Source organism: Gossypium raimondii, chromosome 12, assembly GCF_025698545.1.
Source record: "Gossypium raimondii isolate GPD5lz chromosome 12, ASM2569854v1, whole genome shotgun sequence".
Lineage (NCBI taxonomy): Eukaryota > Viridiplantae > Streptophyta > Magnoliopsida > Malvales > Malvaceae > Gossypium > Gossypium raimondii.
This window is the reverse complement of record NC_068576.1, coordinates 36,679,693-36,823,871: the sequence shown is the minus strand read 5'-3', so window position 1 is coordinate 36,823,871 and position 144,179 is coordinate 36,679,693. Positions and strand designations below refer to the sequence as shown.

Here is a 144,179-nt window from a genome sequence, read left to right as displayed (position 1 = left end):
CATACAAGATGAAGGTGGAAGATTTTATGTAAAGGACTTTACCTAGAAAAATATTGATTCTGATCAAAAGGGAGAACAAAGACTTGCCTAATCCTATGAGTTCAGATTCAAAAAAAATGAAAAAATTATGATGAAAAAAAAAAGAAAAAGAAAAAATAAAAAGAAAGAAGAAAAGGAAAAGGAGAGGCCAAGGCAAAAACCTGCAAAGGGCACCTTGAGACCAAAGGGGATTTGAGTTGAAAACCAAAAAAGGGCGGCTCAAATTTTGGATCAAAATGGGGCATGAGATGATCAGAGTTACTCGAAAGTTGATCAAAATGGGGCATGCAGTGGTCTTGCTTTGCCTGAGACGACAGGAAAAGGGTACGCGACATCTTGGGGCATCGACAAAGTAATGTAGATCTCCTAAGCACATGTCAAACTTAGAATGGTCTTTAGGAAGTTTGTACAGAGAAGTTCAAGCTGCGATATCTGGGGCACCTAGTTTTTATACTATTTATATTTGCTTATTCTTGGAATACTTCATTCTTTTTCAAGATAAAAGTCAATTCCTCTTTTATTCTCAATATTCTTGATAATTTATTCATTACAAGCTATGCTTTCAAATCAATTCTATTTTATCCATCACTTTGTTCTTTTTGCAAGCATGTTGCATTAGAATAACGATTAATGGACTAATAAAACTTTCACAAGGGAAGTTTTGCATATTACTCTATAGTTTCTAAATAATACGGGAACCTGAAATAGGACTATTGTTTAGAACGCACCAAGCTTAAAAGTTGAAATGTCTAAGAAGGAAAAAGTCTAAATTAAGACTGTTCTTTCGAATTTTGTTGTCTAAATATTAATTGAATGAGATGACAAGAAGTCTGGCTTGGTGACAAAGCTTCAATCACCAAGGAGTAAGAAGAAGTTCCCTACAGTGGGGGCAATCTAACTAAGTGTTTCTTTGAAAACGCCAACTGAGTAGGAGGGCATTGTAGCACGTCAGTGATAAAGCCTTAATAAAATTTGAGCAATGATAACCTAAGTGATAAAGGAGGATCATTCTCGAAAAATGACATTCTACATTCATTCAAATGTCATTCATACACGTCTAGTTAGGATCATTTGATTCATTCTGATCATGACATCCTAATCAACAGACATAATTAGGTTCATGAATTGAATTATACAGGTCATGTTCCCCAGAGAACAAACCAGTGAAATTCCAGCCTTGTCTCCCTGAACGGCAGTGGAGTAGGTTGAAAATAGCAGATCTTGCCTTCATGTACTGGCAGTGAAGCAGATCGAAGATATTAGTCTTATCGTCCTGACGTTGCAATAGAAAAAATTAAAGCTACAACGGCGAATCTTATTTCCCTGGCGTTTTAGTAGAGCAGATTGAAGTCACAACGGCGAATCTTATCTCCCTAGCATTAAGGCTTGGATTAGCTGAAGTGGAGCGGATTGAAACTGTGGAGTGAATCCTATCTCCTTGGCATTATAGTGGAGCAGATTGAAGCCGTAACGGCGAATCTTACTCCCATGGTGGTGTAGTGGAACAGTTTGAAACTACGACGGTGAATCTTGTTTGCCCAACATTGCAATTTAAAAGGTTGAAGCCGCAATGGTGAATCTTATTTCCCTAGAGTTGTAGCGGAGTAGATTGAAGCCACGACGGCGAATCTTATCTGCCTGGCGTTACGGCCTGGATTAGCTGAAGTGGAGCGGATTGAAGTTGTGGGCAGCTAATCCTATCTCTTTGGCTTTACAGTGGAGCAGATTAAAGCCGCAACGGCGAATCTTACTTCCCTGGCGGTGTAGTAGAACAGATTGAAGCTACGACGGTGAATCTTAATTCCCTAACATTGCAATTTAAAAGATTGAAGCCGCAACGACGAATCTTATTTCCCTGGCGTTGTAGCGGAGTAGATTGAAGCCACGACGGCGAATCTTATCTCCTTGGCGTTAAGGCCTGGATTAGCTGAAGTGGAGCGGATTGAAGTTGTGGGCAGTGAATCCTATCTCTTTGGCATTACAGTGGAGCAGATTAAAGCCGCAACGGCGAATCTTACTTCCCTGACGGTGTAGTGGAACAGATTGAAGCTACGACGGCGAATCTTGATTCCTTAACATTACAATTTAAAAGATTGAAGCTGCAATGACGAATCTTATTTCCCTGGCGTTGTAGCAGAGCATATTGAAGCCACGACGGTGAATCTTATCTCCCTGGCGTTAAGGCCTGGATTAGCTGAAGTGGAGCACATTGAAGCTGTGGGCAGCGAATCCTATCTCTTTGGCATTACAGTAGAACAGATTAAAGTCGCAACGGCGAATCTTACTTCCCCGGCGGTGTAGTGGAGCAGATTGAAGCTACGATGGCGAATCTTGTTTGCCTAACATTGTAATTTAAAAGACTGAAGATGGCGAATCTTATCTCCCTGAAGTGGTAGTGGAGCAGATTAAAGCCAATAATCCTATTTTCCTGAAGTTACAGTGGAGCGGATTAAAATCACAGATCTTATCTCTCTGAAGTTACAAAGAGCATATCGCATCTAGTCTTATCTCCTTGAAGTTGCAGTGGAGCAGACCTAAGAAAGCGAGTCTTATCTCCCTGAAGTTGCAGTGGAGCAGACTCAAGAAAGCAAGTCTTATCCCCCTAAAATTGCAGTGGGGCAGACTAAATAAACAAATCCTGTCTCCCTAAAGTTGTAGTGGAGTGGATTAGAGTGATGGATCTTATCTCTCTGAAATTACAGTAGAGCAGATTGCATCAAATTCATCTTTAAGTTGCAGCAGATCAAGTTGAAGCTATAAGTCTTATCTCCCTGAAGTTGCAGTGGAGCAGATTAAAGATAGCAAATTTTGTTTTCTTGAGAAACTACAACGTACGAATCCTATATCCATGGCATTGCAGTGGAGTAGATTGAAGTATTAGTTCATATATCTCTGAAGATGCAGTAGGAAGGAATGAGGCTACTTAAAGAAGAAGAGTACCAAGTTCCAGCACGACCGGGTAAAATTAGGCATTTTTGAAGTCTTTGCTCTGTTCCCGTTACACGATAACGAGTAAAGAGGGGCAGCTGTAATACCTAAATTTTACCCGACCCTTAATAAACAATCCAGTTTTTTTTTACAAAGCTAAATCCAAAAACAAAACAATTGGCCCAGAATACATGGCCCAAATTGAAATAAAACAGATGCCCAAATCCAGTGGCCCAAACCAGTGGCAGAAACCCTAGGGTTTCTGAGGAAAGTGTCAGCGCCGCAGCCACAAGCCTCGCATTTAGCCGCATCCCCGCTTCACCTGCATGTCAAGAAAAGAAACCAAACAGTATATAGAAAGAAGAATAAAATATTTGCAAAATCAAATCAATATGAATAGATTTATTTCTTTCTTTATATTTTTTCATTATGGCTATAAAAAAGCCATTGATACACTGTAAAAAGGATAAAAAAAACAATCAATAAGAAAAATAATTATTTTCACAGCAAAAAAAAAAATCAATAAGAAAAATAATTATTTTCACAGCAAAAAGACAGTTCAACATCAAGAGAGCAGAAATCGATCTAAGGTTGACATTTTTTTTTCTTTTTCTTTAAATCTACAGTTTTTTTATCATATATTTCGATCTATATACGAAGAAAATAAATAGAAAAAAGAAAGGGACAACCTCCGTTGGAACTCAGATCGCCGCAGACGACCAGAAACCGAAAGGTTTCTTAAAGATTTAGGGCTTTTGCATTGGTATTCTAAAAGTCTCGGGGTTGGATTTGGGTTTAGCAGTTTCGAAAGGCGCAGATCCGAAAATTTTTCTTCTCCGGGCACCGCAGATGGCGGTGCCGTCGCCAGAGACCAGTGGCTGGCGCGGTGGCCGATGACCGGTCGATGATCAGCCGATGACGGATGAGCTGGGGTGAGAGAGCTTCTTTGAAAGGTTTTTTTTGTTGTTTTTTTTAAAAGGGAATGAAATGTTCTTTTTTGAACCAATATTGGCTTAAATAGCCAATTGAAAACAGTGCCGTTTAGGCATGGGTCGACCCGACTCCGACTCCGACCTGACCCGGCCTAGGATCTGCGTGTTTTTGAGCGGAGGGGCAAATTACTCTTTTAGTCCCACCGCCTTTTAAAGTTTTTACAATTAGGTTTCTTTTATTTTTTTAATTTATTCATTTAATTTTTCTTCGATTTCAATTTAATCCTATTTGAACGACGCCGTTTTGGAGGGGAAGGGATAATTTCCTTTCCAGCCCTCCTAATTATTAGCGTGTTCAACAGGTCCTCCATCTTCAATTATTTACTAATTTACCCTGATTTTTGTCTACAGCTCAATTTAGTTTTTTTATTTTCTTTATTCTTTAATTAATTAATAATGTAATTATTTTTATATATATGTAATTATTTTTTCAAAATCTATATATGTATATATTTATTATTTTTATACGTGCACATGCGTATATAATTTTTTCTAACAAATATTTTTATATTTATATATATATACACGTATATATTTATTTTAAAAAAATGCTCAAATATATTCCTTTTACCCATATTTTATAATATATATGTTTATATATTTCTTTCTATAAAATTATATATAATTTGTTATATAAATTCTATAGCCCAAATATTTATATGTAAATCCATGTGTATTTTTTTAATTTCAAAGTATATATTTTGTACCTTTTTTGTTTATTTCCTTAATTTGTTTATTGATTTATGTTTTTATTATATTTTGTTCATTTATTTGGTACTTTGCATGTCATGGATTATTGTTTTTATATATATTCATTTCGTTTATTTATTTGTTTATATTATTTCTATGTCATTGTTGTATTTGTTATTGTGACATTTATACATACAATATAACATTACGTCATCTTTTACTCGAATTTAAAAATAGAACTTTTCAAAATAGAGATAATACTCATATTTAGGATTTTCAAGAAAGTGGAGCCCTAGCGTATTGGGTTCCGATTTTCTTCGCTAAATCTAACAATCGAGAATTGCTCTTTGATCAAAAATAAAATGAAAAAGCTTGTTGTTGGGAATTTAATATGTTGTGTCCTAACGCATTGGATGTGACGTATTGATTTCTCGAGACAAAATTTTTTTAAATATATATATTAATAAAGAAAATATTCAATGTTTGGGATGTTGAGAAATTGTGCCCTAACGTATTGAGCTGCGGTTTCGTCATAAATCTTAAACAATTGAATATTCTTTTAAATTTTATCACACAAATCTTTTGAACAAACTCATCTTGAAGAAATAAAATATCGTGCCCTAACGTATTGGGTGTGATGTTTTCTGTTTCAAAATGAGGGAGTCTTAATAAATAATTTAATTTAATTAAGGATCGTATTTTTAACTCTCGACATTAAGACATTAATTAATCAATTTGGTACCAATTTTTGGGCGTTATGAGAGTGCTAATCCTTCCTCGAACGTAACTGACTCCCAAACCCGTTTTTCTAAAAACTTGTAGACCAAAGTCGTTTCAGGTGATTCAATCACACCTCAATAAAAGGTTGGTGACGACTCCAAATTTTCATCGACAATTAATTTTTGTTTTTTTCCAAAAAATAAAAATGGTTTCGACAATTACCTTCAGATATGAAAATATATAGCTTTAGTCAAAAAATAATAGAAATACTAAATTAGAAAAAATATATATCAAACCCGGGTATCAAATAATATATTAAGCCTATATAAAAATAACATAATATATTTATTATAAAATTAAAAAACAAATATACCTTAAATATTTAAACTCAAATCCGACTAATAATTTAAATGAAACAATCTTCAAGTTTGTGCAGGTACCTTAAAACAGATTCGAGAAACTGGCGGCTAGCAATAGTGGGACTTGAAGAAGTTACACGTTGCAAAAATCTAGAGGAGGAACGTGGCGATCGTGTGACCGTTTATTGGCTTGAGATTTGGGGTGGTTTAAAAGCCCAGGCCCAGGAGACAGAGACAGAGGAAGGGTACGACTTCCAATACTGTCGTTTTAAGGTTGTTGTCTTCATCGTCTCGACTAAAACTATGTTTCCTTGTCACTTTTCAGCTGCTTTGGTCGCATTTGCAAATCCACACGTCCCACAATTATAGGAGTAAATTGCACCAAACGTCCCTACATTATGTTTGACATTTTAAATTAGTCCTTAAACTTTAAAACATTCTAATCACATCTTTAAACTTTGGAAATCATAGTAATCAAGTCCTTTCATTACTAAAACTGTTAATTTCACCATTAAGTGATAGATCAAATCATATGTGAAATAATTTAAAATAATAAAAAATTAACCAAACTTATTTCACATAAGATCTAATGTGTCACTTAATGGTGAAATTAACGGTTTTAGTAATGAAAGGACTTGATTGATATAATTTCCAAAGTTTGAAGATGTGATTAGAATGTGAATCATGGTTTGAGACAGTTTACTCTTTATTAAATATATTATTGTATGAAATTCAATGAAAGATTTGAAAATATTTATGTTAATTTTTCACTCTTTATTCAATAATTTGTTGATATAAGTTTGATGTTTTTAAAATGTTTAATAATACTTGAGTTTAACCTTTTTTAATATAATATTTGTATTTTTTGTCCAACGTGATACATATATGACATATTTGGCAAAAGTTATACATGTTGATACATGAAGGCAACGGTGTTAATTTTTAATGTTTAATTCAACTTTTAAGATGAATTTTATGAAAATTAATAATTAAGTAATAATACTAGCAATTAATTTACATTAAATCAATCATAAAATTTGGAGAGAAAAAAATCATAGCCCTTAAATTGTATTTAAAATATTCACAATTAACACTAAATTTATCTATTAAAAAATCATAAAAAATTCAAAACTAATAATATTAGCAAGTAACTTTCATTAAATTAAACATAAAATTCGAAATGACACACAAAAAAAGTTAACATCGGGTAAAAGTACTATAGAGGCCTCTACACTAGGAGTCAGATTGCATTTTGCTTCCTCTACTCAAAAAATAGGCAAATTAGTCCATATTCATTAGTTCGAAGAGCACATTAATCATTTCTTTTAAAATTTTCATCCATTTGTACTGTTAAAAACTGGCATGGCTAATAATCAAGCAATGATATGTGGCATACCACGTGTACATCATGCTAACATACAATGACAAATTTTTAACAACAACAATGGATAATTTTTTTAATAGAATGACCATTTGATATTTGATTAACGTACAATGACTAATTTACTCATTTTTAAGTAGAAAGGGTAAAATGCTATATAACTTCTGATATAAGGGTCTCCATGATAGTTTTACCATTAACACTGTTACCTTGAATACCAAAATATATATTTTATCAAATAAAAATACCACATTAAATAAAAAATGTAAATGCCATATTAAAGAAATTGTCAAATTTGGACAATAAATATTATATTAATCCTTCCATATATATCTATGGCAATTCAACCTTATCTTATGTATGCATGAAAGTCGGGTTATTTCCAGGCTCTTCTCTGACGTGCACGGCTGCGAAATTTCCAGCACCAAAAACCAGTCAATATCATCTTTATTTTTTTCAAGTTTTCGGTATCGGATAATTACATTGAATCGCAACTATAAAAGTCGACTCAAGCTAGACCCTGAATCAAAGATTCAAAGGCAATATTTTTCGAATCACAGGTAAGACATTTTTGATGTTTTTTTTTTCTCTTATCCACCATATTTGAATTTAAGACCTTATTTAAGATACATCAAGTTGTTTATCAAGGTCAAGGGTGTCGTTTAGACCTGTCCATGGGTCGGGCTGGGCCTGGAAAAAAATTTTGGCCCGCCTCTTAGGCCCGGCCCAAAATATGGGCCTAAAATTGTGCCCAGGCCTGGCCCGGGAAAAAATAATAAGCCCGGGCCCGGCCCGGTTTTTAATAACCACAAAAAAATATTTTAAAAATAAAAAAATAAAAAAATATTTTTAAAGTATTTTAAAATTAAAAATAAAAATAAAAAATATATATTTATTATATTCGGGTGATAATGTGATGTAGCTCCGACCAGCTTCCAACCTTTATGAGCCTTCGAGTACTATAAAACAAAGGAAATAAGACAGAGTAAGCCTTTAATGATTAGTAAGTTCGTATAACGGGAAATTAACTCACCATTTATTTACTTATATAATAAACATGCATAATACATCCAAAGCAATTTGGCAATTCGCCTAACGCATATAACCTCAACAAACATGTTAGTCATGTATTTCATGTGAATAACAAAAACAAGGATGAGCTCATCAGGTATCGAGTTTCCAAGTATTTCATGCTTATATAGATAATTGTTTCATTTTTATTTCACATGTTCTCATGTCAAAATTTCACCCGTTGAATCATTTGAAACCTCGATGGATACTTGGGTAGTACACATGAAGTGTACAATACTATAAATCCGTCAATTCATATTCGGGAGTGCTTTTATGAGCACTTAACAGAAAGCTCTCTCTCAAGCACTATAACGGAAAGCTCACAAAGAGCCTATAACAAGTAGCTTTGAAGAGCAATTAACGGGTAGCACCCAATAGCCATATAACGGGAAGTTCAAGCGAGCTATAACGAGAAGCTCACAAAGAGCCTTTAATTGGGAAACTCACGAAGAGCCATATAATGGGATGCTTATAAGAGCTGCGGTGTGCCCACAACACATGTAGGGTCACAATCGATCGGGATGCTCCGAAGATCATTTAACAGGAAGCTCGCAAGAACACTATAACGGGAAGCTTGAGAGGGCTTCTAACAGGGCGCTCTTTTGAGCTACGGTACTTATTATCTAAACGGAACACTACCATTTCAGGAAACAGAACCCTATATCTATCGAATCTTATTATCTAAACGAGATTTATTTATTTATCAGGGATTTTCAGTTAGGAGATCAATTACATACACATATATGACATTTACACAATTTTCATATTCAACACTCAATACAAGCATATAAATATACACAAATAAGTTACACGAACTTACCTTGATAATTGTTCGTGACTCATAAATGACTAATCCGATACTTTTTTTTCCACGATCTAACTCTATTTTTGATCTATCCGGATATAAAATAAAGATTGAAAAAAACCAGCTTAAACCCTCTTTAATGGTTGTTTTAGAACTGAAAAATGATGATGAAAATGTCTAGAATTTCAATTTCCCTTTTACTTCACTTAAATTTGGCAAATTTTACAATTTTGCCCTTATTTCACATCAATTCCTTGATTTTTCTATGTTTATGCCGCCTCAGCCATCCCATGTGGGTCCAATTGCCCTTTTAGTCCTCTTTTATTTCCTATTTAGGCTATTTAATCACATGTGGGTCTCAAACCACTGTTTCTGACATCATTAAAAATCAGGCGGTTACAACTCTCCCCCCTTAAAAAATTTTCGTCCTAAAAAATCTTACCAGTAAAGAGGTTTGGATATTACTTCCCCATTGTTTCTTCCGTTCCCAGGTAGCTTTTTCTATTTCGTGTCGCTGCCAGAGGACTTTTACTGATGCTGCCTTTTTATTTCTTCTCTTTCGCCTATTGTGCTAGAATTCTAATCGGTTCCTCATTGTGAGTCATGTCAAGCTGGATCTCAACCTCTGTCGAGGAGATAACATGTGAAGGATCTGATCGATATCTTCGTAACATTGACACGTGAAAGACGTTGTGAATCCGGACAAGTTCTTGTGGTAATGCCAATCTATACGCAATGGGTCCAATTTTCTCAGTGATTTCATATGGCCCGATAAATCGTGGACTCAATTTGCCTTTACGACCGAATCGAAGAACTTTCTTCTAAGGTGAAACTTTCAGAAATACTTTTTCACCAACTTGGAACTCTATTTCTTTACTTTTTAAATCTGCATAGGATTTCTGACGGTCAGAAGCTACTTTTCCTAGTTACCTTCAAATTCAACTAAAGGTATATACTTTTCCCAGTTACGGTGTCATTTTAAGGCTAGACTGATAACTATTATTGTATGCAAATTCAACTAAAGGTAGATACTTTTCCCAGTTACCTTCAAATTCTAGTACACAGCACCGAAGCATATCTTCTAAAAGCTGAATCACATGCTCAGACTGACCATCAGTTTGAGGATGAAATGCGGTACTAAAATCTAACTGTGTACCCAAAGCTTTTTGCAACTTATTCTAGAATCGAGATGTAAACCAAGGATCCCTGTCTAAAATAATGGAGACCGATACTCCATGTAGCCTAACAATATACAATTCTGCTAATCTATCCAGGAAGAAATCCATACGTACCGGAATAAAATCTCCAGACTTTGTCAAACAATCAATAATTTCCCAAATGGCATCTTTCTTTTTTGGAGATTGGGGCAATCCCAACACAAAGTCCATGGTAACTTTTTCCCATTTCTATTCTGGTATTGTCACTGCTGAAGCAAACCTGAAGGTACTTGATGTTCTACTTTAACTTGCTGACATATCAAACATTTATATACGAATTTAGAAATATCACGCTTCATTCCCAGCCACCAGTACATCTTTTTCAAATCTTTATACATTTTATTACTCCCTGAATGCACAGACATAATACCATTATGAGCTTCGTACAAAATATTCTGTACAAGCTCTGAATTCTTTGATACACAGACTCGATCTCGGAATAACAGACAATCATCAGGTCCAATCTGAAATTCTGAATCAAAAACCAATTCACACTGTACCTGTTAGCTTGTAACTCATTGTCATTTTTCTGAGCTTCGCAGATCTGTTGTAGAAACATCGATTTAACTTTTAACTCAGTTATGATTGAGCCATCATGAAACAATGAAAATCGGGTATTCATTGCCCGCAAAACAAATAGAGACTTCCTACTCGGAGCATCTGTAACCACATTTGCCTTTCCAGGATGATAATCGATAACCAAATCATAGCCTTTCAACAATTCGAGCCACCTGCGCTAACTCAAATTCAAATTTTTCTGCGACATCAAATATTTTAAACTTTTATGATCGAAGAATATATGACACTTTTCACCGAACAAATAGTGTCATCAAATTTTTAACGCAAACATAATAGCTGCGAACTCAAGATCATGTATCAAGTAGTTCTTTTCGTGTGGCTTAAGCTGTCTAGAAGCATATACTTTTCTTTCTTGCATTAAAACATAGCCTAAGCCATTCAATGATGCATCACTGTAAATTATAAACTCATTATCGATTCAGGCTGAATCAGAACTGGTGCTTCGGTCAATAGGGCTTTCAACCGGCCAAAACTTTACCGACATTTATCAGTCCATTCAAATTTTACATTTTTTACAACAACTGTGTCATCGAAAAAGCTATCATCGAGAATCCTTGTACAAATCTCCGATAATAACTGGCTAATCCCAAAAAAAAATTTATTTCAGACACATTTTTCGGTGGCTTCCAATTAACAATTGCTGAAATTTTATTCAGATCTAGCTTGATGCCTTTAGCCGACACTATATGTCCAAGAAAACCAACTTTCCAAAGCCAGAATTCACATTTATTAAATTTAGCATACAACTATTTTTCATGTAGGGTTTGCACTACAATTCTCAAATGATAAGCATGTTCATTTTCATCTCGGGAATATACCAAAATATCATCAATGAATACCACCACAAATCTATCCAGATACGGTCTAAAAATTCTATTCATCAAATCCATGAACACTACAGGTGCATTTTTCAAGTCAAACGGCATTACAAGAAATTCATAATGCCCGTACCTGGTTTTGAAGGTTGTTTTCGATACATCCGACTCTTTCACTCATAACTGATAGTAACCAAAACGAATATCAATATTCGAAAACATTGTAGCACCTTTCAGCTGATCGTACAAGTCATCAATACAAGACAATGGATATTTATTCTTGATTGTAACCTTGTTCAACTGTCAGTAATCTATACACAATCTCAACGATTCATCTTTATTCTTTACAAATAGAACCGGTGCACCCCAATGTGAAGAACTAGGTCGTGCAAAACCCCTATCAGTTAATTCTTGCAACTGTGCTTTCAACTCTTTCAATTCCATTGGAGTCATTTTATAAGGTGCTATTGATATTAGTGTTGTTCTAGGAACAAGATCTCTAGAAAATTCCACTTTTCTATCTAGTGGTAATCTGGGTAATTCTTCCAAAAACATATTAGGATATTCATATACCACTGGCACTGATTTAATCTTTGATTCAGATACTTTAGTGTCTAACACATAAGCAAGGTAAGCATTACACTCTTTCTTGACATATTTCAGTGCTGACATGACTGATATCACATTAGTCAAACCATCCAATTTATCAGATTCAATACAGAGTAATTCATCGTCCTGACATTTTAATACAATATACTTTTGTTTACAATTTACCACGACATAATGCTGAGTCAACCAATCCATACCCAGAATCACATCAAATTCATCAAGTGGCAATAACATTAAATCAGCCGAAAAATAGTAACCCCATATCATTAACGAATAATTCTTACAGATTTTATCCACCATTATATACTAGCACAGGGGGTTCGAGACTTTAACCACGAATTCAATGGACTTAACAGATACATTTGTATTATTCACTAAATTCGTGCAGATATATGAATGAGTTAAACCAAGATCAATTAAAGCAATTATATCAGTATCAAGAAGAGAAAAAGTACCAGTAATCACATCAGGTGCAAAGGCACCTCACGTGCACGAATAGCATATCTTCTTGCCGGTGCTTATGCTTCAGATTTGACAGTTGAATCTTTTACTGTACCTCAGATACTACTCGCAATACTAGGATTACGGGACGGTCTCCATTTTGTAGTAGGATTACTCAGCTTCAACGTTTGAATAGTATCATTTTTAGGCTTTTCCGTAGTGGTCATAAGATCCACATCTAAAGAAGGCTTTGCTCTTCATACGACACTCGCCAAAATGAAATTTATTACAGTGTTTACACCTGGGTTTGGGATTTCCAACTCTGCCTGCACTTGCTACAGATGTAGCTTGAGATCTCGGATTAGAATGTTGAATACTTCTGTCTCTCCTAGAATATCCCGCAGAAGTAACATAATAGTCATGATCTGTCTTTGACTTCTTTGAAGCTGACTGATATGACTTTCAGGTAAATCTTTTACTTAAAGTTCGGGCTTCAATCTCAGCTTGTCTTTTCTCTTTACTCAGCTCTTCAGCTTTATGAGCTCACCGACCAGTACAACAATTTTTTCTAATTCCAGAATCTCGACTAACAACTTGATATCCTCATTTAAACCCTCTTCAAACCGCTTACACATGGTAATTTCAGTCGAAATACATTCTCTGGCATATTTGCTTAACCGAACAAATTCTCTTTCATACTCAGATACAGTCATATGGCCCTGTTTAAGCTCTAGAAATTCCTTTTGTTTCTGATCAAGAAACTTTTGGCTGATATACTTTTTTTTGAACTCAGTCACTTTAGAATCGAATCGGGACTAAATCGAAAACTTAGAGAATTTTTTACAAAATTTCAAAATTTTCCAAGGTGCAGGGGACACACGCCCGTGTGGTCAGGCCGTGTGAGCCAAGTGTCACACTTGTGTCTTAGGCCGTGTGGTATTTGAAGTAGGGCACACAGCCGTGTCTCCAGCCCGTGTAACTCTCTAACTTGCAATATATTTAAGTGCAGGGGTCACACGGCCAAGCCAAACGTCCGTGTGCCAAGCAATGTGATAAATTCTGAGCATTCTATTTTAAAATGTTAAGATACAGGGGACACACGGCCAGAACACACGCCCATGTGCTAGGCCCTGTGTTACACACGGCTGAGACTCACGCCCGTGTGTCTACCTGTGTGGACAAAATAAGGCCATTTCAAAGCCTTATTCTTCACCCAATTTCACCTTCCACCTATATAAACATTTAAACACATTCAAGAGCCAATTCAAGACATTTAAACCTAGCCAAATTCAAGTCTTATGCATGACATATTAATACCTATGATCAAATGTCCAACTCACCAAGATAGCCTAATACTTATAAACATGTTTTACCAAATACACTATCATAAACTAATATACAATATACTTATATGATTTTCCTCATACACCCCTTTAAACATACTCATCAAGCATATTAAGACTATTTACATATCAGAACATATCATTTAAAAGTCATTTCAATAGCTAATTTCAACCAACATTAAATTGCCATCAATGGTAACATTTAACCTATACATGTCATTATTAACAAAATTAGTTTACTATTTATATATATACCGAAAAGTCTGGGGGATAGTGTGATGTAGCTTCGACCAGCTTCCAACCTTTACGAGCCTCCGAGTACTATAAAATAGAGGAAATAAGACAGAGTAAGCACTTAATGCTTAGTAAGTTCGTATAACGAGAAATTAACTTACCATTTATTTACTTAAATAATAAACATGCATAATACATCCAAAGTAATTTGGCAATTAGCCTAACGCATATAACCTCAGCAAACATGTTAGTCATGTATTTCATGTGAATAACAAAAACAATGATGAGCTCATCAGGTATCGAGTTTCCAAGTATTTCATGCATATACAGATAATTGTTTTATTTTGATTTCACATGTTCTCATGTCAGAATTTCACTCGTTGAATCATCTGAAATCTCGATGGGTACTTGGGTAGTACACCTGAAGTGTACAATACTATAAATCTATTAATTCATATCCGGGAGTGCTTTTATGAGCACTTAAATAGAAAGCTCTCTCTCAAACACTATAATAGGAAGCTCATTGAGCCTTGTAATAGGAAACTTATCCAGAAAATATAACGAAAAGCTTACAAAGACCTTATAACAAGTAGCTCCGAAGAGCAATTAACGGGTAGCACCCGATAGCCATTTAACGGGAAGTTCAAGCGAGCACTAATGAGAAGCTCACAAAGAGCCTTTAATTGGAAAGCTCAGGAAGAGCCATATAACGGGATGCTCATAACAGCTGCGGTGTGCCCACAACACATGTAGGGTCACAACTGCTCGGGATGCTCCGAAGAGTATTTAACGGGAAGCTCGCAAGAACACTATAACGGGAAGCTTGAGAGGGCTTGTAACGGGACGCTCTTTCGAGCTACTATACGTCCGCAACATATGCAGGAACATTACCATTTTGGGAAACAGAACTCTGTATCCATCAAATCTCATTATCTAAACGGGTCTTATTTATTTATCAGGGATCTTCAGTTAGAAGATCAATTACATACACATATATGACATTTACACAATTTACATATTTAACACTCATTACAAGCATATAAATATACACAATTAAGTTACACGAACTTATCTCGACAATTGTTTGTGACTCGTAAACTACTAATTCGATACTTTTTCTTTTCCACGGTCTAACTCCGTTTTTGATCTATCCTGATATGAAGCAAATATTGAAAAAAAACAGCTTAAACCCTCTTCAATGGCTATTTTAGAACTGAAAAATGATGATGAAAATGTCTAGAATTTTAATTTCCCTTTTATTTCACTTAAATTTTGCAAAATTTACAAATTTGCTCTTATTTCACCTCAATTCCTTGATTTTTCTATGCTTATGCAGCCTTAGCCATCCCATGTGGGTCCAATTTCCCTTTTAGTCCTTCTTTATTTACTATTTAGGCTATTTAATCACTATTTCTTCAATTAGCAAGTTTTACACCTTTTTTTGAATTTAGTCATTTTTAATTAATTTACTACCAAAACGTTAAAATTTTCTACCGAAACTTTAATACTACTTTAATGACACCCAGTAAATATTTATAAAAATATTTACGGCTCAGTTTATAGGACCGAGATCTCGATACCTCTTTTCTAAATTACTTGACCTATTAAAGCCTTATAAAACATAAATTACTAATTCAAAAATCCTTTAAAAGCCATATTTGGCTCGTAAATATTAAATAATAAAAATTTACGAGCTTATTTTCTGGATTTTGTGGTCTCAAACCACTGTTTCTGACATCACTGAAAATTAGACTGTTACAGTTTCGTTTGTTTTTAGCAAACTGTGCTCGTATGAAAATTTTAACAACTTGTTTTGTAAAATTATTTTAAAATCACTTCAGTGATCAATATAACCTCCAGGATTTGGTCTAAACTTCTAGGCTGGGTTTTAGGGTGTTACAATTTAAAATGGTCTAATTACTCATTTGGTCTTTTGGCTATTTAAAAATCTATATCAATAAACTTTTACAATTTAGTCTTTGTTCCTTAATTAACTATCAATTCGAAAAAATTATTGGACCAAATTTTAATATGATTCTATATTAACCTCGTAAATATTAATATTTAATATTTACGGATTCAATATACGAAAGTGGGGTTTCGAAATTTCCGTTTCTGACACCACTGAAAAATCAGACGGTTACGCATTTAGAATCAAAATGGACATAATTCTACCATCTAATTTATAATGTGTGCTTCTCATTGATTCGGCTCGACAAGTTCCACAAGGTGACAATATACAAGGGGAAGAAAAAAACTAGAGTAAGCATTAAGAATGCTTAATAAGTTTAAATGGAAATATTATGCTTACCTTGATCACCTATAATTATAACAACTACCAATCACTTTGGCACATAATATCTTAACTAGTCACTTGCCAACATTAACATTCAAATAAGTTAGAGATACCCGTATATCATGAGTAACATCACTTAATACCAAACCAATTTCATGTCACATAACAAGTTAAAAGCAAATATCATTTCATAGTCAATACATTTTCAAGCTTTTCCATTCAATTAAGATAAATATCTCCTGATGGAATTGTAGTAAAATGGACTCGGATACACGGGTGAACTAAGTTGCTCGCACAAGCTAAAATTACATCAGGTTACCTGTTCGGGGCTAAACCTATGCTACATATAATCCGAGAATCTGCAACGAATGCTAGATCACGTTAAATAACCCGAGAACCTACAACAAGGCTAGATCTCATTAAATAACCTAAGAATCTGCAACAAATGCTAGATCTTGTTATAATATGTAAAATCTCTAATCAAGCACGTGTATAACCTTATTGGCATATCAATTGTATACTAAGCTTTTACTAAGTTTGCATGGGCATTGATTACATATATTTCAATATCATACCTGTAATAGATCATTTTCACACATTTGCACCCTGTAGTTATTCACATGTTTCAATTCAAACCTTTCTAGTCATATGTGCCAAACTACTAATATATCACTATATACTCAAACGTACATATACATATATACATCAAATTAAATACAAGTATATAAATCGCACAAACTGAGTTAGTACTTCTAAGTGAACTTACCTCTTCAAAATGTGAAATAAGTGGATACTTCAGGGACTAATCTGTAATTTTAGCTTTTCCCGTATTTGCTCTACTTTGATCCAAATATTGATTTATACAATTATTTTCATATTATACCTACCAAACATTTTCATATTATACCATGATATGCATGATCCTATACAAACCTATTTTTATTTTTTTCCTTAAATTTTACATTTTATTCAATTTAGTCTCTAAATTTAGGAAAGGCATAACTTTCGATTCCTAACTTTGGATTAAAATTTGATTTCATATATTCTCATTAGAGACCTTATACTTTCTATTTCAAACATAATTTCATGATAAATTTTACATTTATTCAATTTTTCCTTAATGTAACAACGTTAACAAACAAGCTAAATTAACTTTACAATCTAGTCTTTTTCATATTCTAAGTTTAAAATCTATCAATTTCAAGCCTAAGTCTTTAAGAAATCAACAACAGAAACTTCCTAAAACTTTAATAGTTTCACAAATTGGTACATAAGCTAGCTAAATCAAGCTCTCATGACCCCAAATCCGTAAGCATTACAAGCAAAGAACTTGAATTTGCTTACCATATGATGGCCGAATGTTATAGAAATTTCCTTAGGTTTCTTCTTCTTTAGGAAAAGAATGGTGGAATGAGGAAGATGATAACATCTTCCTTCCACTAACTATATATATATATGCTAATTAGGGACTAATTAATCTAATTTAATTTGGTTTATTCATGGTTTACTTATATTAATTTAATTATTAGGTTAACTTAATAAAATAGCATCATCATCCACTAAATCCAAGTTTAAAATGGTTTAATTACCATTTTTAATCTTTGGCTAATTACTATTTAGGTCCCCATGCCTTTTGTTAATTAAAACTCTATAGTGATTAGACTTTATAATTTAGTCCCCGAGTCTTAATTAACTATTAATTCAATAAAATTACTTGACCAATCTTTAATATATTTTTATATGAATTTCGTAAATATTCATATTAATATTTACAGACTTGGTTTATAGAAATGAGGTTCCGAAATCATATTTTTTGGTACCATTAAAAATTGAGTCGTTACATGGAGAGTCAGTAGCTAAAAGGTTTGGAATTTGTTTGACGACAGTAAAATGACCAGGAGAAATTAGGTTTTAGACTTTTTAGGTGTTATTTAGGTTTGGGTTGGGCCTTGGTTTTATTTTGAATATGTTTGGGCTTTAGATTTAAAATATTTAGGTTGGGTTGGTTTTCATATATTAAAATTATATATATAATCTTTATAATATATAGGGAAAATATAATATTAGTACCTGAACTTGTTCACTTCTTCCAGATTGGTACCTATGATTTTTTTTTCCTAGATTGATACCCGAACTTTTTTTCTGTCCACGAGTTTGGTACCTGAGTCTAATGGCATTAATTTTTTACTGACGTGGTAACGCTGGCCATTCGCGTGCTGCCATGTGTCACCCTCTTTGGCTGCAAATTAGACCCTTTTATTAATTTTCCTTTTATTTTCTCTTTTAATTATTTGTCCTTTAAAAAATAATAAAATATTTTTCTCTTTCATCCAAAACAAATCATGATTCTATTCTTTTTTCATTTTTTTTGTTTATTTCTTTTCTTTTTTATCTTCTTTTCTTCTTCTTCTCCCTATTCATCTTTTTTTAACCCTAGCCACTGCCACAATGAGTCGCCGCCATCCATAGCCTTCTCCGATATTCAAAACCCTTCTCTTTTCCTTGTCTTATTAAATCTTGTCTTGTATTTCCAAGAAAATCAAAGATTGATCCTTCAGCTTTTGAAATTATACTCTCTGCCTGTTGATGAAAGGCTAAGGAGGCTTCTGGTGAGGCTTAGAGCGAGTTGAGGAGCCAAAGGAAACAGTAGCAATGCTGCTGCCATGGCAACAACAGAGAATCGATTTTCTTGAAGCCTAGTAGAAGTTCTTTAGGTCATGGAGTAAAGGGTCAACAAATTCAATGGAAGAATTGCCCCTGTTGTTCATTGGATCCATAGGATTTCTAGGGTTTTATAAATTTTAATAAAAATTCATTACATTTACTTTTTTTTTTTGGGCGGGGTTTGTTTGTTATGGAGAAAACAGGGGCTTTGACTATTAAGATTCTATAGCTTTTTTTCTTTTGTATTTTCATTATTTACTTTTCTTTTGTATTTTCATTATTTTCCAATGCACAACAATCAATGGTTTCTTCATTGTTACCCTTCATGGATTATATATTTATATGCAAAAGATCTCTTCATATATTTTATGTATTCTTTTGCTTGTAATTTTTTATTTTTTTAAGATTTTGGGTTTTTGTTTGTTATTTATTGTTTGAATGTGTTGGATTCTTTATTATTTGTTTTTTTCTTTGATTGTGCTGAGTTATTTGTTTTTTAATGGAGCTACCAGATCTCCCTCTTTTTCTCATATTTTCTCAAGAAACAAACAAAAAAATTTCAACTACCCAAAAACTAAAAAAAGATAAAAAAAAATTGAATGCGAAAATCCAAAAAAGAAAATGAACTCAAGACTCAAAATATAAAACAAAGAGAAGAAAAAAACGTGTTTAGCAAATGTGTTTAGCAGATAAAAGAAGAGAAAATGTGTTTAACAAACATGAGAGGAATTGAAATCAGTCATTGAAAGCAAACATGTTTAATAGAGAAAAGAAAAGAAAAGGAAATTGGGAAGAAGAAAGATCACCAGGGAAAACAAAGAAAAAAAAAGGCAATAGTTTTAAAAATATTTTTATTGATTTTTAATATTTTTTAGATCATGACATCATTTATGCCACGTGTCACAGTCTTATTCCGCCACCTGTCCTGAAGTTAACTCCGCTAGGCTTAGGTACCAAACCCCGTGGGCGGAAAAAAAGTTCGGGTACCAATCTGGGACAAAAAAAATCATAGGTACCAATCTGAGAAAAGTGAACAAGTTCAAGTACTAATATTATATTTTTCCCTAATATGTATTTTGCATGTAACCAGGCTAGACCCGAGCTTCAAAAATTCTACCTAAGGCCTTGCCTGTTTAAAAAATGGGCCTATATTTTTCTTCAAGCCCATTTTTTGGGGTTTTGTCTACTTATCCAAACCCTCACATATTTTAGGCTAGTAACCCGACCTCTGGATAGCTCTACTAAGAAGTTAATCAACTAACTTATAAAAAATAAAAAAAAGCATTCAACTAACTTTTAAAATCAACTACAAGCAATAAAACATATTTCTTTTTTTGATTTATATTTTCTTCTTAATTACTCCTTCCAAAAATATTTCCTTTTTTTTTCCATTTCATCTTTTATATTTTTACAGATATAAAAATAATTTCCTACAAAGTGTGAGTGAGAGAGAGAAACGTTACCGTTGAGAGAGACGATGACAGTGGTCTATGAACAACGTGAGGAGAAGAGGACAACAATCGACGGACAGAGACAAGGAGGAGAGGGCAATAACTGGCGGGCATGGAACAAATGTGGTAAAACACAACTGGCCGGGCAGGGGGGACGATCTATACTATTCTTTAAATCTTGACCCGTGGCACGTCTTTTTAATTTAAAATAATAATAATAAATATGGATACAATGAGATTTCAACACGTGCTATTTGTAGTAGTAAAACTTTAAATTAACCACTTAACTAAAACTTTATTTTAATTTTATTATGTATATGTTACTACCTCTATCAATTGTATATATTTGTATCTATATTATTCTTTAAACCCTTGGCTGAGTTTGTGTCACGAGTCAACCACACATCTACTAGTTAGGAAAATTACTAAAATGTCATTTCATATTTAAAATAAGTTATATTATTCAAAAGTACTTTAGTCTTTTAATTTAAAAATAATAATAAATATGAATATAATTGGATTTGGACCCACGCCATTTGTATTAATGAAACATTAAATTTATCACTCAACTAAAGTTTTATTTTTATTTTATTATACACACATTATTACTTCCATCAATTGTATATTATACCTACTATTCTTTAAACTCCCGATTGAGTTGGTGTCCCAAGTCAATCTGGCACCAACTCGATTAGGGAAATTACAAAAATATTATTTTGTATTTAAAATAAGTTATATTATTCTATGGTACTTTATTTTTTAACTTAAAATTATATAAATATGATAAAATTTGAACCCATACCAATTGTATTAATAATACCTTAAATTTTCCACATAACCAAAGTTTTATTTTAATCTATTTACACATTTTAATTTTATTATGCACATGTTATACATACTATTATTTAAGTCCCTAATTAAGTTGGTGTTATAGTCAATCGTGCACCAACTTAGTTAGGAAAATTATGAAAATGGCGTTAATTAAAATAAGTTATATTATTCGAGGTACTTTAGTCATTTATTTTAAAAAATAAAAATATGTATACAATGAGATTTGAACCCATGTCAATTGCATTTAAATTTACCACTCAACTAAAGATTGATGGTAACATCAAGATAAACAATTGTAATGCATTTAATACACTTAATCGGACGTACTTAAATTTCAAGGTACTTACGTGTTTAAATTTCGTTTTACTCACAATTTAATATGTTTTTTCATTTTAATATCGTATATATTTAATTTGTTATCATTAATTAGTTTCAGATCATACGCTTCATTATTTGTTATATATTGTTTTAAACATACATCGTGTTCTAAATATATAGTTTCCACACATATTCACGTGTGATAAAAATTTTAGTTATAATTATTTGAATTTTTATTGTTTACTAAAGTTTATTTTTAGTAAATACAATTTTATTAATAATATTATCTATTTATCTTTATAATTTATAATTTATTTTAATATTTAAATTGGGTTGAGTAGTTGGGTTTGTTTTTATTTGTTTTGGGCTTTAAAAATTTATTAAAAATTCAAAAGAATTTAAGAATAATAATAATAATCAGTTCATTCTCTAGATTGATACTCGTCAGTCCAATCAAGCTCAAACAACATTGTTAATGATACTTGAAACACGATAAATTTAGTACAAAGAACAAAAATAAAAATGTCATTTACTACTTTTATCAAACGTAATTCATTAAATATAATTTTCATTGATTTATTTTATAAGAGAAAAGATATTATTTATTAGAATGTATTTTTTTTGTTTTAATTGATAATTTCGTAATAAATTATATGCTAATGAGCCGATTGAGTTTTAATTCGATTGGCATCAGTATTGTTGCTAGTGCAGGAAGATGTGGGTTTGAATGCATTGAAATGCATTTATCCTTCTATTTAAGGAATGGCGAGAAATCATAGGTAATTCTAAGCATTATATAAAAAATAATATAGTGAAAATATTAGTTCCACTAAAATAAATCAAAGGGTAAACTACCAAAATACTCATTTTTGTTTAACTTAGGTTACATTTTAGTTACTTATGTTTGAAATGTTACGTTTTAGTCACTTACATTAACGTGTTGTAGCATTTTAGTCACTGAGCCGTTAATTTCTGTTCATTGTGCAACAGTAAGCTGATGTGGTATGTTAAATAATCATTTCAAACAAAATTTTAGGTTAAATTAAATAATTGGTTCCCATATTTTTTTTCGTTTTGAACAATTTAATTTTTTTTCTTTTATGTTATTTTAACTTTCCTTTTTTTTCTTTTCTTTTTCATTCTCTTCTACTTCTCCCTCTGTTTTCCTCCCTTATTCATCTCTTTTAACGTAGTTTTTCAATGTTATGTTTATGAAAAAAGAAAAGTTGAAACCAAAATAAAACTTGCTTCACATTTTATCACCCCACAATTACAAACCCTCATCGTCCATCATCGCTTTAACGAACCAATATGGATCTCTCAATGACTAGCCCACAAGCTCACTGTAACAGCCTGTTTTTAGTGAAATCAGAACAGTGGCTTTGGGACCACAAATCCGAGTTCATAACAAAAATATTTTAAAGGTTTTATGGTCTACTATATGTTAGGAATATCGTATAAAAATTTCGTTAGGAAATTTTACCGATTACATGTTTAATTGATAAAATGACCAAATTGCATAAAATGCAAAAGTTGAATTCTAGTAGCTAAAAGGATCAAATAGCTATGGAATTCAAAATTTTGAGGTCCTTATATGGCAAGTAGACCATTAATAGGGTTAGTAGATAAGTATGATGTTTCATCCATGGAAATTTAAGAAAAGAAAATGACTAAATTGGAAAGTAAATAAATAAAAGATGATCAATAAAATAAATATCTAATATCATCATTTTATATTATCTTTCCCAATTAAAAGACATGGAAACCCTAGTTGTTGGGTGTTGAGTTCAAGCAAGTTGTTTTAGCTCAATTAGGTATGGATTCTTGTCTTGTTTTTAGTAATTTTTATATTTTGAGATCATAATAGCTTAATCTAGCTATCTCGGGATTAATTTATAAAGTTATCAAAGTATTAAAGTTTTTCCATGGATGAATATGCATGACTTATGAAATTTATGGTAGAAAATGAAAGGTTGTTTATAGATAAACAACTTTTTAAAGTAAATTTTGATGAAATTGTGATTTAGGAACTAAATTGCAAAGATGTAAAATTTAAGAAAAATTCTAAATTTTATGAATTACATGGGCTGCAAATGTTACATGTAAAAATCGGTTAGGCTTGGAATAAGGGTTAAATTGCATGAATTTCATTTTTCCGAGCCTAAGGATGAAATTGTAATTAAATAAAAGTATAGGGGTAAATTATTAATTTTGCCTAAGATGTGAATTGGATTGAATTGAATATGAATTGTATTAAATTGAGTTAAATTTACTCGTATAAATCCGGATAGACAAAATACGAAATTAGATCGAGGAAAAGAGAAAGTGTTGGACTAATAGACAACAAATCAACGAACACTTGTCAAGGTAAGTTTGTGTAATTAAATTGTGTACATTTAAATGTTTGAATTGAATGTTATATATATATATATGAATTGTGTAATTTCTATGTACATGAAATTGATTACATATCCGACAAAGCCCGATAAATGTTAAGTCCTGTTTGAATAAATGAAATTCGATGGATACAGGATTTCTGAATTGATTGTGGTCCTGCATGTGTTGCGGACACACCACAGCTCGAAAGAGCGTCCCATTATTAGCCCTCTCGAGCTTCCCGTTATGTGGTTCTTGCAAGCTTCCCATTAATAGCTCTTCGGAGCATCCCAATTTGGTTGTGATCCTACATGTGTTGTGGACACACGGTAGCTCTTATGAGCATCTCGATATATGGCTCTTTGTGAGCTTCCCGTTTAAAGGCTCTTTCATGAGCTTCCTGATATGGCTCGCTTGAACTTCCTGATATATGGCTATTCGGAGCTTCTCGTTAATGGCTCTTCGAAGCTACCCGTTATTGGCTTGTATGAGCTTCCTGATTATGGCTCTTAGAAGCTTCCAGTTATATAGATCGGATAAGCTTCCCATTATATGGATCACATGAGCTTCCCATTAAATGGCTCGAGAGAGAGCTTCCCGTTTATATGCTCGTATGAGCACTCCCGAATATGAATTGACGGATTACAGTTTGTACACTTCAAGTGTACTACCAATGTATCCATCGATATCTCTAATAAATTCAACGGGCGAAGTTCCGACATGGGATAATCTGAATTTGAAATAAATTATTATGGAAATGTATATGTTATATGAATATATGATGTGGAAAACATATGTACATGAAAATTTGTTACATGATGAGCTCATCTTTGTTTCTTGATATTCACATGAATTACATGACTAACATGTTTCTTAAGATTATATGTGTTTAGGCAAATTTCCAAATTTCTTTAGATGAATTTTGCATGCTTACTTTAAATGTAAAAGAATGGTAAGTTAATTTCCCGTTATACGAACTTACTAAGCATAATATGCTTACCCTATATTATTTTTCCTGTTTTATAGTAATTTGGAAACTTGAAGTGGTTGGAAGTTGGTCGGAGCATCATCACACTATCCTTTGGCTCATTTCGGTATATGTAAAGAACTAAATTTTGGTATAATGGCATGTATAGGTGCAATTGGGTTATGGATGACAAATATGTGTTTTGGTTATAAATAGCCATTGGAATGGCTTGACTTGGACATATTTTTGTTATATATATATGTAACACCCCCCACCTGTATCCGTTGTCGGAATAAGGCACGAGGCATTACCGGAGTTTACTGAACATTTTCAATAATTCTGAGTCATTTATTATTCATATTCTGAAAATAATCATAACGTCCCTCTATTGGACCCTTAAAGCTCAAAACATTTATTAGGAACCTACTGGGATTAAATCGGAATCACAGGGAATTTTTTGCAGAATTCTAAATATATATATAGATTTTAATTTTTTTTTATTTCCGAATTAGGTGCAGGATTCATACGGGCGTATCACATAACAAATATTTTTATAAGAAATTACATAATTGAAACCTTTCCACTCTTTCATAAGATCAATTATATTTTCATCTAAGCACTTACCATTCCAATGCACCTTATAATTAAACATATACCATTCAACAGTAATTTGGCACTTGCCTAAACTTCAAGCAACAACATTGGTTAGCGTACTTTAATGTTGACAAACTTATTTTCTCGCCATGTCTCACTTAAATTTATTACTTGTCCTAATACACATAATTTTCCTTGTATCAACGTATCAAAAATAGTCTCATATTTACATGTCATGATACATATCATTTTCTTGTTGTTTCTTCTTAAATATAAATCATTCAATTCATTATGACAATATTTCATGTACCATAATTTTCTATAAGTTCAATGTATATTTATTCCAAGAGAGTTCATAATCTTGAATATGCATAATTATCGGGAAGTTTCACATACATGTATTTTCCATGTCATATTTCAAGATATCAAATAATTATCATTTCTATGTATTTCAAGTTTGATTTCATGATTTTAAGTAGTTATCATTTTCTATTTTTATCTCGTTAAATTTCTCAGAATTTCGATGGATTTTCAGAGGTACACTTTAGTGTACAAATTCGGGTCCGTCAATTCATATTCATGTGCGCACATTTTTCAATTCAGAGAGCACACTCCTGCAAACCTCATTTCTTACAGCAAGATTACCAGTCCAGGCTAAATCCCCTACAATGACAATTACTCTAATGAGCTTGGATCTGAATTACTAGTCCAGGCTCAATTCAGACCCTAATTCGGATTACTCGTCCGGACTAAATCTATTTTCCACATATTCTTCGGGAGGGCTATATCAAGATCACCGGTCCGGGATAGATCTTTTACACTATATTCTTCGGGAGGGCTTTATCAGGATAGGATCACCCGTCCGGGCTAGATCCTTTTTACCGTCAATTCCTTTTCAGAGATCCATCGAATTTTCCTTCCATTCAACTGGGATTTCTTCCCCTTTTTTATCAAATATATCAATATTTCATCAATTTTCATACAATGAACATTCAAATCATATTCACATCAATAACAACATTTCAAGCATTTAAGAATATAATTCAAGTTACACGAACTTACCTCGTTACTTGTTCATGTTTACAATTTCACTAATACGATGTCTTTTCTTTTCCACGTTCAAGTCTCATATTTGAGTCATTCAGATCTTTATAAATAAATTTGATCATCATTTTCATTCATTTCATATTCGATACATTCAATTAATGTTGTAGGTAAGATTACTATTTTACCCTAAGCTTTTAATTAATGACGATTTTTAATCCTTAGGCTCAAAAAATAAATTCTTGTAATTTAAATAAATAAACAATCCAATTCATGCAATTTGGTCATTTTGACAATTTTACAAAATTACCCATAAAGTTTTAGTTTTATTCAATTTAGTCCCCGAGCCTAAAACATGCAAATTATCCATGCTAGCTGAATATTCATATATATATTTTCCTCCTCCTCCTCTCCATTCCACATCCTTATTTTATATAACATGCTTATAAGTAAAATTATCTATGATTTCACTATTTACTTGTAAATGTATTCAAAGTTATCTATTTGAGTCATAATCACTAAATTATTTTTATCTTGAGCTACAGAACTCCAAATAAGGATCCGCAAATTTTTCCTGAAACTAGACTCACATATCTTATTACCATAAAATTTTCAAAATTTTTGGTGTAGCCAATAAGTACAGTTTATTCTTTAAAGTCACCTATGTTCTGCTGTCTGACAGTTCCACCCTTCTTCACTAAAACTTAATTATCTCCTCGTACGAGATTCGAATGATGTAACCGTTTGTTTCTATTGAAAATAGACTCATTCAGGATTTTAAATATATAAATTTAAGCCCCTAATTATTTTTATTAAATTTTTTATGATTTTCCAAAATCAAAACAGGGGAACCCGAAATCATTCTGACATTTTCTCACAAAATTTATTATATCTCATGATTTACAATTTCATTACTTACATGATTTACAATTTCATTACTTACACCGTTTCTTCTATGAGAAACTAGACTCAATAAGATTTAATTCTATATTTTTCATCCTCTAATTAAATTTATACAATTTTGGAAAATTTTCAAAGTCGATTCTTTGCTATCTCAAAATTGTTTTAATGTAAAATGTTGATAACTAAATTTATAACACTTTCCTTTCCTTTCTCTTCAATATTTTCTATCGCTTTCTTTATTTCCTTTACTAACATAACAAGAATATAGAACCTTATATAAGGAAACTCTACATTAACATTAATTTCCTACTTTTTCAATAATATCAAACTCAAAAATATATTGAAATCTTAATGTTCTTACCTTGTGCTATTGACTTCAATCTTTAACTTGATTTTCTCTCTCCTCCAGCTTCTATTTCTTGAATCTAACTTGATATTCTAGCTCCCCATTGTCTCCTTAATATTTTTCTCTCTTGGAAGCTATGGAAATTCTTTTGATTTTTAGGTGAAAATGGTGGATTTTTGGTAAAAAGGACCAAATTGTAAAGAAAAGAAAATTTTCTTTCTTTCTTCTTCTTCTCACGTTGGTTCATGGGAAAGATGATGAATTCTCTTCATCTTTCCTCCCTTTTATATTAATCATTTAATAATAAAATAATACTAAAAATCTTGATAAAATATTAATTAAATAACATTTTTCTAATTAATTAATTAAAAATATCACCAACATCATCATTACCTTCTAAAATTCTCTCTTTCTAATTGACCATTTTTCCCTTTATAATCTTTTGAAATTATGTCCTTGAGTCATCACTTAATTTGGTAAAATTACAATTTAGTCCCTTAAAATTCTTCACCTTTTCAATTTGGTCCTAATTCATCCATTTTCCTTAGTTTCTAGATTATTCCACCCTTAAAATATTTAGACTATTGATCCTTCAATTTTTTCATATTTACACTTTAACCCCTCAAATTTTGGGTATTTACTCTTTGGCAACAAAGTTTTTCTCACTTTTGCGATTTAATCCTTTCTTGAATTAATATGTCATAATATATTGCCCAATGTTGACATAACTCAAAATTACCCTTTTATCACTTTATTTCCTTATTTTACTATATCGGGATATTATCTTACTATAGTAATTTTCGGGGTATTACAATATATGTGTGGCTTCTTCATGTTTGTTGTGTTTAATGTGATTGAGTGATGGATAAGTTATAAGCATATTGATGTATGAGATGAGGTAATACAGTTGGTATAAGTAAGTAAATAGATGTTTTGATTAATATGGTAAATTTGAATGTTAAGAAACGAGGTATATGACATGATTATGACTTGGTTTTGGTTTAGTTTAAATGTCTTGAATTGGTTATTGAATGTGTTAAAATGTTAATGTAGGTGGAAGACCAAATGGGTGAGAAATATGGCTTAGAAATGGTCTTATTTCGTCCACACAGGCAAAGACGGGCGTATGTCTCAGCCGTGTATAACACACGGCCTAGCAAATGGGCGTGTGTCTTGATCGTGTGTCCCCTGCTTCTTAAAATTTTCAAAACAGAATGCTCAGAATTTCTCACACGGTGTGGCACACGAGCATGTGGCTTGGCCGTGTGACCCCTGCACTTAAACACGACCTAGCACACTGGCATGTGACTTGGCCGTGTGACCCAAGTCAGAGAGTTACACGGGTATGAACACAGGTTGGGACACGATCGTGTGCCCTATTTTGAATGCCCACATGGCCTGAGACAAGGGCGTGTCTCTTGTCCGTGTGGCACGCGGCCTGGCCACACGGGCGTGTGTCCCCTGCACCTTGGAAAAATTTTGATATTTTATGAAAAATTTTCTGAGTTTCCAGTTTAGTCCTGTTCTTGTTTCTAATGTATGTTTTGGGCCTTGAGGGCTCATATAGGGGAATTTAAGAATAATATCTTACATGAATGTTAAATAATATGAAATGTCAGAATTTGATCTATTAATTTCGGTAATCTTTTGTAACCCTGTTTCGGTGACGGATATGGGTTAGGGGTGTTACACTCACCTCACTCGAAGACCTCACCAGTCGTGACTTATGGCAGTCCACCCTCAACAAAGTTTCCTGAGCCCGTTCCTATAACCTCCTAACCAACCCCCACGACCACCTTATCTATCTTACCTACAACATTCTCACACTCTCAAAACTACGTTGTTTTACGGATTCTTCAAATGAGCTCTACACTCTCAATGACTAAAACAGTCACCATACGAAACTTACCTCCAACTTTAATCAAACCAGTTTGGTTCCATGCTCCTTTTCTCTCTTCGATTCATCCATGCTCGGCTTTCAATCAAGTTTGCTTGGGAATATTCAAGAAGGTTTAGATCAATTTTATCATTTGCTTAACTTTATTCTTCAAAAAATAAAAGAAAATGAAATGAATAATCTACATGATTCTGTAAAAGTTTGGGAACAAAAACAATTTATTTTAAATATAAAGAATTTAATTCATGTTTAGATTTGATTAAGGATGTGATTTTTATATTGATTAATTAGATCCAATTTTAGTTTCAAAATTAGGTTATATTGAAATTGAGATTTGATTAAGAATGATTGATATTCGATTTTCAATGAAATTCAATTTAGGAGCCATATGAAAGAAACAAGGACTTGGTTTATTTGGTGGGGAAAGATTATGTTCCTGTGGTGAAGAATACAAGAAGAGAGAAAAATAACGGGAAAGAAGAAAAGGAAAATTAAAAATTAAAAAAAATTAAAAAAATAAAAATATAGGGACTAAATTTAACAAATGAAAAACATAGAAAAACTACCGTAAAAGAAATGGAGAAGGGAGGAACACAAAGGGAGAATGAGAAGAGGATGGGAAAAAAAAGTTCAAAAAACATAAAAGAAAAAATTTAAATTACTCAAAATGAAAAAAGATATAGGTACTAATTGTATAATTTAACCTAAAATTTTCGTTTGAAATTATTATTTAACGTGCCACATCAACTTACCGTTACATCGTTAATGGCAATTAATGCTCAGTAACTAAAATATTACAACACAATAACATGACTAAAATATAATCTAAGATAAACAAAAGCGACTATTTTAATAATCTATCCTAAATCAAAACGTGCGATTAAAAAGTGGCATGAGGGAGGGGGTGGTAGAGGTGCTCATGGGCCGGGCCGGGTTCGGGCCTGGCCCATAAAAAATTTTGGCCCGGGCCCGGCCCTGCCCGAAATATGGGCCTAAGATTTTGTCCAGACCCGACCCGGGAAAAAAATCATAAGCCCGAGCCCGGCCCGGCCCATTTTTATTTTAAAAATTTTAAAAAATTTAAAAAAAAAGTATTTTAAAAATATTTTAAAATTAAAAAAAAGTATTTTAAAAATATTTTAAAATTAAAAATTAAAAAAGTATGTAAAAATATTTTAAAATTTAAAAATAAATATATTTATTATATCGGGCGGGCGGGCCCAGCCAAAAAGTGGTGCCGAGGCCTGGCCCGTTTTCTAAACGGGCCTCATTTTTTTGCCCAAGCCCATATTTCGGGCCTATATTTTTACCCAAACCCTCCCATATTTCGAGCGGGCCGTCGGGCCAGGCCGAGCCGCCCGGCCCATGAGCACCTCTAGGGGTTGGGCACTTAACTTCTTTTTTTTTTCATAAATTTGTCTCACACTGAAGTGGGAAAAGAAATTGAAAAGACAATATGATAATTTTAAGCCGCTAAATTTGTTGTGTGTCCAAAGCAAGGGACAATAAAAACCAGCTACAATCTTATATCTTGCAAATTCTTATTACAATAAATGATTGTGACACTTTGTCAGACCTGGAAATATATACTGTTACATATATACAAACACATGAAGATGTGAGGGAAAGCATCTATTTTAAGGTAAGTTATATATATACAAATATTGAAATGATTTGAACCAAATCCGAATCTGAAACTAGCTATTTTAAGGTACGATATATGGCTATACAGGTTAAAAGGGGCCAAAATAAATTACCCGAGTTTGAAGTGACCGAATGATGAAATGATCTGTACCGGCAACTAAAACCCGAAACGACCTATTTCAATGAATTGCATAAGTTGAAAGGACCAAATGAATAACTAGACCAAACAATAGCCAGCCAAAATAACCCAAGTGAGCCAGACCCGAAACTATATAGATATATGATTGCACAGGATCAAGGGACCGAAATGGCCAAAACCCGAAAATCAAATATGTAGGATAATTCAGAATGGGCTGAAGAACCTCAAAATCTGACACAAAAGGATTTAAATTACACACACAACTTGGTTCCTGTTTTTGAAAATTTGTAATTTCTAATCTTCTTTTAACGATGGAAAATGTTATCAATACACTGGTAACTTTCAACATTTGGAAGTTAACAAAAAGAGAGCTAATATTATAAGGATCAAAAATGAAAAACCCTATTTAAGATTTTCTTATAAAATGATATAAAACTCAGTTGTAATCCTAAGGAGCTCCTATTTCAGTTACATCGTGTAGAACCCTAAATTTTAACTCTTTTTCTCTCTTCTTTTTTACCTTCCGAGTCCTGCATTCTTTTTCAGTTTCCACCAATACCCTGTCGCATCTTCAAAAACAGAGCACCTCCGAAAATGATTTCCATCATTTGTTAGTGTACATACAAAGCACAAGCCAAGAAGCATGCGTGACCGACCGTCTTGCAAGAAAAAACCAAATCAGAAAATGCACTTCTTGCTTTTATGAGATGAGAACCAAAAAAACCGCCAGGTAAAGGGAGGCTTTTAGCGTTATAAGATTCTCCCACCGTCGTTTCTTCCTTCAAAAGGGAAGGGGGGTCGGGGGAATCCTCATCTTTCGACTGTTAACTCTATGGGCCACTCATCTGTTAAGATTAATAGATGAGTGCATTGTAACACAATCCAATTGAAACAAAAGAAAGATAAATTAGAATGGTTAAGGAAAAAACTTCAAAGGGATTATGATCCAATTTTGAACACAATTCAGTTGCCACATATCTATCCACTAGTGTCGAGGTTTATGACTAAGAGACGACCCACTGCAAAAACCAGAACACCAGCATGGAAGAGGGTGGCAGCAAGTAGGCTATATCGGCAGCTACCATAGAAATTACTACACCATCTATGCTGTTGCTAGACCAGCAAAAGCAGTCGCGGAACATGATAGACGCATAGTAGTTTTCAGGGTGGCAGGTTTTACTAAAGTTTTCAAAAGAAACTACCTAAGACAAGCAAGAAGTTAAATTACCTTTGCAGGTGGGGTGAAGGAGGTTGGTCATGTGAAGACCGTTGAGAAGTACCATGGAACCTTTGCTCATCGAATACCCCACCTGAGCTGCTTCCATCACTTGGCTGCGATACTTCATTCATGCCTGAGTAACCCACTGGTCCAAGAGAGCCAAACTCAAGCTGTTCAACAGGGGAATCATACGGGTATAGCATGACAACAGATGGCATGGTAGGCCCATTTGATGATACTCCATTGGGGTTCATAGATGGCAGTGGGTACATGCCATAAGGCATGCTGCCTGAACTACTTTGTGATGAGTTTGAGCGGACTGGTCCATTACGAGATTGGTATGACGTAAATGAATCATGCCTATGTGAGCCCCAAGGCCTATCAGTTCTGCTCTCACCAGCAACGCCAGACAATTGGTCAAAGGTGAACCTTGATTTTTCATTTTGATTGCGATTATGGCTCCGTCCAGCAGTTCTGGACTTTGAATTGCCATTCCAGTTTCCTTCTCTATCACCATGGTGGTCATTTCTATCATAATTATATTTTCCCCTCCTCGAATTCACAGAATGGCGTTCTCTCATTGAAACTTTCTGAAAATGGGAAAAAATCATATAAAAAGGTTATTGAAGGTTATATAGTTCCTCAAGGTTAAAATATAAGATCGCTTCAAAAAAATTAACGCAATGGACAATTGTAGTTGCATCACAAGACATATAACATTGAAAATCAAGCAGTGCATGCCCTATTAATGGAGAAAGAGGGGAAAAACAGGACCATGTACCCAACATTACCCTCCACAAAGTACGCAAAGTAAAAGAGCAAAACCTTAAGGTAATAAAGGCTCATTAAAGATTGACAATATGCGACTTACAGGGTTTGGCAGGTATGTCCCAGTACCACTGCGATATCTTGGCATTTCATCAACATACCGTTGATAAACACTGGAAGGTCTATTTGGAACAGATTGGAGAGGAGAAACAGGAACAACACGAGGCCCATAATTCATGAACTGAGAAAAGAGATTCACATTTGATGGAGGTCTACCAGGACCATCCCATGGGAAATGACCTTGTAAATAGACAGGTGGCACCACAACAGGCGAAGGATAAATCAGAGGAGGATATCGTGGATTTTGACAAAACCGTCCGTACTGCAGATTTTGCCAATGGCTAGCAATGTCACCGTTAAGAATGTCAGGTTTATGCTCAGATGGATCAAGAGATGCAACCTTTCTTGTAGAACTAGAAGTACTTGATACCTCAGACTGATCGGGTCCCTCAGACTCAAAATTTTGACCTGAATCATTGTTCTCCAAATTTTCATCCCAATTAAAATGGCACGTTGATGCATCTGGAGTTCCTGCTTCTGACGGAATGTTGTAAACAGGGCATAACAAAAATGGAACCGGTGGTCCTGTTATTGTGAAGGCCAGGGGAGGAACTCCAGAATTATCCATAGCTCTTTGCCCAGAACCTGGACCTAAGAGAAATGGAGCAATAGGCATCAGCGGATCTGAACCACTTGTCTGAGATGCCTCGAATCCAGGCATTTGATGGCTTGGAACAGACAAAGAACCAAGCAGTTGAGGTCCAGCAGTTCTTTCTGCCATTTCAGAGCCCACATTTGATGGTGGATTCCATTCTCTGCCTTCATCATCTGCCTGAGAGGAATGTTCAGATACACTCTTACCTTTCCCACTAGCAGCAGAAGGAAGTACAGAAGCAGCTGTTTTCCTACCCTGTTTCTCCCTAGTGGGTTTAGAGACCTTTGCTGATGAACCTTCCCAAGAACTTTCGAATGAGGCTTTACTTCTGAGTGAACTAGTGTGCAAAGCATGCAAGGATCTTGAATTTGCAGTTCTTTCATCAACGTATACATCATTACCTCTGTTATCTTGATACTGGGACACATCGACATAATCTTCCCTAGTTGATCCTCGAGTTTCTTTAGATGACTTTTGTTGGACGTTAGTAGAACTACCAGTGCTGCCTGCTCTAGAATGAGGAACAAAATTATAGCCAGCAGAAGTTGACAGTTGCTTATCATTCAAATGAAGCATTTCAAAACCTCCATTATCAAGGTCATAACCACCACTAGAGCCCCTGTCCTGTTCATGCCACGACTCATGTTCCACTTCTGGTTGATTCATTTCTGAAGAACCAAAATTTTCACTAGAAGGCTCAATTTGATCCTCTGGGTTTGAGGCTAATCCAACTCCAGAAAAATAATGAGCCAAAGGGGAAGAGACCAATCCTTGGGGAAACATTTGAAAATTTGTAGGAAGAATTCCGCTCAAATTTCTCTGATTATATCCCATTGATAGAGATTGAATATGAAAAGGCAAGTGACCTACAGCTAAATTTAATGGAACTGGAATCTGACCATTAAAGCCATGAGCTGTAGATGCCATCAAATTCACTAGATCTTGCTCTTCCTGTGGCATAACTTGTGTACCCGGAATTGATGAAAAATCCTGACCCATAGTACCCAAGCCTAAATCATCTTGGTAACTATTTAGAGGACCGTTTGGGTTAGCAACAGCATTGACACTCTGGCGTGCTGAGGCGTGCCTAACAGATGAAGGATCATCATGTGAAGATTTAATGTTATGACTGGCCGTCATATCAGATTCAATACTCTTCCTCCCATTATTATCTGACCTCACGGAAGCAATCTGGGTTTTCCCACCCTCTGGCACTCTGTTCCGCCTTCCCTGAGAAGTAACTTCCCCATATGTTTCGGTAAGCTCAGGACTAGAACGCGTCCTTGCAAAAAGATATCTTCCTTGAACATCAGTCACCAAGTTTTCTTTAGCATTAGAACTCTGACCTGTATCATTACACACATTCTTATTGGAATTAGAATCCCGCCTAACCTTATCAGAGGTCTTTGAGTTGCTTGTGCTACCATAACTCTTTTGGCTCTGAGTACGAGAAACAGTGGATACATCACTAGTCTTACTTGTGCTTTCTGAAGGATGAATTAAATGCTGAGAGGAAACACCAACTCCTTCAGCTTGAGTGTCACAACCAGAGGAAATATCATTTCCTCTGCTGTTTGAAGTGTTCCTGACATTATTAGATCCATGAGCATTGTCCGAATTTGACAACCTCAAGCGATACAGATCGTTCCCAGGTGCATCAGGGCGTTGGCCACTGCCATGCCTTTCCCATGTATTCATGAAGAATTGATTTACTTCATGATGGAGGTCTTCTTTGGGACAATCAAGTAACCTGGCCAACTTATTAGCTCCAAATGCAAAGGCACTGCGTATCCTAAAGAAGTTACCTGGAAATAACACATTATTTTTATGCACAAATAAACCTGTTATTAGCAGTGCATAAAGGCCACCAGAAAATTGACAACTATTCCAAAAGCAACACGACTCCTAAAAAGATCTGTATGGCCGAACATGTAGAAATTTTAATACCATCCATCTTCGATTCATGACAAGCTTAATCACATAAGTTTCCAGTAAGTGCCAAAACTGTGAAGAAGTAAACAAAATAAAGATTCTAAACGTTTACAATCACCTTTCTGCATGCCAATAACAGTCTCTTCAACTTACTTTCTACAGATTTAAGTTCAATATTTCAAAAGTTCTTAGCATGTGACTCTCTTAATCAGATAAGTTCCCAAAAAGTGACAAAATAAAGATTCTAGACATTTAATATCAGCTTTCTGCCTGCCAATAATAGTCCCTTCAACTTACTTTCTACTGATTTAAGCTCAATATTTCAATAGTTCTTAGCATGTCTCTTAATCAGATAAGTTCCCAATAAGTGACAAAACCGTGCAGAAATAGACAGAACTAAGATTCTAACTGTTTACCATCATCTTTCTTCTGTCGAATAAAAGGAACATGATGACAAAAAGGATGTTTTAATAGATCAAATAGTTTTGAAATTATTAGAAACTTATGACCAACAAAAGCATGCAATCAAAACCAGATGCATAAAATTGCTAGACAGAGGAGAAAAAAGTCACATAGATGCAGACAAACATCCAAAAGTACAACAGATAACCCTTCAATAGTTATAGATGTAAACTACCTTTACTAACACTACGCCCAAGGTTGTTATTTATACGCAAAGGATCAATCACATTGAAATGTTTAGAAACGAAGGGTTGGCCCTGATTTTCTTGGCAAACAGCATATCTGGAACTACAAGTGTCCAGGAAATATTTGCTAAGCAACAACTCTCCACCATCTTTTCGAGGAGGCTCAGCTGCAAAAGGTATTTCAAACACTTCAGTTAAGATTAGAAAACTGGCAAACATTCTGAAAGTAAAAGATTCTTGTTCACAGCTTAGCATTAGATGTTCCGGATATTGTAATACCTGTTATGTCTGGTAGAGAACTAATTGGAACAGGACCCCAGAGGCTAACACAAAAGTTTTCCCAATCAAACTTGCTAAAAAACTCAAGAAAACGATACAGAACCTATGTATGAAAAGGGGAAAAATCAGACAGATGTACAGGCAAAAGAAAAAGCCATTAAAATAGAAAGGAAAAACAAGCCACCTCAAGTGGTCCAGAAAAGGACTTATTGAAAACATGGAATATGTAAAGAACCAAGGTTTCCAGGGCATAAGTTGAGATAAGTCCATGATGAGCACCCAATATGCGGCTCTCATAATAACACCAGGCCTTTATCAATATGATGCTCCGTTTGAACAAATGGTTCTTATCTATCAAACGATCAACCTAAGCATGGGGATGTTAAGTTGAGTTTAAACTTGAACAAATATCCAAGAAACCATTCAAAAAATAAATCTGCAGAATTGTATTGCAGTGCCAGGATTTGCATTACTAACCTCTTCAAGGAAACAAAGGGTACATAAGCCACCAAGCTGATTAAATGAAATGTCTACCACAATATTTTCTACAAGACACTTAATTATCTTCACCTGAAAATTTATGAGAAAGAAAAGAACATATAAAAAAAAATCAGTGTATCAAGATAACATCAAGCAAATGTGCCACAAATGTGCACATTTTAATCAAAGAAATCAGGAGGAATTATGAAAAAATAAGGCATCTCATTCTGTCTAACCTCGGCCTGAATGTACTGAACTTCTTTTACTCGGAATTCAGCATTCTCGTTTTTTTCTTCATTTTCCAGCATATCCCGAACCTGATGAGCCCAAGTATCCTTCAAACTTTGATTCTTACTGAAGGCCGTCAAGTCAATATCCCCATCAGGCAAATATGTCTTGAGGGGCACAGACCCAAAAGTAAACACCTGTCAAAAAAAGGCAAGCAACTCCGTATTAAAACTGATCTATGAACTCGGTACGATAGACTAGAAAAATAAACTGCTTTTGATACAAGTTACATTCATGCCTCCACTCATCGAGCCAAACGTTAAATGTAAATAATGTAACTTTTTAGTCCTTTAAGTGATCAGCATTTATCCATGCCTTAACATTTTAAACCAAATATAGACTAAAAAAATAAACAGTATACACTATAAGTTACATTCATCATGCCTCCACTCATCGACCTGAATATGAAACCTAAAGATTGTAACTTATTAACCCTTCATGTGATCACCATTTAGGCATACACCTTAACATTTTAAACCAAATATAGACTAGAAAAAAAAACAGCATATATTATAAGTTACATACATGCCTTGACCCATCGACCCAAACATTAAATGTAAATAATGTAACTTTTAGTCCTTCATGTGATCACCATTTATCCATGCCTTAACATTTTAAACCAAATATAGACTAGAAACATACACGGCATACACTATAAGTTACATTCACGCCTCCACTCATAGACCCAATCATTAAATGTAAATAATGTAAATTTTTAGTCCTACATGTGATCACCATTTATTCATGCCTTAACATTTTAAACCAAATACATGGAAATAAAACTATACTATTAGTCATACACAACATAAAATGATATAATTCAATATAATGCCACTGATTAAGATAAAAACTACAATGGGAGTAGTCATTTGATCGGACCTGACAAGGGAAGCATTTAGAAATGAGGCGCTGTACATAATCAGCAACCGCGATACGGCGGCCTTCTGAGGGCGCATTTGGTTGAATGCAGGCAATGAGTTCAGCCGTTCTTTCCTCGGCCTTCATCCATCGTTCCGAATCGAGTACCCGAATCACCGAGGCAGCTTCGTTGGGTAACAACCCGTTCGGCAATAGCCCACTCGGTGGCTGCTGCACCACCCACCCTTCATGCTCTCCCATACAATCCTAAACCACTTTTTTCCTCCCTTAAAACAACCTTCTAAACCCACTCCCAATTGCCACAATACAACAAACAAACAAAAAAACAATGAAAATAACTTCAAAAATCAAAACCCCCCCACTCAATATGCAGTTTCCAGGTGAATCTATGATTTTTTTTTTAAACCCAAAAAAAAAACAAAAAAGAAAAAACTTTGAAATCAGTAACAGTTTTTTTCCTCTTTTAATTAATATCAAGCAACAAAAACCTAGATTATATTTAAAGTTTCTGAACTAAACAAAATGGCAAATGCAGTAAATACCGCCAAAACGAAGGAGATATTCCAATAAATTTCAAAGCTAAAATGACAAACCAAAAAAAAAAAGATGCTTCAAGTTTTTTTTTCCCTTCTTTTTTTTTCTTTCCTTGTCGATTAACAAAATCTACAAAAACCCTAGAAATTAAAAAAAAAGGAAAGAAAGTGGGAGAAAACGAAACCCTAAAAGGCAACGAAATGGGGAAAAACAATAAGGCCGGTGATATAATCAAAAACCCTAATTAGAAACAGCAACAAATCCTGAAAATTGAAGCAAGTATCTGCAAAATCAAAATGAAAACCCAGAAAAAAAAAAGCGAACAACAGAGACGAAATAGCAATTGCAAAATTAAAAAAGAAAACAAAAACCCGAAAAGAAGGGTATATAAAGGATCCCAAAAAAAACCCAAAAAAACCAGCAAACAAAATTACTACTTGTTGTTTAGGTTTTTGTGGTTTAAGTATATATCATAGAAAAAAAAAACAAAGAAACCAAAGGATTGAAGGGAAAAGGGGTGTGTTTGGTTACAAGAATAAGAGGCGTTACGAAGGTAATATAGTATATTTGTTTTGACGTCAGTGAAGTTCGTGCATTTGAGGGGCTTTTTTTTTTAATAATAATAATTTTAAATGACAAAAAGAATTGGGGAAGATGATGATAAAATTGATAATAGAATCTCTGCCAGAAAGAGAGAGAAAGAGATGAAGAACATAGAAAAATTGAAGAAATTATTTTTAAAAGAATAAAATATATAAAATTAAAACTTTTTTAAAATTAAAAGGATTTTGCTTTAGCATCGTATTAATCGTTAATTTCACCGTACATTTTTTTCGAAATATGGATAAGATTTTAATTTTATCTTTAATTTTTAAAATATTTTATCCAAATTTTGAAGTGTTTATATGAAAGTTAGGAGAAATTATTTTATGTGTCATTTCTATTATATGTCTCCTTTCAGTTATTTAGTGATAGTTCATCAATTTTTTTATGTTACTAATATATAATTTTGGTAATTTTTTACCCTAAATTCGAAAGCTCAAATTTTAAATTTAAAACCCTAAACGTTGAACCCTAATATCGAACTATGAATCTTAAACTCCAAATTAGAACTTCAAACCCAAATCATGAATCCCGAACCCTAAACCTCAAGGGTTTATGGTTTAGGATTTCGATTCAGGGTTCGAGTTTCGAGTTTGGGGTTCATGGTTTGGAGTTCAATGTTCAAGATTTTGGGTTTAGGATTCGGGGTTCGAAAAAAAAATTACCAAAATTATGCGTTAATGACATGGAAAAAATTATTGAAATGTCATTCAATAATTGGAAAGGAACCGTAGATGATGTGATGGGAAGAGTCTATAAAATAATTTCTCGAAAGTTAGCTTTGAATATAAATTTTAATTAATTTCTAAATTAGAAAATATATTAATATAAATTTTAAAGTGCTTGTATTAAAATTATACATATAGTATTTTTAATTTTTTCTAATGTAATGCCTAGAATTACGTATAATCCTCTAACTTTTAAATAGGAAGATAAACGTGTTTCAACATACTCAAATCCACATTCCCTTCCACCGGCAACAATAACAATTACAACTGAGCTAAAACTGATATGTTTAATTTTTTTATTGACTATTTTAAATATGTTTCATATCTAATAGAAAATTTTATTGATAGAACGCAAATAGTTTAAACACTTAATTAGAATAATTTGAAATTTGAGGATTTGTAAAGGAATTAACTTTTATAATTTACATTTTAATATTATTAAAATATAATAGTTTTTCCTTTAAGGGTAAACTATTAAAATAGTCACTTTTGTTTCTCTTAAGTTATATTTTAGTCACTTATATTTGGAATGTTACAGTTTAGCCACTTACGTTAACGTGTTGTAACATTTTAGTCACTGAGTCGTTAATTGTCATTAATGGTGTAACTGTAAGTTGACGTGGCATGTTAAACCATCATTTCAAACAAAAATTTCAGGTTAAACTATACAATCGGTCCCCCATATTTTTTTTGTTTTGAGCATTTTTTTCCTTTTATGTTCTTTTAACTTTCCCTTTTTTTTTTCCATTCTATTCTGCTTCTCCCTCTATTTTCCTCCCGTCTCCATCTTTTTAACGTAAAAGAAAAAAAAATAAATTGCTCAAAACAAAAAAATATAGGGACCAATTGTATAATTTAACCTAAAATTTTCATTTGAAATGATGATTTAATGTGTCACCTCAACTTACCATTACACCGTTAACGACAATTAACGCTCAATGATTAAAATGTTACAACACAATAACGTAAGTGACTAAAACGTAACATTTCAAATATAAATGACTAAAATGTAACTTAAGGAAAATAAAAGTGACTATTTTGGTAGTTTACCCTTCCTTTAATTGTTTAAAATATCTATGGTTATAAATAAAAGTATTTTTTAATGTAACTATTATATTAATTAGTTTTAAAGAGCATTGACATTAGAAATGTTTTTGTAATAAACTAGAAAAGGAATTAAATGTTCGCAAATGAAGGAGGAAAATTTAATATTGGAAATAAAAAAAAATGTTTGGTATGTATGGAAATTTAAGTAATAAATATAAATATTTTATTTTATATTTATAAATATTAAATTTTTATGAATTATTAGTTTGATATAGTGATAATTTCTATTTAAATATTAAAGTATTGAAAGTTGGTATTGATTAGAGGTGCTCATGGGCCGAGCCGAGTCCAACCAAAAATTTAGGACTATTTGTTAGGTTCGACCTGAAAATTGATTAAAAAATTTTGCCCAAGCCCAGCCCGAATAAAAATGCTAAAACCCGAATTCGACTTGGCCCGGCCTGGCCATATCTATTTTTTATATAATTTTTAAATATATATAACACATCAAAAATACTAAAAACATTAAAATAAATGTTTCCTAACAAATTGAAAATAAATTTTTAAAAAATATGTATACTTAAATAACACTAATTGTCCTTTCCCCGTACAGATTTGAGTACGAAAGGCCCACCCCAAAAAGCGAATAGTCCTTATCGCCACGCGGCTTAATCTCGATCACTCCCTCAAGAATAGGAGGCAATAATAGAGCGAATCCATCAGAGAGTACTCCACCACGAGCTGCCAAAGCACGCTCAGTCAAGAACGTAAAAGAGGTAGGATGGGCGGTTGGTCAGATCTAGTATGGATCGTACATGGACGGTAATTGGAGTCGGCGGCTCCCCTAGGTTCCCCCATCTAGGATCCTTGGGGAAGAGGATCAAGTTGGCCCTTAAGAACAGCTTAATGCACTATCTCCCTTCAACCCTTTGAGCGAAATGCGGCAAAAGGAAGGAAAATCCACGGACCAACCCCCTCGTCTCCACCCCGTAGGAACTACGAGATCACCCCAAGGACGTCTTCGGTATCCAGGGGTCGCGGACCGACCATAGAACCCTGTTCAATAAGTGGAATGCATTAGTCATGTCCGCTCTCGGGTTGGCGATGAAGGGTGGGAGAAGGGCAATCACTCATTCTTAAAACCAGATTCTTAAGACCAAAGAGTCGAAGGGGAAAGCTCTCCGCTGTTCTGGTTTTCTCAGAGAGATCCTCCGGAACCACAAGAATCCTTAGTTAGAATGGGATTCCAACTCAGCACCTTTTGAGATTTTTGAGAAGAGTTGCTCTTTGGAGAGCACAGTACGATGAAAGTTGTAAGCTGTGTTCGGGGGGAGTTATTGTCTATTGTTGGCCTCTATGGTAGAATTAGTCGGGGGCCTGAGAGGCGGTGGTTTACCCTATGGCGGATGTCAGCGGTTCGAGTCCGCTTATCTCCAACTCGTAAACTTAGCCGAAACAAAGCTATATGATAGTACCCAATTTTTTCGATTCGGCAGTTAGTTCGATCTATGATTTATCATTCATGGACGTTGATAAGATCCTTCCATTTCATTTAATAGCACCTTAGGATACAACTTAACAAGAAAATGCCTCTAAAATAATAACAAAATTAACACCAAACAAGTGTTATATAATATCCAAACAATAACAACAAAATAGTAGTAACATAATAGTGAAATAATAGTAAACTAGGGAGAAAACAACAATAAAATAGCATTAAAACAACAACAACAACAAAAAAAGACATTTTTTTGTCCTTTTGTGAATCCGGGTTGGGCTGGCCCAAGTAAAAAATGCCTTACCCGAGGTCTGTCCAATTTTTTAAACGAGCCTTATTTTTTTTCCAAACTTATTTTTGGAGCCTATATTTTTGTCCAAACCCTCCCACTTTTCAGGCAAGCCTTTGGGTTGGGCCAGATCTAGTAGAGATGTCAAGAGTCATTTAAAGTGGTTTCAGAAATTTTAGAAAATAATGGAATGTTCTCCTATTATTTTGGGAAAATATTTAATGATCGATTTTTTTCTTGTGATCTGACCGATGGTACGGTTATATATGGTGGCTTAATGTGATATGATCAATGGAACGGTTATATACGGCTTACTGTGATTTGATCAATGGAACGGTTATATAAAAAAAAATAGGCAACTGAGTCACGGTGGATCTTTTGGATGTGTGTTTTGATATTATTGGAGAGCATGTTGTCATATTATAGAGCTTTAATAAATAATATTTAAATCGGATTGGACCAATCGATTGGACTAGGAACCAATTAGGGTACTGGTCTGAAGATAGTCATTAAATCAATTGACCTTAAAATTAGTACCAAGAAATTGAATCAAACAAAAAACCAATTGAACTAGGTGATTAAACCGTTTTTTTTAATTTTTTATTAATTTATTTAATAGAACCGGATAGATCAACCAGGCTATCGATTGGATTGGTGAATTGGTGGCTTGACTAGTTCGACCACCAATTTGGTTTTGAAAACCTTGGGTTTAATATGAATTTGATGTGACCTGGAGTATTATTTATGTGCCGAGCACGTAGGAAAATAGGTGTTACAAAAAGAATCATACTTTGAATATAATGATCATGCAATATTTGATAAAGTGATCCCTTTAAATAAAGTAACATCTCGACTGTAATATATGATAAAATATAATGCAATTCAAATATAAAGTTTTAAAAGATAAAAAATAGCTATGTTAAAAAAAGATAAAATTAACTTAATAGATTGAGTTAGTTTAGTTAGCAGCGCTGTTATTACAATAAAAATAAAAACAACATATGTTGGAACGTATTTAAGCATGTTTTTCCTTTGATTTAAGGGTTTTACGATATTATGCATAGAAACAAGCATTTCATTTTTAAAATAAACATATTTTGTATTTGATACATAGCATTGTTTCTGCTTATTCCGTCAAAAAATAATTTTATATTGATTTTATATCTAGTAAATCAAATATGAGTGGTAAAATATAGAGTTGCCCATAGGTTAGATTGGGTCGGTCCTTTGGGATTTGATTTGACTTGACCTAAAATCTCGTTTCATTGTTTAAAATATTACATCAAAATTATCGTGCATGATCTATATGAATGAAATATAAAATATGACGACTAGATTATTAAAATATTAACCGATATAAGTGGATCCATCTCATTTTTCAATATTATTAAAATATAATAGTGAAATAGGAATGAAAAATACCTAAAAATAAATTTTCATTAAATATCTTTAAAATATCTATTGTTTTAATTAGAAGCATTTTTAATTAGTTTTAAAGAGATTTGACACTAGATTTTTTTAATAAACTAGAAAATAAAATGTTGACAAATGAAGTTGGAAATTTCAATACTAAAGGTGTTTAATAATAAAATGTTTGTTATGGATTGAAGTTTAAGTAATAATTTAAATTATTTTATTTTATAATTGTAAATGATGGATTATAATGAATTATTAATTTAATCTTATTAACTTAACATTTTGTATATTGTGATGTTTCTACATAAAAAATTAGAATGTTGAAAATTTGGAGGGTGAAGTTAGAAAATTGTTTTAAAAGACAAAAATAAATATAATTTTATTATTATATTCATTTTTGACTTTATAAAAATTGAAGGGACTACATAAATAATTTTCCATTTTTTTGAACCAACCCCTTCTCTTCACATTTGGTCTGAAGTGGTTCCAGAAATTTTGGAGAACGACTCTCCAAATAAGTGTTTTGCTAGAGGAACAGGTAGTTTAGTCACAGTGAATCTCATGGACGTGTGCTTCGATGTGATTGGAGAGTTTGTTATCTTACTATGGAGCTTTGAGATGAGTCCAATATGATTCGGAGTGTGAATTACGCATTGAGGGTGTTGTAGTATAACCAAGATGAGTCCAATGTGATTGGGTGCATTAATTACATGTTGAGCATGCAAAAAATAAGCATGGCATCAAGATGAGTCCAATATAATTCAGAGTACTAATTACAAGAATACAAAAAATAAATATTTTAATAAAACAGTAATTAACGAAGTGAAGGGGAGCTTCTCTTTGTTCTCTTCCCTAATTGAATTGAGATAATCACCTGTAGCAAGCATTAGTCAAAATTTAATGTAGTTGAACTATAAAATTTCAAAAAGATAAAATTAATTAAACATATTTTACATGTGGTATATTGTAGAGTTGGGTTAGATTTTGTCCAAATTTTAGGCCCCACCTTGATTCGGCTCAAAAAATGGGCCTAAAATTTTGCCCAAATTCAGTCCTACTAAAAATGCTACAATCGGGCCCAACCCGGTCGAATTAATTTTTTATATAAAAAATTTAAAAATACAATACATCAAAAATATTAGAAACATTAAAATAAATGTTTCTCAATAAATTGGAATTAAATTAAAAAATTATTTATACTTAAATAATAAAATAGTAGTAACATAATAGTGAAATGATAGAAAACAACAATAAAATAGTAGTAAAAGAACAAACAAACAACAGATTTTTTGTCTTTTTGCTAATTTGGGCAGGGTTCGAGCAAAAAAAAATCTTACACAAGGCCAAACGGGCATTTTTTTTGCCCAAGCCCATTTTTAAGTCTATATTTTTACTCAAACCCTCCTACATTTCAGACGGGCCTTCGGACCGGATGACTTAGCCCATGGACAGGTCTGGTTCCCTCTTATTCAATTAAACATTATTTTTATAATAATTTTATATTAAGTAAATTGAATATGAGTGGTGGTAAACCATAACGTTGTTCATGTTGAAGCTGTAATCTGATTTTAGAAAAATTGTATCTAGTAATCTATAAAGTTGGTAAGAAATGTTAAGAAATTGATTATATTATTAAATAAGTTGTATCGACAATTATTTATAGTAAATTCCGGAATGTTAAGAAATGTTGTTTATAAGAGATTCCATAATAAGTTTTTTTGTATCGTATGATGGGATATGTTCCAGTTTAAGAAAATAAAACAAGCAAAGAGCATTAAAGACGACTCTCAAACTCTTTGATTTGAGACATTCAAAGCTTCGAAATGTAATTGAAATGATATTTGTTATCCTAAAAAAAGATTTATTATATTAACAACATCTCAATATAACATAAAAAAAGGGTTGGATCGTTTTAGCATGTTGCATACTCCATAACTTTATTTATAAGTGAAAATGGGACGATTCATATTTGATATATATTGAAATTTAAGTAATAAATATGATTATATTATTCTACCGTTGTAAATATTGAATTTCAATGAATTATTATTAATATAATCTTATTAATTTGACATTTGATATAGTGATATTTTTACTTAAAAAAATATTGGAATTTGTTAGGGATCCATCCGTATAAATAACGAATAAGAAAAGCAGAGAAGATCGAAAACATAAATTTTACGTGAAAAATTTCTTTGAAAAAAAATAAAAACCACGGGCAAAAAAGACTGCACTTAATGAGAAAACAAACAAATAGTACAAGATGAAAAAAATAACCTAAATGAGTAAAATCCAAAATCCGAATGCAAAGCTCTCTCAAAAACTTTCTCAAAAACTCTCCCCAAAACTCTTCATAAAATCTCACGTAAGAGATATTCTGTCAACTCTTTAAATAGGGTTACAAAAACCCTTTAAATAGGCTAATGTAAATATTCCTAGACTAATAATAGTTTAATTGGGAAAAGATAATATAGTTTAACTGGGAGAAGAAACCCGATATTTGTGGGAACACGTCACCTCGTTGCGATGTCGTCTCTACCTCGTCGTTTTAACATTGTTGTGTCATGACGTTGGGCCAGTTTTGGGCATTCTTCGATTGCTCGTCGTTCATCTTTCTAAGTGTTTACAAAGAGTTCGATAAATGTGAAGAACACTCCACAGAAGTTCACAAACATGTCCAGAGTTGTTTGAATTGGTTTTAGAAATTTAAAAAATGATGGAATGTTCTCCGATTAATTTGGAAAATCATTCAATGTTGGAAATGTTTTTTTTTTTTTTTGGATCTAATCAATGGAGCGGAGCCTCTCCAAATAAGAGTTTTGCTAAATAAACATGCAATTGAGTCATAGTGGGTCTTGTGAATGTGTACTTTAACGTGATTAGAGAGTTTGTTGTCTTACTATGGAGCATTAAGATGAGTCTAATATGATTTAGAGTATTAATTACGTGCTGAGCAAGCAAAAAATAAGTGTTGCAATAAGACATAACATGGGAATATAATCAAGATGAGTCCATCAATTACGTGCCGAGAAAAAAAAAGTATTGCAATAAGGTGTAGCCCAAGTATAATCAAGAGTCTAGTGTGATTCGAAGCATTATTACGTGTTGAGCATGAAAAAAATAAGAGTTATAATAAGACGAGTTTCTCTTTATTCTTTTCTCTAATTAAAGTGCGATATTCACATATATCGAGCTTTACTTAGATAGTAAAAGATAAAATTAACTATTTTAAAATAAATGATAAAATTAACTAAACAAATTGAATCTTAATTCAATTGACATCCTTATTATTGTAATAACAAGGAAAATATGAATTTAAGTGTGTTTAAATGTGTTTTCCTCCAATTTAAGGGTTTTAGGTAGTTATGGATAAAAAAGACATATCATTGTTTTGTTCTGTTTATTCCATATTAAAAATATTTTATAATAATTTTGTATTAAATAAAATCGAATATGAGTGGTAAAACATAGAGTTATCCATGAGTTGGGCCGGGTCAGAACTTGTCTTTACTCAACCCAAAATTTCAATTTATTGTTCAAAATATTATTAAAAATAAAAAAATATATGTATTATATTATATTTTTAAATGAATTTAAATTTAAAAATATTTTTTTATTAATTATATCAAATTCAAGGTGATATCCATACTCGACCCAAATTGAATTGGATGTACCGAACTGGGGGAGCTGCCCAAAAATCTTAAAAATCTACTAACCCTATTAAGTTATTTTGGTTTGAATATGCTATAAATTTATGTAATCTTAAATTTGAAATTTAATCATTATATTTTATTTTTAGAAATTTAGTAAATTTATTTTTTAGATTTTAAAATTTAGATTTATTATAAGGTTATTTTTAGATACATGACTATCAAATAAGTTTTGATTTTAAAATGTCGCACCAACATATTTAATAAAAAAAATAACCATGTTAATAATTGGACTTGAATTTTAAAATCTGAAAAGTAAAGTGACTAAATTCCTAAAAATAAAAGTCCCAGGATTGAATTCCAAATTTGTGAAGAGTATGGGAGTTGATTATAGATGATTATGGGTGAGTGTATCTAAATGGTCCCTATATTATAGAGACTTCATCAAATTAGTCTCTCTACTTTTAAATGGATCAATTTAATCACTATACTATTAAAAAAATTTCAATAACGCCAAATTGGAATAGAGGGACTAATTTGATCCGGTCCCTATAATACAAGGACCTTCTAGGTACTTTAACCAATGAAAAACATTACAAAAATTATAATACAGTTTTGTATATAAAGCTTCCTGTTGTGGACAAAACATTTACATCTTATTAACACATAAAACAGTATTAGTATAAATCACAATGAGAGACAGCAAATGACTAATTATAAGTTCAGTGATGTACATGTTTCATTTTTTCCCTATTTCTTCCCTTCAATGTCATGAAAAGTTAGGGAGGGAGATTAAAGATGATATATTATATATATATATGTATATGTGTATGTTATTAACATCATTTGCATATCAAAGAAGGAACTCAGGCACCAGTCATTATCTCCTTATTTGAGAACATCATTTGTCTATGATGCTTCCATGTGCGAGGGGATGGTGAAACGAGCAATGGCCATAATAAGCTTGTATCCGATACTGTCCTCGTCGTGAGGCTTGGGACGGTCTTTTTGTGTTGCCTTAAGACCCCATTGATTGCTTTCAAGTAGTTGCTTGAGTCATGGTCTCGTAAAATAGTACCTTCCGAGCCATATGCCGTAAGATCGCTGAGGGTATCCAATGGATGAGGACAATTGAGGAAAGCCTTAAGTGCTTTCGTGGAGTATCCGTTATGCGTCTTGTCTAATTCGTAAAGAGCGGTTCCGAGAGGGAGTAGGGGGTGTGGCGGAGACGACTTCTCGCTCGGTTGGACAATGAATAGTTTCCCAAGCGGAGTGTACAAAAGTTTCTACATCAAAACAACAATGAAATGATGAATTGGGCTTTTTTCCAATTTCGAAACGTTTAAGTTTGTTGGTACTTACATTTTTGAGCAAACAACGGTGAGATCGGAGGGAACCGGGCAAACGCTTGAGGACAATAGCAACATGGTTCGGATATTTGCAGGAAAAGGCTCTAGGGACGATGTCTCGGTGCATCATCACGCAATGAACATGGTTATCATCTAACCCGAATTCTTCTAGTATCTTTTGACCTCCGCAAAACACAAACGGCGACCCGAAAGTGATGACCGGTCGAAGAGCAGAAGGCTTTACGACTTTCTTAGCTAACAACATTAAGCTAACTAAAAGAGAAAGACTTCCCCCAAGGGAATGACCGGTGAATTGAAGCTTCGCACGGTCCCCGTGCCGATTTAGATGATCCATAATTTCAGGCAAGAATTGTTCATATATGCCTTTTGCAGCTTCATAAATTCCTCTATGAACAAGCACATCAGTATCCTCAAATGTAGTAGGCTCGAACAAAAGGTTCGCCTGCCACGATGCTAGAGAGTCGGACCCCTGCAAATACGAGCAAATATAACCTATCAAACATCAAAGTTCGATAATCGGGTCTTCACAACAACATGGCTGGCTTGAACTGTGCTGACCTATCAATATTAACTGCCTACCTGAATTACAAAACAGCGAGTATACGTGCTCAACTCATCGCAAACAAACCATTCGCAAGGTGATGACTGCAGAGACTGAAGGTCCTTTGCCGTCTCTTGTTTTTCCTTCTCCCCAGATCTAACCACCGCAGTCATCGCCGATGCTGCCATGTATGCAGCCACCTCCGAGTTATATACTCGAGGCAAATTCTCCCCTTCCATTTCATGCTCATCTCCGGACCTACGCAAATCCCTTTCATCTTCCACTGGTGACTTAAATCCAGGGGACAAAAGACCCTTTGCTCGTGACTGAACGTAGCACGCAGCTGAAGCAGCAATCTCATAAACAGCAGATAGGCTGATCAGACGCTTAGTCTCAGTACCCTCAACTTTCTCCAACTCAGTACTTTCTGGGGTAGCAACAGGTACACGAATAGAATCCTGATCCATTTTGGCCTTGATCGTAGCCACTTCCGCTTTCTTTTCGATAGACGATGTCACGAACTTTAGACCGTAATATTTTCTTAACTCCATTCCCTGCACACACACACACACACACATATATATATGAATGCGAGAATGAAGCACACGTGCGCGCACACACGTACACATATTTACATACATATATATATATATATATATATGAATACCAGAATAAACTTGTAGTTTCAAATTTTAATACATAATTGCCAGAACTGAAGATGCATACCTCAATCTTTGGTATGACATAAGCTATGTTGCATAAGAAGGCAAGCTCAGAAAACAGCTTGGTATCAGACAATGGAACTCGAACTAATAATTTCGAGAACGATTCACGGTCGTACATCACTTCGTCTCCTTCTTCATCGGAGTTGTAGTTCACTTCGCAGCCACCTTCATGTTCATCTTCATTGCCATCATTTTCGTTCTCATCATATATTTCACCTCCTTCAACACCATCTTCTATTTGTCTATGTTTCCAACGACTATGAACTTCCAGCAACCTATTCACCCAATTTGCCCTCTTTATTTCCTCCTCTTCATCATCGTTGTCGTCGAACAAAAACGACCTAACCGAGTTTGGAATTATGGAACTTGATATTTGAAACGGCAGCAACGATGGAAGGATCCCGACCGAACTGCTCTTTGTCATGGTCGGCTTCGTCGATGCAGCGGCACGTATCCGATTAATAGAGCAACAAAGGTGATTGTCAGAATAAGACCTTCGAATGCCAGCTCTATTCATGCCGGAATCCAATCTTCGAAGCCCGTTAATCTCTTCCTCTTTCGCCTTCGAGGTGACTCGAGAGGTAGGGACAGCCATGGATGCGCATGCCATAGCTTTTCAATCAGAAAAATAACACAACTTTTCCTACAGAAGAGTGAGCAACGGGAGATTGGTAAGGAACATTATAAGGGACAGTGTATGCGATAACAACAAGGGTTTAAAGATGCATCAGTTTTGTTCTGTCATAACCAAATTAGCAAACGAAACTGGTGTTAGACTTTACCAAAAAAATTGTGATGATGTTTAGCTATAATATGCCCAGTTTATATACGAGATTGTGTTCTGTTATCTATATAGATCATGGACCAAAGACGATGCTTTTTTTTGGTTTTGACCCAACAATTGAATATGTTTCAACCCGTGTTTTAGAATCAAGTTGGATTGATCGGTTGAACCAATAATTTATCAATATATCAATTTGAAATAAGGTAAAAGATCAGTTGAATTGAGATAACAAGCTGATTGAACCGGATTTTATATTTTTTTTAATAACTTATTTTATTTAAACCGGACAAATTATCGGATCGAAAACCGATAATTTGATTGGTTCAACTTTGTGCGGGATTCCAAAAACATCGGTGGGACAAAACATTAGTGTCGATGAAATCTATGATGTATTGCTTGTTTGATTCTATAAGATTTCAACTACTCTGCTCTATTTTTCCGATAGAGTTCAACAACTTTCATTAGGACAAGAAACATCATTTACAATCTACACTTTATTTAACTTTTGGTTTAAATATGCCACCAATCCCTGTACTATTCAAACTTTTAAAAATTAGTCCTTTGTTTTCCATGCTTTAATCCCTCTACTAGTCTAATTGTAAAAATAAAATCCAATTCATAGCATTGATTTTTGTTAAATTTAAAAAATAACAGAAGTCAGTTAATAGTATTGTCAATTAAATTTTAATTTTTAAATAATAAAAGTAGAGGATTAAATTTTTGAAACTAAAAGCTGAGAGGCTAAATTTTAAAAACCCGAAGTGTACTAGGACTAGGGACAAAATTAAACCTTTTTTTAAAATGATCTCATGCAATGTTTATTTTGAAGAGTCCAATTTCAAATAGCTGTCACCAATTTCGTGGCTTGTTGCCTTAAAGTAGTCATGTTTAAGAAGAAAGTAGGGCTAAGGTGAAGTATCTATTTTGTAACTGTAAATTTGTAAATTAAGAAAAAATAAATAAGAAACAAGCGTGATTGGAACAATAAATCTTTAATTAATTTTCACCAAATTAACATAAAATCCAAAAAAAAAAAAATCACAGCCATTAAATTAATGTTTAATAAATTAAACCCAGAGTTAAACATATTCATAATTTATGTATAATATAAAACTACCTCCTTCGAGAGCCATTAGAATAAATAGGTTAAAATCGTCCTTTTCAAGTTTTTTTTTTTAATTTTATGGGTTATTTTGATCTTTTCATTAATTATATAAGGTTAATTTTATATTTTAATTAAACAAAGATGAATACATATAACTAATTTTGTTGAAAGCATGTCGATTGAGTTTTAGCTCGATTGACATGGACATTACTGTTAATGTAAGAGGACATGAATTTGAGTACGTTGAAATAAATTATCCTCGTATTTATGAGTTTGGAAGGGAGTGGTAGGTATTATGTAAAAAAAAATTGTTTAAAACATATATTTACTTTAAAGTATTAATTAAGTCTAATAAAAGTTTTTTTCACCACTTTCTTCTTTTCATTTACTTAAAAAATTTCCAATATTTTTCTTTTCTTATTCAAAACCTTGAATATTTTTTATTCAAAACCATACTCTGTTTTTATATTTATTTTTAACGATGAATACAATTTATTTAATTTATATGTCATTACTTTTATATTTCTATATATTATTTCTTTTATAATTACATCTATATATCATATATATATTTATATTATATTGCAAATTCCTAGAACCCTAGCTTATGTGAAAAATCAGCACCTTTGAAAGCCATTAGTATAAATAGGCCGTTAAAATCATCCTTTTAAGTTATTTTTATTTCTACAAAAAGTTATTTTGGTCTTTTGATTAATTATATAATGCTAATTAGTATTTTAATTAAATAAGGATGAAATATTTATTCTTAACTAAATTTGTTTAAAGTATATATTTACTTTGAGATATTAATTAAGTCTAATAAAAGTTTTTTCTTTTCTTTTCATTTACTTCAAAAATTTTCCAATATTTTTCTTTTTTTTCTATTCAAACCCTTACACTCTTTTGTATTTTTTAACAATGAATATGATTTATCTAATTTATATATCTTTATTTATATATACCTATATATCGTGTATATATATTATATATTACAAAATCTCAAGCCCTAGTTGATGTGAACAACCTAACTTTTTACCACATGAATTACTCTTATTTTAAATTAATTAATATTTTTAAAGATTTGTGATTAGTTTAAAACAAGAATGATTATTAGTAAAAATAATAGTTTTACCCATTATCCTTTTTTCTTAAATAAAATTTACTATGTCATTTATCCTCAATAGATTTTTTTATTTTACAAATAAACTAATAAAATAAATACACTCTTATAGCTCATATCTTTTCAACCGATAAATTACCAAACGTATAGAATTCTTTCACAATGACACCAATGAGTTTTTTATTTGATGGAAAGAAAAAAGAAAACTATGCCTTCATCATATGAAATGTGGAATAGTAAGTAATAATAGCATGACACTTTGAACTCGATAAGAAAATTTTTTCTTCAAAATATTAGATTATGTATCGTAAGAGTAGTATGAGAGAAATAGCATTTTAATTTTATCTTAGCTGTCGTGGACCCATCTTAGCATTACAAACTTTTTTCTTTTCACATTAAAGACTATATTAATAATATTTATGTTATAAAATAAAAGAGTGTGAAAAGAAGACTTATTTTCTTTCTTTTTTTATAAATAATTGTCAATTTCTTTACTATTTAAATAAACTTTTAAAATTTCTTCAATTGAAGAAGTTTATGAGAGAGTTCTTATAGTTTAAAGTTATTTATATATTATTGATATATAATATATATTATATGAAAGAGTCAATTTCTTCACTATTTTTATAAGCTTTTAGAGTTTCTCATTTAATTTTATTTGAAAAAATTCATAAGAGAAGACTTAAGGTTTAAAATTATTTTATATATTATTGATATATAATTATATATATTATATGAAAAATAGAAATAATAATCAGAACTTTTCCTCCCCAAACTTTCCTAACCTTTGCACCTTTGAAAATAAGTAGCTGACCATGGTTTATTCAGTAGTTCATCATGTTATGAGTAAACTGAAAATCTAATATTTTACCCCATTATTTTTTAAAATAAAATTATTAGTCCTAAATAGAATTTTTAATTTACAAATAAAATAATAAAATAAAAAGACACACACTTAGATACATTTTAAAAATAAATTAATAAAATAAAAAGATACATACTTTTATGTACACTTTAAGAAATTAAAAGTTAATTTTAATTTCATATTAACTTAAAAACACTTCCATAGCTCACCAATGTCAATTTATTCACTATTTTCGTAAGCTTTTAGAGTTTCTTAATTTAAAAAATTCACAAGATAAGGCATATAGTTTAAGCTAAATTAGCCTTATATGCTATTTTTTAATTTAAGAAAATAAGTTAATTTTAGGAGAGTGTTCACTTAGACACATTTTTCTTCAATGATCAGAAATTAAACAAAGTAACAGTAAATATTTTTAAGGGCAATAGTTATTTTTTTATTCTTATCAATATCATTTATGTTGTTTATGCTTTTGAGCATTAATATCATGAAATTAGAATATTTGAAAAGAATAAAATACTGAAATTGGATTTAGAATGTTATTAAATTGATGTAACATTATGAAGGGTTGGTTATTGATATTAAGCATATAAATTTAGTAAATTTTATTTAAAGAACTTGAATTATAAACTTTTTACTCTCTATGAATTTTAAATAAATTTTAATTAAATTATTAATGTGGTATAGAGTATTATTTGTTATGGTCACTAATATTTGAAGTAATTAAACTTGAATTGCATGTTTAAACTTAAAAGACATACAATTGTATTTCATTGAGCAATGATCCTAAAATTTTAAATAATCCATTAAATCATCTTTTAAGCTAGTTTTAAGTTTATTTCATTGAACTTTGTTAATAATTTTTTATAATATAATTTTAAAATATATATATATATATAATATATTATCTTAAATGTTTATAGAAAATTGTACTAGGATTTGTATAGATAGGATATGAATCTTGGCTTAAAAGTATAAAAGCTCTTAATTTTTTCAAAAAAGTAATTAAGTCCTTTTTTTCATTCTATTGGGTACTTAAACATTTAAAATGCATCAAAAAGGTCCTCAATTTTTTTCAAAATAGCAATTAAACCCTTGCTTCGTTTTTTTTTTTTTACACTCAATCGGATACTTGAACAACCCCTAATTTTTTTCAATTAAAGCCAACATGTGTCACAACCACAAAGTGACATGTGGCAAAAATGATTAAAATAATTTAATAAAAATTTAAAATACTTAAATTTTATTGAAAATTAGAAAAAGAATTATAAAATTGTCAAAAAATTATTAAAAATTGTACGGGGTATCTCTTGATTACTAATTATTCATGTTATAAACAATCATAAGTCATAAGTTATTTTTAATGAATTAATTACTTTTCTTCTTAGATTGATTATACAAAAATTTATCAGGTATTTAATTTGCTTTTTATGTGTGACGTTCTTAATATTTTGGGTTTTACAATTTGAATGCACGAATCATTTTACCGCATTTTCTACTCCTATTTTATTTTGGACTTACTGTTTTCTTTTCTTTTCTTTTTATTGTCAGCATATGCAACATCATCAACTTTTATTTTGATAAGAATTTATTATTATAATTTTAAACACTTTTAATTAAATAAAATTTTAAAACGATAATATAAAATTTCAAAACATTTATAAAACTAAAATTTAATACTAGAATAGTTAAATAAAACAACTATATATCTTTAAAAAACATTAACCACACACTTATATTATAATAATTTATTTTATAATAATGACTTAATCTTATATTAAATTTTATTAATAAAAATAAATTAGTTTAAATTAATCTACACAATAATATTATAGTATTTTTTAGTAATGTATTTTTAAGATGATAGATAAAACCCAATTTCGTATTTTTTATTTGATAAAAATATTTAAAGTTAAATTATTTTATAAAATATTTCTTTTATTTCTTATTAAGTATCATTTCACTTTTACCTTTTAACTAAAGATAAAATCAATTTCGGTGAAGATTAATAAATTTATCAAAAAATTTATATGTTTAAAAAGTAAAATTAAACGAAAATAACAATCAATTAATTATAAAAATATCACTGTTTTAAAATAATAAAAATCAAACTACACAACACTTGGTGGTTTTCCTAATTAACACTAAATTGGGAGGATCCACTTACACAGTATAAAACTGTTTTAATTTTAAGTATAATAACTTATTTAGCTCTCCAATTTTAAAAGAAATTTTAATTTTCACCTTTTTACCTCTTAAATTTGTGTTCTTTATCTAATCATCTTAAAATGGATGAAAAATTTAATGTTTTTAACTTTGTTGACGTGTCATACATGTGGATGACAAATAAACATTTAATTACTTTTTAAATTTAAAATATATAAGAATTATTTTTAAGAATTAAGAATTATTTAAATTATTTAAATCATTTTTAAATATTTTAAAATTTTAAAATTAATTCAATGTTGACATGTCATTCATGCTAACTTTTCTATCTATTTGTGGTGATTTGACAAAATATAAATTCAAATACTAAAAGAATAAAAAAATAAATGGAAGGCTAAAATAACTTTTTGGGTACTTTTTATTATTATAAAATTAGAGGATAAAAAGTCATTATGCCTTAGTTTTACACCATTTTGTATTTCTTTGTACAATTAATATTTTAATGATCTAACTATTGAATTTATTGATATAATTGTACTTGTCATGCATGTAAAAATTTGAATCGATTCGATATGAATATTTATTGAACAGTTAAATTTTTTAAATAAAATAAATAATTAGAATTTTTTAATTTACATTGAATTTAACATACATGATCTATATGAATGAAATATAAAATATAACTGTTGGATAAAATATTAATTGTACAAAGAAATACTAAAAGTAACCGTTGTGAGTGGACTTCTCTCCACTAAATTTATTTTATTAATAAAATAATAAAATTTTAAACCTAATAATATTTTCAATTAATTTTATTAAATCAACTTTAAAACTCGAATTAATTAATATCATTATTTTTAATATCAATATATACAACTTTTGTTAAATATAGATAATATATAAATAAAAATATGTTATATGAAATAATATATTAAGCATAAGAAGATTAAATTTCGTCACGTACCTGGAAAGAAACAAGACCCTATTGTTGTTGATCTCGATGGCGATATTTTTCGGGCTTCATTACCTCAAAACAAGCAATATCCTCCATTCTTGAAAATCCCCGTCGTCTGTCATGCATTGCCAAGTCCACCAACTAAGAGTAGGATATTTTGGAATCCTTTTTAATGTTTTAACGGATTAGAGTATATAAAAAATAAAGGAATAAAACAACATTTATTCTTTGGTTTTGGTTACTTTTTCAAAATTGTCCTTAATTTTAAAAATTATCATAAATTAATGTGGACTTAAAAATTTTAGTCTCTAAACTTGAATCCCGTTAAGGTAAAATGATGTAGCACTTTAATATTACACCACATCATCACTTCAAAATGTTTAAATTTTATATATAGTCTAAAATTTAAAACAAGTTATTGAAGAATTATAAAGATTTTTTTAACTTTTAAACAAAATTTTGAAAAAGACATCATTTGAGAGTGCCCATCACCATGCCTTTAGAAAATCTTAATGTAGAGACTAAATTGAAAAAACAAAACTGTCATAATCCAAAATTAATGTGGAAGAAAAAGTTAATTAAGGATCAAAATGAAAGAAATTACCAAATTTAAGACGTTATTTTATCCTAAATATTGAAATGTTTCAAGAATCCAAAGCATAAAAAACTCCAGTGTTTGTTGCAATGTTACAATATTTACGTAATATTATTTATCCAAATTTCTAGTTTGGAAATCCCCGTTAAACTCTCAAACCTTGCCCTTTGGAACCATCGAGCTTGGGGCCGACCGTCTTTGAAATAGATATAGTTCATATTTTCCAAGCTATAAATTAAACCGGAAATACCTATGCTTTTCTTATCTAGAATTATCTTCATAAATATTAGTAGTTTTCATTCAATCAAAATCATGAACTAAGCAGAGACTGATGGAACTAAAAATTTAATAGAAGGGTTAATTTTAGTAAATATCCTCAAATTATTAGCTTTTAAATTTTAAAATATTGTAATTAAATCATCAAAGTATTAGTATTATATTAATTAAGTTATTTTGAAGCCTAACTTTTAATATAGACATTAAATGCTAGTTTGTATATGATGTAGAGTATATTTAGGTATAATATTAAATTTAGCTCTTAATGTTTATAGCTTTTGTCAATTAATTATCCTTTTTTAGTTAAATTTAGTCATTAATTTTTAAAATGAGTAAAATAATATATCTTTAACTAAAATATTAACTAAAACACCAATTTTCAATGATGTTAACGTGACAACCAGAGTGACCGTCCATATACTTCATAATTGACATGACACTATTTATCTTATATGCAATGTTATAAATAATGTAAAAGTTATAAAATAAAAAAGTTCATAAACTTTTTTAAAAATAACATGAAGTACATGTGGATTGTTATGCGGACTGTCATGTTTAAAAATTAATTCTTTAATCAATATTTCCATTAGAAAACAACAACTCAATTCTTTTGAAAAGTTGAATATCAAATTCAACTTTTTCTAAAGAGAAAGAGCCAAATTTAGTTAAAAAGACTAAATTTGACAATATGTTGTATATTTAAAATACGTTGATAAAATTATAAATATGTAAACAATTTGGATCAGACATGTCACTAAAATTTAATAACGCTATTTCATTTTATTTAATTTACTAAATTCAAATTGTCCATGCAATAAAAACACGTATGTTTATATTTTGATCTATGTGTTTTAAAAAAATTTAGGTCTAACACCTAAATTGATGGCTAGACTAATGGAAGAGAATTGATATGATATTTGATATTTTTAAGATTCAATTTATCGTATTAAAGTTTGAAAGTTAATTTAAAATTTGGATCATACTTTGAGGACTTTTGTTGAAATTAACCCAAAGTAAAAGAAGGAAATCTGTAACAACTCCCACCCACCATCAATAAAAGGCTTTTTCATGGTTGGACACTTGGGCTTTAATAAGCCCCCAAAGTAGCAAAGTGGCTTGCTTTTGCATGCGCGCCACGTGGTAATATACGAATTTAATGGACTAACCTACCTTTAATTTCTAACCAATTGATTAATCTTCTATATAACGTCACTTATAATAATTAATACTCCAACTCATCATTTTAATGCATTTGTTCACAAATATGATTATTGTATATAATCATTTCGAAAATATGTTTTTGCAACAAGTGGCAGAGCTCGGAAAGTTTTTATTTAGGTATTTTATAATTTATAAAATTTTAAATTAATAGTGATGAAATTATATTTTAACTTTTAAAAATAATAAAAATAATCTAATTATTTAAAATTATAAAAATATAGACTATTGAAATAATGAATTACATTTTATTATAAATATATAATTTAATTTCCACTCCTCAAAAAAATTTTCTAGTTCCGCCACATTTGTAACATGTAAATTTCTGAATTAATTACATTGAAGAATAGAACTACTGATGGGAGAAAATTTAAATGTTGAAAAATTGAGAATTTGTTTTTATTGATAAACTTTGTAGTGTTAAATTTATATTAAAATTTATTTGATAAATTAGGAAATATAAGTATGAAATATAATTATGTTGTTTGATAAAATAAATATTAATTTTAAATATAATTTATTTTTAATTTTAATCTTATTAATATAATATTTTTACTATTTTAGATAGTTTTTATGAAAGGTAAATATGATGATTTAAATATCTATCTTTTAAAAAGATAATTTAGTTTAATTTTTAGTAAAATAAAATCAATTTATTATCTTCACTACTTACCTACTTATCATATCCAATCATTTAAAAAAATTATATTAAATAAAAATAAAATAATTATCAAACATATTTACAATGTTGAAAATAAAATTTCAAATATTAACCATAAATTATTTGATAAATTTCAATAATTAGATGTAAGTGTGAGTTATATATCTAAAACAATTAAGTTTATAAATATACTTTTTAGCCATATATATTACCTATTTACATGTATGATCAGAGTCCTCTCAGTCTTTTATATATTCAACAAAAACAATAATTTATTTCAATATTTCGCGATCATCTTTAAAAGCATTAATAATTTTCGAGTTTTTTTATTAATTATTAAAAATTCATCATCATTTTCATGAATGCACGTGGATGAGCTGCTTATCTAATATTCAAATTAAACGCCAAAAAAAAAAAAAAGAAGAAGGTTAGCTATTGTATAACATTTTTTTTTCACGAGAAAACGATAAATTCATTTCAAAGTTATGATCTTCGTCAAGAATTTAACAATGTCTTTCATAAAAACAGAGTAGAAATTAGTAAAAGTAGGAAGTAATGAAATGTACCTTAGTTTAGGAGGAGATCGGCGACAATGCTAAGGAGAGATCGTACAATGCTGGATCGCAATATCGGAACCGATAGATATGAGAAACGTAAAAGAGAAAAGAAAACTTGAAAGCTGAGTCAAAATTGATGAATTCGGAGAAGAAAATACAAGCTGAAAAAAGGGAGCATCTTTTTGAATTTCGAAATTGAAACAGACCTTTTTTTTTTTTGAGAGTGAGATCTGTTTATAATTAAAGAAAAAAGGATGAAAAAATCAAATGAGGAAGAAGACTCTCACTGTCTGAGAGAATCTATTCACGTGGACAATATGAGAGGTTCGTTCCAAAACATGGATTTCAATGACTAAAACGCCCTTCTTGTTTTCCGAAGGCATTTGCGATATTATGATGGTAAGCAGAGGGGTAGAAACGTAAATTCAGTAGATCCGCGCCGGCCAAATGTGTGGTTGCATGAAGCGCCCCACTGCCAGTTGCTGCCACATTTCCACACCGTTAATTGGCTGTCTTTCTGCTCGATCCTTTATTTCCCGCCAATTTACAACCGCCTGTTACGGCGGAGGCACGAAAATCAATTGATTTGAATAAAACCAGCCTTTTTGTGGTAACCTTAGAAATCGCCACGTATAACTATAGACAAAGATTATCCCCCAATGTGCCCTTTAACCAAAAATGTTGGATCACCACGCGTCATCTGAAGAAGGGCTATCAGCATCTGTATCTCTCGTGTTGTTCAAGGTTCATTGATTTTCAATTTATTCTCTGTTTTCTTTTTTCTCGAGGATTTTTTTCAGGTTTTCCTCATGGTTAAGCAATAATGTTTTAACTAGAGAATCAATTTAGGTATTAATTGGACAATAACATTAAATCGATTAAAAAATTAATTGAACCAATAACTGAATTAATGAATTTAGGTTTTTTTCTAATTGAATTAGTCAAAATGATAAATTGGTGGTCGATAAGTTTAATCGTTAGTCCGATTCTAAAAACATTGAAATTAAGGAAAATATTTTTAGAATTAGGTTGGTGGTTGAATTAGTTAGATAATTACTTTTCGATCGATCGGTTTGTTCAATTCAACGTAAGTAAATTATTAAAAATTATAAAATTCAATTCAATTCAATTGTTAGTTCAATCTATCTATAACAGGTCACGAATCAATTGATGTTTGTAATCAACATTGATTTAGAATTTTAAGAGAGGTAACAATTTGGTTTGGATTGATTTTGAAAAATTATGAATGTAATGTAGTATTTTGGCTTTTAAAAGCTCATCGGCTTAATTTTTATGTAATTAATTTTTAGTTTTATAGTATTTATAAATTATATTTATTAATTTAAATATAAAAATTTTATTTCTTAAATATATATAAATTATAAAAATAAAATTTATTTGGATTTGTATAACTATAATTTCCTAATTTGCAAATGGAAATTTGAATCAGATCTAAAAAATTGAAGTATAAATTGAATCACATTTAAAAACTTGAGCCAAATGCAACCTTTTCTAATTTTTCACTCTACCTTAAATCTTGTTATACCTACATCTAGTGAACTCGTCTTACATCCTGTCAATTTTGTTGATCAAAGCCACAAACTAAAATTATATTACGAGTTAAGAACACTGGTGAGCCCATGACTTTACGAGCCCAAGACCTCGCAGACTCACATCATGGGGGACATGTCCTTGACGCGGGCAAAATACCTTCTACTTATATGTCATATATATATATTTATTGGTATGATATTACAACTTATATCTATGAGGACAGAATATCAATTGGTCAACTGAGTTACAGGAAGTACGAAACTAATACAAAAATAACGTATGATGTCTTGAGAATGACCAGAGCCGTCCCTTTTAAAACCCACAAACATCAAACAATACAACTCTTCTTTCTCTCCTCTTACACTATCAATTATCTTTCTTCCTCCTATCAAACTCTTATCCTACCAAGAGATCTTAACCCTGATCATCTTCAATCACCTACGACTTTCTGTTTATTGAGTAAACTGTTGCAAACTCTTATAAGCAAATCAATTTGTTTTGTAACTTCAATTTACTGTAACAGGCATTATGTGTACATACCTTAATCTCCGGTGTCACAAGAACGTCAACCGAGAAAACAACGTGGAAGCTGACAATGGGAAATCAAACACAGACCCCATCTAATAGAGACTAAATTCATAAGTTGAGTAAAGGACAGGGACTAATCACAAAATTCAACCCTTTTGTTCTCCACCTTCCACTGACTGGAATGCAAAACCATTACCTATGAAGGGTAAACTTGTCATATCGAACCAAATCTGTTCAAAACGGCAAGTCGTTTTCCCTGTCAGTAAAAGCACTAACCTCTTTTTGTTCTTCTTTGGCCGAAGTATTGACTTTCTCAGTGACTTGAAAACTGAGAGCAAAGAGAGAAATGGCGAGGAGGCGGGAGCGCCGGGGGGAACCGAGTCAGGACCGGCGCAAAGAGCGAATTGGACCAGAAACTCGAGAAGAAAAACTCAACGACTCAGATGCTTCGGAGCGTAAGCTTATCGGTATATTCATACTCTTCTTCATCATAATTCCGGCAGTATCTGTTCTCGTATACGTATACAAATACGGGTCAGGAACGAAACGTTTGGAACCGGTCATAACGGAGCGAGGACCCATCAAAACTGATATTAATTTCCAGGAGATCCTCACTGTAAGAACCATATTGAAATTTATATAATTTGAACTTATATTCATCAAAATTTGAAATTTTAAGTAATTTCAGGAGAATACGAACGTAGCTGGAAATGAATCGCAAAGAAATTATGATTATCCGGTATTGGCTTACATTACTCCATGGTAAGATCATCTCAATGTTGCTTTTAGTTTCCTAATTTTTTAACGAAAAAAAATATTTATTTGAAATTAAAAGTTTTGTAGGAATTCGAAGGGATATGAAATGGCAAAGAGGTTTAATTCTAAGTTTACTCACTTATCACCTGTTTGGTATGATTTGAAAAGGTAAATCCAATTTTGAATTAACACTCTGAAGTTAGCACTTGTTTAAAATTTTTAAAATTGAAAAGAAAAAATCGTTGCCAGCCATGGAAACAGCTTGATTCTGGAAGGGAGACATAATGCTGATAAAGGATGGATATCAGAGCTTAGAATGAGGGGAAATGCTTTGGTAATATAAGTTTAATTTTTTATTTTTATTTTTTAGGGATAATTTGTATGCCTGTTAGCAAAGTAATTTTCATTATCATGAAATATGTTTTTGATATATATAGATATTACCTAGAATAGTTTTGGAAGCATTTCCTACAGAGCTGCTTAAAAAGAAGAAACAAATGGATAAAGCTATTGATCTCATGGTAACTGAGTGCAAGTAAGCTCCGATTTCTTATTCCATGGTCTTTTGTTGGTATACAATGTTACATAAGGCATTATGCAAATGTTTCTAATGTTGTTTGTTGTGTGGATTATTTCCTTAATGAATAGAGAAATGGAGTATGATGGTCTTGTGCTAGAGTCTTGGTCGAGATGGGCTGCATACGGTGTCTTGCATAATCCAGACTTGAGGAATATGGTAATGATCACCTTGGTTGATGTTTCATATTTGTTAAAACTGTGCATTTCTGGTTCCCAAAGACATGGGGTTTAGACATGTATTGAAGTGGCATTTTGTGGACTATGCTGCATGAGCATGCCAAATCTATTACTATTTCCTGGACTCTTTGATTTTGCTATGCCAATTTTCTACCCGATACCTTGATTCCTTTTGTCGTTTTTCTTTTCGGGATCAAAGTCTTCTGATTTCTTATGTACTTCATTTATGTTTTTGGTTCAAAATCCTTTTAGCTCTTTATTAAGTTTGAGGCTCCAAAGCATTATGCTCAAGTTTGAGATTTTCTTATGCATTCTTTTGAGTTCAAAAGAATTGTGCTCCCCTTTTAGCTCTACATTAAGTTCATGGGAATGAAGCCTTGCTCAGTTTTCTTTTGATGCTAGGCATTAGTGACATCTAAAATAGAAGTCCGATTACTAAAAGGAAACGAGTATGTGGAAAGCCTTGGATTTTCCTTTTTCTTACTTGACATCAAACCTTGAGGTTCATAGAATCATCAAGCATTCTTTTGTTCTGATCCGTGGCAATTCCTTGTCTGTAGCAATAGAAAATGAAATGGTTTATCATTTTCTATTTAAAGATTTGAAATATTTTTTGCTGTTTAAACACTTAGGCCCTCAAGTTTATAAAACAACTCGGACATACACTGCATTCTGTGACATCAACAAGGAATCCCAAGCAACAATTGCAGTTGGTATATGTTGTAGGTCCACCACATTCAGATGCGCTCCAGCAGCATGATTTTGGACCAGCTGATCTTCAGAGCTTGAGTGGTTCTGTAGATGGTTTTTCACTTATGACCTATGACTTCTCGGCTCCTAATAATCCTGGTCCAAATGCACCTCTCAACTGGATACGCTTTACCTTACGGCTGCTTCTTGGTTCCACGGGTAACAATGCTCAGAGATTGGCTCCAAAGATATTTCTTGGCATCAATTTTTATGGCAATGATTTTATCCTTTCAGAAGGTATTTCATTTTCTTCTCCCATATTTCTTAAGCTGATTTTGAACCCCCCTTCCGTTGTTTAGACCGTCTAGACTATAATCATATGCCTAAGACCTAGTGATCTTAACAAATATGTGACCTTGATAATTGACTCATTAGCTAATCCTTCCATGATATCTTATAGGGTAAATTACATCCAAGGTCATTAAACTATAGTAAGTTTACGTTTTAGTCACTTAATTTCAAAAAGTTACAAAATGGTCAATGAATTATTCAAAAGTTTTCATTTAAGTCATTAGGCTGTTAAAATCATTGTTGTATGGCTTTCTCTGTTTGTACAACTTGCACCTATCGAAAGCTTTCCTTCCTCTTCTTTTCTACAATTTGATTTTTTTATGAAATAGTTTTGCATGTCATTAATCTGTGTACCAAAATCCAAATAGCTTTTTTTTCCAACCTTTGATATTGACTGTCAGATTGACTTGGATCTAAGATATGTTCTTCTACTCGTCGATGGGTACTGATTCACCATACCGATCATCGAATTGTCTCTTGAAGCTCGTTAGCCGGACTTAAAAAGAAAAACTTAACAGCCCAGTGACTTAAATAAAAACTTTCGAAGAGTTCAATAACCAATTTTTAACTTTTTGAAGTTGAGTGACCAAAATGTAAAGTTATGTAGTTTAGAAACTTGGGTGTAGTTTACCCTATCCTATAATATTAGCGATGTATTTTCAATGGCTTGTTGAAAGAGGACCAAGTTCTGCATGCGACTTTATAGGCTTCTATTAAACATTGAGCAGGTTCTGGTGGTGCTGGAGCTATCCTTGGTAGAGATTACCTCTCATTGTTGGAAAAACATAGGCCTCAACTACAATGGGAAAAGAACAGTGGAGAGCATTTTTTCGTTTATTTCGATGATAACAATGTCAGACATGCGGTGTTCTACCCTTCGTTGATGTCGATTTACATGCGGCTAGAGGAAGCTCGATTCTGGGGAACCGGCATTTCGATATGGGAAATCGGACAAGGTTTGGATTACTTCTTTGATCTTCTATGATCATTCCACTTTTGTTGCAACACATGATTCTGGTTTCATGCCATATGTGCTGAAATTAGAATTTTCAAGAAATTTTTTTTTTCTCTTCACTCTATTTCTTTGGTATTTGTCTATTTTGCACAGTTGCACCCACCATTTTATGTTTTCTCCAAGAGGTTTGAGTGTAATTTGATTTAGCTTTAAATTTGCCCCAGTCCCTGTACTATTCCTGAATTTTGAAATTTATGCCGTCTGCTTTTGATTCCCGCATTTTAGTTCTATTTGTTTGATTTAGAAATTAAAGTCCAATTGACAATTAATTAACAGTGTTATCAATTAGACTTTAATTTTTAAATTAGATATGGAGAGTGACTTAAGTTCATGATGAAATTAAAAGCAGAGACATTAATTTTTCGAAAAGTACAGGAAGTGAGGTCATAATTAGACCTTGACCTTATGGCATTCAACGGCAAATGCCATTTCAAAAGAAAATATGGTCGTTCTTGTATATCCATCCAGCTTTGATCTTAGTCTGAGCCAAAAACCATAAATAAAAGGGATAAAGTAACATTTAATCCCTGAACTTTAACTTTTTTCATTTTGATCTCTGAATTTTTTTTGGGTCCACATTAGTCATGGAATTTAACAGCCTTTTTTGATTTGGTCCCGGAGCATGGATTCCAGTAAGTTATGGTGATGTGTTATTTTGATAGTGTCATTTCATCACTGGATTCAAAAAAGATAATATTTTAATAAAATTTTGTATTTTTAAAATTTTATATAAAATTTAAAAAATTTTCAAGACATGATATAATTTTAAAGTGCTATGTCATCATATTTTAATGGAATTTAAGTTTAGGGGTCAAATTAGAAAAGTTGTTAAATTTCGAGACTAATATGGATAAAAAAATTCAGGAATTAAATTGGAATATGTTGCCAAGTTTATCCCTAAAGAAAAAGGCCTTTCGTTAGCTTTCGTTCTCTCCTTATCTGGGCCAGAAGGTGTGATTTTTGGTTTAAAGATCCAGATATAAAACAATGTTTTAAAGCTTCAACATCGAAATTGACTGATTATTGGACTTATTTTCAACTTTGGGTCCACTTGTAATTGTTTGAACCGTAACTGGACAAATCAGACACCGATATATAATCAATCTATGACCAGCACATACATGAGTTTTTTTGGGTTAATTGCATCATGTTCCTAAACTACTGTTTTAATTCTAAATTCGTCCATAAATTTTAAAATGTCTTAATTGTATTTTCAAAGTTTTAGTATTATATTAATAAGATGTTTTTGTTAGCTTAGCAGAGAATTTAAGCATTAATTAGCGGTTTGGATATGATTTAGAGCAAATTTAAAACAGAAGAATTATTCTTTTATTATGTTGAATTTAAGCCATCTGTGTAGTTACGCGAGTGTTTATGATATACTTTGGTAAAAGAACTATGGAAGTCTCTGTATTAGAAGTTGGATTGTATTTTGTCTCTTTTACTTAAAAATAGACAAATCGGACTCAGATATTAGGTTAAAGAGCAAACTAGTAATTTTTGTTAAAAATTTCATCCATTTCTACTATTAAAACTAATGTGATTGGTAGAATAATTAGTTAGCATATGTACTTTATTTTGATGTACAAAGATCAATTTGCTCTTTTATATAATTTACAGGGATTAATTTATTCATTTTTTGAATAAAGGGAGTAAAGTGCAATTTACCAATATGCTCCGTGTCATATTGAAGTTGCCATTTAGCGACCAAACTAATGACTAAGTGGACAACAGGTTTTGAGGGGTATTAATATTGAGAACCCTAATTAGATGGTTTTTGAAATTTAAGTACCAATATAAAATTTGAGTCATGGTTTGAGCACATCTGAAGAAATTAACCTTTTTTGTTTCTTTCGTTGTTTAAAATGCGGAAATTTCATTTTTGTCCCCCTAACAAATCTCACATTGACATTGAAACCCTCACTAATGTACTAGTACAATTGTTGCAACAGTACGAACATCTGTTGTAAAAAAATAAATCCAATGTATTGCAGATGTACTATTGAGTTTCTCTACAAGAGAATTGTCAACCACACAAATGGGATCAAAGACCAAAAATGTCCAAGCTAAAGGACATGATCAAAAAAGCTCCTTTGATTTCACTTCCAATGTGTCATGCAATAAATGGCATCGATCTCATATTTCAGTCCACTCCAGTACCTTCCAGCACCCAAAGCTCACCAAAAAAAAAAAAAAAAGCTCAACAAACCCTCCATTTTTGTCCATGGTTCAAGCTTTTCCACCATATCTTTGACAACTATAAAATTATGCCATGAAGGTCCTCCACCCATCACCCTTTACGCTACTCTCAGTTCTTTACAAACCCAAAAATTTCCCATCATCATCAGCATCATTTGCTTCACCGCCCAAAGCTCCACCAGCTTTCATCAAGACCCCACCGGCGGCTCTACATGGGGGTATAGTTGTATTATCTTCAGTCTTCCCCACTACTTTAGCTAAAGCTTTATCATACGACGAAGCACTACAGCAGACGACAACTAGCTTTTCCTCCGATGGGGTTCTTGATAGTGTCGTCAATTTCATATCCGATAACCCCACGGTGGTAGCCGGTGGTGCCGTTGCTTTGGCGGTTCCATTGATCTTGTCTCAGGTGTTGAAGGGTTCTAAACCATGGGGAATTGAAACCGCGAGGAGTGCGTATGGTAAGCTGGGTGAGGATCCTAATGCTCAGTTGCTGGATATCAGAGGACCCAAGGAGTTTAAAGATGTTGGCAGCCCTGATATAAAGGGTTTTGGGAAGAAACCTGTATCAATTGCCTTTAATGGTGAAGACAAGCTTGGGTTCTTGAAAAAACTGGATTTGAAATTCAAGGAACCGGAAAATACCACTTTGTTTATCATAGACAAGTAAGATTTTTAACCCCATGCCTTTGTATATATATATACATATACACACATATATGACTTCCTAGCATTTTTGGCATGAATTATATTGCTAGAATTATAATTAGTTAAGAATCCACTGGTTATGCCATTGAGAGCTTATAGTGATTTGATTGGTGTTTTGTAATAATTAATTTGGTAAAAATATGTTACAGTCCAATTGCATTTTTTTTACTTAAAAATGACAAATTAGTATGTTAGTTCGAATAACAAATTTTCTTTTAAAAGAATTTATAAAATTGACATGACTAAAAAATAATTGGACAGTTACACTTGACTTGTCATAGGTAGTTCATACAGTTGGACATGGACATGTTTATATCAGTAAAAATAAATGGGATTTTTAACAAAAGGATCAGTTTGTTCTTTGATCTTATCTTGCAAATACTAATTTATTTATTTTTTTAGTAAAGAGGGCAAAATACAATCCGGTACAGTATAAAAGGCCTCCATATTATCGATTAATTTCTGCATATAATGATTCAGATGCATTGTTTTTTTTTAATTGTCAATCAATATGATCGTATTTCGTTGTTTCTAAATCCAAGTATATGCTTATGACATTGCTGTGATTATAATTTGTTATGAACCCATTGTTTATCTCCATTGCCATTGCTCCAATTCACCTTGTTTATCGACAAGTAAGATTTTTTAACCCTATGCCTATGTAATTTGTATATATATATATATACATATAACTTCCTAGCGGTAGAAGTATCATTGAGACTTTTGTATTGGAAGTCGTATTGTATTTTGTCTCCTCTACTCAATAAATGGGTAAATTAGTCCTTGTATGTTAGATCAAAGAGCAAATTAGTCATTCTGTTAAAAATTGGTACCTGTAAGTCAGCACGAGGTATACATGGCATGTCGCGTGTCACTATATGGTAATTCTATTATCCACACTAGTTTTTAATAGTACAAATGGAAGAAATTTTTAATAGAAAGAACCAATTTACTCATTTTTTGAGTAAAGGGACAAAATTCAATCTAACTCTAAATATATAGGCCTTCATGGTACTTTTACCAGCATTTATGCCGTTGAGGTCTTGGGATCTTAAGTGGCCAGTTTTAGTGATTAATTCTGCTTTCAGTGATTTGATTGGTGTTTTGTAATGATTAATTTCTGCTTATAGTGATTCAGATGCATTGTTTCTGTAATTGTCAATCAATATGATCGTATTTCGTTGTTGCTAAATCCAATTATATGCTTATGACATTGCTATAATTATAATTAGTTAAGAATTCATTGTTTATCTCCATTGCTATTGCTTCAATTTCACCAAGGTGATGCCAATGAAGCCTTGGCTTGTTGATTAAGGCAGAGGCTCTGGGTATCCAATTTCGAGTCCTGTGTGGGTCTCAGTTTCACCATGTACGTATGTTATTCGCAGGTTTTGTCCGGTTCTTTGTCCGCTATGTTTTGTATTGGTTGGGTTATACATTGTAGTTGGTTAGACATATATTCGTCCACCATCCATTCTGATTGATAATATCTCTATATCTGATATGAAATGGATTATACTATAAATGAACATGGTCTCTTGCCCTCTCTTAAATCCTAGTGTTGTTAAATTTGTGTTGAAAGCCCAGATTCAATGGGAACTCTGAGCTGGTTGCGGAATTGGTCACCGTGAATGGATTCAAAGCTGCATATGCAATCAAAGACGGCGCGGAAGGGCCACAAGGATGGATGGTATTTGCCGGTTCAAATCATTTTTTGTTCTTTTGAAATTGCATCCTATCACATTGATTGCAATTTTGCAGAATAGCGGTCTTCCATGGATACCACCGAAGAAAGGTCTCGACCTTAGCAACTTGACGGAAACATTAAGTGGTGCTTTCGGGGTATGCATATTCATTTCTTTTGTTTCGGAAACAACAACACGACGCATGAAATGTATGCATCTTTGTGGTTTTATAGTAACATTTTTTGCGATAATACACAGGATGAATCGGATGGCTTGTCTGTTACACTAGGGATCGCTGCAGCTACCGGATTAGGCTTATTAGCATTTTCAGAGGTATGGTTTTTGAACAATGTCCGTCATCAGTATGTTCGGAGCTACTTTAGAGGATAATGTCCTTGTATTTATGTCCAAAACTATGTTGCACACGAGTATTTAAAGAAAAAGGAAAAGTCCGCGCAAATACGGTTTTTAACTCCCTAGTTTTCTCCCATCATCTTCAGATAGAAACAATACTTCAAGTTTTAGGCTCTGCTGCTATCATTCAGCTTCTAAGCAAGAAGCTCCTGTTTGCAGAGGTAAGTCGCCATGGTCTCCCGTTCACTTGTTCGTTCTTTTTCATAAATTTGATTGAAAATCAAGTATTTTGTGGCTTTCTTTGAATGGACTACCAAAAGTTCTGGTCTTTATACCAAAGGCCTAAACATAATGATTCAACTAACCTGCTGCTATTTCTAACAGGACCGAAAGAAAACACTTCAACAAGTCGATGAATTCTTAAGCACAAAAGTGGCTCCTAATGAGCTTGTCGACGATATAAAGGTATCTGACCTCGATATATGCTTTATTTATCTGATAAGCAAGTTCGATTTCTCGACAAGTGAAATCTATTCTGGCTGTAGAAATAAATTACATCGCTTAAACCTAAAACTACTTGTCTCTGAAATGCTATGTTGCTTGAACATGGATATAGTAGAAGGTCGACATGGTCATATAAAAAACACATGTCAAACTCGGGTATTTTAAAAAAAGCCTTGAAGAGTTGAAGCAACATAGCCAATTTCTCTTATATTTGGATTTGCCTTTGAATGCAGCAAATAGGGGTGGCCTTAATACCAACAACTACAACTAGCAAGGCTCTTCCGGCACCTACAGAGGCAAACCCAGAGCCTAAAAGCGAAGTATCGGCAGAACCGCCTCCCCAAATTAATGCAGTACCCGAATCAGAATCCAGAGCAAAAGGAAGCTCAGGGACTCCGAGACCGCTTTCACCGTATCCTTCGGTAATGCCAGTTTTCAATTTACGCTTGATATTGTTGTACATTAATGCTTTGTAATAGAAATGGTTGCTATCTTTCTTCGCCGTGGGAAAACATCAAACGGCTTAGGTTTTATCGGTTTTTCGATTTCTTTATGTTTGCAGTATCCCGATTTTAAGCCTCCGACGTCCCCTACTCCATCGCAGCCGTAGAGGTTCACGGTTTCAATGAACTCCGTGTGCACGACTAAAGGAAAAACAGCAACTGGAATTGGTCAGTCCTTAAAGTTTTAAAGCTCTTCCTCAAAAACAAAACACCCATTGGTCTTTGCCTCGTTCATCTTGTTGCTGTCTCTCTCTTTTTTTTTATAGCAATTTCATAGCTTTTCTTTTAATATTTTGAGTTAACCTTTGGACAAATAGTATTTCCTTTTGCATGTATGTGGATGTTCTGAAATCAGGGGTGTTGAAATGGATTCGGTTAAAATGCATTAATCATTAATTAAACTGAAATTTACTCTTAATCAAAGCTAACTTATATCTAGTTTACATTTTGGTTATCTAAGTTTTAAAAAGTTACAAAAATAGCCATTTGATTATTTGAAAGCTTTCATTTAAGTTATTTTTGTCGTATGATATTTTTTGTTCACACCGTTTACACCAATTAAAAGTTCGCTCTCTCTCTTTCTTTTTATTTATTTATTTTTTGTCTTTTACAGTTAAGTTTCGATCATGAAACAATTTTGAACATTACAATTTGTGAACTAAAATTCAAATAACTTTCTTCACTTTGATCGTTAGATTGATTTGAATCTAAATTATATTTTTTACTCATCGATGATTATTGATTAACTATAAAAATATATATAATACTTCAAAAAACTAAAATATAAAAAATGGTAATAATTATCAAATATGGAATTATAACATGTTAAAAGTCTAAAATAAATAAGAGTTAAAACGATTATTAGTTCTAACCAATAACCAAAAATAATATTAAAATATTAACTAATTTGATTAATTTTATTAATTGAAATAAATTAACCAATAATTTAAATTTTGATTTTTAATGATTGATTAAATAATCAAACTAAATCGAATTTTGGTAAGTTAATTCAATTAAAATTGAATAACGAATGCCCTAACTAAAACCATATAATAACAATCAATAATTTAAATATCTATACTATATATTAAGGGATTGACTAAATTGGTGTCAATCATCAACTGGTCCCAACTCAATTAGTAAATTATCAAAAGACATATTTTTTAGATTAAAAATTATAATTTTAAGGATATTTATATCTTTTATATTTAAATAAATTTAGTAGAATAGATGCACAATCAAAATAATAGAATTTGAAAAGTGATTGGAAAAAGTTTAAACCACGAAATAGACAAAAACATTAGTAGATAATTGAAAAAGTGGTAGTGAATTTTTTCTCTAAATATTTATCAAGTGAATTCGTTGTAATCATCACTATTAAAAGAGCTTTACTTAAATATCACATTAATCTAAATAAAATTAAATTTAAATCACGAAATAGACGAATACACTCGTGATTATATCATATAAATTTTTTCCTAGAAAAGCCAAAAGGGTAGTTTTAAGTTAATTAATGCCAGCCTTGCTTTGTTGCATGAGTTAATGGTACTATTTATTATAGGGTTGAAAGAAATATATATCTCACAAATCGAATCAATGATATTTATACAATTTTGTGTTTGCAAGTTGAAAGTCGATGTTATCTAAACTGAAATTTTTATTATTAAAATTATGATATAAGAATAAATATTTTATATTTAAATAACAAAATAACACAGATTTTTAAAAAATGAGTTAATTGATCATTTTTATTTACTTTAAATTTTATTTTTCAAAATTTTATCAAATAATATCAAAATTTATTGTTGAAACTCAAAACTAATATAAAAAAAATCTAAAACAAAATTAAATTATGAAATTAAATCTAACCGAAAGTTTACTTTGACATTTATTTATAGGAAAGGCCCAAAGCCCAATTGTTTACTTATGCATGTATTTATTTTAGGGATAATATAATTTTTATCTGGGCAAAATACCAATAAAAGCCATTTTTAAAAAATTACTGAAATGGGCCCGATAAAAAATTAATTACCGGAATGGCCCAAATTCCCGAAATCGCGTCCACATCAGCGCGTTGTCAGGTGACGAGGCAGGAAAACGCTTCCTCAAGGGAGCGTTTTGTCCACGTGGACAGAAAAACGCGCCCTCAAGGACGCATTTTGCCCATGTCTCTTGTTAGGGTTTTGGGTTTTTGGTTTAGGGTTAGGGTTTTGGGGTTTTTATGTTTAAGGTTTTAAAGAAAAAATTAAATAAATAAGGGATTAGGGTTTATTAATTAAATTAATTATAAAATTTTCAAAATTGAATTAGGTTTCGTGTTTATGGTTTTTAAAGAAAAAAATCAATTAAATTAGGGTTTAGGATTACTTGAGTAAATTAATTAAAAATTTTAAAAAATTAGTTAGGGTTTAGTGTTAATTTAAAAAAGCTCTCACGTGGACGTTCTTTTGCTACAGTAGCTCCTGAAAAAATAATTTCGAGAAGACGTTTCTGAGTAAATAGTGTCAAAAACGCTTTAAGCAGGATGCTTTATCAGCAAAAGTACTGAAAGAAGCTTCCACGTGGACGCGCTTTTGTTACAGTAGCTCCTGAAAAATAATTTCGAGTAAACGTTTCTGAGCAAATAGTGTCAAAAACGCTTTAAGCAGGATGCTTTGTCTGCAAAAGTACTGAAAGAAACTTCCACGTAGACGCGCTTTTGCTACAGTAGCTCCTGAAAAAATAATTTCGAATAGACGTTTCTGAGAAAATAGTGTCGAAAACGCTTTAAGCAAGATGCTTTGTCAGCAAGAGTACTGAAAGAAGCTCCCACGTGGACGCGCTTTTGCTACAGTAGCTCCTGTTTGGCCTGAGGCTATAAATGAGGCAAAATTTTTTCTCAGATTGCATAAGTTACAGCAAAAATAATTTAGAGAGACTAAGAAGGATAGAAATTGAAGATGAGAGAGCGTATTAGTACTATTATTTACTATGATGGTGAGGTTCGTCACACCGAGAACGGTGTTGTTTTTTTATTGGAGAATACAGTGCGACTGGTTTTTAACCAGAACATAGATTTGACAGAACTTAGTAAAAGAATTAGGCGTAAAATATTCGGAACGACGCCAATGAAAGTTCTGTCTATTACGTATCAGTTTTGTTCTTCTGTTAATCCGATGACATATGACTCGTTCGACGTAAAAGGTGCACGTAGCTTGGAGGAAATGGTGCAGACTCATCTCGCTAGTGGACCACCCTATATTGAGTTATATGTACAATTTACATCGCCAAATGATGCACTTGCGACTGCTGTTCGAGAGGTATACACGACCTCTGCCTGACACTCGGTTAGTGGGATACAAAATACGGAACAATCCATGTTTGGTAGCGGTATGAAATAAACATCCCCTGCACGACGCTGTCAGTGGATGATACATTCAATTGGGGACGTTATGAAACGCCCAGAAGAAGGGATGATGTACTCCTTACGACGTCTACCGGTGAGGGGACCTCGTACGTTGCAGATGATGGTGGGTTAGAAGATGACTCCAATGTGGATCCACCTCGAGAGCCCGAGGTCGATGCTGTAGAAGTTGCATTATTTTTTGAACCGGAGCCTATTCCAACCGAACCTGAAGATGTTGAAAGGGTTCAGATGAAGAAGAAGATCCACGATTCAGGGCATACTCACCTCCAGCCCATATGCATAATGTCGATCTGTCTGCAGATGATGCGTTGGAGTTTTCAAATCTACCACACAGGTTGCGTGATCGTACAAGTTCGCTACTGGATTCGGGTGAATTTGAAGTTGATAATGAGTTTTCTAACAAGGATAGTTTTATTGGTGCATTGAAACAACATAGCATCAATAACGGCGTTAACTACCACGTGGTTAAATCCAAAAGTGATAAGTTTAAGGCGGAGTGTGCAGTGCAAGACGGTACATGTTCATGAAAAATCTACGCCTCGTTGAGGAAAAGGACAGGGTTGTGAGAGATAAAAAAATACAAAAGTCTACATACATGTGCTGCAGGTACAGTATTTAGGGTTTTTGAATAATACTGTTATTATGTAATGTTGCATTATTTAATGTAATCCGTTAATAGGTATTTTACAAGATCATCCCAAGATGGATTCAGCTATGTTAGGTAGCTTGATACTACCCACGGTGAAGGCATATCCTAGGACTTCAGTGCCGGCTTAATTGCCAATATTCGTAGCCAAATGGGGTACACGCCCTCTTACCGCAAGGCTTGGATAGCTAAGCAGAAGGCGTTGGAGAAGATGCATAGTGGGTGAGACGCTTCATATAATGAAATATGGCAGTGGTGTCAAGTGCTAGAGAGATACGTCCCAGGTTGTATAACAAACCTTGAAACGGAACATGCGTACTACAACAGTCGATTGTTACGTGGATGCTAAGTGTTCAAACGTCTGTTTTAGACCTTTAAGCAATGTCGAGATGCATTTCCATACTGCAAACCATTAGTACAAATTGACGGTACCTTTATGTTTGGTAGATATACTCATCGGCTATTGCTAGCAGTGGCACAAGATGACAGTGGGAGAATTCTTCCAATTGCATTTGCAATAACACCGAGGGAGTCAGCTGATGACTGAAATTTCTTTCTATCTAGGTTAAGGAGGCATGTGTTCCCCCAACCTGATATCTGTGTTATTTCGGATCGAGGCACCATCATACTAGCTGCAATTGATCGACAGGGAAGCTTATGGCAGCGCACACACTATCGATATTGCCTAAGGCACGTTACTTCCAACTACTACAGGCAATATCCATCTAAGAGTGAACGACGGCAAGTGACAAACATGAGTATTTAGTCTTTATTAATATAATTTTGTTTGTCATTTTGAATTTATTCTAAATGAAAGAGTGGTATGTAATATTCGCTATGAACTTATATTGGCAGAGTATGAAATAAATAAAGACCGCTTTCATGAGATGTTGACAGTTTTGCGTTCAATTAATGGCGAAGGCGCGGACTACCTTTGTAACATACCTTTCGAACAGTGGGCACAAGCATATGATGACAGCCTACGATATGGTCATATGACTTCAAACTTGGCTGAATGCATAAATTTTGTTCTAAAAGGAACGTGCCATCTACCGATAACATCAGTTGTGCGAGAGATATATTTTCATTTAGCGGCGCTATTTCCAAAGGAGCAGTGAGTTTTACAGGCCAGATACAGGGAGGCCATGTATGGTGTAGTAAGGTAGTGCAAGAAATTAACAAGGGCAAGGCGCAGTCGAACACCATGCACACAGTGTGTCACAATCGAGACAACTTATGGTTTCGCGTGACAGAGTTTGACAGACCGCACAAAGGTGTTATTGGCGGGCAATATCGTGTACACTTGCAAAATAGGACTTGCGACTGTGGGATGTTTTACGCACCTCGTTATCCAGACACTCATGTAATTACAGCTTGTCAGAATCTCCGTCTGGATCCGATGAGCTATGTTGACGAAGTGTACAAATTAGAAAACATGTACAACGTCTAGAGACACGTATTTCCACTGGTCCCAGATGAACGTAAGTGGCCGTCTGTATCGCTTGCTCCTTTTAAGTTGTTATTGGATAGAGAATTGCGTCGCAAACCAAATGGTCGACCTTGCTTGACTAGAATACGTAACAATATGGATATCCGAGAAACACCCAGTTAACAGAAGTTGTGCGGAAGGTGTAGGAACCCAGGCCATACAAGCCGATCATGCCCAAATCGCAATAGTTGAACGTTGTTGTAAAAAACTTTGTATTATTTATATTTTTTTAAATCAAATAATAGGGCAATTTACCAATATAAGCCTTTTTTTTGAAAAATTACCGAAATGGGCCCATTATTTAATTATTTACCGAAATGATCCATTTTTCGGCAAATCGCGTCCACATCAGCGCAATGTCAGGGGACGCGCCAACAAATCGTGGCCACGTCAGCACGCTATGCTGATGTGGCAACAAAGCGCTGCCTCTAGGACGTGATTTCCTGCCACGTTAGCAAAGCGCGTTGACGTGGCCGCGATTTGTCCCGCGCATGAACAGTGCTGCAAAGGTAAAAAATTTGACCGTTGCCCCCCCAACGGTAAAAAAAAAACTATAAATACCCCCACCCTTTTTTTTTCACAAACTAATCCTCTCTCAAATTTCCTCTCAATTTCCTCTAAATTTGCTCTCAAATTCCTTCAAAATTTCTCTCAAATCCATATTTAATTTCAATTTGCTCTCAAGTTCTTCTTAAATTTCTCTTAAATCTCTATTTTTAAATAATTTTAAAAAAATTATTTTTTCTTAAAATTTTTTATACCGTAAAATTTTGTACGATTTCAGCAATGGCCGGAGAATTGACTCGTCTTAATAATCATCACATATCGGTGGAACAAATGAAAATTGCAAGCGTTAAATATAATTTTTAAATATTATTTAATAATTTTTTATTTATGCATTTTTAGATAATTATTAATTTATTTTTTGTTATAAAAGTCTGTAAATTGGGTATTGGAATGCAATATTTGAAATATGCATACTCCTCCATCACCGTTGGTAGAGAACTACCTGCCGGAAGCAGGTTTTTAGCACGTGGCGACGGTAGGCGGGGGATGCAAGGTGGACCCGAAACTAATTAGTGCGTTGATCGAGAGGTGGAGACCCGAGAGGCACACATTCTATCTTCCATGTGGAGAGTGCATTATCACTCTAGAAGATGTCAGTCTGCAATTGGGATTGCCGATGGACGGGTACCCAGTCACCGGGTCTGCCCAATCTAGCGATTGAGGGGCGGTGTGCTACGAGCTTTTGAGCACTATTCCGGAGAACATGGAGGGAGGTAAGATAGAGATGGGTTAGTTACGTGACACATTCCCTGATCCGGATGAAGATTCAACTGAAATTGAAAGAATTCGATATGCTCGGGCATACATTCTTCAATTAATTGGAGGTTATCTGATGCCCGACACGTCACGGAGCCGCGTACATCTAAGATGGCTACTGAAACTCATTGATTTTAGAGTAGCCGATGAATTGAGTTGGGGGTCTGCCGTCTTGGCAACGTTATATCGGGAGATGTGCGGGGCGACACGACCGAGGAGAGCAAAAATCAGAGGTTGCCTGTCACTACTGCAGTCATGGGCACGGTTTCGCTTTCTATTTCTACTTCCTCGAGTGGACCACCCATATACATTCCTACTCATAACGAGGTAAATTTTATATTAGATTTTACAATTATTATGTAGATTTTTAAAAATAAAAGTATGCTAAAAATTTATTTAATTAGGTGGAACAATCCGGCAAGTCATGCTCGATTACCTACCTCTCTTGAAGATATACGGCTTCTATTGGACCAACGGTCGGAAGCACAAGTAAGTATTAAATAAAATAAATATTTCCATACATTCGCTAGTCGATTGATATTTAGTATTTAGTATTTAGTATTATGTATATAACTAATATATACGCAACCGATGATACCTACGCAACCGCCTTTTTAGATGATGCCAGGTGTGTTTCCTAGCCCTTATATGTATCCTAACCCTTATATGTTTCCTTTTTCGAGTCCTATGGCAGGTTAGAGCCAAATGCCCGGTTTAGCTCTATTTCCTATTATGCCGAGTGGACCGCCGATGTATAGGCCAGTGACTCACAAGGGATCGCAAGAGGGGCCGTCAGGGAGCTCTCTTTTTTACCAATCCCCACCAACATATGGGTTTCAAACACTGTCACCGTTCGTGATGCAAACACATCCACATACACTATTCTTTGAAGGTGGATCATCGTCCCAAGTCCGACAACCATCCGCCGTATCGGAAGAACCAGAATCCCCGCCGGAGGAATAACAATCGCCGCCGGAAGCTAGAGAAAGAAGGAATCCAGCGTGTAACCATCGACAACCGCCATGTGACACTGAATCCCCCGGGCATAGACATTGATTGCCGTATTTAAATTTATTTGTACAAATATTTTGAATATTTTGATATTATTTTATGTAATAAAATAGAAATTTTTTTGAGTTATTTTGATATTATTTGATGTAAGAAATAGAAATTTATTTGATGTAATAAAATAGAAGTTTATTTGATGTAATAAAATAGAAGTTTATTTGATGTAATAAAATAAAAGTTTATCTGAGTTATATGTCTCTCGTACATCCAATGTTATCGGTAGATGGCGCGTTCCTTTAAGAACAGAATTTATGCATTCAGCCAGGTTCGACGTCATATGGCCATATCGTAGGCCGCCGTCGTATGCTTGTGCCCACTGTTCGAAACGTATGTTACAAAGGTAGTCCGCCCCTTCTCCGTTAATTGAACGTAAAATTGCCAACATCTCGTGAAAACGATCTTTATTTATTTCATACCCTGCCAATATAAGATCATAGCGAATAATTTGTACCACTTCTACCAATAAAAATAATTCAAATTGACAAACGAAATAACACAAATATAGACTAAATACCCATGTTGGTCACTTGTCGTTGTTCGCTCTTAGATGGATATTGCTTGTAGTAGTTCGAATCAACATGTCTTAGGCAATATCTATGGTGTGTGCGCTACCATAAGCTTCCCTGACGATCAAATGCAGCTAGTATACCGGCGCCCCGATCTGAAATAACACAGATATCAGGTTGGGGGCACACATGCCTCCTTAACCTAGAGAGAAAGAAATCTCAGTCATCAGACGACTCCCCCAGTGTTATTGCACATGCAATTGGAAGAATTCTCCCACCGCCATCCTATGCCACTGCAAGCAATAGTCGATGAGTATACCTACCGAACACAAAGGTACCGTCAATTTGTGCCAACGGCTTGCAGTATGGAAATGCGTCTCGGCATTGCTTAAAGGTCCAAAACAGGCGTTTGAACACTTGACATCCACGTAGCAATCGACCGTTGTAGTACGCATGTTCCGTTTCAATGTCTGTGATGGCACCTGAGACGTATCTCTCTAGCACCTGACACTACTGCCATATTTCATTATATGAGGCATCTCACCCACTATGCATCTTCTCTAACGCCTTTTGCTCAGCTATCCAAGCCTTGCAGTAAGAGGGCGTGTACCCCATTTGGCTACGAATATTGGCAATTAACACTGGCACTGAAGTTCTGGGATCTGCTTTAACCGTGGGCAGTATCAAGCTAGCTAACATAGCTGAATCCATCTTGGGATGATCATGTGAAACACCTATAAACCGAGTACATTAAATAATGCAACATTGCATAATAAAAGTATTATTTAGAAACCGTCAATACTGTACCTGCAGCACATGTATGTGGACCTTTGTACTTTTTAATCTCCCACAACCCTGTCCTTTTCCTTAACGAGGCGTAGATTTTCCATGAACATGTGCCGTCTTGGACCGCACACTTCGCCTCAAACTTATCAGATTTGGATTTAACGATGTGGTAGTTAACACCGTTTTTGATGCTATGTTGTTTCAAAGCACCAATAAAACTATCCTTGTTGGTAAACTGATTACCAACTTCAAATTCACCCGAATCTAGCCCTGAACTTGTACGATCATGCTACCGGTGTGGTGATCTGGAAACTCTAACGCATCATCTGGAGACAGATCGAGATTATGCATGTGGGCTGGAGGTGAGTATGCTCTGAATCGTGGATTTTCTTCTTCATCTGAACTCCTTTCAGCATCTTCAAGTTCTGTTGGAATAGGCTCCGGTTCAGAAAATAGCCAACTTCTGCACCATCGGGCCCGAGCTCTCGAGGTGGATCCATATTGGAATCATCTTTTAACCCACAGTTATCGGTAGCGTACGAGGTCCCCTCACCGGTTGACATTATAGGGAGTACATCATCCCTTCTTCTGGGGATTTCATAACATCCCCAATTGGATGTAGATTGCCAACCACTAGAACTTGATGCCGTTCCCCAGTACGTATTTTCAGCATCAAACATCGAGCCACCGACGTACATGTCTTATCCACCGATAAAGTGTCTTGCGGGGGATGTGGATTCAACACCGCTACCAAACATGGGCTGTTCGTGTTTTGTAACCCGCAAACCGAATGTTGGCCAGGGGTCCTATATACATCGCGAACACCGATCGCAAGTACATCACTTGGTGATGTAAATTGTACATATAACTCAATATAAGGTGCTCCACTAGCAAGATAAGTTTGCACCATTGCCTCCAAGCTACGAACACCTTTTATGTCGAACGAGTCATATGTCATCGAATCAACAGAAGAACAGAATCAGTACGTAATAGACAAAACTTTCATTGGCGTCGTTTCGAAAATTTTACGCCTAATTCTTTTACGAAGTTCTGTCAAATCTATGTTCTGGTTAAAAACCAGTTGCACTGTATTCTCCGACAAAAAGACAACACCATTCTCGGTGTGGCAAACCTCACCATCGTAGTGAATAACAGCACTAATACGTTCACTGATATTTGAAACTCTAACCTTCTTAGCCTCTCTAAATTGTTTTTGCTGTGACTTATGCATTCTGAGAACATTTTCTACCTAATTTATAGCCTCAGCCCAAACATGCTACTGTAGCAAAAGCGCATCCACGAGGGCACGGTTTTACAAATTCTTCTCAAATAGCATACTTCTAGAAGCGATTTTATACTATTTACTCAGAAACGTCAAAAAAATTATTTCTTCCATGACCTACTGTAGCAAAAGCGCATCCACGAGGACTCGATTTCACAAATTCTTCTCAAATAACATCCAGCTATAAACGATTTTATACTATTTGATCCGAAACGTCAACTCAAAATTATTTCTTCTAGGACCTAAAACCCTAAAAAGCTTGAACCCTAAACCTTAAAAGGCAAAAAAACCTAACGTGGGAAAAATAGAAAAATCGTGTCCCCCGAAAAGCGTTACGTGGCATGAAATCGTGGCCACGTCAGTGCGCTGACGTGGACGCTATTTGCCGAAAAATGGACCTTTTCGGTAAATAATTAAATAATAGACCCATTTCGGTAATTTTTCAAAAAAGGGGTTTTTTTGTGGAAATTGCCTCAAATAATATAGAAATATTCAGAATATTGACTTATTTAAAAAAATCTTTTTATTAAAAATATTAAAGTAAATTACAATTACTTTATTCAAAACAACATTTTATTTTATTAAATGAAATAATATAGAAATATTCAAAATATTATGTTATTTAAAATAATTTCTATTATATTAAAAATGTAAAAGTAAATTTATATTTTATTACATGATATAATATGTCAAAATTTCTATTTTATTACATCAAATAATATCAAAATATTCAAAATGTTTGTACAAATATATTAAAATAAAAATCAATCTCCGTGTCACTTGAATTCAATTGCCACATGGCGACAATTACGTGATTCTGTACCGGATTCTTCCTTTGTCCAGCTTTCAGCGGGGATTCTGGTTCATCCGGTAGGGGATCTAGTTGTCGGTGTTGAGACGATGAGCCACATTGATAGAATAGTGACTGTGGAGGTGTTTGCATACGGTGATGTGGATTGGTAAAAAGAAGAGCTCCCCGACGGCCCCTCCTACGATCCCTCGTGTGATGGTGGCCTATACATCGGCGGTCTACTCGGCGTAATTGAAAATAGAGATGAACCGAGCCATGGACTCCAACCTGCCATAGGACTAGAAAAAGGAAATATATAAGGGTTAGGATACATAAAAGGGTTAGGATACGTAACTGTCATCATCTGAAAAGGCTGTGCTGTAGGTGTCATCGGTTGAAGTGTTGGGCCCGGTGACTGTATGGGTGCTGTTGCTAGGCCTGTGATGGGCCGGGTGATTGTGATGGGCCTGCATCATCGTCCATTCTTCTTGGATTTAAAGGGCCACGTCGTTCCCTTTGGACACGCAATTACCGCTGCCTCTCCCCTGCCGCCAGTAAATACGGCTTGCCATGGATCCTAAACCATGGCATGTATTCCGGCACGCACGCTAACTCTGGAACAATGATCAGTTCCCGAGTAGGTATATAATCATACCGATCTTCCAACATTTGGATGTAGTGTGGCCAGAATCTCGGCCAATCTGTATGCGATTGCCATAGGTCAATTTTGTGATGATCATCCAACACCTCAGGTGCCATGGGAATCGATTGTCAGAATCTAAATTACCGTAATACTCTGTTGACTGGTGCATCTCCACGGTCGCAAAGTTGACCAATGGGACTTTCACATGCCAAACGTTTGGATTTTGGAAGTACTCATCCAGAATTACTGCCCGAATTGCCGGATCCTCGTATGGTGTCCATTGAAACTACATGAACATGATGAAAATATTAGTTATATACATAATACATAATACTAAATACTATATACTAAATACCAATCGACTATCTCATGATGGAAATATCTATTTTATTTAATACTTACTTGTGCTTCCGACCGTTGGTCTAATAGAATCCGTATATCTTCAAGAGAGGTAGGTAATCGAGCATAACTTGTCGAATGGTTCCACCTAATTAAATAAATTTTTAGCATACGATTATATTTTAAATCTACGTAATAATTGTAAAATCTAATATAAAATTTACCTCGTTATGAGTGGGAATGTATATGGGTGGTCCACTTGAGGACATAAAAATAGAAAGCGAAACCGTGCCCATGATTGCAGTAGTGATAGACAACCTCTGATTTTTGCTTTATTTGGTCGCGTCGCCCCGCACATCTCCCGGTACAATGTTGCCAACAGGACAGACCCCCAATTAAATTCACCTGCTGCTCTAAAATCAACGAGTTTCAGCAGCCATCTTAGATGTACAAGGTTCCGTGACAAGTTCAACATCAGATAACCTCCAATTATCTGAAGAATGTATGCCCGAGCATATTAGATTCTTTCTAGTTCGGTAGAATCATCATCCGGCTCTGGGAATGTATCTCGTAACCAGCCCATCTCGATTCGACCTCTGTTAATATTGTTTGGAATAGCTCCCAAAAGCTCGTAGCATACCGCTCCCCAATCACCAGATTGAATGCACCCGTGATCGTGCAGATCTCACCACCGCAATCCCAATTGCAAATTTACGTCTTCCAAAGTGATAGTGCATTCTCCACATGGAAGATGGAATGTGTACGTCTCAGGTCTCCATCTCTTAATTAATGCACTGATGAGTTTTGGGTCCAACTTGCATCCCCGGCCTACCGTCGCCACGTGCCAAAAACCTGCTTCACGCAGGTAATTCTCTACCAACGGTGATGGAGGACCATGCATATTACGGATATAGCATTGCAATATCCAATCTACAGACTTTTATAAGAAATAATAAAATAAAAATGATTTAAAATTGCATAAATAAAAAAAATCTTAAATAATATTTAAAAATTAAATTTAACACTTACCATTTTCATTTGTTCGACGGATATTGCTTGTTATCGAGACGAATTAATTCTCCGGCCATTGCTAACACGATAAAATTTTTATGATTTAAAAAAAATTCAAAAAAATAAAATTAAAGCTTTTTTTAAATAATTAAAAAATTAAAGCTTTTTTAAATATATTGATGACATTATTTAGAAAAAATTAATTGTGCCATTAAAATTTGGGAGAGCTATTTATTTTCTAACATGTTACATTCAAGTTGTTTCACAGGGTAATACACATATTTACAAATTGATCCAAGTATTTTAAATATGCTCCAAGTCAAATTTGATTCAAAATTTAATGTCCAAGCTAATGATGATATTGGCAAAAGGATTTGATTGATACGATATTAAAACTTTGAAGACTCAATTAGAACATTTTGAAGTTTCGAATAAATTTAAAATCTCATTCTTAAATTAATAATACGTATAAATATAAATTAAAGTGTTAAAGTATGCTATAAGTCCCTATACTCTAAAAAATTATTAGTTATATTTTATGAATTAGCTAAATTAATAAGATTTTAAAATTTTAAGTGTGTTTTAATAAATTTCTAACATATTTTAATTATATATAGTACGCTCAGATATTAAAAAGACCTTAAATTACTACACTTTGTTTAAACAAGCTCTTATATTGTTTTTGTAGTTAAATAAGTCTCTAACCTATGATTTTTACATATAAAATCTCTTGATTTTAATATTAAAGGAAAAATAGTTTAAAATTTTAAACTAATTTGTATTTAATGATGATGCAAATTTGATAGGAATAATTTATTAAATAACAATAAAAATATTAATTTTTTTGAAAGTTTTTATATACTTCAGATACTTAATCATAGAGGCGAATTTATAAATGGTAGGGCCCGATCCCTTAAAATAGAAAATTGTTATTTAGTCCCTTTAGAAAAATTTAAAATTTAAAATTAGTAAAGGTTTGGCCCCTAAAATTATAGAAATTTGATTTAATCCTTTAAAATTATAAATATATAGACTATTAAAATTAAAATTTTATTTCGCCCCCTAACGTGAGTTTTATATTTATGGAATCAATTCCATATTTAAATTCAACAAATTAAATAAATTTACATAGAATCCTAAACCCTAAAAAATATTTTATGAGTAAATTACACTAATAGTCATCTTATTATTAGTATTTTTTTGGTCCTATAAAATTATAAAATGGTCACTCAACAATTTAAATTTGTCTTTTAGTCACTAGTTTGCTAACGGTGATGATAAAATTGGTATGATAATAACTTTAACCCTCAACATTTATAAATTATGTCAATTTAGTCTTGATTCTAAAAATATGATCCTCAACATTTACACATTATATAATTTGATCTTTTTTTTTGCAGGTTTGCTTTGTCTTTGTGACATTGAGATTTAATATTAAAAGAATGAGAAACAATGTTAAAAAACTAAAGTTCATCTTTTTTTTTCTTTTTTTGTTTTTATTTCGAAAGACATAAAAAAAAGGTTTGAACTTTACCTGTTCATTACGACTGGGAGGTTCTCCTCCGATCTGGGAGGTCTTTGAACCCTTTAGGGTTTGTCGATGGCCATGTCAGAGAAGAGAAATCGAAAGGTTTTTCGGTTACCAGTCGGATTTTGACTGGGTTTTTGGAGGATCTATCACCGAATCCACGATCTACGCAAAAAAGGGGCTTAGAGAAAACTTTTTGGGATTTTCAGCCACTGGAGACAGCGGTTGCCGTCGTCGATGATTGGTGGCCATGGTGGAGGCTCACTAGATCTCATGGCTGGCCTAAAGGACGTTTTGAGAGAAAAAAATGAGAGAAAGAAAAAATTTAAAAACAGAGAAGGAAACTGATTTTTTTTTAGTTTTTTAACTTATATAGGGGTATTATACGACGTCGTTTTTGGGTGTAGCTTAAAATGCCCAAAACAGCGTCGTTTTGAAGAGTGAACCGACGATCCGACCCAGATTCCCTTAGATCCATGCGTTTTAGAAGTGGGGGGTGTAATTACTGCCCTGGTCTTTTTGCTTTTTGTCCTTTTTCAGTTTCATCTTATTCCTCTTATTTTTTATTTTTCCTCATAATTTTAATTTCCTTGCATGTTGGTCCTTTGACTTACTGTTGAACCAAGGAAACGATGTGGGGTTGGGATAATTTCACTTTGAGGCCCTGTACTTTTCCATTTTATTTTAATTCGATCCTTTATATTTTGTTTTTTTATGATTTATGCTTTAAATTTTGTTACATATTCAATTTAGTCCTCAGACCATCGACCCTTTGGGGAATGACGCGTACTGAGTTTGGGTTATTTTCCCTTTTGGTCCCTGCAGTTTATTTTTTTATTTAACCCTTTTATTTACTATTTTTATTTATTTATACTTGAAGTTTTGTCACAGTTTCAATTTAGTCCCATGTTCATTTAATTGAGTCCCTGTACTTGCTGTTTTTTTAATTTTTTTTCCATCGAATTTCCCAATTATTTTATTTCAGTCCTATATCTTTTAACTATTGATACTATTAATACTATTAAGTGATTATTGTTGTTAATTATTATTTTTGTTAAAATTTGCTCAAAAATTAATATTTTATGAACGTAATTATATTATTAACATAAATTATTATATTATTTCACCATTATTATTGTTATTATATGGCATTATTAATTGAATATTTTTTATTATTTCTTATTATTGTATTTATCATTTTATTGTCATTTCATTTTATTATTTATGTTATTATTTTGTTAATGTTATAATTTTGCCATCATCGTGTATTGTAAATACTGCTACATACGTTCATTTGTTTTTTTGCGCAAACGCATAAGAATGAGTTGAACCAATGCGACATTTTTTATTTTGAGGATTCGAGAAATTGTGCCCCTAACTTACGGGGTACGATTTTTTCTTGAATCGAAATAATCGAACGTCCCTTCTCTCTTTAAAAAAATAATTAAAAATATAAGATTTGGGCAATAATTAAACGGTGAGCGTTCTTATTTTCGAGAATTCAAGATTTTGTGCCCCAACTTACGGGACATGATTTTTCGTCTTGATCGACCCGAAATGAGAAAATCTCCTCGTTAAAAATTCAATTTAGATAGGGACTTTTTTAATACCATCAAATAACATCGCACGAAAGAAGTCACATTTTAAATTCTCTTTGGATTCTCAATTTTTGACGTCAAGACATTAAGTAATCAACTAGGTATCAAATTTGAGTGTTATGAGGGTGCTAATCCTTCCTCATACGTAAGCGATTCCCGAACCCATTTCTTGGATTTTGTAGACTGAAAATCATCATTTTAGTAAATCTAACATTTTATTAAAATGACCAAGTTTTGAGGTGAACTAATCACACATAATTAAAAAGGATTGGTGGCGGCTCTCTTTTCATTTTTTAAAATAAAAACTCGATTTCCAAAAAGGTTTCGATAGCTTGGCTACTCCACTGGGGATAAATAAGAGAGTTGAGTCGTGAGTTGATTACTTTTTGGTCTTTTTTTTTGAAAATTGATAATTCGATTTAAATTAATAATCCCTTCATTGCATTTCGTCCTTCATGTTTTATTTTGGTGGTAAATAATGTCTTTGTTATCTCGAGATACATAGCGATTTAATACGTCTGTTTTATTGGTTTGAGTTTTTCTTTGTATGTTTTCACCTATTGCATGGCATAATTGTTCCATTTTACCCTTCTTAAGTGAGAGTGAGAAGCTATTCCTTCGTGAGGTTTTCACCTCCATATAAGATAGTGGATCGCTTTCAGGATACATCCGTACCTATGCTTTTGTGAGGTTTTCACCTCCGTACAGACATAGGGAAATGTATTCCCCTGAACTGAACTCGGTCTGTATGAGCCTATAATGGGTGAGGATTGAGGAATCTGCCGGTTCAGGTACCTTTACTTTAAAACCAATCCACATGTATTAAACCCTAAGAACTGGCCCTAGGAAGAACTATGTCAAACCTTTAGACCCGAATAGATTAGAAAAAAGGAATATTTTGATTCTTATTCTTTGCCTTGTATTCAAGCTTTATACAAAATGTACTGACTTGTTTCGTTTTGTTTTTGTTGTGGTTGTATTTCATTTTCATCATAGAGGAAATGTGTTGATTCGTGTTCAATTGCTAAATAGAGAGCTTGTCATGGAAAAAGGGGTTTCTTGATAAAGTGAAAGTATCTATTTTGTGTAAAGAAACTCGTTTTCTAGTAAAGTTGTTCTAATGGAATCGAACTAGAATCAATGCCTTTTTACATGTTTTTTTTCCATTCATTAGTATTACATTTCATGCATTAAATTTCATGAAAAATATCCTAATCAATAAAAAATTATGACAGTTACCCTGGAAACTACCAAGAATTTGCCAAACGAATATCGCTACGATACCAGCGGTAAAACTAAAGCCATGGATCAAAGGTTAGAAAAACTAGAACAAATTCAGAAGGACATGCTAGCCCAGTTGCAAGTGCATTTGCTGGATCAATTAGCTAAGGTGCAACAAGACATAAAAGACCAAATACAAGAGTCCCAAAGAGACATAATAAGCCAGTTGACCCAGTTACTGGCTGGAGGAATTGAAAAAGGGAAGAGTACTGCGATAAACTCTAGGGACGATAACAAAGACCTTACATACCCCCCGGGTTTTACCCCAGTGAACATCCAAGCTCAACCAGAGACATATCCATGAAGAGTACCTGTCACCATAAGACCACAACAATACCAGGCTGGCACCGCAGGATAGGTAAATTACCCAATAGGTTCAGGTTCTAACCTCGGAGATAATCCAATCAACCCCATTGTTCCAAATTTGGACGACATGGTGGAAATAGAGTTGGTTAGAGGAAAAATTTAGAGCTATGGAAAGCGCTGACTACCCTTGTAGAGTCGATGCAAAAGAGTTGAGTTTGGTCCTGAATCTAGTGCTCCCACCAAAATTTAGAACTCCATAATTCAAGAACTACAATAGGACTAGTTGCCCTGATGCTCATACCACAATGTTCTACCGAAGAATAATGAGGTACGTCAATAACGACCAATTGTTAATCCATTATTTCAAAGATAACTTGATTGGGTAGGCTGCTAAATGGTACAATCAACTGAACCATGCCAAGAAACAAAACATGTGACTTATATGACACCCAATAGAATTACATTGCAAAACATGGAGAAGAAGCAAAATGAAAGCTTTAGGCAATATGTTCAAAGGTGGAGGGATGTGGTAAAACAAGTTCAGCAATCTCTTTTGGAAAAGGAAACGGTAATACTTTTTGTCAACACTTTGAAATCCCCGTTCATCAACCATATGTTGGGTATTGCTACCAAGAGCTTCTTAGATATAGTTATGTCCAGAGAAATGGTTGAGAATGTAATAATGAATGGAAAAATAGACGTGGAGAAAACTGCTAATATGTCTGCCCTGAGAAAGAAAGAGAATAAAATAAATACCGCGCGTGTGTACAATAAGGGTTATTCAAAATCAGTCACAATGGCGCAACTTAGGGCCATGATGAACTGCTATTAAGGCCTTTCGAGGCAAGAACCCAATTCAAGGCCAAACATAAAAAAACCCAATTCACGCCTGTCCCAATGATATATGGAGAATTGTATCAGAATCTGTTTAACGCGTATGTAGTTTCGTCGTTTTACTTAAGGCCCATGCAACTTTTATTCCCAAAGTGGTAGGGTGCGAATGCTCAGTGCGAATGCCATGCAAGGATAACGGAACACTCGATCGAGAATTGTACCGCATTCAAGTAATTGATCGAGAGGATTATCAAGATGGGGATTGTAAAGTTCGATGATCCCTTAGGGCCTAATGTGGCTAGAAATCAGTTTCCTAGTCATCCTGACCAATGAGTAAATGCAATAATCGAGAGTGGGGGTAAGAGGACCAAAATTAATGTTGTGGAGGTGAAATCCCCTCTAAAATGGGTTTGGCAAAAAATGATAGATGCGGGCTTGATCATTCAAGATTCGGATGAGGTACCTAAAGGAGTGAAGAGCTACTGTGAGTTTCATGCTACGAAAGGTCATGAAATCTAAGAGTGCATCGAATTCAGAGCTCTAGTGCAAAGTTTGATAAACAACAAAGAGTTGGAATTCTTTGAAGATATCGATGGCTTGGAGGGGAAAAATGTTTGTGCCTCTAAAGAGGGAACTGAAGAAGAGAACCTATTGGAAATTCGTCATTATATCCCTAGAAGTATTTTGAACAATTGGACTACGAAAGAGATCCCTGTAGTTTTTAAGACTATTTCAGAGTAATTTTCAAAACATACCTATTGCTCTAAGCTTGAGAGTAATAGGGATCCTTTTGTGAAACGGTGTAGGTCCATTATCTTTATTTCAATAAAAATAATACATTTTTATGTCCCATTTGGCAAACACTTTACTATTTCCTTCATTCATATTCATATTATACAGATAATCATCCTTAAATTTTTTAGTTATTTTGGATGCTTTTATTCCTATAATAGGACCCCTGATATCAATGATACGAGTGATGCTACTATTGACTCGGAGTTTCGTTTTGAGCAGGATATATGTCTAGAGGAACCTCAGGACTTTGAAGATGATTGAAATTGTAACTTGTCTGTTGATTTGTTAAAGATAGTAGAGCAAGAAGAGAAACATATTATACCTCACAAAGAGTCAGTGGAAATTGTGAGCTTAGGAGATGAACAAGACAAGGAAAAGGTGAAAATCGAAACTTGTATCACTGTAAAAAAAAGGCGAGACCTCGATGAGTTACTCCAAGAATTTAAAGATATCTTTACATGGTTGTATCAAGACATGTCTGGTTTAAGTACTGATATCGTGATACACCGAGTTTCCATAAAGGAAGAATGCAAGCCAGTTCAGCAGAAACTTTGAAGGATGAGGCCAAACATACTGTTGAAAATAAAAGAAAAGGTTAAGAAACAATTTAACGCTGGTTTCCTACATGTGGTCAAATATTTGGAGTGGGTAGCCAATATAGTCCCCGTCCCTAATAAAGATGAAAAAGTACAAATGTGTGTAAACTATATAGATTTAAACAAGGCCAGCCCGAAGGACAATTTTTCGTTGCCCCACATCGATACTTTAGTGGACAACACGACAGGTCGTTCATTGTTTTCCTTCATGGATGGTTTCTCCGGATACAACCAGATAAAGATGCATTCTGAAGATATGGAGAAGACCACATTCGTAGCAATGTGGGGAATATTTTATTATAAAGTGATGCTATTTGGACTAAAAAATACGGGAGCAACATATCAAAGAGCCATGGTATCTTTGTTTCATGATTTGATGCACAAAGAAATTGAGATTTATGTCGATGATATGATCGTAAAATCCCAAACAGAAAAAGAGCATGTGAAAGTTTTGAGGAAATTGTTTTTAAGGTTGAAAAAAATTCCAGCTAAAACTAAATCTAGGAAAACGCACTTTCGGGGCCACGTCGGGTAAATTATTGGGATTTGTAGTCAGCGAGAAAGGGATTGAGATTGGTCCAGACAAAGTCAAGGCCATACAAGTGTTAGCACCGCTGCATACCCAAAAAGAAGCTTGGGTTTTGTTAGGGAGATTAATTACATTGCGAGGTTCATTTTACAACTAACCGAGAAATGTGACCCCATATTCTGTCTCCATAAGAAACATAATCTAGGTGTATGGGATAAGGAATGCCAAAATACCTTCGACAAGGTTAAACATTATTTGTCCAATGCCTCAGTGCTGATGCCACATAACCTAAATAAACCATTGATATTATACTTGGCAGTATTTGGAAATTCTATGGGATGTGTACTAGGCCAACATGACGAGTCAGGGAGAAAAGAAAGAGTAATATATTATCTCAGTAAGAAGTTCATCGAATGCAAGACAAATGGAAGAATGGCTCGATGTCAAATTTTACTCTCCAAGTTTGATATAATCTATGTAAACTAGACTGTAGTAAAGGGGTTGTAATAGCAGATTTCCTAGCTAGCAGAGCTCTAGAAGATTACGAGCTTTTGAACTTTGATTTCCTGAATGAAGATCAGATGTATGTTGCGACCACTATAGAAGGTGTTCCAAGAGAATATCCCTAGAAATTAAATTTTGATGGCACCTTAAACACCGTGGGTAATAGAATTGGGGTAGTTTTGGTATCCCGAGACGGAGATCGTTATCCTTTCACCGATAAACTTGATTTTGATTGCACAAATAACATGGCGAAATATAAAGCTTGTATCATGGGTATTCGTACGGCGATAGAATACAAGATCAAAGTGCTAGAGGTATATGGGGATTTTGCGCTAGTAATCTATCAACTCAAAGGTGAATGAGAGATGAGAGATCCCAAACTAATTGATTATCAAAAGCTAGTTCTCGAGTTAATTAAGGAGTTTGATGACATCACCTTTTTCTACCTCCCACGAGATAAAAATCAGATGGCTGACACCTTGGCTACCTTAGCCTCCATGGTCAAAGTGAACAAATAAGATGATGTAAAACCTATCGAGATGAGTATTTATGAGGCCTTGACCCATTGTTACAACATCGAGGAAGAATAAAGAGATGATCACCCTTCGTACTATGACATATTACAAGATGTTAAGAACTGTGAATAGCCTGAGTAGGCAACCGAGAATAATAAAAGGACGCTAAAAAAGTTGGCCAATAAGTATGTCCTAGATGGAGAGATACTATACAAAAGAAAAAAAAATGATCAGGTGTTACTAAGTTGTGTGGACGCTGTTAAAGCCAAGAAAATTTTAGAAGAAGTCCATGAAGGCGTTTGAGAACACACGCCAATAGTTTTACAATGGCCAGGCAAATCATGAGATTCGAATATTATTGGTACACTATGGAAAGGGTTTGTACCAATTATGCCAAATGGTGTCATAAATGCCAAATTTATGGGGACAAAATTCATGTACCTCTTTCACCTTTCCATGTGATGACTTCTCCGTGGCCTTTCTCTATGTGGGGCATGGATGTCATTGGGCCAATATCGCCAAAGGCTTTCAGTGGGCATCGATTCATCTTCGTGGTCATTGATTACTTCACCAAGTGGGTAGAAGCCGCTTCTTATGCTAACTTCACAAAATCGGCAGTTAGAAAATTCTTAAAGAAAAATATTATATGTCGGTACGATATACCAAAAATGATCATATCTGGAAATGTATTGAACCTGAACAATAACACAATAACAGAGGTCTGCAATCAATTCAAATCAAACATCACAACTCGTCACCATTTTGCCCAAAAATGAATGGTGTAGTGGACGTAGCTAATAAGAACATTAAGAAGATCGTGGAGAAAATAACAAAGACTTATAAATATTGGCATGAAAAATTACCATTTGCCCTCTATGCTTATCGAACGTCTACCAGAACCTCCACCGTGGCAACACCTGTCTCATTGGTTTATGGAATGGAGACGATTTTACCCATCAAAGTTGAGATTCCCTCTCTCTAGGTATTATCAGAATTAAAGTAGAATGGATCAAATATCGATATGATCAGTTGAACTTGATCGAAGAGAATAGGCTGAAAGCTATCCGTTATGGTCAGATGTACCAAAAACGAATAATACGAGCTTATGACAAAAATGTTTGCCCCAAAGAATTCCATGAGGGGGACCTGGTATTGAAAAATATCCTTCCTATACAAAAGGACTTCAGAGGAAAATGGATGCCGAATTGGGATGAACCTTATGTGATGAACAAATCCTTTTCTGGAGGAGCATTGATTCGAACCGAGATGGATGACAAAAATCTGCCCAATCTTGTCCCTTTAGAAAAGAAAAGGGAGAGGTTAAGGCGAAAAGCCGAAAGGGTGTCTTGAAACCAAAGGATTTTTGAGTTGAAAACCTGAAAAGGGCAGCTCAAATTCTAATCAAAGATTGGGTATGTGGTAGTCGTGTCCCTTTAGAGGTAACAAGTGTGACAATCCGTTTTCAGTGAAATCGGAACAGTGGTTTTAGAACCACAAATCTGAGTTTGGAAGAAAATTTATTTTAATATTATTTTATGGTCTATAGTATGATAGAAATATCGTACGAAAATTTCGATAAGAGATTTCACTATTTACATGCCTAGCTCAATAAAATGACTAAATTGCATAAAATGCAAAAGTTGAATTCTAGTAGCTAAATGTATCAAATGGTTATGGAATTTAAAATTAGATGTCCTTATATGAAAAATAGACCATTTATAGGAGTTAGTAGATAAGGATGATTATTCATCATTGAAAATTTAAGAAAAGTAAAGGGTTAAATTGGAAAGATGATAAAACAAAGGATGATAAATGAATAAAATAAAACAAAATATCATCATTTTATCATCTTTCCTAAAATTAAAGACATGGAAACCCTAGCTACTGTGTTGAGTTCAAGCAAGCTACTTTGGCTTAATTAAGTGAGTATTCTTGTCCCATTTTTAATGATTTCTATATTTTCGATATCATAATAGCTTAATCTAGCTATGTCGGAGATTAGTTTGCAAAACTATTACAGTGTTAGTGTTTTTCTATGGATGAATATAGTTGCATTATAAATTTTTATGGTAGGAAATGAAGATTGTTAATAGATGAACAACTTTTGTAAAGAGAATTTTGATGAAATTATGATTTAGGGACTAAATTGAAAAGATGAAAAATTCATGGAAAAATTCTAAATTTTATGAAATACATGGGCTGCTATTATGATACATATAATTTGGCTAGGATTGGAATAAGGATTAAATTGTAAGAATTTCATTTTCCGAGCCTAAGGATGAAATCATAATTAATTAAAAGTATAAGGGTAAAATAGTAATTTTTCCAAAAATATGTATTGGACTGAAATGAATGTGAATTGTGTATTAAATTGAGCTAAATTTACTCGTATAAATCCGGATAGACCTGGTACGAAGTTGGATAGAGGAAAAGAAAAAGTGTCGGATTAGTAGCTTTTGTGTATACGAACACTTAACGAGGTAAGTTCGTGTAACTAAATTGTATATTTAAATGTTTTAAATTGAATATTGTTGTGTGTGATTTGTATAAATTACCATGTTTAAGTATGAATCACATATCCGACAATGTCTGACAAGTAATAAGTCCCGTTTGAACTTAAGAAAAATTCGATGGATACAAATGACATTGTCATTAAGGGTTCCCGATTAGTTGTGGTCCTGCATGTTTTGCGGACACACCAGAGCTCACAAAAGCATCTCGTTATTAGCTCTCATGAGCGTTGTAACACCCCTAACCCGTATCCATTGTCAAATTAGGGTTAAGATTCATTACTAATCAAAACACAAATCAAAACAGACATTAATTAAAGTTCAATTTTTTTTACAGTTATATATAATAAACTAGGTCTAATATTAAACATGCAAAATTTTAAGCTTCTCTTTTGACCATTTTGAACAAAACAAAGACATTGCAATAAAAATAAACCATAAGAAAATAAACCATTTTCGTATGGCTATTAATCTCAAATACAATATATGTAGAAGTACAACCTTCAAAACATTATCTAGCCTGTACATGTCATAAGTTAAAATTTAAACATGTTAATACCGAGACAGTAGATAAAGTGATGATATTGCTAACGATCCCCGAGCTTGAAGCTTGATCTTTAAGTCTATAAAACGGAAAGACATAAAAAAACCAAGTAAGCTTTTATAGCTTAGTAAGTCTATAACATAACTAAACATATATATATATATATATATATATATATAATATAACTTTTAATTTAATTCACTGAGATTGCAATTAACACATATAACTAATATTCATACATTTGTTGTACTCGACCATTTCATTTATAGTCAAATATGTGTACTGTCAATGCGTTCAACTGAATATATGTTATATTTATACCAAACAACATTACAACCGAATGTATATAATCGAGCATGTATATATATGTTAAATACATATCATATCCGATTGTGTATGTATATTAATGATAAACTTATAACCAAATACAAATCTAATACATATGACCGAATGCATTCATCTCCATCAAATACTTATAAACAAAGGTATATACATCTCATTCACATCTATAGATACTTATCAAATACATATACCGAATATTTATATGTATACATTTATCATCTGCATAAACCGAAAGCATATATGTACATTTTACAAATGCATTGATCGAATATATACATATTCATTAAACACACTTAACCGAATGTATATATGCTCATCAATTAAATATAATCAAAATCATATAACTGTACACAACCACATTCTTTAAACAGATTCACCGGCACTTAATCTGCTAGGCTTAAAGCCTAATTCAATACACCGGCACTTAGCATGCTAGACATATAGTCTGAAATGTTTCACTGGCATTAAGCCTGCTAGACATAAAGTCTGAATTGTTTCACTGGCAATAAGCCTGCTAGGTGCTAAGCCTGAAAATCTCAATTTCACATATACAAAATAATTCCTCAAATAATTCTTAATAGCAAACACATGTTCTTTGTAGTCCATGTTCAATCATAAAAGAGTTTACAAATCATATTTTCAATTCAAGTTAAGTACTTATAATTTATAAACATATATAACTATATATTTATAATCGAACCCCACTTATAAAAATATAAGAATTTAAATCTTTAATTCAATCCAATAACCTATATACAAATATACATATAGATATATTCGAACTCCCATGTACGTATTTAACATTTATACCTTTAACTAAAATAAAAACTCATTCATGTATATACATTTACATTCGAACCTATATGTGTATATATATAAATATACACATTCTTGCCTTTATCTAAGTTCATAACTTATTCATGTATATATTCATATATAATTACTTAACTAAATTCAATACAAGGAATTTACATGTATATATAAACGCTTATTCAAAATAACATATACATGTATATTCATACATATTCAAAACTACACATGTATACTTAACATTCATACCTTAAAATATAATCAAGACCTATTCAAGTATATACATATACATTCCAACTCACATATACATACTTATTTGAAATTACCTATACAAATACAATATACATACCTTTAATCAAACCCAAAAGTTTATACGTGTATATTTATATATATATTCTAGCCTTATGTATACATATATATTATACATACCTTTGATTAAACTAAGAATTTATACATATATATACATATATGTATTCAATCTTGTATATTCATATATAACCCTCATACCATCAAATAAATTCAAGAACATAAACATATAGATACATATTTAAATATTCAAACAAAGGTATATATATAAGCATGTACCTATATATTCAACATTGTATATACATATATACCATTTATACTTCAAATTTATTCAATCAAATTATTTTTAATTATAGCTCAACAAAATACAATAGATATACATATATATATATACTGATTTAAAAACATTAAATAGCTAATAAACTTACCTCGAATAGTGTAAAATCGAAACCGGATGATTAGTCGACGACTTTAGCTTTTCACCGATCCAACTCCGATTTCTTTGGTTCTTGATCTAAATATATTCAAAATGAGCTAGTTTAAATATTATTACATTCAATTTAGTTCAAAAACACATAAATAAGAAAATTACCATTTTACCCCTGACATTACACTTTTTGTAATTTAGTCCCTATTGCATAAAACACAAAATACACAAAATTTGTCCACACTATACAAGGGCCGAATGTACCTAGTGCTCATACAAGTCCACAAATTTCATTTATTTCACATTTTAGTCCCTAAAAAATTTAATTTCACAATTTAGCCCTAATTACTCAATTTCACCAAAAATTCAAAGACAAAACATGTTAAATTTTCACATATTTTCATATTTCATCATCAACTATCACAAAGCTCAAGCATTCATCAATGGCATATCTCAAAATCAACACCAAATTCAAAAATTAAAGCATAGGTCTTGTAGTACACAAAGCAACGATCTCAAAAACGTAGAAATTATCAAAAACTAAACAAAAACGAACCTTAATTTAAGCTTCCTAATAGCCGAACCCTAGCTTGGATGTTTCTTTGTTTTTATTTTCTCACTATCGGCTTTGAGGAAGATGATAACATAAGGATTTTTGTTTAATTTAATTATCATATATTATAATATATGTTTATTTACTTTATTAACCTTACTTATCTAATATTAATATTAAAACACTAAGTTTAGTCTTGTCTTCAACCGTCCACCATCTATATAGTGGTTAAATTTCACTTTTAAATCTCCCATTTAAAAAGACATCAAAAAATAGATGCTTTTAAATTAAATCTCTATGTTCTCATTTTACGCGATGAAGCCTTTTTTTATCAAATTGAGCACTCAAACGATCAAATCTTTATACGAAATTTTCACACATAGTAATTCACATACTGCAAATACCAAAGATAATTTTAAAAAAAAATTTGACTCAGATTTGTGGTCTCGAAACCATTTTATCCGATTAGGGTCAAAATCGGGCTGTTACAAGCATCCCAATATTGGCTCTCACGAACTTCCCGTTAATTATCTCTCATGAGCATCTCAAAATATGGCTCTATTTTAAGCTTCCCGTTACATGGCTCACATGAGCTTCCCATTACATGGCTCACATGAGCTTCCCGTTATATGGCTCAAAAGAGCTTCCCGTTTACATGCTCGTATGAGCATTCCTGAATATAATTTGACGAATAATATATGAATTGACGGATTACATATTTGTACACATTGTACATATTTTGAATTGTTCAACGGGCAATGTTCTGATATGAGATCATATGAGTTTAAAACGATATACCTGAAGCATGATTTAGTTGTTACTTGAATGTGGAACTTGCTTGATGACCTTGTTTATCCATGTTAATGGATTATCATATGTGTTTACATGACTAACATGATAAGGATATGTGTTTAGGCTTTTGACTAAATTGATTTGGACATGTCATGTATACTTACCATAAATGTTATTAAATGGTAAGTTAATCTCCATGTTTTATGAACTTACTAAGCATTAATTGCTTACTTTGTTTTATTTTTCCTGTTTTATAGTAACTCGGAAGCTTGTTAAGGTTGGAAGCTGGTCGAAGCTGCATCACACTATCCCTTGGCCTTTTCAGCACATATAATAAATTAAATTTGGTTATAACGGCATGTATAGGTTATTTTGGTCAATGATGGCATGTAAATGTTTTTGTTGTAGCCATTGGAATGGCTTGTGATGGACATGTTTTGATGAGTATAAAAGAGGCTATATCATGTTTGATGTGAGTGTTTGATATGGTTGAATGAAGGAAAATCATATAAGCATGATGGTGTTTGGATTGAGATGATCAATATGGTAAGTATGAAAATTTGGATAAATGTGGTGATATGTCATGTATAAAACATGGTTTTAGCTTGATTTGAATGCATTGTTATGTCTTGTTATTGTGCAAAAGTGTTGGTGTAGGTTGAAGACAAATTGGGTGAGAAATGTGGCTAGAATAATGACCTATTTCGTCCACATGGGCGTGTGTCTTAGTCGTGTGTCCCCTGTATCTTTTAAATTGCAAAACAGAATGCTCAAAATATTCACACGGGTGAGTGACTTGGCCGTGTGACCCCTGCACCTTATTAATGCAAGTCAGTATGCTCACACGGCCTAGCACACGGGAGTGTGGCTTGGCCGTGCGACCCAAGTCAGAGAGCTTCCAAGTTTGGACACGGGCTGGGACACGACCGTATGTCCCTATTTCGAATGCCCACACGGCCTGGCCACACGGGCGTGTGTCCCCTGCTTTTCGAGAAATTTTTATATTTTTCAAAAAATTTCCTAAGTACCCGGTTTAGTCCCGACTTATTTCTAACATGTGTATTAGGCCTTGATGGCTTATATAAGGGACATCATGTTTGATTTCTGATATAAATGCTATATGATTTGAATTATCTGTTTATTTGATTTGTAAATTCTGGTAATGCTCCGTAACCCTTTTTTGACGACAGATACGGGTTAGGGGTGTTACAACAAGGAGGAGAAGCTTTACATCTTGAGGCATCAAAAAAATATTTTAGACCTTCTAAACATATATCAAGCTTGGAATTGGCCTCAGCAAGTTTGCTCGAAGAAGCTCATACTGCGATATCTAGGGAACTTAGTTTCATTTTTACCCACTTTGTGTTTTTACAATGTTTGCCACTTTGATTAATCTTTTCAAGCATTTTTGCATTGAAATAACAGTTAGTGGACTAACAATGTCAAAGTATAAAATGATTTTTGCATATTGCTTTGAAAATTTCTAAATTGTAAGGGACCTGAAACAGTACCACTAGTTGGGAATAATCAAATTTGGAAAGTTGAAAATATCCTAAAACAAATAGTTCAGATTGCGACTACTTTTCCGGGTTTCCTGTCAAAGATACTTGACCTGAATGGAAGGCGTGGTGACGCATCAGTGATAGAACCTAGAAGAACTATAAGCAATATCGACCTAAGCATTAAAAGACAAAATCATTCTAAAAAATGACATGTTGCATTCATCATTCATATGTATCTAGATATGAGCATTTGATTCATTCTAGTCATAACATCCTAGTTGTTTGGAAAAATATAGGCCTATGAAATGGATTCTACAGGTCTTGTTCCCAGGGGTGGTGTAATAGATCAGTAAAACCTCGAATCCTATATACCTGAAGTTGCAGTGGAATAGATTGAAATTACAATAGCATATCTTATCTCCCTGATGTTGCAGTTGAGCAAGACGAAGCTACAAATCCTATATCCCTAGAATTGTAGTGGAATGAATTGGAAGTATAGTAGCAAATCCTATCTCCCCGAACTTGCAGTGGAGCAAGGTAAAGCTACAAATCCTATACCCCAAAAATTTATAGTGGGTTGGAATGAAGTTATAACAAAAAATCTTATCTCCCTGAAGTTGAAGTGGAGCAAGATGAAGCTACAATTCCTATACCCCTAAAATTGCAGTAGAATGGATTGAAACTACAACAACAAATCTTATCTTTTTGAAGATGCACTGGAGCAAAATAAAGTTACAACATTGACTCCTGTTTTTCCTCAAGTTGCAGTGAAACGGATAAAACAGTGATTCTAGTCCCCCTGAAGTTACAGCGGGTTGGAACGAAACTATAATAGCAAATCTTATCTCCTTGAAGTTGCAATGGAGCAAGATGGAATTGTGACACCAAATTATGTCTAACTAAAGTTGTAGCGAAGTGAATATAATGGAGTAGAGTAACCAAGGAATTGAAAAAGTGGGTTACCTAAAAAAGAGAAGCTCCAGAGAAATCGAGATGCAGCGACCGGATAAAATTGGTCCTCCATTAAGGTTTTTACTCCCTTCTCGTTAAACAAAAATGAGCAAAGAGAGGCAACTGTAGAAGCCCATTTTTATCCAGCCCAACCAAAAATAACAAATAAAAAAAAACAAGTCAATTAATTAAGAGTTCAGTCCGTTACAAGCCCAAATAGAAAACCCGAAGACCTAATTTACCTAAGCCTTAAAGCCCAAAACATTAAAAAAAGTTCAGAACCTTAGCTCCCCCTGAAGTCTCCAAACGCCGCTCCCCTCGCCACATCAGCAGGCATGCCATCTAAAGCCTGACACTGTCACCTCGTCCTTGCCGCCACCACCTACAGAAAATAGAGAAATAGAAGCAAAGAGATAGAAAAGAAGAAAACAAAAATAATATGTTGTAATTCGGCTATAAAAAGCCAAAGAACAACTTGTAATTTTTTCTTTTACGAGGAAATTCAACAGAGAATACAAAGAAAAAAAAAAACAAATTACAAATGTGGTTTTTTTTTTAAAAAAATCTTCTCTTTTGATTGTTATTCCATTTATTTTCGTAAAGAGTATAAAAAAATAGAAACAAGGTTAAAAAAACTAAAGTTCATCTTTCATTTTTTTTTTCTGTTTTTATTTCGAAAGGCATAAAAAAAAAGAAAGAAAAAGGTTTAAACTTTACCTGTTCATCACCACTGAGAGGTTCTCCTCCGATCTGGGAGGCCTCTAAACCCCTCAGGGTTCGTTGATAGCCAGATCGAAGAAGAGAAACTAAAAGGTTTTTCGGTTACCAATTGGATTTTGATTGCGTTTTCAGAGGATCTATCATTGGATCTGCCATTTACGCAAAAAAGGGGCTCGGGGAAAACTTTTTGGGATTTCTGGCCATCGGAGGTGACGATCGCCGTCGCCGATGACCGATGACCACGGCGGAGGCTCACCAGACCTCATGGCTGGCCTAAAGGACGTTTTGAGAAAAAAAGGAGTGAGAAAAAAAATTAAATAGAAAAGGAAAATGATGTTTTTTTTAGTTTTTTAACTTATATAGGGGTACTATACGACGTTGTTTTTGGGTGTAGCTTAAAATGTCTAAAACGGTGTCGTTTTGAAGCGTGAACCGACGACCCAACCCAAATTCACTTGGATCCGCGAGTTTTGGAAGTGAGGGGGTGTAATTACTGCCCTGGCCTTTCCTCTTTTTGGCCCTTTTCAATTTCATCTTATTTCTCTTATTTTTTACTATATATTTTTCCCCATAATTTTAATTTCCTTGCATGTTGGTCCTTTGACCCACTGTTGAACCAAGGAAACGACGTGGGGTTGGGATAATTTCACTTTGAGGCCTTGTACTTTTCCATTTTATTTTAATTCGATCTTTTATTTTTTTATGATTTATGCTTTAAATTTTGTTACATATTCAATTTAGTCCTTAGACCATCAACCCTTTGGGGAATGACGTGTACTGGGTTTAGATTATTTCCCTTTTTGGTCCCTATAGTTTATTATTTTTTATTTAACCCTTTTATTTACTATTTTTATTTATTTATACTTGAAGTTTTGTCACAATTTCAATTTAGTCCCTTGTTCATTTATTTGAGTCCTCATACTTGCTATATTTTTAATTTTTTACCCTCGAATTTCCGATTATTTTATTTCGATCCTTTACTTGTTAACTATTGATACTATTAATACTATTAAGTGATTATCATTGTTAATTATTATTTTTGTTAAAATTCACTCAAAATTAATATTTTATGAACGTAATTATATTCTTAACATACATTTTATATTATTTTACCATTATAATTGTTATTATATGGCATTATTAATTGAATTTTTTTATTATTTCTTATTATTGTATTTATCATATTATTGTCATTTCATTTTATTATTTATGCTATTATTTTGTTAATGTCATAATTTTGCCATCATCGTGTATTGTAAATATTGCTACATACGTTCATCTGTTTTTCTACGCAAACGCATAAGAAATGATTTGAACCAAGGCGATATTTTTTGTTTTGAGGATTCGAGAAATTGTGCCCCTAACTTACGGGGTACGATTTTTTCCTTGAACCGAAATAATCGAACATTCCTTCTCTCTTTAAATAAAAAATAAAGATATAAGGTTTGGGCAATAATTAAATGGTGAGCATTCTTATTTTCGAGAATTCGAGATTTTGTGCCCCAACTTACGGGACATGATTTTTCATCTTGATCGACCCGAAATGAGAAAATCTCCTTGTTAAAAATTCAATTTAGATAGGGACTTTTCAATACCATCAAATAACATTGCGCGAAAGGAATCGCATTTTAAATTCTCTTCGGATTCTCAATTTTTGACGTCAAGACATTAAGTAAACAATTAGGTACCAATTTTTGGCGTTGTGAGAGTTCTAATCCTTCCTCATACATAACCGACTCCTGAACCCATTTCTTGGATTTTGTAGATTGAAAATCATCATTTTAGTAAATGTAATATTTTATTCAAATTACCAAGTTTTGAGGTGATCCAATCACACCTAAAGAAAAAGGATTGGTGGCGACTTCATTTTTGTTTTTTAAAATAAAAACTCGATTTCTAAAAAGGTCTCAACACAAATTATTGGTATGTAAAAGTTACTTTGTATTTGATATTTGTAGGTCCCAATGGAGAAAGATTTTTTGGAAATATAGAATATTATATATATCTTTTATCGCATTATTTTGGACCATCCGGAGCTGATTTTATTTTTACATTAAGTGCTTGCAATCACTTCTAATATATCGTACTTGAGTTGTGACAAAGCTAATTGTCAACGTGCCATAATGTTCTATTGGTGCTGAAACTGAAACTTTTTTGTGTTGATGGAGCTTGTCCTTCAACGCATTCAATGAGTGTTTGTTATTTTTTTCCTTCGAATTGTATGGCCTCGTTCATTGAATGAATTAATGAATTTCTCTTCAAAAAAAAATAGATTACTCAAACCCTCATAGGCATTAATGTCAAAAATCATAATTTCAAGTGGAAAAAATCAGTCATTTTGGTTTTTTATCTATCCTGTATTATTTTTTTAATGTTCGTATTTGTTTTACAGTTCATATTTGGGGTTTATAAATTGCCCTTTTTAACAATATTATCTCTAAAGTTTGAATTTACATTCTCTTTTAAGAGTACACACTTGTTGGGTAACCCAAGATATTAACCCACACTTTCTCCCAAATTTTTAAAAGGGATAAATATCAAATTTATACATGAATTTTGGTATATTGTGCAATTTGATACATGAACTTTGATTTGATATAATACATGAAACTGGAATTGTGGTGCATAAGTATACATGAAACTTCGATTATGATTCAATTGTACACATTTAAATAAATGAATACATATTATTATTTTCTTATTGAATTGATATAATTGTTTGTGTATGCAATATATCAACGTATAATTGTGCTAATTCGATAACATTGTTAATGATATGTGAAAATTGAATCAAAATAAAATTTCAGATATAAAATTATACAAAATCAAAAGTCATGTATGACATTACACATTGATTCAAAGTTTAGATATAATTTTATTTTTATCCCTTTTATCTCGACTCAAAATCACAAAGTTGTCGTCTTACAAGAATGAAAACCCAAGATAATTAAGTGACTTAACCATAGTTAGAAAATTTAAAAAGAAACGTAGGTATAAAATTATATAAATATATTAGGGTTAATTGCACCATTGTCTTTAAACAATCGTTCGATTTTAATTCGGTTTTAAATTTTAAAACATTCTAATCGAGTCTTAAAGTATCAATATTGTAACAATCAAGTCTTTCCATCACCCTAACCATCAATTTAGACATTAAACGTTAGATCGGACATAAAATATATATTGCTATTTTCCAAGCTATCCATACAAAACATATATTTACAATTTAATTGACATGTTTCAAATATGTTCCATATTATATTTGATCGACGTGAAAGATATAAGCCTCATATAATTATCATATCATAATTAAAATTATCATTATATCTAGGCTTAAATGCCAGAAAGCTCTCGAAAAATAATTAAAAAGTCAATTAAGTCTCTAAACGAAAATTGCAATCAATTGAGCCCCTAATCAAAAGTCAGTAATCAATTGAGCCCTTGAGGTATAATTTTTCATTGAAGCCCTGAACAAATAGATAAGCGATATTGTGGTAGCTAACATGGCAACTGACATTGAAAATTGATGACATTGAGGGCTTAATTGACGTGCTGTCAAGTTTCCATGTAAGTTTCCATGCATCATTTTACAACTTGTCAAGGGCTTCGATGAAAATCTATATTTTAGGAGCTCAATTGATTGCTAACTTTAAATTAGTGGCACAATTTATTGCAATTTTTTATTAGGTGCTCAATTAACCTTTTTAATTATTTTAAGAGAGCTTTTTTTTACCATTTCAGTATGGTGGTCAGTTCTATGTCGATATCGCTCATATTGATTGGAATGCTATGTTTCGGTAGTAAATCAAGACGATAACCCTTAAATTCCCTCCTTTTACCCACTTACGTAAAATAATCACTTTCACCCACTTACATAAAATAATGAAAGTTGAGGGAAGTGAAGAAAGAAGTTTAACATGAAACTAGTAATAAATTAGTAAGGTTTAAGGTGAGATTTTATTATAGTAGTGTAATCACTGAATTTTGTTCGGTTCGGGTTTCACATTTTAATTACGAGTTTGGGCTGATCTCGTATGGGCCCAATGATCTCTTAAATAATAATAGAATAATAATCAGAAAAAATAAAAAATTTAAAATTTACATTTTGACATCTTAACTTTCCTAAAATTATATTTTGACCCTAAATTTTCCTAAAATTACATTTTGACCCCAAAAGTTGTGTATCCTTTGCAATCTAGTCCTTCTGGCACAAAATCCCCAGCCGCCAGGCACGATTTGCACACTTGCCCCCCGCGATTTTCGACGGCCTGCTTAAGGTGGTAGCCCTCCTCCAACTGCTACCTGCAAAAAGAAGAAAAAATCAACAATAAAAGGGACTTTCATTCCCAAAAAATCAGAATCAAGCCAAGAGAAGAAGCAAGCAAAAACCAAGAAAAAATAAAAAAAGCCAAAATGACTTGGTCGTGCCCCACCGCCTTCCCTCTTCCACCATCGCCAAAAGCAAAGCAACAAAGGAAAAATAAAAAATTTAAAAAATAAAAAATTTTAAAAAAAACTCACCTTCGAGAGAAAAAGACACCGGCGAAGGGGAGAATCAGGCCTTGGCCACTGAGGGTTGGCCCAAACAGAGCAACGATGACGAGCGAAAGCAGCCGAAATGGCCCCGGTAAGGGCGAGCTATGGTTTTTAGGAAGAAAAAGGAAAGAAAAACAAATATAAAAAATCTAAAGGATCTGTCGGATCCGAACCGAACCGAACCGAACCGAACCGAACCGAACTGACCCGGCAACTGACCCAACCTGAAACGAATAGCAACCCAGCCAACACCAACAGGTCGGCCCAAAACACCAGGCCCACATCCAGCAGCATCAACATGCCAGCGACCCAGTAGGCCAGCAGACCCGACTTGAAGCGGATCCAATCCGTCAAGCACGCCACAGCCAGCCCGTCCTAGCGGCCCAGTAGTACTGCAACAGGCCACAACCTGCGCGGGCCAACAGTGAAAAGAAGAAAAAAATAAAAATAAAAAATATATAGAAATATAATAGTCGGGTTCACCCGACCCGGATCAGACCTTTGTCCAACTGACCAATGACCCAACCTGACCCGAACAGTAACCCAGCCAGTACCAACAGGTCGGCCCAAAACAGCGGGCCCACATCCAACAGCATCAACATGCCAGCAACCCAGTTGCCCAGCAGACCCGACTCGAATCGGATTTGATTCGTCAAGCAGGCCACAGCTAGGCCCGTCCTAGCGGCCCGGTAGTACTGCAACAAGCCACAACCTGCGCACCCCAACAGCGAAAAGAAGAAAAAAATAAAAAAAAATTTAGAAATATAACAGCCTAGGTCCAGCAGGCCTAGCCTACTCCAGCAACCCACTCCGTCCTGCAAGCCACACCAAAGAAGAAGTCCACAAAGCGAGCAGCCACACCCAACCCACCAAATACCAAATTTCAAAGACAAGAGAGGAAGAAGAAAAAAAAAAGAAGGCCCATTCTTCGATCCCATAATTTTGGGCTTTTTGGTAATTTTTAACCCCCTTTAAGAAAGAAAAAAAAAGAAGGCACATCTCTTTTAATATTATTGGCATTTTTTAAACAATTTTCTTTTTTTATATTTAGAAATATTTCATTTATAATTTATAATTTAAATAATTTTTAATATTAGGCAAAGAAACCGATTTAGCATTCAGTGATTTTTGTTAAATATGAAACGCGCTTCTAAAAATTGAAAATTTCAGAATTTTCTAAAAAAATAAAATAAAATCTTTATTCTTTTACTTGTAAATCATCGAAATTTAATTTTAAAATATAAATTAAAACAATAATATTTTGTTTTTGAATTTTGTTTTTGAAAAGTCAAGCATCTGCATCATGTTGTAAATATTTTTCTAACTTGTTCTATACTTTTTTTGCACTAAATTTTACTATTTTAGCTTTTAGTAAAAAAAAAACAAAAAGGTTTGTGAGTTTCTCCCCACACACCGTGCACTTGCATTTTTTGCATAACATGAGCTCTCTACTCGAGCTCCGTCAGTTTAAATGGAAGCAAAACGCTACGCCTTCGTGAGTTAACTCGTCCCTCCGCACAAGCTAGTAAAATGCTTCCAGGTTACATAGGACTTATGCTTTCGTGAGTTAACTTGTCCCTCCGCATAGGCATAAGTAAATGTAATCCCTCGAATTGAGCTCGGGAGCCTGTCATGGGCGATGACCGAGGCGCTCTGTACTAGCCTTAGTAAGCAACAGTATTGACAATTCGAGTACCTTTCTAGAACCGAAACCACATATAGTGAACCGTACGAGCCACCTAATTAGAGCTATGTCGAACCTCCATCCGTTGAATAGTCACCAAATAAGTATATGGGATAAATGCCTCTTACTTTTTATCATATTTGCAATTGTTTTTGCAAGAGAATTTGAACTGTTTAATGAAGTTGAATCAGATAGATTATCTGGTAAATATGTAGAGTAGGTTTACTTCGAAAAACATGATTGGGTAAAAATGTGGGTCAGATTCTCCAAAAATGCATGATTAAATAACTTAATTTATTAGATTTATCATGATTTTTCCTTTGTTTATATTTGTTGTGATTACTAACTAAGGTTATTTGTCTTCATTTTATTTCTCATCATGCATCATAGGCATCCTATTAGGAAGGTGTTGATTAGAGATTGGTTGCCAAAAAAAGGTTTTTGATGGAGGAGTCAATTACGCAAGTAACTGAGAAAAATGTTGTAGTTCGAGACTGGTCTTTGAGGACCCAGAAAGCAAAAGGGGATAGTTTAAAGGAATGATATATTTCCGATCTTCCCAGCTATGTGACTTCGAATGCTCGTCAGAATAACCTCGAAGAGTTGACTAGGATCTGGAAACAATGGGACTCAGGCACTAGGTGCATCTTCATTGAGAAGTACGGGGATATAGCTCACTTGATAGCAGTCAATGTGGATGAACAGTTGATTCAGGCCATGCTTTGATTTTGGGACCCAGCCTACCAGTGTTTCACTTTCAATTAGGAGGACATGACTTCGACCATAGAGAAGTACTCTGCTCTACTTCGTTTTGACAACGTACAACTCAACAAGATATACGTAAAGGAGCCTAAACCAATGACCTTCAAGAAAAAGCTAATAAAGTTGATAGGGATAACTGATACATGGGCTGAAAAATAGATAAAGAAGAACAATGAAGTCAGTTGTGTTTTGTGGTTTTCTCTTCGAGAGTTTGAAGAGAGTAGATCTGTTTACCTTGGCCATTTACGAACTGGTCATCTTCTCAAAAGTTCTCGGGCACATAAAAGTTGCGATAGTAGATTTCTTCGAAAAGCTGAGACAAGGAATCAACCTAGTCCCAACTATCTTGGCCGAGACTTTTAGATCTCAGAGTTGTTGTAGGAGGAAAGAGGAAGGGCATTTTATCAGATGCGCTCAATGACTTAATGCTTGAATTTTTAGCCACTTTTGGAAAATTGAGCGCACACCTTTTCATATGTTTTCAAAGACGTTTGCTCCGTTGGAAGCATACCTTGAAAAATATTGGCCAAAGGATGTCACTGAATAACACAGGGTCCTGGTTTTACAGAACCTCCATGCCTAATATATAACTTGGAGAGCACATTGGATCCGTCTTTCTGTTCTGTTATACAAGTGTGGAAACCAAGATTAGGTGCCTTGCTTGTTCAAAGACAGTTTGCTTGTTCAAAGACAGTTTGCTTCACGACAGTTCATACCAGCTACCGGTGGATTGGCACAATAGAGTTTGCCTTTACAAGTGAGGGTTACATGAAAAAGGTCTAAGATACTGCCAATTCTTGGAGGGAAATATACCTAATGGAGTTAGCTCTCTATGCTGATACTATCACTCTAGATTATGACATATAGAGACAACGAGGAGTGGAGAGTCAACTAACATCGCCGACTGATTATGCTTTCCAGAATCCTTTCTCAAAAGAGATGCTGTCCGAGCTAGAAATGGCAAGACATAAATTTGAAAGTGAAAAAGCCAAGCTGTTACGAGATATTAGGTCTCTTCAAGAGAAAAACTACCAGGTGAAGATCGATGTTCAAATTAAAAAATTCAAAACCGAAAAAGTCCAAAAAAAGTTGAGATCATGAGAATGGACTTAAAGGATCTTCATTTGGAAAATAAGAAATTAAGAGGCACCATAAGGAATAGTGGACTTGGCAAATTATCGGTAGAATAGAAGGAAGAAATAAGAAACATCAAAGGCAGTATGGAGTTCTGGAGAGGGAAAACGAAGAAGGAAGACGAAATAGCTGTACGTGCTATGATAGAGTTAAGGAAGAAGAATGTTGAATTCGAAACCGTGCTTGCAGAATTAATAACTAGTCAGTCTGAGCATCAAGATCTAAAAGAAAATATACAAGATTTAGAGAATACGCTGCAAGCTCATCAGCAACATTTGGATAACCTCCTAAGAGTTCTAGAAGAGAAGAACGGTCAGCATGATAGGAACATTTGCACCTACGAAACAACTCTCCAAGAAAAAGATATGCATATCAGCAGTTTGGTCAATGAAATCCGCAAGGTGGCTGTGCAAATAGTGCAATTATCGGATGAAGTAGAAGCTCTCAGTTGCCAATTCCCTCCAAGTCAAAAATAGAGCATGCCGAAATTCCTAGAACATGTAAGGAAACAAGGTGATGTGGCTAGGAAATTTCTGTAACAGTTAAGTCAAAGATGGCAAAATATTTTGTAATGGACTTTTTTTGATAAATGAAACGCCTAAGTATAAGCATATCTTGAAATCAACACCTATTTTGCATATTTACGCATGACTAACATTCATTGGTCATTCATTCATCCATTCATTCATTGGTCATTCATTCATTCATTGCATGTACATACCACTATTGCGACACTACAATTCTAGAATCACGTCATTCTTATAGGACGCCTCTAAGAGCTAGAGCTATGGATGCTAAACTCAATGAAAGATTCAAAAGAAAGGAAAGAACCCAAACAGAGTTGCAAGAGTAGCTAGCTAAATCACAGCAATAGGCGAGAGATCTGAAGGTAAGATCTCGAGAAGAATCACTTGAGCAAAGGGATCAAATAACCAAAATAATAGAAATGATAACAGCTTTGGTCAAAGGAAAGGGACCCATGCAAAGCCCTGGATTCACTCTATCCCCTAGGATTCACTCCACCTCAAGCCCATACAATACAAAGAGGATATCCCTAAGGGGACCCTACAGTCCTAGAGCAATGTCCTGCACCACCTGCTCATCGAGGGTAAAGAATATTCGTATCGAATCCTAGGGTTAATCCTCCAGTTCCAATTGTTCCAGATTTGGATGATCCGGTAAAAATAGCAAGGTTGAAAATTGATGATCATGACACTCAAGATAAGTATAGGATCCTGGAAGAAAGGCTCAAGGTAATAGAAGAAACCGAAGTCTTCTCTGCGTTGAGTGCCAAAGAGCTCAGTTTGGTGCCCGATCTAGTTCTACCCCCGAAATTCAAGGTGCTAGATTTTGAAAAATATGATGGGACAAGATGTCCAAAATCGCATCTTATCATGTTTTACCGAAAGATGACTTGTTACGTGAACGAGGATAAATTGTTAATACACTGCTTCCAAGATAGCTTGGTCGAATCGGCTCTTCGATGGTATAATAACCTCAGTAGAGAAAGGATCCGATCATGGAAAGACTTAGCATCAGCATTTTGTAGGCAATACAAGCATGTATCAGATATGGTACCTGATCGACTAACTTAACAGATAATGGAAAAAAAGCTGGCAGAGACTTTTAAACAATATGCGCAAAGATGAAGGGATATCTCGGCTCAAGTAGAACCCCCATTAACTAGAACGAAGATAACAATCCTCTTCATCAATACTCTGAAAGAGTCGTTTTATGATAAGTTGGTAGGATGTGCCACGAAAGATTTTGCAGACAGTTTAATATCCGGTGAGCTTATAAAAAATACCATTAATAGTGGGAGGATAGAAGGCCTCGAGAGTTCAAAAAGGGCAGTACCCGTAAGGAAAAATGAGGCAAAAACCCATATGGTTGGAACCGAGAGCCACTATACCTTCAATCCGTACCAAGCCCAATCACGACCTCGTTATCGCCCGCCTTCAAATTTCTACTTTCCTCTCCAAGGTCCTTACTGTCAAGCACATCCTCCTTACCCCGTTTACGCCATGAATAACCAAAAACCGTTCACCATGTTCTCACCAAACACTATGCCTATAGGGAGCCAAGCAAAAAATAAACAAATACCAGCAAAATCCAGTCCTAAAAACCTCAGTTCACCTCAATCCCCGTGTCATATGGAGAATTATACCCGAAACTATTGGAGAATTAATTAATATCCCACATTATATGGCACCTCTGAAACCCCCATACCCAAAATGGTATGATCCTAACGCTAGTTGCATGTATCACACTGGAAATCAGGGGCATTCTATAGAAAATTGCCTTGCCTTTAAAAGGAGGGTTCAAGGTCTCATCGATGGTGGCATTCTGCGATTTGATGACATTAGTAATGTGGCTGGAAATCCTCTTCCTAACCATACTAATGGGAATTGAATGTGGTGACAAATGAAGATGCATGAAGAGTCAAAAGCTATGTTGCCGAAGTCAAGACGCCTTTGCGGAAGGTATGGGAGATAATGGTTAAGAAGGGTTTGTTCTGTCCATTCAACAGAAGTTTCAAGGAGAAAGTACAAAAGGTCAAATTTTTTGTGACTTCCATGGCATCGAAGAGCATGACATCCAATCTTGTAAGGAATTTAGAAAACTACTTCAAGAAATGATGGATAACAAGGAGGTCAAAATATTTGATAGAATAGATGAGGTCGAAGATGGGGAAATATGCGTCTCCGATAATCAACCATTAGCTATCCCTTATAGCACCGATCGGCCTTTGGAGATTTATTACGAGGCAAAGAAGGAAGAAGTTAAACCAAAGGTGATAATTGAAGTGCCATCTCCTTTCCCTTACAAAGACAATAAGGCAGTACCATGGAAATATGATGTCAATATTGTCGTACCTAAAGGTGAAAAGTCAAAGGCTACGAATGGGAGATGTTATTCCCCCGAGATGGTTGAACCAAGGAAGAAAGCTGCTAACTCGAACCAGAAAGTAAAAGCATAGATGCATGAGGTTGAGATTGATGTTGAGCTGCCATCTGAGTAAGAAGTTAAAACACCTATGAAGAAGAAGCACATAAATTCTTGAAGTTCATTAAGTACAATGAATATAGCATCGTGGAGCAATTAAACAAGCAGTCGGTGCGAATCTCGGTATTATCTCTATTGTTGAACTCATAGCCACATCGAAACGCCATGCTAAAAGTGTTAAATCAAGCTTATGTGGCAAACAATGTATCTGTGGAAAAGCTCGATAGGTGGATAAATAACCTGAATGTAGATAATTTCATCTCTTTTAGTGATGACAAAATATCGCTGAATGGTAGGGGCTCTGTAAAAGCGTTACACATTACAACTAATTGTAAGGGTTACATAATACCGAATGTGCTCATCGACAATGGGTCTGCACTCAATGTCATGCATTTGGCCACACTTTCCAAGATGTTAATTGATATGTCTTATCTAATACCTTGTCACTCCACAGTAAAGGCATTTGATGGGACACAACGAGAGGTTATGGAAAAATCCAAATTCCTTTAGAGACGGGCCCATGTGCATATGATATTGAGTTCCAAGTCATAGACATCACACCTTCATACAGTTGCCTTTTAGGGAGGCTTTGGATTCATTCTGCTGGACCAATTCCTTAATCTCTCCATCAAAAAGTGAAGTTCATCATGAATAATCGCTTGATCACTATCGCTGTTGAGGAAGACATTGACGCATCTATCTCCGCTGATGCACCCTACATCGAAATAAGCAATGACGCCGCGGAATGTTCCTTTCGTTCTTTTGAATTTATCAATGCCATATTTATTTGTGAAGGGAATAAGATTCCCATACCCAAGTTGTCAAAGAATACCAAGATGGGAATTAAGTTGACTGTGGGAAAATGAGCTCGAGCGATGAAAGGTTTGGGAAGATATCAATAAGGGATAGATAGAGCATTGAAACCAGTGCACCACAGGGCTCGATACGGTTTGGGGTTCAAGCTAGATATACATCAAAGAAGAAAAAAATTACAGGAAAATCAAGAAAGAAGAGAGCCTCAGGTCGGGAATTAGAATGGGAGCCAATGACGTATCCACATTTGTTAGAAGCCTTTACATCTGCGAGAATGATGTACCCGGGGCAAGACAATCCGTGAAGTACTTTGTTATCGATTGAAAAGGGTCTTCAGAATATCAGCATAAATGTTGTTGACAACGAGGGAGATGCAATTGAGGATGTTTCAATGAGATATGCCCTTGTCCTCCAAGATATGTTTTGAACAATTGTACTGCTATGGACCTTCTTTTAGTTTCTAAGTCCTCTCCAAAGTAATGCTCAATGTTAATTCTCTATTTTTTTTTTGTCCTTAAATAGTGGGATTCCTTTTGCAAGAGTTTATGTTTGCTCTTTATTGTTTCAATGAACATTAATGAAGATGCATATCGTCATGGTCTTTTCATTTCCAATAGCTTCGTAATTATTCCCTCTTTTCATAGCTTTTCCCTACATGTATCTCATATCATTCCATAACATTATGTTTGTTGATTCCAATACTTTGATGCTCCTCTATATTTTTCTTTTCCATTCACCTTTCAGGTGCTCAAATATCAATGGCATGAACAATCCCGTTACAAGTCCTGAAATGGATTTCGAGAAGGCTATTTGTTTAGGAGAATTCGAAGCAGAGAAAAATTCTGAAGATTGTGTCTCGTCTCCTGACTTACTGAGAATGATAGAACAAGAAGAGAAACATATTTTACCTCATCAAGAACCTATTGAGATAGTAAACTTGGGAAATAAAGAAAATAAACAAGAAGTGAATATTGGGACTTCTATTTCGGAGAGCACCAAAGGAAATTTGATCGCCTTGCTCCTTGAGTATAAAGACGTATTTACATGGTTGTATCAGGAGATGCCAGGGTTGAACGAGGATGTAGTGGTCCATAGGATCCCACTAAAACCAAAATGCAAACTCATTCAACAAAAGTTAAGAAGAATGAGACCTGAAATGTTGTTAAAGATAAAAGAAGAAGTCAACAAACAATTTGATGTTGGTTTCTTACAAGTCTCTAAATATCCAGAATGGGTAGCTAATATAGTCTCGGTATCAAAAAGACGGCAAGGTGCGAATGCACATGGATTATCACGATCTGAATCGAGCAAGCGCTAAGAATAATTTTCTTTTGCCACACATCGATAGTTAGAGGATAATACGGTAAGACGCTTATTGTTTTCTTTCATGGATGGTTTCTCGGGTTATAATCAGATAAAGATGGCTCCCGAAGATATGGAGAAAACCACATTCGTGACAATGTGAGGAACGTTTTGTTATAAAGTAATGCTGTTCAAATTTAAGAATGCTAGGGCAACATATCAGAGAGTCATGTGATGTTGCTCCATGATATGATGCACAAAGAAATAGAAGTTTATGTCGATAATATGATTGCCAAATCCCAAGAAGAAAAAAAACATGTTGGGAACCTCAGGAAGCTGTTCGAAAGATTAAGAAAGTTCCAGTTGAAACTTAACCCAACCAAGTGTACGTTTGGCGATACCTCGGGAAAATTGCTAGGTTTCATTGTCAGCAAGAGAGGTATTGAGGTTGGTCTAGATAAGATAAAAGACATACAAGAATTGCCACTTCCGCGCACACAAAAAGAAGTTAGAGGATTTTTAGGAATGTTGAATTACAATGCTCGATTCATTGCTCAACTTACCAACCAATCTGATCTAATTTTTTGACTCCTTCGAAAACATAATCCGGGAGAATGGAGCGAAGAGTGCCAAGTGGCCTTTGACAAGATAAAACAGTATTTGTCTAGCCCCCCAGTGCTAGTACCACCGACCCTTGGAAATCCCTTAATATTGTATCTGACCATGTTCGAAAACTCAATGGGTTGCATACTGGGGTAACACGATGAGTCGGGGAAAAGAGAAAAGGTGATTTACTACCTCACCAAAAAGTTCACAGAGTATGAGGCAAAGTACTCGTCAAAGCTGGACCCAATAAAGTACATGATGCAATCTCCTGCACTCTTAGTGAGAATGGCATGATGGCAGATCTTATTGTCTGAGTATGACATCACGTATGTGAGCCAAAAGTCGATAAAAGGAAGTGCAATAGTGGACTTCTTGGTAAGTCAAGCAATGGAAGAGTACGAGTCTTTGAGATTCAATTTCCCAAATGAAGACTTGATGTGCATTTCTAAAAAAGAAGGCGAATCATCAAAAGATCAACATGGAATATGAGTTTTGATGGTGCATCGAACACATTGGGGCACGGGATAGAAGCAATCTTAGTCTCACTAGAAGAGAACCATTACCCGCTCACTGCTAGATTGAATTTCTTCTGTACCAATAATATAGCGGAATATGAAGCTTGCATCATGGGACTTCGTGCAACAGTTGAATGAAAAATCAGAATTTTAGAGGTGTATAGGGACTCAGCATTAGTGATTTATCAAATCCGTGGAGATTGGGAAGTGAGGGATTCGAAATTAGTCAAGTATCACAATCTTATTGCGAAACTAGTCAAAGAATTCAAATAAGTAACTTTTAACTACTTCCCACAAGAAGAAAACCAATTGGCTGACGCCCTAGCCACCTTGGCTTCAATGTTCAAAGCAAACAAAGAAACTGAAATAATGTCTCTTCAAATGAGCATATATGAGGTCCCCGTACATTATTTTAGCATTGAGAAGGAGTCAGAAGGACGACCATGGTTCCATGATATCTTGGAGTATATCAAGAATCAAAGGTATCCCAAGCAAGCAAATGAAAATAACAAAAGAACAATCAGGAGAATGGCGATTGGATTTGTTCTTGATGGGGATATCCTATACAAAACAGGAAAAGATCAAATGCTCCTAAGATGCGTGGACGCTGTTGAAGCTAGAAAAATACTTGAAGATGTCCATGAAGGAATTTGTGGAACGCATTCCAATGGTTTTATTATGGATAGGTAGATTATGAGACTTGGTTATTATTGGCTAACGATGGAAAGGGATTGCATTAGTTACACACGAAAGTGCCACAAGTATCAAATTTACGGAAATAAAATTCATGCAGCTTTTTCGCCCATTCATGTCATGACTTTTCCGTGGCCTTTTTCTATGTGGGGCATGGATGTTATAGGGCCAATTTCCTCGAAGGCTTCTAATGGACACCGATTCATCTTTGTGGTTATAGATTACTTCACAAAATGGGTAGAAGCCGCTTCAATTGCTAATGTGACGAAGACTGCAGTCTGCAGGTTCCTAAAAAAAGAGATCATATATCGACATGGTTTGCCTTAGAGAATCATTTCAGATAATGCTTTGAATTTGAACAACAATATGATGAAAGAAGTGTGTGAGCAATTTCAGATAAAGTATCATAATTCCTCACCCTATCTCCCGAAAATGAACGGAGCAGTAGAAGCTGCTAACAAAAACATTAAGAAGATTATCGGGAAGATGACTGAGACATATAAAGATTGGCACGAGAAGCTATCATTCGCTTTGTATGCTTACCGCACCTCTGTACGGACATCTACGGGAGCAACTCCTTTCTCCCTAGTCTACGAGATGGAAGTTGTTATGCCTATCAAAGTGGAGATCCCATCCCTACGCGTCTTGATGGAGTCAAAACTAGAAGAATCAGAATGGGTTCGAGCTCGATATGATCAACTAAACCTTATTGAAGGAAAACGCTTGAAGGCAATTTGTCATGGACAGATGTACCAGAAGAAAATGATCACAGCCCATGATAAAAAGGTATGTCCAAGAGAATTTTGCGAAGGGGAGCTCATACTAAGAAAAATCCTCCTAATACAAAAAGACTTTCGAGGAAAATGGTCACCAAATTGGGAAGGGTCGTACGTTGTTAAAAAGGCCTTCTCGGAAAGGGCTTTGATTCTCATTGAGATGGATGGGAAAGAATTACCTAATCCAATGAACTCAGATGCTGTGAAGAAATACTATGCCTAAAAAAATCAAGATAAAAATTTGAAAAATGCATCTTGATAAACAAAAAGGATTAGGATGAAAACCCGAAAGGGCGTCCTAATGAAGCAAGTTCGAACTTAAAGAACAATGCGATTTGAACGGGGAGTCGAATGACGAAGTTACAACATTTGAAGTATTCTCAGAAGTTTGAAATCTTCTATACAAGAAGACATGCTCGAAAAGATCCTTGACGAAAAAACCTGGAGAAGTTCATGCGTTGGATATCTAGAGCATTCATGGCCATTAAATTTGTTTATTTTCTTTGTGACGTTTTCTTTATTTAACTATCCATTGTCAATTTTCTTTGTTTGTTGCTTTTGAAATAAATATGAACGTGAGGTATTCCCTTCATGCCTACCATCTCATATTTGGTTCATTTAAATATAAATAGTAAACTGACATACTCTAAACAAAAGGAATGTTGAGCATTACCCAGATGAGAATTTGATAAGTGCAAGGGCCTCAAAGTAAGGACAAAGTTCAACAAGGGGTAAGAGGGTGATATACGAAGAAATGTGAGATAATCACAAGAATTTGAGGAGAAGTACAAAACCTAAGAGAAAAGTCAAGGATTGAGGTAATGAATGCGGGCCCTCACGGAAATCATGAAAAAAAAAGGAGGCACATGACAAACAGCCCAGGGTGCATGGCATGATCATGTAGGCATAAAAACATGTAGGACAAACGCGTGCATATCATAATAACATCATACATGACATATACAGGTATTCCAGTAAAGCAAGAGATTTTGGTGGCAGCTGCATTGAATCGATGCAAAATAAGGCTTTCGAGTTTTACCAAAATTGAGATTTTGGTGGTAGCTGCATTGAATGAACTCATAATCCAAGAAGTGAGTTAAGCCTCGGGTCGCACGCTGAGGTATTTTCAATTTCTATTTTTCAAAAATCAACTCATAATCCTAGAAGTGAGTTGAGCCTCGGGTCGCACGCTGAGGTATTTACAATTTTTATTTTTCAAAAATCAACTCATAATCCGAGAAGTGAGTTGAGCCTCGGGTCGCACGATGAGGTATTTACATTTTTTGTTTTAAAAAAATCAACTCATAATCCGAGAAGTGAGTTGAGCTTTGGATTGTACGCCTAGCTATTTTCAATTTCTGTTTTTCAAAAATCAATTCATAATCTGAGAGGTGAGTTGAGCTTCGGATCGCACGCCAAGCTATTTTCAATTTCTATTTTTCAAAAAAAAAGTTGAACAATCGAACAAAATTCAGTCTTTTAAATCTTTCCTCTATCCCTATTTTACAGCGATGAGCAAAGAGGGACAGCTGTAATCACTGAATTTTGTCCGGTTCGAGTTTCACGTTTTAGTTACGGGTTTGGACTTTATCCCATTAATTGGATAATTGTTTTTTCTGGGCTTTAGCCCATTATTTTTTGGTTTTTATATTTTATTAATCTAAATAATAATAATAATAATCAGAAAAAAAATATAATATTAAAAATTTACATTTTGACCATAAATTTTCCTAAAATTAGACTTTGACCCTAAAAGTTTTGCACCCTTTGCAATCTGGCACAAAATCCCTAGCCGCCAGACGCGATTTACACACCTGGCCTCCACGATTTCTGGCGATCGGCCTAAGGTGGTGGCCCTCCTCCAACTGCTAACTGCAAAAAGAAAAAAAAATCAACAATAAAAGGGACTTTCATCCCCAAAAAATCGGAACCAAGCCAAGAGAAGAAGCAAGCAAAAACCAAGAAAAAATTCAAAAAAATAGCCAAAACGACTCTGCCGTGCCCCACCGCCATCGTGACCACCGCCGCACCACCGCCTTCCTTCTTCCACCATCGCCAAAAGACAAGCAACAAAAGAAAAAAAAATTTAAAAGAAAAAATTTAAAAAAAAAACTCACCTTCGAGAGAAAAAGACACCGACGAAGGGGAGAATTCGACCTTAGCCACCAATGGTCCGCCCAAACAGAGCGACGGCGACCGGAATGGCCCCAGCAACGGCGAGCTAGGGTTTTTAAGAAGAAAAAGGAAAAGAAAAAAAGAAAGAAGAAGAAAGGAAAAAGAAGAAAAAAGGGAAAGATAAAATATAAAAAATGTAAAGGATCGGTCGGATCCGAACCGAACCGACCCGACCTGAACCAACCCTACCACTAACCCAACCCGACCCAAATAGTAACCCAGACAGTATCAGCAAGCCGACATCCAGCAGCATCAATAGGCTAGCGACCCAGCAGGCTAGCAGACTCGACTCACACTGAATCCAATCCGTCAAGCAGGCCATAATCGGGCCGTCCCAGTGCCCAAGAGTATCTTGCAACAAGCCGGCCTGTCCCAATGACCAAAGAACAAGCGATGAGGCCACAACTGCAGCCCAACAACTAAAAAGAAGAAAAATATAAAAAATATATAGAAATATAACAGTCGAGTTGACCCAACCCGCATCGGATCCGACCGGACCCGGATCCGACCCGACTCAGCAACCTAACGACCTAGGTCCAGCAAGCCTAGCCCACTCAAGAATTTCCACTCAGTCAATAGGCCACACCAAAGATGAGGTTCCATAACAGGCCCAATGACAAGCAAGCCACAGCTAGCCCACCAATGCCCAACCCAGCACAGCAGCAGGAAGAAAGAAAAAAAAAAGAAAAAAAAGGAAGAAAGCCCATTCTTCGAGCCCGTAATTTTGGGCTTTTTGGTAATTTTTTAACCCCCTTTAAATTTAGTTCATGTATTTTGATGACATATCGGTTTTAATATTATTGCTATGTTGGATGGTAATCAGTGATTTTTGTTAAATACGGAACGCCCTTCTAAAAATTAAAAATTTCAGAATTTTCTCAATTTTTTTTATTTTTTTATTTGTAAATCATAAAAATTTAATTTTAAAATATATATTAAAACAATAATATTTAATTTATCAAAATTCTCGTTTTTTAATCGGATCACGATTAAATATTAAATTGAACTCGTATTTTTAAAAATTAAGACAACTTGCGCTTAACGAGATACCAATTTTGGGCGTCACGAGGGTGCTAATACCTTTCTCGTGCGTACTGACTCCCGAATCCTAATTTTCTCTGGATTTTGACGTGGGCCTAAAATTGACTCTTTTTTAGAAAATTTTAAAAATAATTTTTCTTCTAAAAAGAGAATTTAGTAGGTGTCCGATCACACCTAGGAAAAGGATCGGTGGTGACTCCTTTTTTTTTAAGAAATAAAAAATAAAATTGAGACTCTATTTTCAAATTTTCAATTTTCAATAATCGCCTCAACTAGCGCCCGTGCAAATTTTAGGTCACTACAAGTAGGATTTTGTAAGATCATTTTTAAATTAACTATTATGGTTAAAAAAATAAAATGAGAAGATTATAGCGGTTGATTAAGTTACGTCAAAAATTAAAAAATTGCACTAGTGACCTTGAATCTGTTAAATCAGTTACCCAATACGTTATTTTTCTCTAGAAATCAGTTTATCTCCTTTAATATTAAAACAGGTTAAATTGGTTAAAATATAAATTTACGTTCCTCAATATAAATCCTACGTGGCATGATCAATGATAAATTATTTTTTCTTTCTTTTATTTTAACTGTTGATTTAAAATATCCCATTATAATGAAATATTTAAATAGATATTGCCCGACATAGAAATAAATTTTTTACTATATATCAACCTTAAATCAGAATTAAAATATTTTTTATTTAAATAACAATTATGTCGATTCACATAATCTAATTATTTTTAAAATAATATATTATGGTCCATAAAAAATAATATTTTTAAATTTATAATGGTAGTCGTAATATATTTTCAGAGTTTAAATCCCAGTTTTCTCGATCCACTTGGTAACTACCTTAGAGAGTGCGATGGTGGAACACCCATTTTCACTAAGCACCTTGGCCGATGCTTCTTTCAAATCCTTCATTCTCCTTCGAACAATTTTCCCTTCTTCACCTTTCATTAAACCATTAACGGTCTTAGCGATCTCGTCGCCGGAAATCAACCCATTTTCATCGGGTTTTGGCCTCAATGCGACGTTGATATCTTCTGTTAACATGACGGCGTTCATTTTCTGTTCGGCGTAAAGCGGCCACGCGATCAGCGGTAGCCCTTTGACGACGCTTTCGAGCGTCGAATTCCACCCGCAATGGGTCAAAAACCCGCCAGTTGAACGGTGGCTAAGCACACGAGCTTGCGGCGCCCACGACGGCACCACCAGGCCACGGCCTTTCGTCCTCTCGAGGAACCCTTTGGGTAAAAAATCGAAAGGGTTGTTTTGGCTTTGCACGGCGAAGTAATTGGCGTTAGCCGACTTGTCGTTTGGGCTTCTCACCACCCACAAAAATCGTTGCTCACTGAGTTCTAATCCCCGAGCCAACTCGTTTAACTGGTTCGACGATAAGGTTCCGCCGCTACCGAACGAGACGAATAAAACAGACCCGTCCGGCTGATCGTCGAGCCACTTCAAACAATCCGAATCCGAACCTGACCCGTCACCCATGTTAACAAGTGGACCAACTGGATAAACCGGCGGTTTATCCGGTTCTGTCCGGTCTAACAAAGCTTTAATGGCTCCTCTTTCCATGTCCATGAAACTGTTCACTATAATCCCATCAGCCAACCTATACCTCTTCGCATGTTGAAGAACCAATTTATAAGCTTCATTTTTCCGGTCTTGAACCGGGTCCAACAAGTCTTTCCCGTTTACCGGTATGCACCCAGGTATCCTCACCGGTTCGGGTAAATCCCTATACTCACACGAAACCGTCCGGTCAAGCTCCGGCAAATAAAGAAACAAAGACAAAAGCATAGCCGTAGACGGAAAATATATGTACGGCGAGACGTTAAATTCTTTAGCGACGTCGAACACATCGGTCCCAAAAAGATCAACCACCAACGCCACCAGTTTTTTCGTCGAAACCAACGACGCCATGGTGTTTTTGAAGGAGGGAAGGGACCGAAGCATCGTTAGACAGACCAAAGTCTCCATTTTTGTACCTTCGGGGAGGTCGGTGAAATCAACGGGAGGGAGAAAAACGTAATCAATGGAGGTCGGAAGGGAATCTAACGTCGATTTTTGAAGTGTTGTAGAAGAACCGTCGGTGGGGATAACGACGGTGATGGTGAAGCTGTGGTGGTGAACGAGTCGTTTAGAGAACTCAATGAGTGGGATTAGGTGACCCATACCAGGACTCGGATGAATGATGATATGGGGTGTTTGAGTTGCCATGGCAGTGAAATTGATCAAAAATGTATTAAATGTGTTACGGTTTTAGACGTACTTCCTTTTTGCTGGAAGATATTTGGTGAAACAAGAAGGAAGTAGATAAGGGTTTATATAGAAGAAAGAGACCAGGACTTGTTTGGGCTGTGGACGGCATTTCATATTTGAGATTTACTCTCTTTTATTATAATTTTAAAATAGAAATTCTACCAAGTAAAGGTTTTGTTTGAAGTGAGAATTGATTAGGATACTACTCAGAAAAAAGTTATTAGATTGATTGTCTTGAGAATTAATGAAAAAAAAAACTCATTTTATCCTCCTATTTAATTGATTGTCTTGAGAATTAATTAGGATACCAATTTATATACTCACGATGCAATTTGAACTCAAAATATTTTTTTTGGCATTATGATTTATTTGGCCCTTAACATATGAACAAAAAAGTCATTTTAGCCTTCTATTTAATTTTTCACCTCTTTTAGCCTTTAAATTTATATTGTTTGTCAAATCACCTCAAAATGGATGAAAAAGTTAACGTTTGTTAACGTTGTTCACATGGCATACACGTAGTGGTCCACATATGTCACATTAGTAATCAATTAATCTTTTAAAATATTCAAAATATTTTTTATACTTTTTAATAATTTCTAATTTTTATATTTTTTTAATTTTTTAATTTTTAAAAAATTAATTAGTTACTGACATGACAATCTATGTAGATGTTACATCAGTGAAGTTAACAAGCATTAATTTTTCCATCTATTTTAAAGTAATTTAACAAACAATACAAGTTTAAGGGCTAAAAGAAGTCAAAATTTAAATTGAGGATTAAAATGACTTTTTCTTAAATTGGAGGGCCAAATAAATCATTATATTCTTTATATAGTTTCAACTAAAACAATATTTAACTTTATATCAATTTTTTATAAAATTATTACATAAATTTTTCTATGAAATTGTAATGAAGATATTATATATTTGATATATTAATCATTGAAAAGTACTTACTTCTTTACCAACCATTAAGATTTAAGCTAAAATACGATTAAAGTTAAATTCCGTGTATTGGCCTAATAGTCAATGTGTTTGAGTTGCCATCTGAAATTGATCAAAAATGTATTAAATGTGTTACTGTTTTAGACGTACTTCTTTTTTGCCGGTTTAGAAGATATTTGGTGAAACAGGAAGGAAGTAGATAAGGGTTTATATCGAAGAAAGAGATTAGGATTTGTTTGGGCTTTGGAGGTCATTTCATATTTGAGATTTACTCTTTCTTATTATAATTCTAAAATAGAAATTCTACCAACCAGATGTTCACACAGTAAAAGTTTTGTTTGAACCGAGAATTGATTAGGATACTGATAAAAAAAATCATTAAATTGATTGTTTTGAGAATCGGTACATACAGAATGAATCAAATTTCCTTTTAGTATATTTTTTTACTTTATTTTTAATGGTTTATTTAATTTAACCGATAAACTAATCCGTAGACTAGTGAATCGGTTTTTGACTAGTTCAATCATTAGTCCGATTCTAAAATCTTGATTTTAGTTATATAGTCGATTTTAGTTTAAATTGTTCCAAATTTTAGCCTAATTATATCGTAATTACTTGATTCTATATTTTATCTTAATTCTCAATCTGCTTATGTTGTAATAATTTGATTTTATACTTATTTTTCTTGGGGTCTTTTACAAAATATTACAAAAAATAAAAAAATACCAAAATAATGTTACTTTTTTTATTTACCAAAATAATACAAAAAAAAACAAAAAAGTTAAAAAAAAAGCTGCTGGAGGATGTGACAGCATCCTGGTGGAGGGGCTGCCACAGGCGGCACCAGTGGTTCTAGTGGCAGAGGCAACACCGATGGTGCCACTGCCACAGGCGGCACCACTCCCCTTATAATGGGGGGACCATTCGGCTGGTGGGTGGAGAAGAAAAGGAGAGGGAAAGGAGAAGAAAGAAAGGAAAGGAAAGGAGAAGAAAGAAAAAGAAAGGAGAAGAAGAGGGAATGAAGGAAAAAGAAAGAAAAAAAAAAGAAGGTAATTTTTTTGTAATATTTGTGTAAAAAATTTATGTTATGTACATTGTATGTGTTTTATTATTTTATTTAGCATATATATTTTAAGAAATTTATTTAGCATGAAAAATTAATGTTATGTACATTCTATGTTGATTAGAATTTTTTATGAAATTTATTTAGCATGTTGTAATTAGTTTTTAAGAAAAATAGCATTAAAAATAAAATGATAAAAAATATGTTTAAGAAAACATAAAATACGAAAAGAAAAAAATGGAAATTGTATATTCACGAAAGTAATAAAATTTGAAAAAATTGTATATTTAAAAAACAGACTAAATTAATAAATTTCAAACATAATGTACTAAAATAATGTAAAATAATAAAATTAGAAAATATGATATTTTTAAAGTAATAAAATGCGGAGAAAAAATACGAACAAAGGGCCAAAGTAAGGGTTTTTACTAAATTTTAAAAAATAGAAATAATTAAAACATTTCAAACATAATGTACTAAAATAATGTAAAAAATAAAATACTGAAAATAATATATTTTATTGAAAGTAATAAAATTAGGAAAAAATACGAGCAAAGGGCGAAATAAGGGTTTTTAATTTATTTAAAAAACACTAAATTTATTTAATTTAACATAATGTACTAAAATAATGTAAAATAATAAAATTAGAAAATATTATATTTTTAAAAGTAATAAAATTCGGAAAAAATACGATAAAGGGTTTGAAATAAGGGTTTTTACTAAATTTTTTAAAAAATAGACTTAATTAATACATTCCAAAGATAATGTACTAAAATAAAGTAAAATAATAAAATACAAAATAATATATTTTTATTGAAAGTAATAAAATTCGAGAAAAAAAATACGAGCAAAGGGCCGAAATAAGGGTTTTTTAAAATTTATTTAAAAAAACACTAAATTTATTTAAATTTCAAAAATAATGTACTAAAATAATGTAAAATAATAAAATTAGAAAATAGTATATTTTTTAAAAGTAATAAAATTTAGGAAAAAAATACAAACAAATGGCTGAAATAAGGGTTTTTACTAAATTTTTCTAGAAGTTGCAGGAATCGCAATGGCTTCATTGATTAGCAGCGATACACACATATCTGATGCGGCTAATAACATGGTAATATATTATTATTTATTAATCACGGGTTTTATTAAAAAAGGATATACGTAATATATAGAAATAAATCATGTTATTCTAATATTTTTTTTCTGTAATTTAACACTATTAGGACTCGTACCGAGTAATAAGGGGTCGGGTGAATGGTTTAAAGTACCCCTCGGATTCACGATTGATGCCGTACTTGGAGCAAGCTAGATTTGGGTCAGCAGCATTGATCCGGACTTTCGACTTGCGATATGATTTATTACCTCCACTAGTGGAGCGGTGACGCCCGACGACTCACACTTTTCATTTTCTGTGTGGGGAGTGTACGTTGACCTTAGAAAATGTTGCACTGCAGCTTGGGCTCCCAATCGACGGGAGTCCCGTAACGGGAGTAACTTTATTTACTAATCCGATTGCACTGTGTTATCAGCTATTAGGAAACTCGCCAAACGACGATGAGTCAAATTTTACGAGCATATCCTAGGGGGAATACTGATGCCTGATGCAAACAACAACAAGGTGCATATGATGTACTTGCCTCTATTAGCTGATTTGTCCAATGTTCGCTAATATAGCTGGGGCTCAACCGTTCTAGCAGTGTTATATCGGGAGCTTTGTCGGATGACAAACCCTTCTGTTGTAGACATGGGCCGATGCCTTACATTGCTGCAGTCCTGGACGCTCTATCAGATGCCATTTTTAGCATCGGTTACTCACCAACCGTATGTTTATCCACTAGTGAACAGGTTATAAAATATAACTTGTCATTATTTGTAGTCATAGTATATTGACTGATGTTACCAGCCCTAAACCCTATATTTATTTTTTGTAGGTGGAGTATTTATCCGGGTATCGGAAGGTTGCACACTGTCCCGATATACCGACTCATGATCGAACAGCATGCTGGGGAAGGGGTAAGCTATTCTAATATTCGTGACATCTTACTTTCTATATCTTACTCACATGTTATTAATCATACAATTTATATGTATGCCATATCATAGCCCGATAATTACAACTATGATACCTTCGTCTGCATACGTTTATTCTAAAATGTGGTGCACTAACGCACCAATTATAAATTTCAATGTAGTCGAGTGGTACCATGGGGATCGGGTGCTACGACAGTTTGGTTGCATCCAATATGTCCCGGATCCGCCATGCGAGGTGGGGGCGGTTCACGGCATCAACAAAAGAGGAAAACCGCAGTTGGATTGGGGGATTAAGCACCAAAAATTTGTTGCGCTGTGGACCGATCGATGGGTCGAAGACCTCAGATGGTTATGGCTTCCGATTTGCAACCATCATTAGAGTACATACAATGGTACTATAGTTGCGGAAAGTCATATATACTTGGAGGGCAGTCGACTGTAGTCCTCTCGCACATGTAGTGACCTGGGGGATCATACCCAGCGACACCGATGGAGGCGGAGCCTGCGGCAGATCATAATCCCGAACTAGAGCCCGAGCCGGAGCCCGAGCCAGATCTCAAGCAGTCACATTCACAGGGGGATTTACATTGCTACCATCCAGATTTGGCGGGAAATGACTATACTCCGAGCTTCTCAGGGGGTGAATACTCATACGAGTTTGATCTTTTTGGATCCTACCCACCGCAGTAAGGCACTCTCGGCCCGTATCCACAGCATCATGGGACTCCTTCCGGTTCAAGTTCATCGATGCTGATCGAGCCACATGATTTTTCCTCTATGTTTACCACACCCCCACCTGCGCCAAATGAGGATGTTGGTCGTCGCGAATACCCAGAACGTGACCGTCGACCTCCGCATAGGTATACCCCTAGGACCACACCATCGAACCATCAATTTTAGGGGTTTATTGCACTTTTTTTGTACATTACAAAGTTTGTACTTTTTGTATACATTTAATTGTACTTTTTGTATATCTATTTTCGATATAATTTTAATTATTCCAAATGAATTATACTTGTTATAACTTAATTTGGATACAATTTAAGCATAAGCAAAAGCTGAATTTAAGTTACTGGGTCTTAAAACAACATTGCAACATCCCAACATTACATACATCAATTTGACAGCATTAGGTCAATTCCGACCCGATCCTGACGACTGTCCAACATGATAGTTTCGTTGAGGGCATTTATTTTGACTATGACCACTTAACCTGCATAATCCACAACGCTTACCATCAGATTTCTCCCTAATGTCTATTTCATTACGGATTCTAGTTGATTGTAGACAACCTCTTTGATTCCTGTGTAGCCCTCTGTCTGGGAGAAGCTCGAAAGTCGTCGGAGGCACCTCCCACGTAAACAGGTCAGGCAGGACGGGGAACTCATTTTCCCAAATACACAATGTGCGCTCGAGCGTGTACACATCATCGACATATTTTTCAACATTAAGGTTCACTTTAGCACATGCTGCCATGACATGCGCACATGGATAATGAAGTGTTTCGAACCTCCTGCACTCTCACCGTCTGTTTCGGATATCAACTCCATAAGACCTAGGTGGTATACCGGGTCGACGATCGATGGTCTCAGTAACTCGAAACGTTTCCAGATGTCGTGAATATATTTTTACATTCATCGACCTCGCCATCCGACGGTTTACAACCATTGCATCCCTAACATCTTCGACAAACACATGTCCCGCCTCCATCTGGTCGACTTGTTGATGACCTATTCTTGGCATCAAGGTAGCCAACCTGTAGAATGTAGCAGAGAAGACAGATACAATCGGAAGATGACGTGTTTTCAACAACACAGTGTTGACCCCCTCCACTAAGTTTGTGGTCATTTTACTATAACGAAATCCTTCGTCAAAACTTTGAGCCCATTTCCACGGCTCTATTGTACCCAACCATTATCGGAAAGATGTGTTTGTTTGCCCCTCCATGTCACTCTCAAGTCAAACCATTCTTTGGCGGAAAATATGTGGCTCTAACTCGTATGCTGTATACGTATTAAGAAAAGATAAGTTCCAGTAACTCGATAACATAAAACATTACAACTTATATTGAAAAGATAAAGTTATCATTTACCCATTGCCACGACTTGTCTCTTCTAGTCTGCATTCTTATAATCTTTATGGAAGTTAGACGCAATGTGACGGATGCAGTAAACTGATCTTCGTGGCACACCGGAACGCCTAATTGCTGCAATTAAACATTTTCCTCTATCGGAGATGATGCAAATATTATCATTGCTAATAACATACCTTCGCAGGTTAGCGAGGAAGAATTCCAAGATTCCAAGTTCTCCTTATCTACGATGGCAAATGTTATCTGGAGCACATTTCTATTGCCGTCTTGAGCAACCGTAAGAAGTAGGATTTGTGTATATTTTCCATATAGCCAGGTTCCATCCACCTGCACAAATGGCTTGCAGTAGGGAAATGCCCGCACATATGGATCAAACGTCCAGAACATCTGATGGAAAATCTTTCTTCCCAGCTGTAACTGGTCGTTCGGGTCGTAATAAAGTCTTGTCTGCAACTCAATCACAGTCCCCGGTACGTACTCCCGCATAGCAGCTATCCATCCTTATAGCTCGTTATACGGCGAATCATAATCCCCAAACAATTGCTCCATTGCCATCTATTTAGCTATCTACGCCTTTCGATATGATACTCAATACTGGAATTGTGCTTGTATTTCGGCAATCAGTACCGAAAATTTAATGGTTGGCATGTCCTTCACTATTGGCATGATACACGTACAGATAGTTTTTGAATCAAGTTTTCCATAATCTTCTGTCATACAGGTTGATGTGCATGTATGAGGACCAACAAATTTTTGTATCTCCCACATCAGCAAACTTTTAATGAATGCAGCTCGTACCCGCCAATTGTAGCCTTCTACTGCCTTCCAACACTCCCTAATATATATTGTCGGAGTAGACACTGCGACTTTATAATCCACTGATATGTTCATGCTATACCGTTTAATAGCAAGTACGCACCCATATTTACTTTCGAATCTCTGGCCTATGAATAACACCTCATGATCAGAATTTACGGCCATCCGGTGACGATAAACTATTTCAGGGTACTCCAGGAACTCAGCTACATACGCTGCGTCCGGGTCTATAAACGAAATGTGTGGCCCAAGATTATTGTGTATCAAAATACATCGCATCTGATTCCCGACCGAAGAAGCGTTAATGTTTCCATCGTTATTCACATCTTCATCGTCAATATCATTAGGTACATTGTCTACATCGGGATCGCCATCACTATCGACCTCTTCATCACAATGATCGCTACCACCTTCTTCTTCACCACCAACCACATCAATATCGGGTGTAATATTCAGATTGATACTGATCCTACCTATAGTCGATTCACTATCAACGTATGATATTGGAGCCACCATCCACGGTTCTTGAGCTCCGTGTTCTTCACCATATGCATTGACATCTTCATTTTGCTCCATACCGGCTAACTCAGCAAATAAGTGAATCAGTGCATTCTTGTCACTCTCATTCCCACAGTAAAGAGCGACCATTATTTCCACGTCTTCGTCGTCTACAAGTTCCATTTCGGTGAGTTTGATTGGATTTGTCGAAACTGGAAACTTGTAGAAAATTTTTGATATCCTTCTCCCACAACGTCTAACAATTTTTGCATTAATCCTTCCCTTCATATCATCTAACAAGACATTTCTATTAAATCTCATTGCTATTTGTTGCCGACATTCAAATATACATCCAACACTTGTTGTCAAGATGACTCCATCGAAATAAACGCATACAAAAAACTTATCATCCATCATCAATATTCAATCTGTCAAAAAATAAACAAAATCTCAAAAAATAATCTCGAACGGTAAATAAATTACTTAAATAAAAAAATAATGTTTCAATATGCAATTTTTCATCCTTAAGCTCATATTTTTCAGTTATCATTTTGTACATGAACAATGTTTAACCACTAATCATAATAACTAACACATTAACAATAATAATAGTTTTATACTCAAAATAATACTAACTAACAATAATAATTAAAGTTTTACTAAAATAATAACTAACAATAATATAATGTAAAAACTAACAATCATACTAACTAAAACAATAATCGGGTTTTTACTAATCCTAATAACTAACCATAATAATATTAGTTTTTTACTAACAATAATACTAAGTAACAATAATTATTAATAACTAAACCCTAAACGCTGAAAACTAACAATAATAATACTAACTAAAACCATCAATTTGAGTTTTTATTAATACTAATAACTAACAATAATAACTAAACTAAAAACAAAAAATTATAAAAAAATATAATAACAAGATAATCCTTTTTTTTTAAATACCTTATTTTTTTCTTCTCTTTCTCTCTTTTTCCGACACCACCTCCTCCTCCTCCTCCTCCTCCTCCTCCTCCTCCTCCTTCTTCTTCTTCCTCTTCTCCTTCAGCTGGACGGATGCTGGATTTATAATACAAGTGGTGCCGCCTGTGGCAGTGGCACCTTTGGTGCCGCCTCTGCCACAGGTACCTTTGGTGCCGCCTGTGGCATCTGGATTTCTACTGTTTTGTTTTTTTTATATTACTTTGGTAAATAAAAAAAAGTAATATTATTTTAGTATTTTTTTTTTGTAATATTTTGGTAAAAAACCCTTTTTTCTTGTAACAATAAGCTGATGTTTTATTGAAAAGAGAAGTAGCTTATTAATCTTTTCTTCTGCCTCAATCTAATTGGTGGAATGTACGGTGCCTTGAAAATAACAGAAAAAAACAAAAATTGGAGATAAACCAAACCCAAAAAGAGAACAAATTTTCAAAGAAAAACAAAACAAAACAATAAAGAAACGTGATTGCTTTTTTATCAAACTAAATCAACTTAACATGTTGATTATTTTGTTGTTGTGTGACATGATATATAATTAATAGAAAATAAATAAATTAAATTCATAAATTTTGATATAGATATTAAAGGCATTAATGATTTAATTAAAAATATTAAATCTAAAAATTTTAAAATAGCCAATAAGACATACTCAATAATAAAATTGAGATAATAAATTTATGTCCCAATTATTATATTTTCTTTTATATTTGTTATTCCAATAAAACTGTTCTAACTAAAAATAAGAAGGAAAAAAACAATATTTAATTTTTAAGAGTAAAATTGAAATTTCAAATTTTCATGAAAATATAAGTATTGATTGCGTATTTTTGGCAATTTACTAAAAAAAGCCTAATTTTTTTTAAATTTACCGAAATGGCCTGGTATTTTATTATTTACCGGAATGGACCTTTTTTCCCAAAATCGCGTCTACGTCGGTCGATGTCGAGTGCGTGCCAAGAAATCGCGTCGGTAACTTTTCGACATGGCAACAAATCGCGCTTCAGAGGATGCGATTTGTGTCCACGCCGACAAAGCGCTACCGACGTGACCACGATTTGCCCACAAGCGTGAACAAAGGTAATGGTCAAAAATTGACCGTTGCCCCCAACGTAAAAAAAAACTATAAATACCCCCACCCCTTTTTTTCACAAACTAATCCTCTCTCAAATTTCCTCTCAATTTGCTCTCAAATTCCTTCAAAATTTCTCTCAAATCCATATTTATTTTCAATTTGCTCTCAAGTTCCTCTTAAATTTCTCTTAAATCCCTATTTTTAAATAATTTTAAAAAAATTATTTTTTTAAATTTTTTTAAACCGTAAAAATTTGTACGATTTCAGCAATGGCCGAAGAATTGACTCGTCTTGATAAGCATCACATATCGGTGGAACAAATGAAAATTGTAAGGTTTAAATTTAATTTTTAAATATTATTTAAGAATTTTTATTTATGCATTTTTAGATAATTATTAATTTGTTATTTGTTATAAAAGTCTATAGATCGGATATTGGAATGCAATATCCGGAATATGCATGCTCCTCCATTACCGTTGGTAGAGACTACCTGCGAGAAGCTGGTTTTTGGCACGTGGCGACGGTAGGCCGGGGATGCAAGGTGGACCCGAAACTAATCAGTGCGTTGATCGAGAGGTGGAGACCCGAGACGCACACATTCCATCTTCCATGTGGAGAGTGCACTATCACTTTGGAAGATGTCAGTCTGCAATTAGGATTGCCGGTTGAGGGGTACCCAGTCACCGGGTCTACCCAATCTAGCGATTGGCTTCCGGTGTGCTACGAGCATTTGGGCGCTATTCCGAAGAAAATAGAGGAAGGTAAAATCGAGATGGGCTGGTTACGAGACACATTCCCGGATCCGGATGAAGATTCAACCGAAATAGAAAGAATTTGATATGTTCGGGCATACATTATTCAATTAATTGGAGGTTATCTGATTCCCGACTTGTCACGGAGCCGCGTACATCTAAGATGGCTGCTGAAACTCGTTGATTTTAGAGCAGCTGGTGAATTGTGTTGGGGGTCTGCCGTCTTGGCAACGTTATATAGGGAGATGTGCGGGGCGACGCGACCGAGGAAAGCTAAAATCTGAGGTTGCCTGTCCCTACTGCAGTCATGGGCACACGGCTTTGCTTTCCATTTCTACGTCCTCGAGTGGACCACTCATATACATTCCCACTGATAACAAGGTAAATTTTATATTAGATTTTACAATTATTATGTAGATTTTTAAATATAAAAGTATGCTAGAAATTTATTTAATTAGGTGGAACCATCCGGCAAATCATGCTCGATTACCTACCTCTCTTGAAGATATACGGCTTCTATTAGATCAACAGTCGGAAGCACATGTAAGTATTAAATAAATTTGATATTTCCATCATTCGCTAGTCGATTGGTATTTAGTATTTAGTATTTAGTATTATGTATATAACTAATATTTCTATAATGTTCATATAGTTTCAATGGACACCATACGAGGATCCAGCAATTCGGGCAGTAATTCTGGAAGAGTTCTTACAAAATCCAAACGCTTGGCACGCGAAAGTCCCGTTGATTAACTATGCGACCGTGGAGATGCACCAGTCAGACAGGGTGTTACGACAATTTGGATGTAGACAACCGATTCCCGTGGAACCTGAGGTGTTTGATGATCACCACAAAATCGACCTTCGGTAATTGAATACGGATTAGCCGAGATTCTGGTCTGAGTACATCCAAATGTGGGAAGATCGATACATCTAAATTCTGGCCGAAAGCGTGCATGCTGGAATACATGCCATGGTTTAGGATCCATGGCAAGCCGTATTTACTATCCCCAGAGGAGAGGCAGCGGCAATTACGTGTCCAAAGGGAAAGACGCGGTCCTTTAAATCCAAGACGACAGGACGACAACGCTGGCCCCTCAACGATGCCCAGACATTCACCCGGCCCAACGAGAGCACCGACACAGTCACCTAACCCAGCAGTTCAACCGATGATACCCACGCAACCGCCTTTTCAGATGATGCCAGGTGCGTTTCCTAGTCCTTTTATGTATCCTAACCCTTATATGTTTCCTTTTTTGAGTCCTATGGCAGGTTGGAGCCAATGGCCCAGTTCAGCTCCATTTCCTGTTACGCCGAGTGGACTGCCGATGTATAGGCCAGCGATGCACGAGGGATCGTAAGAGGGGTCGTCGAAGAGCTCTTCTTTTTACCAATCCCCACCACCATATAGGTTTCAAACACCGTCGTCGCTGGTAATGCAAACACCTCCACATTCACAATTCTATCAATGTGGCTCATCGTCCCAACTCCGACAACCAGATGCCCTACTGGAAGAACCAGAATCCCTGTCGGAAGAACCACAACCGCCCGGAGAAGTGGACAAAGAGGAATCCAGTACAGAATCACGACGTGACGCCATGTGGCAATCGAATCCATGAGCACGACATTGATTTTTGTATTTAAATTTATTTGTACAAATATTTTGAATATTTTGATATTTTTTGATGTAATAAAATAGAAATTTTTTTGAGTTATTACTTAAAAACCATGAACCCTTAACTTATTGAAAATTTATAAATTTATAATTTATAATTAAATATATAATTTAATTGACAAACCTTAAACCCTAAACCTGAAAACTCAAACCCTAACCCTTAACTTAAAACCCCTAATCCATTAACCTAAAAACCTTAACCCTTACCTTTAAAACCCTAAACCCTTGACCTAAAAACCCTAACCCTTAACTTTAAAACCCTAGACCCTTAAATTAAAAACCCTAAACCCTTAATTTAAAAACCTAACCCTTAAATTACAAACCCTAAACCCTTAACCTAAAAACCCTAACCCTTAACCTGAAAACCTTAAACCTTAACTTTAAAACCCTAGACCCTTAACTTAAACACCATAAACCCTTAACTTAAAAGCCCTAACCCTTAAATTAAAAACCCTAAACCATTAGCCTAAAAACCCTAACCCTTAACCTAAAAACCCTAACCCTTAACTTTAAAACCCTAGACCCTTAACTTAAAAACCCTAAACCCTTAACTTAAAACCCTAACCCTTAAATTAAAATAACTAAACCCTTAACCTAAAAACCCTAACCCTTAACCTAAAAACCCTAAACCTTTAACTTTAAAACCCTAAACCCTTAACTTAAAAACCCTAACCCTTAAATTAAAAACCCTAAACCCTTAACCTAAAACCCTAACCCTTAACCTAAAAACTCTAACCCTTAACCTAAAAACCCTTAACCCTTAACTTTAAAACCCTAGACCCTTAACTTTAAAACCCTAAACCCTTAACTTAAAAACCCTAACCCTTAACTTAAATATAATTTGATAATTTTACTAACATTAATACAATTATCAGTTCATAATTATATATTCACATAATGTTAAATTTGGAAAAATGTTTTGAATGGTACTAAAAATTAATAATTTGATATAATTTGATAATTTTACTAACAATTAATACAATTATCAGTTAATAATTGAAAAAATATAATTTTTTTTTAAAATTATATTCAACTATTACGATTAGGGCATGATCAACTTGTATGGCCTGGATTCCTACATCATTCGCACAACTTATGTTGACTGGCTGTTTCTCGGATATCCATATTGTTACGTATTCTAGTCGAGCAAGGTCGACCCTTTGGTTTACGACGTAATTCTCTATCAGGTAACAGCTTAAAAGGAGCAAGAGATACGGGCGGCCACTTACATTCATCTAGGACCTGTGGGAAAACGTGTCTCCAGACGTTGTACATGTTTTCTAATTTGTACACTTCGTCCACATAATTCATCGGATCCAGACGGAGATTCTGACAAGCTGCAATAACATGAGCGCATGGATAACGAAGTGCATCAAACATCCCACAGTCGCAAGTCCTATTTCGCAAGTGTACACGATATTGCCCGCCAACAACACCTTGGTGCTGTCTGTCAAACTCTGTCACGCGAAACCATAAGTTGTCTCGATCGTGACACAATGTGTGCATGGTGTTTGCCCGCGCATTGGCCTTGTTAATTTCTTGAACTACCTTACTGCACCATACATGTCCTCCCTGCATCTGGCCTGCATAACTTACTGCTCGCTGCCAAACGAAAATATGTCTCTCGCACAATCGATGTTATCTGTAGATGACGCGTTCCTTTAAGAATAGAATTTATGCATTCATCTAGGTTTTACACCATATGGCCATATCGTAGGTCGCCGTCGTATGCTTGTGCCCACTGTTCGAAACGTATGTTACAAAGGTAGTCCGCACCTTCTCCGTTAATTGAACGTAAAGTTGACAACATCTCGTGAAAACGGTCTTTATTTATTTCATACCCTGCCAATATAAGTTCATAGTGAATATTACATACCACTTCTACCAATAAAACTAATTCAAATTGAGAAACAAAATAACACAGATATAGACTAAATACCCCTGTTGGTCACTTATCGTCATTCGCTATTAGATGGATATTGCCTGTAGTAGTTAGAAGCAACGTGTCTTAGGCTATATCGATGGTGTGTGTGCTGCCATAAGGTTCACTATCGACCAAATGCAGCTAGTATACCGGTGCCCCGATCTGAAATAACCAGATATCAGGTTAGGGGCACACATACCTCCTTAACCTAGAGAGAAAGAAATCCCAGTCAAAACACGACTCCCCCGGTGTTATTGCAAATACAATTGGAAGAATTCTCCCACCGCCATCCTGTGCCACTGCAAGCAATAGCCGATGAGTAAACCTACCAAACATAAAGGCACCGTCAATTTGTACCAATGGCTTGCAGTATGGAAATACGTCTCGGTATTGCTTAAAGGTCCAAAACAGGCATTTGAACACTTGGCATCCACGTAGCAATCGGCCGCTGTAGTACGCATGTTCCGTTTCAAAGTCTATGATGGCACTTGACACCACTACCATATTTCATTATATGAGGCGTCCCACCCACTATGCATCTTCTCCAACGTTTTTTGCTTAGCTATCCAAGCCTTGCGGTAAGAGGGCGTGTACCCCATTTGGCTATGGATATTAGCAATTAACACCGACACTGAAGTCTTGGGATCTACTTTTACCGTAGGCAGTATTAAGCTAACTAACATAGTTGAATCCATCTTCGATTGATCTTGTGAAACACCTAAAAAAGGAATACATTAAATAATGCAACATTACATAATAAAAGTATTATTCAGATACCGTCAATACTGTACCTGCAGCACATGTATGTTGACATTTGTACTTTTTAATCTCCCACAACTCTGTCCTTTTCCTTAACGAAGCGTAGATTTTCCATGAACATGTGCTATCTTGCACCACACATTTCACCTTAAACTTATCAGATTTGGATTTAACGACGTGGTAGTTAACACCGTTTTTGATGCTATCTTGTTTCAAAGCACCAATAAAACTATCCTTGTTGGTAAACTGATTACCAACTTCAAATTCACCCGAATCTAGCCCTAAAATTGTACGATCACGCAACCGATATGGTAGATCTGGAAACTATAACACATCATCTGCAGACAGATCGACATTATGCATGTGAGCTGGAGGTGAGTATGCTCTGAATCGTGGATTTTCTTCTTCATCTGAACTACTTTCAGCATCATCAGGTTCTATTAGAATATGCTCCGGTTCAGAAAATAAGCCAACTTCTACACCATCGGGCACGGGCTCTTGAGGTGGATCTATATCAAAGTCATCTTCTAACCCACAATCATCTGTAGTGTATGAGGTCCCCTCACCAGTTGACGTCGTAGGGAGTACATCATCCCTTCTTTTGGACATTTCATAATGTCCCCAATTGGATGTAGATTGCCAACCACTAGAACTTGATGTCGTTCCCCAGTATGTATTTCTAGCATCAAACATCGAGCCACCGACGTACATATCCCATCCACCGACAGAGTGTCTTGCGGGGGATGTGCATTCAACACCGCTACCAAACACGGGTTGTTATGTATTTTCTAACCCGCTAACAGAATGTCGAACACCAGTCGCAAGTACATCTCGAACACCAGTCGCAAGTACATCATTTGGCGATGTAAATTGTATAGATAACTCAATATAAGGTGGTCCAGTAGCAAAATGAGTCTGCACTATTGCCTCCAAGCTACGAGCACCTTTTATGTCGAACGAGTCATATGTCACCGGATCAACAGAGGAACAGAATTGATTGGTAATAGACAGAACTTTCATTGGCGTCGTTCCGAAAATTTTACGCCAAATTCTTTTACGAAGTTCTGTCAAATCTATGTTCTGGTTAAAAACTAGTTGCACCGTATTCTCCGACAAAAAAACAACACCATTCTTGGTGTGGCAAACCTCACCATCGTAGTAAATAACAGCACTAATACGTTCACTCATATTTGAAATTCTAACCTTCTTAGCATCTCTAAATTATTTCTGCTGTAACTTATGCAATCTCAGAACATTTTTTGCCTCATTTATAGCCTCAGCCCAAACATGTTACTATAGCAAAAGCACGTCCACGTGGGCGCGATTTCACAAATTCTTCTCATAAAGCATCCTGCTAGAAGCGATTTTATACTATTTGCTCAGAAACGTCAAGTCGAAATTATTTTTTCAGGACCAACTGTAGCAAAAGCGCGTCCACGAGGGCGCGATTTCACAAATTCTTCTCAAATAGCAAGCTGCTTGCAGCATTGTTTTATACTATTTGCTCAGAAACGTCAACTCAAAATTATTTTTTCAGGACCTACTGTAGCAAAACCGCGTCCACGTGGGCGCGACTTTACAAATTCTTCTTATAAAGCATCCTGCTTGAAGCGTTTTTAAACTATTTGCTCAAAAACGTCAACTCGAAATTATTTCTTCCAGGACCAACTGTAGTAAAAGCGAGTCCACGAGGGTGCAATTTCACAAATTCTTCTCACAAAGCATCCTGTTTGAAGCGTTTTTTAAACTATTTGCTCAGAAACGTCAAGTCGAAATTATTTTTCCAGAACCTACTGTAGCAAAAGCGCGTACACATGGGCGTGACTTTAAAAATCCTTCTGATCAATCATCCTGCTTTGATTTTATCTTAAAAGCCCATAAACACGAAACATAATCCAATTTTAAATAAATTTTAATTAATTTAATTACGAAACCCTTAACCCTAATCCCTTATTTGTTTACTTTTTTCTCTAAAAACCCTAGAAACCCTAACGTGGGAGACACGGCGAAATCGCGTCCACGTTAGCGCGATGTTAGGGTACGTGCCAGGAAATCGCGTCCATGTCAACGCGCTTTGCTAACATGGACACAAATCGCGCTTCAGAGGACGCGATTTGTTGCCATGTCAGCAAAGCGCGTTGACGTGGTCGCGATTTCCTGGCACGTACCCTGACATCGCTCTCGCGTGGACGCGATTTCGGGCAAAATGGCCCATTCCAGTAAATAATAAAATACCGGGCCCATTTCGGTAAATTTAAAAAAAATTGGCTTTTTTGGTGTTTTGCCCCGTATTTTGACCAACTTATTAAAATTTGGAGAAGAATATTTGATCTTTTGTTCTTTGTGATTAGAGGTGTTTATTGGCCGGGCAGGGTTCGGGCCGGGCCCAAAAAATTTTTAGCCTGCATCTTAGGCCTGGGCCCGACCCGAGAAAAAATTTCTAAGCTCGAGCCCGGCCCGGCCCGGCTTATTTTTTAATAAACACCAAAAAAATATTTTAAAAATAAAAAATAAAAAAGTATTTTAAAAATAAAAAATATATATTTATTATATATTTGGGCCGGGCCGGGCCGGGCTTGGGCCAAAAAGTGGTGCCCGAGGCCCAACCCGTTTTCTAAATGGGCCTCATTTTTTTGCCCAAACCCATATTTCGGGCCTATATATTTTACCCGAACCCTCCCATATTTCGGGCGGGCTGCCCGGCCCATGAACACCTCTATTTGTGATGGGAACTGTAGAAGATGAAAGATTTTTCTACCTATAATGTAACTATAATATCGGATGGAGGGAACCATTAGGCTTTAGCATCGATATAGTCTAGTCGAATTGAGTAAAAGAATTTCGAGTCAAGTTGAGTCGAATTAACGAAGTCTATTATTTATACTTAAGGTTGCGTTTACATGGACTTATTATTTAACTAGTAGATGAAGTATAAGATTATTTAACTATATAAACAATATAATGATTTTGCTTTTTAACTTAATAGGTAAACATTTATCAAAATAATGTAGTTTTACCTTTTAACTTGTTTTGACTTTTAACTTTAGAAAAGATAAATATTTATCAAAATAACGTAGTTTTGTCTTTTCTTATACGAATTTTCAAATAACTCAATTGTGTAATTCATATTCGAGTTAAACCGAAAAATTTGATTTTTTATTCGAGTTTATCCAAATAACTCGATTAACTTGAATAACTCGAACTATTTAATTCAAATTTTAAATTTTTTATCGAGTTTTTCAAATCGAATCCAATTTTGTTCACCCCTAAGAACAACTAGAGGTGTTCATGGGTTGGGTTAAGGTTAGGCCTAAGTATGATATTAACATACTTTATGTTTATCTAAGTCTGGCCCGAAATATAGGCTTAAAATTTTACTCAAATCCGTTCATATTTACAAAAGACTAACCCAAGTCCATTTTAGCCCGCCCATATTATTTTTACTTTTTTGAAAAATATTTATTTTATTTTAAAATTTAATAATTTTATATATTTTTATTTATCGAAAGTTTTTATATAATTATCTTAACATTATTTTAATGTCTATAATAGAGTAGTATTATATATTTAGTATAGATTTTTTTTAATGTGTTCTAAATTACATAATATATAAAAATAACATAATATAATATATTATAAACTTGAAATCGGGTCAAGCCCGATCGAGCTCAAGCCTTTAATATTCAAACCCCGAGCCTAACCCATTTTTAAACAAGCATAATTTTTTGCCCAATTCCTCCCAAATTTCAGGTGGGCCTTCGGATCTTAACAGATAATCTGGCTCATGAATAGATTCAG

The 144,179-nt window shown here is 34.1% G+C and overlaps 5 protein-coding genes across 7 annotated transcripts; 2 read left to right on the top strand and 3 right to left on the bottom strand.

Moving 5' to 3' along the window:
* Positions 1-31,967: 31,967 nt before the first annotated feature.
* On the bottom strand, positions 31,968-40,131 carry LOC105763898 (uncharacterized). 2 transcript variants are annotated; one of them, XM_052624761.1, is made up of 10 exons: positions 38,901-40,131; positions 37,970-38,158; positions 37,731-37,823; positions 37,438-37,620; positions 37,254-37,356; positions 36,965-37,141; positions 35,874-36,200; positions 33,784-35,741; positions 32,922-33,502; positions 31,968-32,538 (listed from the first exon to the last, which is right to left on the bottom strand). In XM_052624761.1, the coding sequence occupies exons 1-10, from the start codon at positions 39,138-39,140 to the stop codon at positions 32,535-32,537; spliced, it is 3,855 nt and encodes a 1,284-aa protein (XP_052480721.1). In that variant the 5' UTR covers positions 39,141-40,131; the 3' UTR covers positions 31,968-32,534. The 2 variants fall into 2 exon arrangements, with proteins under 2 accessions (XP_052480721.1, XP_012437755.1); XM_012582301.2 differs by having other exon boundaries at positions 33,784-36,200.
* A 9,127-nt stretch (positions 40,132-49,258) lies between these two features.
* On the bottom strand, positions 49,259-62,290 carry LOC105763897 (phospholipase A1 PLIP1, chloroplastic). Of its 2 annotated transcripts, none has more exons than XM_012582296.2 (6): positions 61,610-62,290; positions 58,303-58,458; positions 51,303-51,944; positions 50,615-51,130; positions 50,028-50,504; positions 49,259-49,951 (listed from the first exon to the last, which is right to left on the bottom strand). In XM_012582296.2, the coding sequence occupies exons 3-6, from the start codon at positions 51,909-51,911 to the stop codon at positions 49,532-49,534; spliced, it is 2,022 nt and encodes a 673-aa protein (XP_012437750.1). In that variant the 5' UTR covers positions 51,912-51,944; positions 58,303-58,458; positions 61,610-62,290; the 3' UTR covers positions 49,259-49,531. The 2 variants fall into 2 exon arrangements, with proteins under 2 accessions (XP_012437750.1, XP_012437752.1); XM_012582298.2 differs by having other exon boundaries at positions 58,303-58,408.
* Positions 62,291-63,970: 1,680 nt separating this feature from the next.
* Positions 63,971-67,441, top strand: LOC105763895 (uncharacterized). The gene is made up of 8 exons (XM_012582294.2): positions 63,971-64,298; positions 64,371-64,444; positions 64,526-64,606; positions 64,688-64,772; positions 64,876-64,973; positions 65,087-65,174; positions 65,827-66,181; positions 66,964-67,441. The coding sequence occupies exons 1-8, from the start codon at positions 64,029-64,031 to the stop codon at positions 67,218-67,220; spliced, it is 1,308 nt and encodes a 435-aa protein (XP_012437748.1). The 5' UTR covers positions 63,971-64,028; the 3' UTR covers positions 67,221-67,441.
* A 1,923-nt stretch (positions 67,442-69,364) lies between these two features.
* LOC105763896 (rhodanese-like domain-containing protein 4, chloroplastic) lies at positions 69,365-73,613 on the top strand. Its single transcript, XM_012582295.2, has 8 exons — positions 69,365-70,118; positions 71,748-71,850; positions 71,922-72,002; positions 72,104-72,178; positions 72,346-72,420; positions 72,584-72,664; positions 72,937-73,125; positions 73,266-73,613. Exons 1-8 carry the CDS (start codon positions 69,523-69,525, stop codon positions 73,311-73,313), a joined length of 1,248 nt encoding a protein of 415 aa, XP_012437749.2. The 5' UTR covers positions 69,365-69,522; the 3' UTR covers positions 73,314-73,613.
* A 50,541-nt stretch (positions 73,614-124,154) lies between these two features.
* On the bottom strand, positions 124,155-125,811 carry LOC105763894 (hydroquinone glucosyltransferase). Its single transcript, XM_012582293.2, has one exon. The coding sequence runs from the start codon at positions 125,708-125,710 to the stop codon at positions 124,298-124,300; it is 1,413 nt and encodes a 470-aa protein (XP_012437747.2). The 5' UTR covers positions 125,711-125,811; the 3' UTR covers positions 124,155-124,297.
* Between the last annotated feature and the right edge of the window lie 18,368 nt (positions 125,812-144,179).

Bases quoted from the DNA above. Each gene is read 5' to 3' on its own strand.
- LOC105763898 (XM_012582301.2), bottom strand. From the start codon at position 39,140: ATGGGAGAGCATGAAGGGTGGGTGGTGCAGCAGCCACCGAGTGGGCTA. The intron at 37,824-37,969 runs GTTAGACAGAAT...ATAAATTTTCAG, and splicing joins TTCAGTACATTCAGGCCGAG to GTGAAGATAATTAAGTGTCT. The intron at 33,503-33,783 runs GTAAGTCGCATA...TCCCATTTTCAG, and splicing joins GGACATACCTGCCAAACCCT to AAAGTTTCAATGAGAGAACG.
- LOC105763895 (XM_012582294.2), top strand. From the start codon at position 64,029: ATGGCGAGGAGGCGGGAGCGCCGGGGGGAACCGAGTCAGGACCGGCGC. The intron at 64,974-65,086 runs GTAAGCTCCGAT...CTTAATGAATAG, and splicing joins CTCATGGTAACTGAGTGCAA to AGAAATGGAGTATGATGGTC. The intron at 65,175-65,826 runs GTAATGATCACC...TTAAACACTTAG, and splicing joins ATCCAGACTTGAGGAATATG to GCCCTCAAGTTTATAAAACA.
- LOC105763896 (XM_012582295.2), top strand. From the start codon at position 69,523: ATGAAGGTCCTCCACCCATCACCCTTTACGCTACTCTCAGTTCTTTAC. The intron at 70,119-71,747 runs GTAAGATTTTTA...TTGAAAGCCCAG, and splicing joins ACTTTGTTTATCATAGACAA to ATTCAATGGGAACTCTGAGC. The intron at 72,421-72,583 runs GTAAGTCGCCAT...TATTTCTAACAG, and splicing joins AGAAGCTCCTGTTTGCAGAG to GACCGAAAGAAAACACTTCA.
- LOC105763894 (XM_012582293.2), bottom strand. From the start codon at position 125,710: ATGGCAACTCAAACACCCCATATCATCATTCATCCGAGTCCTGGTATG.
- LOC105763897 (XM_012582296.2), bottom strand. From the start codon at position 51,911: ATGGCATGCGCATCCATGGCTGTCCCTACCTCTCGAGTCACCTCGAAG. The intron at 50,505-50,614 runs GTAGGCAGTTAA...TCGTATTTGCAG, and splicing joins CTCGCTGTTTTGTAATTCAG to GGGTCCGACTCTCTAGCATC. The intron at 49,952-50,027 runs GTAAGTACCAAC...GTTTTGATGTAG, and splicing joins ACCGTTGTTTGCTCAAAAAT to AAACTTTTGTACACTCCGCT.